This window comes from Malus domestica, chromosome 12 (assembly GCF_042453785.1).
Source record: "Malus domestica chromosome 12, GDT2T_hap1".
Lineage (NCBI taxonomy): Eukaryota > Viridiplantae > Streptophyta > Magnoliopsida > Rosales > Rosaceae > Malus > Malus domestica.
The window spans coordinates 6,035,118-6,179,296 of NC_091672.1; the positions used below are offsets into that span (position 1 = coordinate 6,035,118).

Consider the following 144,179-nt stretch of genomic DNA (forward strand, 5'->3'; position numbering starts at 1 on the left):
GGTATGAATCTAAAATCAGGGAAGGAAACCTCTACCTAATAGTATCATGAGCTCTCCCTCCTATTGGCAATTGGTTTTTTGAATGGATTCTCACATTCTAATTTGCTATGGGAGTGCTAACTACATGATGATCGCAACAGTTGACGTGCCTCTACATCACCCAATATAAATTGTCCATGTGTTAGGCTTAAATGACCCCACAAGTGATGGCACATGTTGAAATTATAAATCCCACATAAAATAATAAACACCTTGCCTAACAATTTATATAATCAATGGTCTCTCATATTGCAAATTGATTTTAAGATAAATACTCACATTTTAATACTAGAGAAGCAAAAGTAAGAAGTACAAGCCAAACGATAAATTGATGACTAAATCTCTTTTTATTAAGGGAGCTATATCCCAAGATGTAATTACATGGAACACAGTACAGTTCCGTGGAGAAATTTGAATGATAAATTAACATAGAGTAATGTTATTCATACCATGTTTTTATACTACATTTTCGTACCATCTTAGGTGGCATCTGATGTGGATAGCCACATCATTTGAAATTTGCAAAACCCAAGGAAAGGAAGGAGAAAGACTCATCCGTATACCACAATCATCATTTAATTAACTAGTTTTTCTTAATTATTAGTTTATTAAATAATGAACTAAATTTAAAAATCTAATTAATTCAAATGACGTGGTTGTCCGCATTAATTATCATCTAAGGTGGAATGAAAATGTGATACAAAAACATATTATGATTTGAGATTTAGGTCCAGCTTTTCAGTCTTGGAAGTACTTTCTTCACCGATGCCTCCAGAACCATTTACAACATCAAAATAGGCATCTCCAACTTCAAATCATTTACAACATCAACATACATACCATTCTTCCTCTTGTGACGATCTGCCTCAGCATCATCATCATCATGAACACGATTCTTTTTAGACCCTACCCCAGTCAATTTCGGATTACAATCCCCCGCCATTCCCATGAAATGGAAGAACTCATATGCCATCACTATAGTCATGGTTTTGTCGGCGATGGTGATGAAATTGTCGTTGTGAGCTGTCGGTGCCCATCTCAAGGGTTCAGGTGACATAACCAAGGGTCTGGAGCTGTCGTTTTCTTCAGCAAAGCTAGAGCTATGAGCTGAGGATCTCGAATTGTTGAACATGGAAGTGGACTTAAACATGGAACTGCTAAACACCTTTTTCTGTGATGGAAAGAAACTGGCAAGGCGAGAAGAAGGAAGGAAGGGTTAGAGGAAAGAGAGGTGACAAGCAAATGAAGCTTGTTGTGACAGCACCAAGTTAAGGAGGAGGATGGTATATAGGGGAGGTTTACGGGGGTGGAGTATAGTGGGTTAAAACTTATAAGTGAGGAGTTTTTTATTTTGGTCAAGAAGTGAGGAGTTATTTAAGAGGAGGGTAATGTAAATTGGCAAAGGAATGTAATTGAAAGTTGAGGATTTGGTTTGTGCCTTTATTTATTGTAGTAGGGTAGGTTAAATCTTTACCCTAATAGGATTACAACTCTAATAGGATAATATCTAACCCTATGGAATATTCCAAAATATCCCTAGATACACTAGGATTTACACAATCACATTCCTAATCTAATAGGACTGCAACACTCCCCATTGAGTGTGTAAATACTCAAACAAAACTTCACATCAGGTCTTCAGCAGTTGAGGTAGAACAATTGATGAAGTCATCGGCACAATGGGCGAATGTGAGTCTCAAATTTAAAGAAAGTATGCATTGGTAGTAAAACTCACAAAACCTCACTATGGTAAAACCTAAGATAGGTAAAAACTCATAGACTAACGAGAAAAGTGAGAAGTATGCATAATGTCTAAAACAAATGTCAAACGGGACGAAAGTAGTGAACTCAAGGGAGTATGATCATCCCAGAATATTTTCCTCATCAAAACCTCATTAGGTAGCAAAAATCAAGTGGAAAAAAAGCTCCTAATCGTAGGAAAAAAGTACATTAAGATCAAGTGAGTACGCTTCTGGATACTCTCCCTGAGTTAGACATAACTTCTAAATAAGAGAACTACAAGCAATTGAACTTAGATAATTTACGCATAATGATTCCTTGGATGAGCTTCTGAAAAGTAGACTTGGCAATGACTTGGTGAATAGATCGGCCAGGTTGGCCTGGGAACAAATTTGCTTGACTTCAATGTTCTGATGTTGTTGTTGTCAGTAAGAGTAAAAGAACTTCGATGTAATGTGCTTGGTGTTGTCATCTTTGATGTATCCCTTCTTTAACTACTCGGTCCATCCTGCATTGTCTTTAAAGATCGCGTAGGAAGGTCAATGACGGAAGTAAGACCACTAATGATTTTAATGTGCTTCATAACTGCTCTCAACCAAAAGCACTCACGCGAGGCTTCATGCAAGGTGAGAATCTCAACATGGCTCTAAGAAGTCACAACTAATGTTTGCTTGGTAGGCCTCCAATATATTGTGGTGTCTCCAATGGTAAAGACATAACCCATTTGAGAACTTGCCCTATGTGGGTCAGATAGATAACCAGCATTTGCATAACCAATGAAGCAAGAATCAACCCAAGGACCGAGGGGGGGGTGGCTTCTCTCGAGGATTCATAGGTGTAGAACAAGCCCAAATCCGTTATACCTTTGAGGTAACGGAAAATGTCTTTAACACCATTTCAATGTCTGCGTGTAGGCACGTTGCTGTATCTAGCCAAAATATTAACAGTGAATGAGATGTCAGGTTTAGTGCATTGAGCCAAGTACAATAAAGCACCAATTGCACTTAGGTATGAAACTTCAGGCTCCAAAATCTCTTCTCATCCTTCTTAAGATGGAATGGATCTTGTTTAGCATTTAGATTCCGAACGACCATAGGAGTACTCAAAGGCTTTGCTTTATCCTCGTTAAAACGTCGCAACACCTTCTGGGTGTATTTAGATTGATGTCCTAGGATTTCATCCGAACAATGATCGATCTTCAGGCTGAGACAATATCGAGTTTTCCCAATATCCCGAATTCCGATTTCAAGTGAATGGTAATTTTCTCAAGCTCTGTAAGAGTTCCGATGAGGTTTATGTCGTTGACATAAATTGCAACAATCGTAAATCTGGAATGTGACTTTTTGATGAACACACATGGACATAGTTCATTATTCATATAACCCTGACTCGTCAAATATTCACTCAAACAGTTATACCACATCCGCCCAGATTGTTTCAATCCATAGAATGATATCTTAAATCTAATCGAGAGGGTGTTCCGTGGTCTAGAACTATTTGAACCAGTCAATGGAAGTCTTTATGGAACTTTCATGTAGATTTCCGTATCTAGATCCTTATAGTGATACACGGTTACCATGTCCATAAGCTGCATATTCAGTTTTTCGGAAACTACCAAACTGACAAGGTAACAGAACGTTATGATGTTCATTACATGGGAAATACGTATCATCGTAATCAATTCCAGGGCGTTAAGAGAAGTTTTGCGCTACGAGGTGTGCTTTGTATCACACTATTTCATTCTTTTCATTATGCTTCCTTACGAAAGTCCTCTTGTAGCCCACATGCTTCACATATGGTGCAGTAAGAGCTACGGGCCCAAACACTTTACATTTCGCAAGTGAATCAAGTTCGACCTGTATTGCTTGTTTCTAGTTTAACCAATTGGTTCTATGTTGATATTCATCAACGGAACGTGGTTCAATGTCATCACTAAGCATGATGTCAGTAACAACTGTATACGCCAATGCATCATCGACAATCATCTTATTCTGATTCCAAACCTCATCCAATACTGCGTAATGGACCGAAATCTCAAGATTCTCGGGAGGCCAGTTTGTCTCATCCAAGACATTACCGTAATCTAGAATAACCTCATGCATTGGAATATATAAGTAAGTGGTGGTTGGATTCAGACTAGGTTCAGTAGTTTGTGCCGTTTTCCACTTCCGAGGTTGTGAATATTTTGAATCAGGGGGTCTGCCATGCTTCAAGGTATGAGCAGATGATTGGCTAGTCATCAGTGTACTGAGCTGCGTAGAAGGTACGGCCACCCCACCTTCGGGGATGGTTCGGCCTTTCAAGGCGTAAGTTAAGTACGTCGATCCTTGTAGGTGTGTTTGCAGCGGGTATATATGATCTCGTCACCTTTGCTAGATCAATAAAAGCATCTGGCATGCTTTGAGCAATGCTCTGGAGATCTAGAATATGTCGCATTTCATTTTTAGACTGAAGAGTGCAGGGATCTAAATGAGACAAAGTGGGGATCTAATATTAGTGATCTTATCTCCTTCTAACAATGGGAAGACTATCTCATCAAAGTGACAATCCGTAAAACGTGCAGTAAAGAAATCTCCTATCAAGGGCTCTAAGTAACGAATAATTGATGGTGAATCCTAACTAACATAAATTCTCATTCTTCTCTGAGAACCCATTTTGGTACGTAGTGGCAGCGCTATAGGCACATAGATTGTGCACCCAAACACATGTAAATGTGAGATGTCAGGCTCGTATCCAGTAACCAACTGTAATGGTGAATGAGGTTGGGTAGCGGTGGGCCTCAAGCAGACCAACATAGTTGCATGCAACATTGCATGGCCTCAGGAAGATACCGGTAATTCGGTTCGCATAACTAAAGTCTGAACTATCGTTTGAAGGCATTTTATGAAAGCTTCTACCAGGCTGTTTTGGGTGTGAAAATGGGGTACAAGATGTTCAACTTCAATCTCAACTGACATGCAATAATCATCAAAAGTCTGTGACATAAACTCTCCATCATTATCCAGTCGAATTGACTTAATCGGATAATCAAGGTGGTGAGCCTTAAGCTTAATGATTTTAACTAAGAGTTTTGCAAATACAGTGTTACGTGTGGACATTAAGCAGACATGTGACCAACGCATCGATGCACCAACCAACACAATGAAGTATCTAAATGGTCTACATGTTGGTTGGATAGGTCCACAAATATCCCATTGAATAATCTGAAGAAACTGAGGGGGGTCGTGAATAATCTTTGTAGCTGAGGGTTGAATATTCAACTTCTCCAAGAAGCATGCGTTGCATGGTAAATGACCAGGATAAGATTTAGGTGATGCCCACGAGATACTTTGAGGATACGGCGCATCATATCTCGTTCAAGATGTCCCATTCTATCATGCCAAAGCAAGAGAATGCTTTGGAACCCAGGCATAGGGCCGACTGGTGGGTCTCCACGGATCGAATAGTTATGTACAACCCACTCGGGAGGCGTTCTAGCTTCTTGTGAATACGCTTCTGGCCATATTCGTAAGAAGTGATGCAAAGAAATTCAGAATCATTCTCTTCAGTGGTTTCAACATGATATTGATTATCTCGAATATCTCTAAAACTCAGCAATGTTCTTCTGAAATGAGGAGAATATAGTGCCTTTTAATGGTTAATTCAGTACCATTAGACAACATTATACGGGCATTTACGTATCCTTCTATAAGGTTGGATGGGCCTGAGAAGGTTGTCAAAGGTGCATATTTAGGTACGAAGTTAGTAAAATAATGTTGCTCACATAAGATGATGTGCATGGTAGCACTATCAGCCAAACAACTAACTTCCCCATTAGTCATACCTAGAAATAAATTAATTGAATTGGTTACATGCATAAATATAATTCCACTCTTTCAATTAATCAATCTAGAAATAATATTCATAAAAATAATTATCCATAAATCAAAACAAACCAAAACTAAACAAATAATTCCAAAGACTTAGAAAAAGTTTCCAAAAATTAAACCATAAACCTAGAAAAATAGAGGGGGTTCGGCCATTAGGGGTGTAAAACACCCTACCATGTCTTAGAAAAATAAAACTTTATTCTTCCATGGGAGCGGATGCCTCCTAAAAATATGAAACCTCCATAGTTGTAGTAACATCTTTGGGATGTTCCACATGCACAAAGTTACTCTCACGGCAAGAATGATACTTGGTAATAGTCTCAGGGGTAGCTCAGTATGCGCGTGACCAATGATCATTTGATCCACAGCGGTAACACATGTCCAGTTTGGTGGAAGCCGATTGAACAGTTGTTTTTTCCTTATTCTTGAAGTTTGGGGCTTTAGGGGCAAAAAGTTAGCGTTTCTGGTCAAATTTCCTCCCTTGGATGGGCCTCTTCTTTGTTGACATTGGGCCCATGGTAAGGCATGCCGCCCATTTCCACAGCCACGACGGGGTTTCCGTTGGTTGTGGCTACTAGAATTAGTCGCATGCACTTCAGGCGAAGCATTTAAGCCAGTAGATCGAGGTTGATGATTCTTCATCAAAAGCTGGTTCTGTTTTTCAGTGAGATGTAAAATAAAGATCAAATTCGTAAATTTGGTGAACTTCTGTGCCCTATATTGTTGTTGCTGGACAATATTGGTGGCATTGAAGGTCGAATAGGTATTCTCCAGGAAATCATCTTTGGTTAAGCCCTATTCACAGAACTTAAACAGTGATCAAATTCCACAAACTTCAGAGTTGTATTCATTCACGGACTTAAAGTCTTGGAAGCGTAAATGCTACCAATCGTGTCTTGCTTCATGCAAGTAAGTGTTTTTTTTGGTGATTGAAGCGATTGGCCAGAGCAACCTAGAAGGTGCATGGGTCATCCTTAGCGAGGTACTCGGTCTGCTGTGCATCATGGATGTGTCTTTAAATGAAGATCATAGTAGCAACTTTCTGAGCCTCGTCAACTAGGTCGTTGGTAGGTTTCTCAATGGTGGCTCAAAGACTCTTTGCAGTAAAATGGAGTTTCACGTCTTGAACCCATTTTAGGTAGTTTCTTCTAGATACTTCCAAAGCAGTGAAATCGAGCTTGTTCAAGTTCGACATGTCCCTAAAACAGAGGGTACAACAAAAACGTGGTTAGTCATATAGAAAGTCATATGCATACATTGTAGAACATTCGGGTTATATAGACATGTAATGATTTAATTTAAGCATGAAAGCTACAGGTTTCATGTGGTAAGTTTTGAATGAAAACTTCGGGTTTCAAAGGTGCTAAATTTGAAACTACAGGTTCGATTTAGTTATGAACATCTAGTTCATATATAGAGGTACCTGCAAGAACACAGAAATATACAACTAAGTGTAGTGAATTTGTGGATTGCTTTAGGAACCCAAGTGTGAATGCATCGGGACTATGAAAGATAGTCAACGGTTCAAAGAAAAGAAATAATTTATTGAATCTTTAATTGCTAAGAAGTGAGCTTCAGGCCAATAATTTTGGATTAATTGTTAGATTAATGGACTACTGATCACTTTAATTGATTCAAGAGATCGAAACCATTGATGTTTGATCGTATAAGCAAAATAATAACATTCGGGTTAATATTAGGTTCGAAAAAAAATCGCAGCCCAACATGGTAGGATGGCTGCCATGTGCGGGACAAGGCCTTAAAGGGCCTATTAGGCCACCGGTAAGCTGCAAAGCAGCCTAAGTCATGGTGCAGGCCATAGGCTGTGTGTTTGGGATAGGCCCAGCAGCAAATTCGTTGGTTTTTTTGCCACAAAAGGCGCAGGTACGTAGGTCCAGCATGGAGCTGACCTGGGATGAGTGCGCGTGAAGCCCAACAAGAGCTGGGTTCGTTGTGGGTCGGTTCTAGGAAAACCCAACCACATAGGCTGGCTTTGGTGATCGCGAGCAGAAACAGATGGCGAGCCTAGCAAGCAAAGCTTGTTGGTTTGATGGGCCGAGACAAGGACAAACCCCAGCAAAGGCTTGCTGGCCTGCTGGAATGGACTCAGGGCTTCGGGCCAGTGCATAAACCAACCCAGGTCGAAGCCTGGTTGCAATGTAGTGGCAGCAAGCCCAAAAGGCTGCTGAAAGAGGTCCATGGTGTCGAAACGACATCGTCCTAGCTGTGGCGTGGCTACAGGGCAGCCAGTGTGGCTCGGTGGTGTAGCGTGGAAAAGCAGCTCAACCGCGAAAAATCCCTGATTTTTATTTTCAAATTCTAGGGTTAAAAACCCTAATTGCCTCTAAATTAATTTTGATGCTTTGACTCACAAATTCCACATAGCATAATTGCGTATTGCATGAACAAATATATATTGACAAAATATATGAACACATATGCAATATATATAAATGAAAGCAAGATATAAATATAAGGGGTTCATGCATCATGGAGAATGCTTTCATGTTTCAAGTTCGTTTCAAATATCTTAATTTATTTTAAAAGAACTTGATTGGCAGAAAACAATTAAGTGTTTGATTGTGTAGAAGAGCCTCATCCACGATCATTCAGTTCCTTAGCTTCTGGCAATAGCTTGTTGATAACGTGTTGTAGGCCTAATTTACTGAACTGTATTTAGGACTAGAGAGGGAGAGGACCAGTGGCAAGAGAGAGAAAAGAGAAATATGTAATTCTGAGGTGTATGTTATATTACCCCATTGTGACTTTATTTATAGTAGTAGGGTAGGTTAAATCCTTACCCTAATAGGATTACAACTCTAATAGGATAATATCTAACCCTATAAAATATTTCAAGATATCCCTAAATATACTAAGATTTATACAATCACATTTTAGATACACTAAAATTTACACAATCACATTCCTTTAATAGGATTGCACCAACATAGTAAGGTTTTATTTGACCTAATAATTCGAAAATGAATATAACGACATGTTTGCCTGATTTGAAGCATTGTAGAAAATGAATCATGCATGACTTAACTTTTGAAGTACTAATTATTTTTTCAGTTGTCACATTGGATCCAACTTAGAGAACAACTATTTATCGGGGAGTTGTCACCTTTCACTTGATACTGTTTGCGCCTGAAACTCACAACTTGGAGAACAACTATTTAGCAAGTAAAGAATACAGACCCTAAAAATTGGGTAAAATCTTTCATTTGCCCAAAATTGGCTGCAAGTATACATACAATCCCTAGAATTTGGGGATTTTCATTGTTGAATTGAAGGATTATTATATACTTTTGCATTTATTCGATCGGGAGACGGGGTTGGTGAGGTGGGGTGTTGGGCAGAGGTAATGGGGTATCCGGGTGGGTGGGTTGAGGTGCTGCGTTGGGTTATTACTAGTGAAATGGGAATTGTTAGTCGGAATTGTTAGTCGTGCCGATATCGATGACAGAAGAGATGGATGGGAAGAGATGGGTGGTTGTCGAATCGGGAATATTTCGTATGGGGTGGAGTGATTAGAAGAATGAGGGGTAAAGTTGGAATTTTTTAGGATTTTTTTTAGTATGGGGTGATTTCATAAAGGATAATAATATGGAGTACAAATTTTTTAAATTAAATTTACAAACCAAATGATGTGGTTGTTGATGATTAGATTATTACTTAAGTACTAATTAATGTGCTTATTTTCTATTGGTGACACATCATTTAATTTACAAACTTAGTTTAAAATGTTAGTCTTCTAACATTATCCTTTCGTAAAATTTTAGAGTGTCTATAAAACAATCTATTAATATTTAGTAGCAAAAATGACCGGTTTTGTAGTTGCCTAAAGTAGTTACTAAGAGCTCGTTTTGATGTGCTTTTAAAATGATTGAAAGCGCTTTTAGAAAAAATATTTTTGGGTTTCAAAAGCACTTTAAGTGCGTTTCCAGAATTTACTTGCATCTTTACTAATGATTGGTTCTAAAAACATTTTCACCAGAAGCACTTTCAGTCATTTCAAAAGCATATCCAAACGAGCTCTAAGATACTTCTCTTTCGCCAAATGGGATTGCCGTTGCCTATATTGTCAATACAAATTGTAGTTTTTTGTGAGAAAACTGTTGGTCACGAACAACATAAACATATGAGTTACCATATATTCAAATACCAAAAGCTACAAGGCAAAGCTTTATTAATAGGTAGAAGAAAAGTGAAGGGGAGAAAATGGGATGTAAGAGTAGTTGAGAGTATGAAGCTCATATCAAAGTCGGGCCATTCTTCATTTGGTTTTATGATGGGATTTTAATTTTTTTTTATGGTATCAAAGAAGAGTTGTTTCATGTGGGAAGTCTAATGACCACACGTACTTTACATTACTCAATATGTATTGTTCATGTTTTAGACTTGAAAATTTGTCATATGTGATGGTGCATGTTAAGAGTATGAATCTCACATTGAACAAATAATTGACCTTACATGTGCTTCCAAGTAGTTGGATTACTCCTCATATTGTCAATAAGTTTTATGGTAGAACCTAAAAGTTCTTCGATATCATCTCTGATTATGCTCAATACTTTCAAGCCAAATATTAGAAAATTATTTTAGGAAGCTTTGTATAAAATTTATACTCCAACCATATATATAATCTCTATTTTACAATGATTATGAACCAATAGTATAGAGTTTTTATTTTAAATATTATTAAAATATTAGTAATCAGTGCTAGGAACTCATTTTTCCCTCTCCAAATTTACGAGGTCCTACTCCTAGTGGTTTTGCTATTTTAAGGGCAGGATATAGAGTGTGATTGGAGACAGATTTTTCTAACTTCTGGTTAAATTTTAATTAAGGCTCATTTAGAGATCCCTTTGAAGATTTTCTAAGAGAATATGCTTAAAGTTTAGGAAAGTAGAAATAAGCAACAAGGGCCACAACAATAATAATAACAAAGTCTTTTTCTCATTAAGTAAGGTCGGCTGTATGAATCCTAGAACGTCATAACACTTGGTTCTATGTCACGTCTTCCGTTAAGCCCAAGTACTCCAAGTTTTATTTAGAGTCTCTTCCAAAGTCTTCCCAGGTCTTCTGTTACCCCTTCGGCCCTGAACCTCTGTCTCGTAATCGCATCTTCTAACAGGAGCATTTGTAGGTCTTCGTTTCACATGCCCAAACCACCGTAAGTAATTTTCTCTCATCTTTCCTTCAATTTAGGCTACTCCTACTTTACTTCCGATATCCTTATTCCTAATTTTATAATTTCTTGTGTGCTCACGCATCCAACAAAACATTCTCATCTCTGCTACACTCATTTTATGTACGCGTTGATGCATCACTCCCCAATATTCCGTGCCATAAAACATTGTTGGCCTCATTGCCATCCTATAAAATTTTCCCTTGAGCTTTAGTAATATACGACGGTCGCACAACACACTCAATGCACTCTTCCATTTCATCCATCCAGCTTATATTCTATGGTTGAGGTCTTCATCCAACTCTCCGTTCTTTTGTAAGATAGATCCTAGGGCAGAGTTACCCTTCTTGAAAATGTGGCCAATTTAATCTTAAAAACCATTTTTCATGGCAAAGAGATAATTATCCACTTAGATCTAATAAACCAAAGGGCATCTCTTTTGCTCGGAGTAGTCAGCACCAAAAATGATAGTCGAAGCCTCCAGTAGCCGTTTCTAATTACCAGTAAGATTGCATCCAGCTTTGCAATCAACTTTCTAACTAGTTCTTTTTTAATTCCCAATATTTGAATTGAACTTATCTACTTCTCTGCAGCCAGATATGTAAAGAACCAGCACGCACATGCACACACATCAATAAGATGAAAGAGCAGTTACAAATTTTCAAATACAAACAAAGACTTAACATATATTCCATGATGTCTCACAATTACATGCATTTTGAATTCATGGAGGACATAGCCTCCTACAGTTCATCAGTAAGCATCACTGGCGACAACAGCAAGAAAAGCTGAAACGGTACAAAGACACTAGAAAAACAATAAGAAAAAGCAAGTACTCATCTCTCTCCCTCCCTATACCTAGCCATAACATACATATTTTATAGGGAATTATTATTTGCACTTCAAAAATATATATAGCTCCAAGTTTGAAGAAATTGTTTTCGGAGTGCAGATATCAAGCTCCCTAAAATTTATTATTACTTATAATTACCTCTAAATAATGCTAAGCATGCACACAAGGATCCATATTTTATTATGTGAGGAAAGAGAGAAGGAGAAGACTCTAATAAATTAACTTATTAGAGTTTCAGATTTAAGTCCAGTTCTTCAGTCTTGGAAGTACTTGCTTCACCGTCACCACCAACGTACATACACTCCCCGTCCTCCCAATCTAAACCAGAATCGGACTTGTCCACGTCACCACTTCCTGTTGCCAAGCTCAGAGTCACATTAGACATAGACACTTTCAAATCATCAATGACACCAACATACTTACCCTTCTTCTTGTCACGATCCGCCCCGGCATCGTCGTTGTCATCATAACCACGCTTCTTTCTTTTAGAACCTGATCCAAACCCTAACCCTGCACCCCATTTTGGATTACAATCCCCCGCCATTCCCAGGAAATGGTAGAAATCGTAGGAACGCATTCGAGGCTTCGTTTTGTTAATGAAATCGTTGTAGATAGATGGCGGTGCCCATCTCCAGGGGTCATGTTGGAAAACGTAGGGTCTGAACCTGCGATTTTCCTGAGCAGTGCGCGCAACCTCATTCACACGGAGATCGTTTCGCTCTTTCCGGTGAGCGTTCTGGTGGCCTCCTAAAGCCTGAGTTGTTGGGAAGGCCTTGTCGCAACTACTACATGCGTACTTCCAGGAACCACGATTTTGAAAATAGAGACATGAACCAAGGATTGGTGACATGGGGTACATCATTGGAATTGAGGTATCTGAGGTGATAGGGTTACATGGAGCAATGCTAGGGCTACGGTTACATGTAGCGATGTTAGAGCGGTGAGCTGAGGATTTGGAATTGTTGAACATGGAAGGGGACTTGAACATGAAATTCAACATCTTTTTTCTTGAGATGGAAAAGAAACTGGAGGCCAGAAGATGGAGGGGAATGAGGAAAGAGAGGTGATGAGCAATGGTTCTTGTGTGTACACAACTGGAGGAGGAGGGTATATATAGGAGAGATTTTTTAGTGTGACCGGTACACGGGGTGGTACACCACGTATCATTATACAAATAGTGAGATATGTGTGCTAAAAAGTTAATAACTTAAAAAATAAAATTTCTCACCACTCCTGTTAAAACACGTGGTGTACCACTTGTGTTCCCGTCACAATTAAAAATTTCTCCATATATAGGGAAACGGCGGGTTAATTTTGTGGTTGCATGGGTGGGGTCGAGTGGGTTAAAAGTGAAGGATTTTGGGTTTTACACCCACAAAACTGATCAATTTGCTAACATACTCTCTAATACAAGAGGACTTCAATGGTATAGCCCGCGTATGCATTAGGGAGTTTTACTTCGAGGGTAATGTAAATTGGAAAGGAATCTATCTGAAAGTTGAAGATGATGTTTGGGGCTAGGGTTTGAAGCAACGTGGGAAGAGGAATGAAGACTTGTACAAGCTTCATGCATTGGGTGAGTAGGAGTAATGACACTTGGACTAGATGGCCAAACTTATGACTCACTAACCTGAGTTCTCACCAGATAGAAAAGGAATAACTAGAGTTAAGTCAGTGTAGTCTCTGATCACTTTTGAAACTGCAGAGCAGTTACATGCACCTTCGGTTTCTCTTGGTCAGACTCAAAGCTCGCAAAGACAGGTTGTTTGGTACAGGAACTCTGCTAGCCAGCTAAGTAGACCACACCATGCCCTCATATATATGGACTGCCCTAATGTGGGTCTGAAAAGAATAGGTAAACTATTGATTTAGTCACTGAATTATAACTTTAGTAAAAATTAAGTTTTTGAATTATTTTTTTTATAAATAAATTTCTAAATTCATTAAAAACTGTTAGTTTCATCTCTAATATCATATTCAAACCTATTTATCTAATTTTTCGTCAACAAATCACAAGACACATTGATAGAAAAGATTTTAATATTCATAGTCAATTAATCATTTTTTTCTTGTTTTTTCTTTTTCTTCACGCAGTGCTATCTGAGTTTTAGATAATTACTAGAAACGGAGTAAAGTACTTTGTCTTACACAAATAAATAAGATTCTAAATCACCTCGGTTAATGTATACAGTTAAGAGTATATAACCAAACAATTCTGTCTTGTTCCTTTTGAGTCCAATAGATTTCATTAATATGAGCAATATAACGCCTGCGTCTTCAACGATCACTTTGGCTGAAGGGTAATGAAACCCCCGTGAACCATATGTGTGTGGATGATTATTAAATCTTGATTGACATATTAAACTTCTTGTGAAATTTACATGGATTAACATCTAGAGTGGGTGACATTTCACTTAATTTTGTATGGGTATTTGTAATATTAGTTAACCTTCTCACACTCCTTTCATGGACTTCCAAATAACGAGTGCAAAATATCAACTTTGGAGTGGAAATAAGATCCTTCTTATGAGGAAGTTAAGGTTGAGGTTGGGCTTCGCACTCAAGTTAATATGCTTTGATATCGAAAATTAAGGTTTCATCTTAAAACTAATGGATAGAAGAGTAATTCAACTTCTTATAAGTTCTTGAAATATTTCTTAACTTATTCTAATGCGGAATAACGCTATACATACTCACGTCTTATATATCGAGGTAATGAGTCCCTAATGTTTGAAGGGATAGTGACGCTTTTCAATCGTAACCAAAAATGTCCGGATCGATTGTTGGATTACAAGACCTGCAAAATCAGGGGCTCTGAAAAAGTTAGCTTCAAACTTAAGCCATGCAGATCTGTTTGGACTTTTTTTTTTTTTTTCCCACGTTCTCTTAATTGCAAAAATTACTCCCCAGAAAAAGACATAATAAATGCCATCTGATACTATCAACAACTGCCTTCCGTTGAGATTTTGTCTTCAATTAATTATGAGGCATGCAACACTTTTCATTTTTTTCATAACATATTTATACAATGTTTTTAATAGAGATATAGCCCAGCAACATTCTCCCCCTACCCCCTCTCACCTCTCTTTTTCATTTTTTAAGATCCTTTTTTCTTGTATTACGAGGAGTTAGGTTTATGTCCCTTTTGACTAAATGTACTTTTTTTTAAATATCATTAAAATTCTCCTCATACCGTTGAGGTTTTCTAAAGAAAAAAAAGGAAGAAGGTATGACCAACAACACATGTAGGTCTCATATCTATTAAAGAGGTGATACAAATATGGTATAAAAAATGTGATAAGAATAGCATTTTTGATCCGTTATACTTTCTACTATACAACTAGAAAAGTGATTTCCACTCATCGACTTTCTCCTTGTGCACTTCTCCTCTTGTTTTTGTCATGTTTCTTTGATTTTGTATTTATCACTTAATTCTCCCTTAATTTATTTAATCTAAAAACTAAAAAAAAGTGAGAACATCCTTTAATTTAGTACAGTGATTTTCATGTACTCCTTTTAGTCTCTCACACGCCTTGTTTAATTATGATCGTTGATTCTGTTTGATTTAGGGCTAGTTTGGTATTGTTGTGCTATTTAAAAAGATTTTTCTACTGTGTTGTGAGAATAAACAGCTGTAAAATAAAGTTATTGAGTGTTTGGTAAAAAAAATTTGTAAAAGTGCTTTTAACAAAAAAAAATAGTTTCTAGTGTTTGGTAAACTTTTATATAAATTAGTGTGACTATGTTAAATTAATGAAAATGATATGTTGTAACATCCCACATCGCCGAAGGGAGTGGATCCTGTAAACCTTATATGTATATTCTCATCTCTACCTAGCACGAGGCTTTTTGAGAGCTCACTGGCTTCGAGTTCTATAGGAACTCCGAAGTTAAGTGAGAAAGGGGCCAAAGCATTCCCAGGATGGGTGACCCATTGGGAAGTTCTGCTTGCGTGAGTTCCCAGAAACAAAACTGTAAGGGCGTGGTCGGGGCCCAAGGCAGACAATATCGTGCTACGGCTGAGTCGAGCCCGGGTCGGGATGTGACATATGTTATTTAATGTGATATAATAATTGTCAAAAAAATAATAATTTAGAGGCAATGATTGTAATTTTTTAAAATATGTAGAGGTATACCTGTGACAACCCGTCCCAAATTTTACATTTTTATTAATTTTAAAAGCGTGATTTTACAAAAAAAAAAATGCCCTTAGAAGTGGGGGTATTGACTTTCGTTGATCAGCGTATAATGAGGTGTATGAATTAATCCTTTAGCGTTTTCCTGAAGTACGCGACATTACGGAACTGTAAATTCGAGAAGTACTTTTGTTTCAGTCACTAATTATATTTTTATATATTTTATAATGTTGATATTATTTAGTAATTAATTCATACACTGGGTAGTTCTGCTTGCGTGAGTTCCCAGAAACAAAAATGTAAGGACGTGGTCAGGGCCCAAAACGGACAATATCGTGCTACGGCTGAGTCGAGCCCGGGTCGGGATGTGACATATGTTATTAAATGTGATATAATAATTGTCAAAAAAATAATAATTTAGAGGCAATGATTGTAATTTTTTAAAATATGTAGAGGTATACTTGTGACAACCCATCCCAAATTTTACATTTCTATTCATTTTAAAAGCGTGATTTTACAAAAAAATGCCCTTAGAAGCGGGGGTATTGACTTTCGTTGATCAGCGTATAGTAAGGTGTATGAATTAATCCTTTAGCGTTTTCCTGAAGTACGCGACATTACGGAACTGTAAATTCAAGAAGTATTTTTGTTTTAGTCACTAATTATATTTTTATATATTTTACAATGTTGATATTATTTAGTAATTAATTATTTAAAGAGGAAGAGGAAGAAGATGAAGGAAAAAACGAAAAAGAAAAAAAAAAAGGAAGGGCTACTGCCCAATCAGGAAGAAGAGGAACAGAGGGTGGACGAATCAGGAAAGGGGAGAGGGAGAAACTGCCCAATCAGAAGGGAAGGAAGGAGGGAAAGGAGGGAGGAGAAAAGGTGAGGGACGGGTCGGGTTTCTTTTGACCCGTTTACGACCCGCACCCTTGCTATCAATTTCGACGGGTTTTCCGTCCAATTTTTGGTGTTTTATGACCTCCCACCACGTGCAAACATCATCACACATTCCCTCCTTAGTTAATGACCCAAAAATTCGAAGTAAATGAAGTTATTTCACGAGTTATGGCGACAAGGGTGTCGTGGAGCTTTTGGTGACAATCCACTCAATTTCGAATGAAATAAATTCGATCTTCACAACCAACATACTCCTCTAGAACCCAGGAACAAAGCCCAGGCAATGGTCGAAGCGTCGGAGTTGCTATGGAGCCGAATTGAGGACACTTAAACTAGGGTTTCTGACGGGTTTTAGCAAAATTGGGACTCTTCCAAGCCAAATTGACCTTGGCCGTAGGTATAAAATTTGCTCTACTCTTTGAGATCTTCATTTCTGTAATTTTTTAGAATTTTTAGAAATAGTTGAATTTTCCGATGAACCAGGGCGGCCAACCGCCACCCGCGGTGGTGCATGCAGCAGAACGTGGCCAGTGGGCCGTAGATGCCATTTTTAGGCTAAACTTGATGCCTTAAATTCAGTTTTGATGTTTGTATGATACGGGTTGATCGTTGAACCTAAATTCCCTATGATATGTGAATAGGTCAAAATATGAATCGACGATCCGACCGTTGGATCGTCCCCAAACTTTAATATGTTATAGTATGTAATAGTTGAGGATCATAGAAACTAACGGATCGGGAATCCGACATACGGATCTTCTTGAATTGGAATTGTAAGTTCATAAAATAAAATGTTGACCGCCACTTGGTTTTGGTAATTGGCGGAGATCCGACCGTTGGATCGTAATAAAATCTTAGGATGTTATTATAGAAGCATAATGTGGATCTTTGGAATTAACGGATCGGAAATCCGTAATGCGGATGGATTGATAATTGGTCGTAGGCGATAATGATTCGTGATGTCTCGATATGCATGCTAGGGAGTCATAGCGCAGACCTCAGGTGAGTGGATCTTTCCTTGCTTATCATATTTTTTGTGATTGATAATTCTACAAATGCTTTTAAATAAAACTGAGAAATTTATGCCATGACGTATATATATATATATTATAAAATACTATGAGATGGTTGAGTTTAGATTTCATCATGATATATCCATATGCGTATTACTATAAATGATTATGGTGAACTACAAATGGCTTGATCCCTATTTAGAGTACGTAGACAGTCTAGCGAGACGTTAGATGCAGCCATATAAGAAATGAGATTAAATAATCGAGACAATAGCCTTGTTTAAGGAATTGAGCAATGTGAAGGATATTGGTGAAAAATGTGCATTTTAACTTTATGTTTTGGTGATTAGTAGTTAGTACACCGTATTATATAATTGGAAATATTATGAAATGTTTTAATTTTAGATTTTATCATGGCATATCCATACATATATTCCTTGCACATAATTATTGTGAACGCTTTGAAGTGCAAAGGTGAACACATGACACACAGGCAAGTTCAGGTAAGTTCAGGTAAGTTTAGGTAAGTTCAAGTAAGTATACGGTATTAGTTGAATTGATGGGGTTATGATATGATTACATTTACGTTTTTAGCAAGTTCGACATTGTCGTACAGGTTGCAATAGTAGGCAACTCCGGCATTGTCATACAGGTTGCCTATGAGTCGTACATGTTGTATTAGATGCATTTAAAGCTCATAAACCTGCACTCCAGGTGATTGTGATTTAGCCAGAGATATGGTACATGCCTGTTTATAATGTCACCTCCTGCACCCTATGCTCTCATTGGATCCAATTTAGGTGCACATTCTTATCGTACAGACCACCATAGGTGGTTCCGACTCGTAGGTGACTAGCGATTTATCGCATGGCTATCTTGAATGTGTAGCATTGAGCATAACTATATTACACCCAATCTAGTCATACAGGTCACTAGAGGTGACTCCGTCTTATGTGCTAGCAATGATTGATGAGCTATGATTTCAATCGTACAGGTCATAAGAAGTGACTCCGGCTTATGTGCTAGCAATGATTGATGAGCTATGATTGCAGTCGTACATGTCACTATAGGTGACTCCAACTTATATGCTAACCATTGATGAGATATGTAATGCGATAAGCTAGCATATGTGATGAATATGTGATGGGCTAGTATATACGAGGAGATATAGGTAAGTCATACGGGTCACCATAGGTGACTCCGACTTGCGTACTAGTATGAGTTATTAATCGCATGATTATTTGACATTATTGATGAGATGTTGTGTGTGGTATATTATGATTTTTATGGAAATTATATGGGTATTGTAGTGAGGGATTATAATGTTTTATATGTTTTCTATTAGTATTTTACTTACAGGGCCACTCACCCTTGTCTTGTCTTCACCCTCCAGGTTTTATTAGCTGAGTTTTCTTATCACCAAAGACTCGTGGCGATTCTTAGTATCAAGACTATTTCGAGGGTATGATTCTTAATTCACTTTTCTGTACTTGCTTATGCTCTAACGTCACGTGTGAAGTGGGTTCATTCCCGATCACCAGTGCACTCTGGTATTTAGGCACTCTTAGGTTTAATTTATTCACAATTTTCCACATCATCACACTTTATGGCTTCGTCACCTTCCAGGTGCCTGCTAGCACAGCTTGATTTGGAGTCCTAGTGGACATTCCGGGTTGGGGTGTGTCAGTTTGGTATCAGAGCATAAGTTGGGCAGTATTATGTTTATTACACGTGTGATGTGAGCATTCTTGGTTTTGTGTTTAATGTTCGAATCTTGCCACCTCGTCGAATACGGAAAAATATGTTAGTTATTCCTGAGTTTTGGGTAGTTTTGTGTTCTTGACGACATTTTAGAAAATCATTCTGAAAATGCCCTTAGAATTAAAATGAAAATTTTACTTGCGGAGGAAAGGTGTAGATTTGAGGCAAGTTGATGGTCTAAGTTAATGTATTGATAACCGTGTATCACCCGAGATATCACCAAATAATTCTATCATTATTCTTCCGCCGTTAGTAGTAATCCTTTTTAGATTGGAAATCTCAGCTAGTCTTGATTTCTTAGTACCAATTCAGGGAAAATTATCTGAGGGATAATTACTTTTGGTCCTTGTTAGCATTAATATCTTCAAGTGTACTTGTGTTCATGCTGAATCTTCAGGAGGAAGATCGACTCTCGATAAAGTCTTTTTGAAAGTAGATCTTTAGCAAGGCCTTTTTCCAGCCTTGGAATTTTTCAATCAACTCTATTTCCCAAATTTTGCTTTTGTTGTTATACTTATTAAATGGGTGGGAATAGGCTTGCGAATGTAAGTTATCGTATCCTGGGAGTTGTAGAAATCCGAAAGGCAGTCATCAAATCTTCCTAGGATCAATGAACTACTTCGCTTGAGCCGTATAATCTAGGATCGTGAAAGCTTAGGATCAAGCTTTGTATTATAATAGTTAACTCATAGTTGTTTTCACCTTATCACCTACCTAAGTAAACAAAACCTCTTCGACTAGCCACCTCTCGATCACTTCCATAGGTAGACAGTAGAATCGAGGTATGAGTTAATATCTCGCAGTTAGAATGATTTGAATTTCGAGAAACTGTGAAGACCTTTTGTTTGTGTCGTAAAGTTGGTTAGTAGTATTGTACGTTTCAAGGGCATGTACTTTTGGCATCATATCCTAACATCTTACCTGGGATATCACCAAATTGTAAACAAAGGTACATCATCGACCCACTTCTTAATGGCACACCAGTTTTCCTTGCTTCATATCAAACGTTTCTGATGTCATTGAGAAACTTAATTACAAGTTTACCCAACCTGGGACTAAACACTTTATGGTAGAAACCTCAAATCTTTTGTCTATAGAGTTTTCCTCACTTATCACCGAGGAAAGTTAAATTAGAGTGGGTGTTGGAAATGACTAAAGTTTCTAACAACTAAAGTGTTATCTCATCTTACTCTATTTTTACACCTCTACTGACCGAGAGTATAAAGTTGGTGATTGAGTATTTTTAAAGTTATCACCGTGGAAATGAGTAGTAAGGTTAGGGAAAAAGGGTAAGTTAAGTCCTAGGTACATCGGACCGTACCGGATCCCGAACGAATCAGTAAAGTTGCTTACAGGTTTGAGTTGCCTCCAGAGTTGTCTAAAGTGCACAATGTTCTTCATGTTTCTATGCTTCACCATTATGTTTCAGATCCATCACATGCGATCCCTCCTCAACCATTAAAGATTAATCTAGATTTGTCATATGGCGAGGAACCAGTGACGATTTTGGGTTGGAAGGATAAAGTTATGAGGAATAAGGCCGTGCGTTTAGTAAAAGTTTTGTGGAGGAATCACTTAGTGGAGGAAGCCACCTGGGAGACTGAGGATTGTATGAAAGACACTGGTGAGGACAACTAAGATAGAAGTGGGATGTTGTTAAATTATCTGCGAGACGTGATCTAAAAGGTCCTCGTTCGTGATATGATCAAATGAAAAATTAAAGTTTAGGCTCCACTTGAGGTGCTTGAAGAGAAATTTCAATCTAGGCATCTCGCCTTCGGTTGGAGTAGAAGAATGTTGAGGAAATAAGTCCAAACCAGCTCTTATTCAACCCAATTTTCAAAAATGAAAAGCAGTGTGTGGAGAAGCTATAAAAAAAGAGTGTAAAATTTCCTTAAAATATGTAGTCAACCTTATTAGAGAATTGGTAGCCAATTGGAATGGATTTGAGTTGTAGGAGGGCTCATGTTCTTCTAAAACTGGGTAAAGCTGGGATGATTTATGCACGAACCCAATTATTTTATAGGAAAACTAATGAAAATGACTTGAAAACTTTGAGTTTTAATGAGAAGGACAAAATAAAAGGTAAAAGTGAATAGTAGCAAGTTTGACTTTTTAGTGTAAAAATGTGGTTTTTCATTAAAGTGAACAGTATCGTGGGCTTTTCATTAAAACTCCCTTTTTTATTGGGCTTGGGCCTTGGACCTTATTATATTAATCCAATTGTGCAAAGATCTCATATTTTCCTACTACTATTATTAAAGATCCAATTGAGGATCATCATCATCACCACCACCATAGACCACACCACCTCGACCACTACTATGTTGCAAAGACAATCAGCATGATCCCATTTTGCCACGACCATCATCCTCGTACCACAACCTCTTATAATCACTTGTTTTGTGGCTATCGTCATTACCATCACTACGACTGCCACCTCTATTACCATCATCTTATATACCTTGTCCATCCTCACCACCATCGGCACGACCACAACCTCTTATGACAACCTACTCCCCCATCATAACCACCATTACCATAACTACCGCCTTTACCACCATCATCACCACCCCATCAAGACCAACCCCCCCCCGTTCCCACCCAAAAAACCCACATTCGTCCACCACCCCAACACTCACCACCTTTACTATTATCGCCACCACCAAAGGCACCACATTACTAGCATCTTGCCGACAATCACTACTTGGCATTTCCACCATTATCGTTGCTGCTGCTATCTCAAACAATCACTTTGCCATGGTCATAATCACCAGTAGTAAAAATTTGAAAACATCAATATTTTATTAATAAAATTGATCATAAAAAAAAGTCCATGAATCCATGTTAAAAATCTCAAAACTCCATTAAAATCTATATAAAATTCAATTAAAATCCACATGGATTTATGAAAACATCAACTAAACTCTTTAAAAATCCATATATTTATAGGTCTATGAAAATTTATCAAACTCTATATATTACACAACTCCCCTTAACCTTTTTCGTTCGACTAGGTTAATAACTTTTTGATGTTGACTTACAAGCAAAAACAATTGAAGGCCGCTGAGATTTTGTTGGGGACAGATCTTATAAAATTAAGGTCGCTTGGAAGTGTTTTTAAACAACTAAAATCACTTTTGATAAAACCCTTTTTTGAGTTCCAAAAATATTTGAACTATATTTTGAAAAAGCACCAGTTATGTGCTTTTTGAAATAAGCATTTTAAAAAAATTTCTCGGATTTACTTACATTTTTACTAAAAATTGATTTCAAAAGCATTTTCAACTGTTTTCAGTCATTTTAAATCCTTTTACATATATAAGCATCTACCGGTAGTCGTGGTAAATATGAATTTTTTAACAATTGGATTAATATTAAAAAGAAAAAAGAAAAAGCCCAAGTCGCAAGGCCCAAGACCAATATAGGCCTATCGAAAAACTACACCTACATCTCACAATCTGAAGACTGAAGTAAACACACCACCGAATCAGATCACACACTCCGACATTCCAATTTTCTCGCGTTTTCTCGGCGATTTTCCGATGGCCACCGCCTCCTTCCTCTCCGGCCTCAAGTACTCCGACAGCTTGACGGTGGTGGGCATATCCGTCTGCACCGCCATCATCTGCGAGGCGATCTCGTGGGTCCTCATCTACCGCACCAACTCCTACAAGTCCCTCCGCTCCTCCATCGACAAAGCCGCCAAGAAGCTCGAGACCATGAAGACCGACTCCTCCTCCGCCGCCAAAATTACCAAAAAATCCAAGACCAAGAAGATCGACCGCGTCGAGACCAGCCTCAAGGAATCCAGCCGGGATTTGTCGCTCTTCAAGTTCAAGTCCGGCGCTGTCGTCGCCCTCGTCCTCTTCGTCGTCTTCGGGCTGCTCAACTCGCTGTTTGAGGGTAAGCCGGTGGCGAAATTACCCTTCAAGCCCTTTGGGCTGGTGATGAAGATGAGCCACCGAGGGCTGCAAGGGGAGGATCCGACGGACTGTTCGATGGCGTTTTTGTACTTTCTGTGCTCGATCAGTATTCGGACCAATTTGCAGAAATTCTTGGGCTTTTCGCCACCGAGAGGTGCCAGTTCCGGGTTGTTCCCCATGCCCGACCCGAAAACCAATTGATGGTTTCACCACGCAGGACTCCACTCACTGCCTACTGGGTTTGTTCTAATTTTAGTATTTGTTTTAAGATATTAGATTGCGATTGGTTAGTGTTGTTGTTTAATTAGTGTTCTAGTTCTCTAATGACAATTAGTATTTGCTTTTGTTATTTTCTCATCATTGGATCTCTAAAAAGGGATGAATTTTACTCGTTTTTGTTATCAATTTAATGTTTATTTACCAAAATGTGAACTTTTTGTTAAGTAATTAAGCTGTGAACAATTTTATGCACTCAAAGATGCCTAAATTGCTGCTACGTTGAACTGAATTATGTTTTCTGAATTGTGCGGCAATGGTTATGAGTAATCGAACTAAGTAATGGCAAGGGTTCGATCATGTCAAAGTTGCGGTAATGCAATTTGATTGAGTCTCCGTTTATTTCTTTCTGCTGTTAATTTTCTCTTATGCTCAGCTTCTGTGAGTTCTGTTCTAGTCTGGGATTGGATCCTTTCTCTTGAGAGCTGCATTTAAGTTGTCGTTGTCGGCATTTTAGTATGCCTTGTATGCTAAATAAGTTGTTTTGTTGAACTTTATCAACAATTTGTATATGCTGACATCAAAATGTCTGCAGCATTGTAACCAGTGACCATTACAATAGTGTTGTTTTTCTGATCCTAGTTCTGTTTTCCTACTTTGGATCGTTTCACTTTTTGAATTGATTTTGAAGAACCAAGTAATTAAAAGAGACACACACACACACACACATATTCCTGTCTTTGTATCTGTTTGTGTACCCTAGTGCATAAAGTATGGGTTGTTTAACAGTTATGGTTTGGATTAAGGTCGTTTCTGATAGCACGCAGGCTTGATGTTTATCAAAGTGGAACGTTGGTGTGAGTTTGAATCTATGTATTGTCATATAAGCTCTTTTGTTTTACTTTGCATAAACTATGGTTTCGGTATATTAAGCGAAAAGTTGCGTTTGTCTTTAGAAGTATACTAGTTAAACCTTGATCTTATAAGGGAGTATATATATCATATCTTAGGGAGGCATATATAGATGGTATTAGCAGGATGAACTCTGCCTTGCACACAGAATTGTGAGAGTTTGGATGGGAAAGGGGATGGAAATTTGGAAATTGTAACTGTTGTAATTACAGATTAACGCGTTTCCATCCGTAACTGTTGTTATGCAAGAGTTGTTCTTTCCGTTAGTACTATGGTGGGGGTGGGAATATTAGGCTTGTTATGGAGCTGATGGGCTCTTGTGCTCGATTCTTACCAGTTTGATGGCCTAATGACGGTGTTAATGCTTTCACTGGCTATCTGTAGACTTGGATGTTGTTGTTTGGTTCTTGATTGTGGTTAGTGGTTACTCTCAACTCTTGTATAATGTTGCCGCCGTTTCGGCATATCTTGAGTTCAAATCTCGTGAACAAATGTTATTTATTCGTTCCAAAAACAGCGGCTATTCTGAATTTACGACGGACATGTCAATCCGTGGCATAAGGGTTGTCAAGATTGTATGATGCCCCGGCCATATACGAATTTGTTCTTTGGGTGGAAATTGGAACGTAAATCTCAAAGACATCATCATATGGAGGTGGGATAAATATTTTATATGATAAGAAGTTAAGAAGGCACGTCACTTAGAACTACGTTTCATCGATACACATTTCGCCTTCTTTAGATTTGACTCTTTATAATAAAATTTTGGTTGTTTTACCGCATTTTTCGGAGATGTTCTCATACCACTAGTTAGAAATTTACGTTAATAGACTTAATTCCAATAATAGACCCTAAATTTATCCACGAGTAATATTTTTACAGCCTTCACTTTGTTGGAGTATAAATGATTCAAATAGGTGAAATAAAAAGAAAAAATAAAGTTAATGCCCCCAGTTTTTATGTGGGGATGATTTGTTACATGAGTTTAGTACCAAAATTTTATTAAGGGAGGATATATTATATCAGGCTTGTAACTCAAATGATTAATCACATTACTTCTGCCCTTAAAGTTTTAAGTTTGATTCTTCCGTTTCATATGTCAGCACCAAAGTTGATCCCAAACATGGTCGCACCAACATTTAACTATTTCTCCAATTTGGTATCAACTTTGGTCGCACCAACTTTGGTTCGATTCTCCCGTCTCACATTATTTCTACAATTTACTCTTATAAAGAATATTAGGGTAAAGCTCATACTTGGTATCAACTTTGGTACAAATAGTAAAATATTATCAGTTTAAACTATTCTTACCGTAAAAATGACAAAAGGTTTAAATTGATAATATTTGAAAACTTAGCAGTGTAAAAATTGAAATATCGTGATTTATTCTAAGATAAACCCTAAATTTTGAGGTGTAAATATGATTTTAATGAAATAAGGTAGAGATTCAGACCAAGTATGAAGAGATGATTCAAGAAATATTAATTTTTGGGTCGTTAGTGGTCGGATGATAGTGGTGCCGCGACGGCTGCGCCTTGGCTATTGTTGCAACATGAAAGGGAGAGAGGGAGAGAACACGAGAATGAAGAAGATAATAGGGAGAGACGAATTTATTAATTTTTTGGGCATTCAAAATTATTTATTTATACTTTATTTTTTTTCTACATGGCACAATTGTCAATATTTGCCACGTCAGTAAAAGTATGGTCAATGTATTTGTTTGTCACGTAATCACTAACGGTCAAATTTGACGGATTAAATAATGAACGTATAACATTGCACGAATTTATAAGTTAATGTATGATATTAGAATGTTCAAAAGATAAGGTATGCATTTGCTAATTGCTACGAGATCTAATGTTAAAGGTGATAAAATTTAAAAGGGATCTTTTGATATGGGTTCAAAATAACAAAAAATTGAACCTATTTCAAAAATAAGAAATTACTGAAAATTAAACCTATTTCAAAAATAGACCTATAAAATTAGACCTATTTTAAATTTTCTCAATTTAAAATTTACACTTATTTTTTTGTTACTTTCGATTGAGCGACGTAGGATAGAAGTGTTTCTTTCATTTGTGCCAAAGGAAACATCTTAACTTTTACAGAGTCTACAGTACTCGGTTCTGGTGAGTTTTTTCTCAGGATAAAGTAGCGGCGGAAATGGAACCCCAAAAAGTTCAAATTAGGGTTTAAAGGGAGAGGAATCGAACTGTCAGGACTAGAGCTTTGCAGTGACTGCCATTGAGAGGAGGCTCTGAGCTCTGCATTCGCCATTGAAGTTCAAAGCAGGACTCTGGGTAAGTAAATATTGTTCTGACCGTCACCCAAAAGAAACCAATTTGAAATTTGAAATTCTGTAGAACCAAACAATGCCTTTAATTTTCTACTTTCGTTTTCCTTTCATGTTTTGAAATTTCCTGTTTTGTGTCGTCGTTTTTATGATTTGTGCATAGAAGAAATCAGTTATTTTCTGTTTGTTTGTTTGTTTGGTTGACTACTTTAGTTGGGTGTTTGGTTACTTGGAAACTGGAGGGAAAATATAAAGAAAGATGGTGACTTTGGAAAGTTTGGGTTTTATAATCTTGTTTTCTTCCAGGTTATGAAATGTGAAACAAATGAGCACTTGTTGTTGGGTATTTGTGTTCCAGGAAAGTTAATAATTGGTGCAATAGAATTCCGACTTGATAACATAATCTCCCTCCGGATAAGGATATAGGATTTAAGGCTGTGTGGAAGTTCATAAGAGTGATAATGCTACTATGGGATCACTGTTTTTCGAGTATGCGGTTTTCATGAGGTGTTACCTTTCTGTTTAATTCCTGAAACAGAATTGATGTTAGCCTTCAGAAGTTGAATAGTTAAGGATTGAGAATAATGTTTTTCTTTTTCTTTCCTGTTCATACATGCAGAGGTTCTGATCTTAAAGATAAGTGTAAGGGTGGTGATAACAAGTTGAACCGAGCTACTTTCGAAATATTAACAGAAACCCTTTTGGTTCATTTCTGTTAATCAATAATTAAGCTTCTTGAATTGTTCATTTTACACGAGAAACATCCTGAAAGGAAAATCAGTAGTTTTGTGCGATGAATTCTGTTTTCTCATCTCGGTGTCTTTTCGTTCCCTTGCCTAGCTGCCAGTTCCTACCTTGTTTTCAAACGCAACCTTGACATATGCTCATAACCATGTCTATCGCTGGAATCATTGTGTCCCTCTTCTTTCTCTTTCATTTCCTTGTATTTCACATCAGTCTTTGCATGCTTGCCGATCATCTTTTGGTGCTTCTGCTCCATCAAATGAAGGCGTAGTGTCTATAATCAACCTCGACGATTTTGCTGAGAAAGACTGGTCCTTTCTTGATTCAGGTGATTTCAGTTCTGACCAAGATTATAGCCTTAAGATTGATCGCCTTATATCCGCAGGAGAGATTGAAGAAACTTCTAGGGTTATGGTTTCAATTGGTTTTGAAGGATTTGTGGATCGGTTGGTTGAATCATCACCCTGCAGTGTCCTGCTCATTGTCCATGATTCACTTTTTGTTTTAGCTGGCGTTCAAGAAAAATATGACATGGTTAACTGTTGGCAAGGAGAATTGATATATGTACCTGATAAGTGGGCGCCTTTAGATGTGGTGTTCCTTTATTGCCTTCCAGCCGTGCCCTTGAAACTTGACGAAGTGTTTAAAACACTTGGAAGGTGTTTTACACCAGGTGATTTTCTTGCAGAGATTCATAATATCATCCATTTTTCTTTTCATTCATGCTTGATATACTAGTGCTTCTCTGCCTTGATGAAGTGTCATTAATTGCCATAGACTCCTTCTCACATTTCATTCAGGGCTCACCCAAAAGTATCATATTTGCCTGTATGAATCCATAAATTGAAAGTTTCGTGTTAAAATTAAAAAGGAGAAAATCTTTTGGAGAGTGATAAATCTAACATTAGCTGTTGCTTTCTTTCAAAATATCACTCTTGATTCTGAGTTGTGGCTGTTCCTTGTATAGGTGCGAAGTTTTGGAGCAGCAACGACGACAATATCCAGATGTTATAACTTCTGACTTGCCTGAAAAGAGTACTTTATTGGAAGCTGCAGCAGAACATTCTTTCGAACTAACTAAATTTGTCGATGAGCCTGGTTTTTATCTTGCTGTATTAAAGTTTGTTGGGGCCAGAAACTGATAGTTGAATTAAACTTTGACAATTTCGTGTGCAAGAAACAATGGATTCGACTGAAATTTATAGATTCACATTGTCTAATTTTTGAAGACTCAGTTTCTTTTGCCCTGCTCCCTGCGTTATGTTTCTTTTGGGCCATTTAAGCACTGTGCCGTGCTGAGCAAGTTAGGTAGCTTCTGCTTACCTCTGTTTGAAAATTGGACTCCCGTTTAAGGTCATTGAACTTGTTCACCAGGCATTCGAATGGGAAAAAGTTGTTTAGTCCGACATGTTTTTCTAACTTATGTGGCATATGAATTCCTAAACTTCGATCTTTGAACGTGCATGTAGAAATTAACTACTCTTTATCTTTCGAGTTTCGATTGAGTTCAGGTCCATGTGAGTTTAGTTAGGTTCATGTTTTAATTGAGTTTGGGCTTACTCGGGTTAGATTCGAGTTTGTCAAACTTTATCGAGTTCAATCTTATGACCCCTTATTTTGCATGATTTTTCAAATTTTAAACCAAACAACTTGGATACCATTTTCAATGTTTCAACCATGTGAAGTTGAAATAAAATTACAAGACATATAACAAAGTTTCAATCAAAAGAAATGTAAAAGTAACACTATCTTTCATTATTAATAAGGAAACTGCAAACAAACTTCAAGTATATGCATTCCAAAACTTCTACGTAAGTAATATAGTCTATATAAAGTGGATAGGTAATATGTACATGAGCAAATTCGGACTTAAAATCAGGTTGGGGTTGGGTTGGTATGGGTAGACAAGGCATCAACCCAACCCAATCCAATAAACGATCGAGTTGAGGTCGAATTGGGTTTGGGCAGATTTTTTCTTCATTCTAACCCGTCCGATTCAGTTTGAAATCGAGTTAGGCATGAATAAATTCAGGCTAACCCAACCCAAGTTGCACCCCTACTAAATCGTGTACCAAATTATGTGGCACATTCTACACCATATAAATGTTTAGGATAGTGTTATTTGCACTCAAAAAATGTAATTGTGCACTCTTCAGAAGAATAATTTTCTTTCAAAATATAGAAAGTTTGAAGTGTACAATTAATTTTGTTTGAGTGCCAAACACTATATCAATACATTATCCCCAACTCTCTCTCCTCCTATTACCATCTTCTTTCCTCCCACCTCTCACACTTTCCTTTTTGTATTTTTTTTCTATATAAAAAATTCAAAATAAGATGTTGACGTGACTTAATCGTTTTAAATAGGAGAGACGGGAAAGAGAGATATTAGGAGGGGAGAAAATCGTGATCACTAGATGGAGATCAATCTAATGGTAAACAAAATTTCAAGCCATCAAAATTTATGTAACACACAGAATTTCAGTGAGCATAATAAACTTGAAACTCAATGATTTGCACTGAAGCCAACACATAACTTCCTCATCATATAAGCTCCATTATTTTCATCATCCAAGAAAATTCTTTTAATAAGAATGTTTTAGGAGGTTCAAAATCCTAAAACAAGCTCTAAAATACAAGAGAACTTCCATACCAACAAATTTTTCATTAATTAAGAAAAGAAAAAAGAACACTCTTCAAACTTTGTAGCACTCTCCCAACCTTTTCTCTCTATTTAAGGGGAAAAAAAACAATGGGGCAAATCGAACAACTAAAACGAAAAACGCAAAACTATTGAGCTAAAAATTGGAATTTTTCAAAGGAAGATTATTGAGTACCACAAACCTTCGGTCGCCATGTAAGAAGATAGGGGACTGCATTCCTCAACAGCCACCTCACGCCTTCTTACCTCAGAAGAATTGAAACCTTATACCGTTACTTGCTGCAAACAGGTTGTATTCTTCAATGGTCGCCTCTTTCTTGTAACACGCCTGATCATTATCAACATGATCCGAACATTTTAAAGGAGAATCCACAACGGTCTGTTCTTCCGAAGGCATATATCCTGGTGGATTAGCAACAGGACCCCCATAATGGAACAAGGAAAAGCCATCATTAATCGTATGCAATTTTCCAGAATTATCATCTTGCGCTCTTTCTCCAGTTGGTGGTGCTTGCCTTGAATATGCTCCAGATGGATCCACACTCTCTGTATCAGCTTCATTGGGAGAGTCTTGCATACACGGGGTAGATATCTGATTCTGCTCCTCTCTGTTGATGACTGGCTGATAAATTGGAACGGGGCCAGGGGTAAACAATGGAGGTACGTGCTGCACAGGATACTGCATGCAGAAGCCTGAATTTCCATTTATACCATACCCAAGAGGACCAGCATATAAGTAGTGGTTTGGATATGTTAGCATTCCATTAGCTGGAGCAGCAGGCCATGAAACTGGACTTTGTTGATAGTAACCCATTGTTGAAGGACCTTGAAAAACGGGGAACTGTACATTTTGGTTATGCATCGAAGAAAGCATGCCATGATGCTGAGAACCCACATTAACAGCAGACAAACCACTATCAAAAATCTGAGCAATTTTTGTTGGACTCCCAAAAACGTTACTCCCTGCTCCACTCAGTGAAGGACCAATCGGTGTCCTGCTTTCCATAGACTCTCCTCTTTTTTCATTCTGATTATTCTCCATGCCAACATCATGGCACTCTCGGAAACCATTTTGAATGAATAGAGAAGTTTCCTTTCCTCCTGATTGCTGGCTGGCATCTTCTGAATCTGATGTAGACGAAGATTCCTGATGTCCATGATTTGACGACGTTGTATGGGTATCTCCCTCACTTGGGCATGATGAGCAGTTATCGGAATTAGAAGTGCAGCTGCTCACAGTGGGGTCAGAAGTTCCATTTGATGCAGAGTCAATGGAGCTAAGTACAGAACTGACAGGGCATAATCCAATCTCCTCATAAGTGGGTTTCGCTGGGTTGCAAGAATCCTGTGCTCCGGCATGAAATTCACTCTGACAGTTGACAGCCATTCCTGTGCTGGATTTTCTTGATTCCTTTAAGTTCTTATCCTCATAAATTTCACCTGTATCTGCCCCATCTTCACCTGTACATATGTCACCAGGTGACTTCATGATTTTATCTTCATCCTTGAAAGCAGATGACCGCAAGGTAACATCAGAGTCTGAGTTACTTCTAGTATACAAGGGGTCCCAAATTTTCTTGGGATGAACCAAATCTCTACCAGGATTGTCCCCAGAATTGATTTTGCTTTTGGGTCTTACACAACTAACTTGCACGTCTCCTACTTGGTTATACCTGTTACCATGATAGAATTGCTTGGACAAATCTAATGCAGATTCTGACAGACTTGCAGTTTTATCCTCCCATCCCACTCTGGCAGCAGAAACATGGGGCTCTACCTTTGCTCTATATTCAGTGTTTTTGTTACAGCTGCAAGAATTGAATTCGTATCTGTCACTCATCCTGTTACTTGGGGAAAGAAACTTCTCAGTAAACTTAGGACCACTATGTCGACCATTGGACTTCAGGGCATTCACTCTTGATTGCTTGTTTGATCCATTGATGCCCCTTGATGTAGTCTCAAAATTATCAGCATTACATCTCGACTCGGATCTACTAACCACAGAAGCACTATCTGAAACAGCAGCATATCTGCGCCAGTCAGACCACTTCAAAGATGCCTCTAGTTGAGCTTCTCTCCTAAATTTCAATCTCCGTCGTGAAAACTTTGATTGCTCAACTGTAAAAGAACCAGTATCGCCTCTTCCATTGGTAATTTCATCATCAAGACTATCATGACAATTGTTTTCACTTTTTGAAACAATAAAATCATTTTGGAACTGATCATCAGTAATCTCAGGAGATCCAGGCGTAGATAGAATCTGATCATCAGCTTCACTAACTGAATCCTTGCAGCTAATGGAACTATTAGGCTCCTCATAAGCATTTAGTGATGATTCTTCCTTTGAGACAACATCAAGAGCAGGAGTTTCATTTACTTCAGAACATTCCGTATCTTTATCTTTCTCTTTCCCTTTCAACCTCTCCTTCCTTCGCAATTTTTTCTCTTTTTCTTTTGTTCTTCTCCTCTCTTTGCGCTCTTCTTCTTCACGCTTTTCTTTTTCTTCCTCTTCTAGAAGCTTCATCTGTACGGAAAAGGTACAAAATCATCAGAAGTGTTCCTCCTAAATCGTAAAATGGCTGTTCTCATTTTTCTACCTAGTATGTTATCTTTTGAATATATGACAAGATTTTTTCGGTCGGAAATATAACAAGATTTAAGACCTGCTTTTCAAGCGTAATTATATCTTTGCAAGCAACGTGAACTCGTTCTTCCAGCAGCTTTAGTGCAAGACAAACAAAGATGCTATGTGCATTTTGACGAGCTGTTCCTTCTCTAAATGCTTTTTCCACCTAAAAGATGGGCATTCAGAATCAGACAGAGAATACATATATGACAGTCACACACAACGTTTGCATACTAACAAATCTGCCAGCATTCCACACACACACACACAGTGACTAGTTGTAAAGCATCATGCCAACATAAGTTTACTTTTGTCCGGAACACCAAAATTTAAGCACCTCTGCTATGAACACCCTTTCCCCACCATAGTTTCTCCAAGGAAAATGCAAGTTCTAAATACCATTTCCTCAATAGTTATATAAAAAGGTTTAAGTAGTAATAATAGTGAACTATTGTGATTGCATTCCCTAGACACCATTGACAACACCAGTATTGACATCATTCCTTCCATAGAAAATACAATTTATCTCTCTTACTTTCCACATTGCACCCTCTGTCTTACAGACTGAATTGTATAACAAGGTTTAAGAATACACTATGACAAATGAAGGATCTTAATTTATGTTAACACAGGTAAACAAACAAGGAGTTGAGTTTATAAAATGAACAATGACGAACTTAACACACAATAACATCAGCAGACTGAACATGCCTGTTCCTTGAAAATAACAGTTGCAGCATCTAGAAGAAATTCTCGAGCAAGTTCAGGACTCTTCGCATGTTTTTGCGGACGGGAGCATTCTCCATCCAGTTCATTTCCATCTTTGTCCATGGAATCATCATCCTGACAAAACACATTAAATAACAACACTGCATGAGGTCTAACCTCGTAAGATATAATATAGATCTCGACTGCCCCTGGAGAACATAGATACTAATAAGCCTTTAGGGATCTTAACTACCTCTTCTTCCTCTGCCTCTTCAGCATGTTCAAAAAATCTTCTAATACTTTCTCCTCTTGTGATTGTTACATAGCCGTCTCCGACTATAAGCCTACAGTGAACACATTCTTGACCCTTCAATGCATGAGCTTTTACAGAAAGCTCAGTGCAACGGCCATCTAGTTTCCAAGCCCTCAGGGTAATATAGCATGCACTTAAACCACCGAGCTCTAGATCATTAGCCTTCACACTTCCATTCATGCCAACATTTTCAAATTCCAGAATGTCAGATTTTCCCTCACCTGTTCCAACAGCCCACTCAAAATGATGGTATGTCCCAACAGTGTCGGCAAAAGTATGGCGCCAATCAGCTTGTACTGTGCCATCAGATACCTGAGATGATAGCAAAAAGGGGATCAAAATGCCATTCACATCATCTGTACTTATCACTAAAAAATAAACAAGGTCCAACCATCCAAATTTTTTATCTCGCCAGTGTGCTCTAAAAAGATTTAGAGAACACAAAAATCACAACAGAAATCAGAGACAATTCAAAAATTAAAAAACATATGATCCCAGACCTCATACTGAAATGCGGTATCTGCAACACAAAACCAATTAGTGCAGCGAGGTTCCCTCCGCAAGCGCTTCAGCTCCTTTAGCTCCTTGAACTCACGAATAACATTCCTTCTGCAATCTCTGCAAAATCTCTTGCTATCAAACCTGTGACAGGAACATCAAAATCTTAAGACAACCAGAATAAAAGTAACCGATGAGGACTGCTAAGATATCTAAACATAAGGAAGTAATTGCTGCAAAAATAAGTTACATAACTCTATTTTAAGCAGTTTTAGAGGACCAAACAACGTATAAATTCATGCTAGATACAAAACGGCCAGATGTTGCAAAATGAAAAGCCACTGGTAGATTAATCTTTCACGCTATTCCTTTTTGTTCACCTGCATAGTTTTTGGTGAGGATTTTTAAATACCATCAATATACTTACTATGTGCACGAACCCAAATTCAAATTAATTCAAAGAAAAAAGAGTGTTTCAGGTCTATGTAAAGCCTTCAAGGATGCATCAGCTAATAATGGACATATATTGTACCAAATGAAGTTAATTTTCTCTTCCCTATTAGCTTCACCAGGCTGAACATTCTCAATATCATTGCTACTAATGCAGTCCCAATAGTAATAACTGAAACTTCCTCCACAACCCAAAACTAAACATACAGCGCTCCTTCAACCAGAAAGAAAAAATACATCGCTTCCACTATTTTATATTGAATTTCATGAGAAAGGAATACATAAATGGCTAAACACCTGTACATGAGCCTCTCAATAAAATCCTCTTCCTTCATCCTAAGAAGAGACTGTCGAGTTTCCTCTCCAAGTGCTGACCAGAAATCTACCAATGTATCGCAAGAAAGCCTGGCAGTGTGCAATGCACATGTTTCTCTTGTTCCATGTCCTCTGCCATAACTTGCCATTCCTTGGCTAATCCAACCCCGACCTCCCCCACCGCATGCATCAGGATAAAGCAACTCACGTTCTCGTTCCCTTGCGCGTGCACTGTCAAACACCTGATTCAAGCAAAAAACTCAGCTACTAGAATAAAATTGGCTTGAACACAATCTCATGAAATAATAAAATCATCAGAACTTACATTTTGAAGTCCCTTGAGAGACTTACAATACAGATAGCAATCAATAAGTGTCAAAGACCCCTCACGCGTTATGGTTAGACCACCCCAAGGATGGACAGATGGATCTGGGATTTCATCATGGCACCCATTGGTAATACTTGATCCACCATCTTTTTGATTTTTTGAGGCCCTTGACCTGTTGCAGGATAGTTGCCCGCCTGTTCCCTCCTGCTTTAAAGACTTTCCATACACGACAATCTGCAAAAAACCTTCAAGCAGTAACCCATTGCATCTAGAGCAGTACATGTTCTTCCGAGCTTGCTCAAATAGTGTTTGCTTGTCAATCCTGAGAAGCTTCTGTCGAGCTTGTGGCGACAGATCACTCCAAAACTACGTCAAAAGTAGATAAACTTCGTAAGAGACTTGTCAATCATCAATGAGTAAAAAAAAAAATGCCCGCATAATTATAGGTTATCATACAATCCGTAAATTGCCAAATGTTATTGATACTACAAGGAACTTCTTATTCAATCCCATCCACAGACTATCAAACGAACCACAGACTGGGAAATGTCCATCAATTATCAAGAAGCAATGAACACAACTTTTCTACCCGTTGCATCCTTGTGACGATGAAAGAGTCTACATGTGTGCGTCTGTGTTTAGGTTTTATGTCCAAGCCTGTAAGTGTTACTAACTTACTATAACTAAGTAATAAAGATGCACTAGACTTGGTATAACCGGACAGCTTTATTTCAACTATCCTGCCGGGATAAAAAAAAATTTGAACTTTTCTTTCTTTTGCACATACTTTTCTTCCGTCGCCTCGCATATGACGAGCCCTTTGGAAACAAGAACTTAACGAGAAACGCTCTAACGGTACACATTACGCAATTATCAACTCAAATACATAATTACAAGATTATATTCTCACTAAGGACATATATATACACACACAAACAAGTAAAGAGGATCCGATTAACGAAACAACGATATTCCAACGAAAACTAGCCCTCCAAAGAACAATCACACATGTTCATCCTCATAACTTGTCAGTACAAGATCCAATTCAAACTCCAAACACCCATTAAATTCATTAATCAAACACAATACCAAAAAAGTGATCCAAATTAATCTCATTTATCAACCCAATGTCAAAGCAAAAAATGAAGTACCTTCTGGAGCTGATTGTAGCTAACATCGTCGCGATGCTTGGACCAAAATCCGTTGGACGAAGACAGTGAGTAAATGGGCGACGGACCATCACTGAATTGGTCATTTCTCTGAGCTAAACCGGGCATATTTGGTTCAAAATTCTCATTCACCGGCCCTTCCCATCCCCGGGCACGCGTTCGCGGTCCGATTCGGATTCAATCCGATCGAAAATCGAGCATTCCAATCAATCAAACCCAAAGGAGAATTAATCTGGGAATTATAGATCGAGGAATGGATGGTTCTCGGATAGAAATGAATTGCGTCGGAGGTGAATCCGATTGGGATAGTGGGTAGAATTGAAACGGATTGGATTGGATTGGATTAGATTGCAGGGTGAGAAACTGAGAAGGGAGGGGATGTAATGGGGGTTTAGGTTGAGGACGGTGAGATTTGGTGCTGCGTATATATTTGCAGAGAGAGAGAGAGAGAGAGAGAGAGAGGAGAGAGAGGGGAAGGATTTGGTGATGGTAGCTATATAAGGGAGGCACGGTTAAAAACGAAATGAGCGAGAGAAGGAGAGTACGGGAGAGAGAGAGAGAGAGAGAGAGAGAGAGAGAAATACTGTTCCGTTAATTTAACAGGATTAATTTAAAATCCCAAGCTAAAATAATCTCCAAGTTGTGCACTACTCACTATTCGTCCGTATCTGACTTATGGGGGCCCACTTCGTCGTTTGGGTAAGAAAAGCACATTCTGTCGCCACTATTTCCACATAAATTACCAAAATTGTTCTTTAGAAATGAAATTACCAAAGGACAAGGATTGTCTGCCCTCCTATTTTTGGTGCGTTTCCATGCCCTCCTGTTTGTGTGGTCACGGTTAAACCACGTCAACATTTTATATTACTATTCATTTTTGTCTTATTATCTCTATAAAAAAACAATATAAAACGTTAACGTGGCTTAACCGTGACCACACAAAACAGGAGGGCATGGAAGGGCACCAAAAATAAGAGGGTAGACAATCCTTGTCCATTACGAAAATTGTTCTTTCAAATTCAAAGTGGGATTTTATATGAACTTTCAGTCACCTCACAATTTAACGTTAACTTTTGTGTTAATATTATAATATATTGTGCTAAAAATATAAAGTGACAAAAAGTCTCATTCTTGAGAGTTTCCTTAGCATTTCTCAAAAAAAAAAAAAAACCAAAATTTTCTCTTCTCATATTCAGTATTTTTGGGTCAGATATTGTTCATCCTTGTATGCTTATTTTCGCAATGAGGTTTTTGACATAACAATTTATGTCAAAAATGCTACTTTTTTAGTAAATAGCAACTACCTTTTGAAGTGGTACTGGATGTGTTGTACTTACGAGTTACATGAATGTTATTATGATATCATGTAAGTCGTTTTTTTTTTATCTCTATGTTGCTTATATGACATATGGTAATTCACGTTGCATCGATTTCGGCGTACATGCAAGTTAAAAATTGATCAACCGAGTATTACGTCATATAACAAACAGTTGAGATTGATGTAGGAGTCTATTGTGTAATGATTTGTAAATTTATGATTGTTTTTATCAATCTAAAAAAATATCGTCCAAATTGTCACATAGTTCAAATTACATTTATCCGAAGTGTAATTGATTGAAAAAAAAATTAAAACCTATTCAACCATTAATTAATCTATATCTAATTTTAAGACCATAAGTAGCATTTGGCTTGCGTTGCACAAAAGGTATATTAAGCCCGATGGAGCGACGATGAAATTGGAAAACCCGACGAAGGTCGTATAAGTAAGCCTCGCATACCAAGCCTATCAAGAGTCAAATTCAAACGACAAATACAGTAAGTGCTTTTACACTTTTATCGAATGTTTATTTGCTTCTACACAATAAGCTAACAATAATTTGATCAAATTTGTTTTGACGATAATCGAATTTAAAACTCCTCATTTTTTTATATTAGAGAAAACACAAGAAGTATAAATAGGCCCTTTACCGCACCTCTAGCCGCACCTCCCTCCAGGGTTTGACACCTAGGCCTTCTACCTTGCGTCAAGCCCATTCGCTTGCCTACTTTGGGCTTGTGACTTTTACATTTTAGTTAAATAAAGTCAAACCTAAACCAAAACGTTTTTCTACACTAAAATTCGGTTTCAAACGAAAATCGTAAAAATCGAACCATTCGGTACAGTTTAATTTAGTTCGTGTTTCGATTTTGATTTTCAATTTCATATGCCCACACCTATAATATTCTGTCCAATAATCTAACGCGTGTTATTATAAAAAAATTAAATTAAAAATTGATTAGTGAGCAGCGCTGTTGTCCCTTGCAGTATATGTTGACATTTTGCTCCTTTGTAGGATGGGATGACATAGTGTAGTCACACTGTCGACATATGGCGTTACATAACATCATAATTATTTAGGGTTCATTTTAATTTGTTTTTTATGGCTGAAAGTATATTTTTTTGAATCAATCTTGGTAGTGAACCTTTTCACTTCCTAAAATATGGCACATGCTACCTTATATTTAGGCCAACGCTGTTATGGCTCAACTGCCATAACCTTCATTTTCTCCTTTATTTCAAATTATCAGAGAGACGGGTCAAAGGTTCATTTCCAACAACACAAATATTGTCCCAAACTAGTTAATTATCATCTACACAATTCAACATGTATGGGGTTTTATCACAAAAGGTTTCAGTATTAGTTGAAGTGGTAGGAAATTTTATACCATAAGCAATAATATCTCCAATTATAACCCCATCTGAAATGTAAAATATATATTTTCTTACCATCCCCAGGGGTTAGGATTTAAACTCTTTTTTTCAATAAAAAAAAAGAAAAGATACATGTGAGATATTTCAACACCTGCCAAGTGCCATTTGCAAGTCCCTTGCAGATCAGGTCGTTTTCTAAAATAGCCAATTATTCGCACTCAAGTGTTGATTTCATACAACAAACACAACTTACCGCGGCCGAGGCTCCCATTAACTCCGCATTTTGGTTGCAAATTTTCTCGAGTATATATCACAAATCTCATTCAAGCAGATCGTCCTATGGCAGATATTTGCATCCACAGTTTGTATATGTGTTGATGGTATATTTGTTTGATCTGAATTATAGTTTCTAAACCTTTTCATTTCAAGTGATATGAGATTTAGAAATGAAAAAGCAAATACAAGAAAGTTGATTGAACTAGAGAATAACTAGGACTGCTTTCTTGATTAAACTAGATAAATGACAAATTCAGAACGAATCCTTGTAATCGACGGTGTATCGATTCAGTGCAGCATAACGTGGGAATAGGATTACAAAAGCAGAAAGATAGGTTACAAAGCACACGTACACAAGACAAGTTGCTGATTCTGCATGCATGCACGTGGTAGAGTATACATGCTTAGGCATTTGACTCTGGGCCTGCAGGTTTTGCGTTTAGCAGTGGCTGTAAAGCCTTCACAACGATGGTCATGTTTGGCCTGAAGTCAGCTTCGTACTGTACACAAAGTGCTGCCACTGCTGCCAACTGAGACATTGCGCATGAAAACCAAAGTTTTAGAAAGTAACATATCAATTAGTTGAATAGCCTAAGGTATGCCTGCCTTATTGAAACAACAAAGCACGGGTTTCCAATCAAATCATTTAACTATAGTGTGGTATAATATACCCACGCTCATCGATCGATGGCTAATGTCACCCACGCAGGTGTGAGCTACCACTAATATTCACACTCTTAGTATGTCGTCCTGTGCTCCGAAATTAATATATAGTAACATTAAAACACTCAGAGAAGGAGTAGCGCATAATGAGAAACTAGGAGTGTGAATAGCTTTACCTCATTTGGTGTTTAGGTGCAATATATTCAAGTTACGTTGAAGGAAGAAGTGAAAACTTGTTTCCGACTTGAATGTAGAAGATTAATCACTCGTTAAGTAAACTTTATTCCCTTCCAATCCTCCCCAAAAAAATGGAAAACCGGAAGAGATGAAACTGTCTAATCCCTTATGATCCCCTCAAAATCATTCACCTCTACCTTCAATATATCTTGAATTTTATGAGTTACCCAATTCATTCCAATTCTAGGCACCAAACGAGTCTTATAACTATTATGAGAATGTGAATTTGGTCATTTTTTTTTCATGGGATTCCTAGATTGTTCATAGTAAGTTTGTTAAGAGAAAGGATTTTAAAGCAAACCTTAGCAATTGCCTTTGGTGGGCAGTCATTGTTTAGCTTGGGATCAACACACTGCTTCACTTTGTCCTCGCTCAATCTTGGAGTTGCCTGTAATGTTTAATTTGTATGTGGATTCAGATTAGAGGGCTTTAGAAAGCACTGCTAAAAGCAAGTTAGAGAGTCTTGAGAAATTTATGTGTACCCAAGTAACAAGACTTTGTTGCCCCTTCGGCATTGTATGATCTACAGGCTTTCTCCCTGTCAAAAGCTCTAGTAAAACAACCCCAAAACTGTAAACATCACTCTTCTGAGTAATTTGTCCTGTCATCGCATACCTGAATAAAAAATAAAATTAAAAGCAATGATTTTATAATTAAGGGAGGAAATTAAAAGCAAACGTAAGGAGAAAATATCATGCATGATGGCAAAATGCTAGAGTTAGTGCAGATTATATAACGGGTTCTATGCAAGATATGTATCTACTCAACCGTGTTTTGGAGATCATAAAGGTAAGATGCTTAATGTTTTCTTGCCAGTTGTCTGACAACGTAAGATGCTTAATTATGTTTACATAGACTATATGTTTCTAGACCATTAATAGGTTGATTTTTGTTTGAATGTGATCTAAATCCACAATATGAACATAAGTCTAAAAAGAGAATATTACCCTATATATACAAAACTTAGTATGTACCGTATCCATCACTATATAACCATTATAGGGGACAGAAATACACCAAGATCAAGCTACATACAACTTCTAAGCTAATAATGTTCCTTCTATTAGATTAGTAGAATCAAATCAAACATTCAGAAAACAATAACCGAGGCTTACTCAGGAGCATGATAGCCAAATGTTCCCAAGACTCTAGTCGAGTGCAGTCGCGCTGCTGTGTCTGATGACTGATTTGTCAAGTTGAAGTCCGCAATTTTGGCAACATGGTCATCAAAGAGCAGGACGTTGCTAGATCTGATGTCGCGGTGAACAATTGAAGGTTGAACCTTTTCGTGGAGATACTCAAGGCCTTTGGCTGCACCAAAGGCAATTTTAATTCTCTGATTCCAACTAAGAACTGGACCCGGTTCAGCCCCTTGTACTCCTTTCCTTCCTGCAGCAGAAATAGTGGATAAAATGAATCGATTTTCAACGAATTGTAGAAACAAATACAAAAGTAAATTATGTAACTGAGTATACCATGTAATATGTCATGTAAAGATCCCATGGCTGCAAACTCATATATCAAAATTCGGTTATTTGTCTCCAAGCAATACCCCATCAACTCCACAAAATGCTCATGCTTAAGTCTTGACACTGTTGATAACTGCACAAGATTGATCCAGCATTTTAAGTAAAATATGCAACATTGTCTTTGTCGAGAAAACATAAGGTCCAAAATCTTACTTGTGCTGAAAAATCAGAGTCCTCTTGTGATGAACCTGTATCCAATTTCTTTATTGCAGCAGCCTTACCATTACTCAATTTTGCATGGAAAACCCGGCCATAAGAACCTTCTCCTATCAAAGCCTTCTGACCAAAGTTACCCGTTAACCTATTTAGTTCATCCAAAGACATAGATGGTATTTCGATCGGTAAGACCTTCTGTGGAGCTCCGCTTTTGACCCTATTAGAACCCCTTGGCTCTCCCCTGTCATTGCCTGCAACACAATGGATGGTTTGTAATGCTTGACAAGTTGCATGCTAGTTTGTGACACAAGTATGCATATGCATGAAGGTTGAAAATATGTTTGACATACGGACAGATAGAATTTGTTAGTTTGTTGTCCACCGATTATCTAATTAACAACTTAATCTTTGACAAGGTCATGTGATCATTGTCTGACATGGTAACAGAGCTCTCGTTTCTATAGGCTCTCAACATCAAACCTCCAACCTCATTCCACACCATATTTATTCCAGTTATATTAGATTTTGCCCGCCCTCAGTCACCACTTGGGCTAACCCCAAAACCACTTATTTAATAATCCGTGAGATGAAATTTTCCTACAGGTGTGCAGTCATCTGAATGGTTATCCATTCCTATCCAATCCTAAAGGCCTCATGAGGCCTGTTAGTTTATAGATTTGATGCTGTTTTGGGAGCTTTCTTGTATAAAAGAAAACAAGGAGTTGCAGAGAGTATTCACAAAGATGAGTGAACAAGAAGTTTCATTTCTCTTCTTTCTGGCAATGGAATGAACATTTTCCAAAGCACACACACTACAGAGCATTAACTCATTTCTCTCTCATATTCAGAAAAGATACATCACAACCATTCATTTCATCTATCCTATGAGATAGCTACAGTTGTCACTCTATATCATTAACTCTCACTTAATCTAGAGCATCCATTTGGAATGTAATCCAAAGGCCCTAATTAAAACAAGTAAAACTGAAATGTTTTATTTCAGCTAAAAAACACTTAAACACTAACACTCCCTTCTAAGTGTTTAGCTGAAATCACTCCTAAAGCCTTCCTCAAATACTCAAATCTATCTCTTGCCAATGCTTTTGTAAAGATATCTGCAACTTGTTCTTCAGTTTTGCAGTAAATCAGATCAATTTCACCATTCTGCAGTGCATCTCGGATGAAATGGAATCTTCTGTTTATGTGTCTTGTCTTATGATGAGCCACTGGATTCTTAGAGATTGCAATAGCTGAAGTGTTATCGCATAGAATTTGAGTAGGTTCCACTTGTTCCTCTCCAAAATCTGATAAGACAAACCTTAACCAGATGGCTTGTGCAGTTGCCTCTGCAGCACTAACATACTCTGCCTCTGCAGTGGACAAAGCTACACTGCTTTGTTTGATTGAGGCCCAAGAAAATGCTCCAAAACCAAAACTAAAAGCATATCCGGAGGTGCTCTTCATGTCATCTTCACTTCCTGCCCAATCACTATCACAATATCCAATAAGCACAGCATCCTTGCCTTTTTCATATGCAATTCCATAGTCCAGTGTGCCTTGAATATATCTTAGCACTCTCTTTGCAGTTCCCATATGTTTCCTGGTTGGATTATGCATGAACCGAGCAAGTAGACTTGCAGCAAACATGATATCAGGTCTTGTAGCTGTTAAATATAACAAACTACCAACTATCTGCCTGTAAAGACTTTCATCAGCTATTTCACTTCCATCTTCTTTGCTTAATCTTTCATTTGTTGCAAGTGGAGTTGCAACAGGTTTGCATTCTTTCAATCCGAATTTCTCCAACAGAGTCCTTGCATATTTCTTTTAATGCAGAAAAATACAACTCTCAGTTTGAATGACTCCAAGCCCCAAGAAATGATGCAATAGTCCCAAATCAGACATTTCATACTTTTCCATCATTTCTGTTTTAAACTCATTCATCAATGCAGCTGAACTTCCTGTGTATATGATGTCATCTACATACAGAGAAACAATAAGTATTCCTGCCTCAGTTGCTTTGATGTAGAGAGTTGCTTCACTTGGACTTCTGTGAAAACCAGAGTTGCAGAAATGAGAATCAATTTCTTTGTACCAGGCCCTTGGTGCCTGTTTCAACCCATACAAAGCTTTCTTGAGCTTGTAAACCTTGTCTTCCTTGCCTCTAATCACAAAGCCAAGTGGTTGGTCTACATATACTTCCTCATTTAGAACTCCATTCAGAAATGCAGACTTCACATCAAGTTGGAAAAGCTTCCATCCTTTATGTGCAGCAAGCCCAATTAAAGTTCTAATAGTGTCAAGCCTTGCCACAGGAGCAAATGTCTCATTGAAATCGATTCCAGGCTTTTGAGAGTATCCCTTAGCCACTAACCTTGCCTTATTCTTCTGTATAGACCCATCTAGGTTCAATTTTGTTTTATAGATCCACTTGACACCCACAACCGGCTTATCAAATGGTCTATCAACAAGTTCCCAGGTGCAATTCTTCTCTATCATGCCTATTTCTGCTTCCATTGCCTTCTGCCATGATTCATCTTTTACTGCTTCCTCAAAGTTCTCAGGCTCAATAATGCACAGATTGCATTTTGCATATATTTCTGTCAAACTTTTGAACTTCAAAGGAGTATGATCATAGTCTTGAGGACCTGTGTTACTCTGCATTTGCACCAGTCTTGAATCATTTTCAATTGACTCATTTGCTTCAGATGAAGATGCTAAGAATTCATCATTTTCATCACTCTTATCACTTGAATTTCCTTCCACATTTTGTTCACACAATTTCTTTCCAGGTATGGATACACTGATGATTTTCTCAGATTGTGACTCCCAATCCCAGCAAGCATTTTCATTGATTATTACATCTCTTGACACAATTATTTTCTTTGAGATAGGATCATAGAGTCTATACCCTTTCTCACATGTGCCATATCCCAAAAATATGCATTTAGTACTTGTTTCATCCAATTTCTGTCTAACCTGTCTTGGAATGTATGCATAACACACAGAACCAAAAATCTTTAAGTGTTTGATCCCTGGTTTTCTTCCACTATATGCCTCGAAAGGAGTCTTCTTATCAAGAGACTTGGTAGGACATCTGTTCAAAATATACACTGATGTATTAACAGCTTCTGCCCAGAATTCAAATGGGACACCCTTTTCAATCATCATACACTTTGACATCTCAACTATGGTTCTATTCTTCCTCTCAGCTACTCCATTCTGCTGAGGTGTGTATCCCACTGTAAACTGTCTTTCCATGCCCATTTCTTCACAAAATTCCCTGAATTCAACAGATACATATTCTCCTCCTCTGTCACTTCTCAACTTCTTCAATTTATATCCACTTTGCAATTCAACTGTGAGCTTGAATTTCTTGAATACACTAAACACCTCTGACTTGTTCCTTAAGAAGTAAACCCAACACATCCGAGTGCAGTCATCTATGAAGGTGAGAAAATACTTATTTCCAGCCTTTGTAGAAATCTGCATGGGTCCACAAATGTCAGAGTGAATGAGTTCAAGAGGTTGTGTGGCCCTCCATGATGCTTCCTTTGGAAATGCATCTCTGCAATGCTTCCCAAGAGCACACCATTCACATATCTCATTTGTCATTTCAAGATCCGGCAAACCCAACACCATATCATGCTCTTTGAGTTGTTTCAAACTGCTCAAATTCAAATGTCCTAACCTCCTATGCCAGATTTTAGAAGACTGAAACACACTAGTCTTTAGAGCAACCTGCATCTCAGGTATAAGTCTCAAAGGAAAAATTCTATTTCCCTTCATTGGTATTCTAGCTATCAGATTAGACATTGAACTATCATCATATATCTCTGCAGTTGTACCTCCAAACACAAGAAAGTAACCGTGTTCCATCATTTGCCCTACACTGAGCAAATTTTCTTTTAACCCTGGAATTAACATCACTTCTTTGATATATCTCCTTCCCATTTTGGTATCAACTACTAAACTTCCTTTCCCTGTGACTTCAATGAGCTGTCCTGTACCCATCTCTACCTTAGCAGTCATATTTCTATCAATGTCAATCAGTAACTCCTCCCTTCCAGTCATATGGTTACTACAACCACTGTCTACATACCATATATCTTCATTTTTCTTCACATTAACATTATTGCAGACATAGAACATGGTAGGAGTATCATTGACTTGATTAACAAAATTCACATGTTGATTAGTCTTCTCCTTCTTGACTCGGCAATCTCTTGCAATATGCCCCAACTTATGACAACTATGACACCTTGGTTTATCTTTGAACCAACATTCACCAAAATGCAATTTATCACAATGAATACAGGGATTCTTAGCTCCTTCAGAAGTACCTGCAACTTTTCCAGTTTGATTTGCAGGTCTATGATCTCCTTTCTTCCATTTAGACTTCCAATTCTTCTGTGGTTTGAACCCTTGATTCCCATTGTACTTATTCTGTTTTGGAGCAATACTGAGACTAACAAATGCTTTCTCAGTATGAGATTCATCATGCCGATCAATTCTTTGCTCATAACCTTTGAGAATAGCTACCACATCTTGAACATCAACAATATCTAGATCCTTAGTATTTTCAATCACAGAAGCAATACTATCATAGGACCTAGGTAAACTTATTAGCAACTTTTGAACGATTCTCTGATTACTTATCTCCTGACCATAGCTTCTCATTTGACTAATCAAATCAAATAACCTAACTAGATATGCAGAGAAAGCTTCATTTTCACCCATTCTAGTATATTCAAAATCCCGGCGTAAGCCTTGGAGTTTCACAGCCCGTACCTGTTTATCTCCCACAAATTCTTGTTTCAGCACATTCCAAGCAGCATTTGCAGTCTCTTGGATTGCGATTCTCGGAAAGATCTGATCCGAAACCGCGCCTTGAATGATTCCAAGTGCCTTCGCATCTCTGACTATATTCTCCTTCAATAACTTGCTTTCAGCTACAGTAAGTTCTTCATCCTTCTTCGTCGAAGTTTCGACACCATTTTCGACGATATCCCATAGCTCGTGCGATCGGAATATTGTCTTCATCCGGATCTGCCAGAAATCAAAGTTTTCACCATTGAAAACCGGTGCACGAAGATCAGCTCCACTCGATCCAGCCATGTGAGACGAGATCTAAGATCACTACACTTTCTTCTCCGCGTTTTCTTCAGTGAGAACTCAACGGTCAGTTCGAGCTCTTCACTGTGAGCTTCACAGATTCACGCCCAGTTGCAGAGGATGCAACCTGGCTCTGAGGCCATGTTAGTTTATAGATTTGATGCTGTTTTGGGAGCTTTCTTGTATAAAAGAAAACAAGGAGTTGCAGAGAGTATTCACAAAGATTAGTGAACAAGAAGTTTCATTTCTCTTCTTTCTGGCAATGGAATGAACATTTTCCAAAGCACACACACTACAGAGCATTAACTCATTTCTCTCTCATATTCAGAAAAAATACATCACAACCATTCATTTCATCTATCCTATGAGATAGCTACAGTTGTCACTCTATATCATTAACTCTCACTTAATCTAGAGCATCCATTTGGAATGTAATCCAAAGGCCCTAATTAAAACAAGTAAAACTGAAATGTTTTATTTCAGCTAAAAAACACTTAAACACTAACAAGGCCTTAGTTTTACGGGTCGAGCAATTGTCTAATAGACTTAAGCTAAGAAGTTGGACAACCAAACTACTAAAATACAGCCGCCCATACTGAAATTCCTCAATATTTAGCGGTAAGGAGCTGCATTTTTGCTTAAGAAATGGATTTTGACTTGACCTAGCAAACAAGTTAATAGAAAATTGCATGGTTAATTAGAACTTGTCATTTGAATGAAATTGTAATTGTCCTCTAATAATTACCACCAACACAATGGTCCTCATAAATTACAATATGGCAAATGATTTGAAATTAAGAAAGATAAAAAAAATACCTCCTCCTCCTCCTCCTCCATATGTATTCCCACCTCTGGGTGGGGCGGTGTATTGATTAGCAGGCGGGCCGAAGTTTTCCTCCTCCGCACCCCCGCAACACATCATTTTTCAAGTTGTGGTGACACAGCAAGATTAACGACCCATGTATCACCACCAATTGCTAATATTCTACACAATTAATTTTATTCAGCACCAACAAAAATATTTCTGAATAAAATTATTCCTGCAATTCCAAAAAATCCCACATCAACTTATCTACAATAAACAAAAAGGAAAGATTAGCCTTTAAACTGCATCCTATATGTTTCCTTTTTGTCCAAAATTTATGAATAAATATAAATACGAATCAAACAGAAGACCAAGAATTTAAGATCTATTTGGTTTCTGGGTAACCAAAATAGAAAATGAAAACCAACCATAAGGATGATTACATCTTGTTCAAAATACATAATAAATATATAAATCAATCACTTAGAACAAATCTCAAAAGCAATGTGGACAGTTTTTACGGAAGAGGATCAACGGAAATATGATACAAGTTGAAGAAATGCAGGTTGAATAAAATGATGAAGTGAAAACTGACCTGGGAATTTAAAGAATGGTGAGGAACCAGAGGAGGGACATAGAAGAAAAGGAGGAAGAAAACAGCAACGTTTTGATAAATATTTGCGTACATTTGTCTGTGATGGACGGGCTCTCTGTTTCGCGGGAAACTCGGGCATAAAACAAACCCTACTTCGTCTACGTTTACATGTCACCACGTTGCACGTCGTCCCCCTTTCTATTTGCTATTTCTCATCATGCATGCATGACGTTTATGGTAATACAACCACCAAAACTTCACCTTGTCTTTTCTGTTATTTTTATATTTATTTTTGAAATATACATAAACGATTGCCAAATATTTTTTAGACCAAAAAAAAAAAAAAAAGATTACCAATTTTTTTGTAGGGACTACGAGGGTTTAGGAAATGAGAGAATAATTGAATTAGAGTAATAGGGAAAGCAAGTAAAGGAATTAGAACACCTGTTTCTTTAATGGTATCACAAATTGTTCAAATCCTCCGAATCCTGTTCTTGAATTTTATTATATGAATCATGTTCTTTGCATTTTGTTGTCTGAACTTTGTTCTTTGAATTTGATTACCTGAATCGTGCCCTAATATTTGATGTGGCCGGTGCCTTTGTATGGCTGGCTGGTGTGATTTGGGAGTGTTTTAAGTTAATGGAAGACAGAGCACATGCAATAGGTGTGGGGGAGCAAAGTCAAGTGGGATTAGGAATAAAATGTATTTTTGACAGAAAGCTACTAACACACCTTGACAAATTAAATAATCACAATAAAATGGCAATTAATTAAAAGATAGCCTTGCAGCAAGCAACATTTGATTACAAACAAAACTCAAAGGAACTGCGGTTTGATGCATACTTGATTTATTTGGGGGGTGTGCTATCCACACACCCCTTTTTACTTCTCTCACACCCCTTGTTAATTTCTGTCCTTTGATCTTCTTTAATTCATCTGATCCGACGGCCGAAAATTAAAAATGTGTGAGAGAAGTAAAAAGGGGTGTGTGAATATCACACCCCTTTATTTGGCCTTATTCATGGATTTTTTTTCCTACATTCTTCTTAGAGCTGTTGGATTGATCTTATTAGAAATACCATAGTTTAGTACATTCTATTATTCTTCATTTAAAAATTATTTCTAACACTCTAAATGGAAGTTTCAACACCTACAACAAAAAAGTCTTGGTTAATTATCGCAACACACTACGCGCGAGTTAATTAATTGTTCTTTTAATTGAAATAACATACATAACAGTTAATCGCATGTGAACAATGTAAAAGAATGCATTAAAAACAGATAGTTGATTGACTAATAAATATTAAATTGTAATTATTATTTTATGTTTTCATTTTGTGTGATTTTGTTTCCTCTACTGCAATTACAATTGTGTTTGCAGAAAAACAGAAACAAAAAGAAAAAAAAGGGACGAAAGTAGGTGCAATAAGATATGCTAAATTAATTTCAGAGTTGTATTTGTATATCTTGGATTAGCATGTGTGGAATCTTTCTGCAACATAATTTCTATTCGTTATTTTTTTCAGACAGTTTATCTATCTCTTGAAAATATGAAAATTAATTTTATTATTGTCTAATATAGAAAATTATGGACATATAAAATCGATGCATGAGGAACACGTGCAAATTGTTTTTGTAGTAAAGATGTCTTTATATATGGGTTGAGCAAAAATTGTACACAATATGTAAACCAATAATTCACTCGACACAATTTCACCCTCATTCATTTTTCGAAGAGGGTTTTATTAAATTGAGTTCGACCCATCCTAGGCTACGCTCTATTAATTACAACCCTTCTTTTGGGAAAGGAATACCCTTTGATTCTAATTTGAATAAATCGTAATTTGGGGAGTTGGGTGCTTATTTGATTTTGCGACTGCACCTAGGTCAAGCCCTAGATTGCCTACGTACCCTCGTTGAGGGATCAAGTCACTCGTAGTTCATGATATTTGGTATTTGTTTGGACTTGATGCCTTGTGCAGTTTTAGTCATGAGGGCAATGAGCATTTGATGCCTTGTGCAGTTTTAGCTCGTGCGGGCGAAGACTTTGAGCCATTGGAGCAATATGCAGCTTCATGCCATTTAAGTCTTGTTACGGCTTTGTGCCATTTGAGATTTTGTCGTGGCTTCGTGCCATTTGAAATTTGATGCAGCTTCATGCCATTAATTTTTGATATGGCTTCATGCCTTGTGAATCTTGACGTGGCTTCGTACCGTTATATAAAATTTGATGGACATTTTTTTTTTTGATAAATAATCAATCAAACTTGAAAAAGTGAGTTTGGATCAATGTATTGAGCCTCTCTTTTTGTAGAGCCGTTTTCCATACTTTTTGTCTACACCTTCCTTCCTCTGGTACGCTTGTAATTGGGTACAAGTGAGTGATCATGCCTGTTGATTTAGTGATGGGCATTTTAAAGAGTTTTTCATGTGGTGAGACTCATCCCACCCGATTTGGGAAAGGTTAATCAACATAACTTCTTTTGATGCGTTTTCTTTAAGGGTCCAACGCAAGTGACATTCCCAATTAATTTGAGAACTTTATTTACAGCAAACTTCTTATTTCTTCCATTTTTTTATATTTTTCTTTTGAACTTTCAACCCCATTTAAACATGGGACTTTGAACCCATTTGACCCAAGTTTTCTGTCAGCAAGCTTTACTCTTTTTTTTTTTATGTGACTTTAAGGCTTCTAAGTTCAACAACCCCTCTTCTTCTCCACGTGAGCAAACTCTATGTGAGGTGCATATTTTATTCACCCCTCCTCCCCTTGCGAGATGGCTTCAAAAATCCTCTTTTTTTTTGTTCTAATACACGATGTTCTTCCACCAGAAGCAAAAGGCAGTTCCGCAATTTTTGGGCTCCCGTTGATTTCGCTATGTTTTTGAAATTCCTTTTGGGTTTTGTTTTTAGCCGTTGAATTCCAAATGAAGATGAGTAAGATTGGTGGAGTTCAAACTCTTTTGAATTGTTCCAATTTATCTTCTTTTCCCCTTAAACCGTAGAGGTTTTTTTTTATATGCAGGTCACGAGCTTTCTTTTCTTTATGCTACACCACCTTGCTTGTGCTCCTTCTGTGGACCAAAAATTTGAAGTGAAAAGGAGGAGAAAATAACCAATAGGTCACCCCATTTTCATTTTCTATGTTCTGGGTTTGATTCGGAGTGGGTTGAAACTCTAAACTGCAACTAATTGGTTTAATTATTTCGTGCAGGTGTCACTGGTAACAATATCTCTTCGATTTGGTTGTTGATGTGTCCTTTAGGTAATGAGCATGATTGGGTTGTAAAAACCCTTCTTTTTGTGTAATGGTAGATGATAAGCCTAATTTGATGTTGGTAGCTTCCGTAGTCTAAATTCATTTAGCTTTTCGTTTATCACGAGTAGCTTTTCGATATTAGTTTGACTTGGTTTTTGACATGGTTGCTGGACAAAATATTTTGCAGCATTGGGTTCATTGAAAACAAGTGTTGATTCATGGCTCCAAATGTGAGAATTGCACTTTGAAATTTGTAGTAAGGCACTCATAGTATCTGCCATATCTTGAATGGCTTTTGATGTCTTGGTGTGTAATTATCACTCTCTGGCATTTCTATTTCCACATAGAGAATTATTTGGCTGGTCTTGACAGTGGGCATTTGGACACCCTTTTGTGTTCCCATTCATGTTTTGTCTTCGATGCTTGCCATCCTTTCTCATTAACACTTGTACAAAGTGATACTTTTCCCAAAATCTTTTGTAGTTTTGATTTGTCTTCTAGTTCTTTGGGTGTTAATACAAAGGTTGCCATGTGAATGAGTTTCCCAAATAATTTGGGAAGTTTGGCAGCAAGCTTTTCCCTCTCTGTGAACTTGAGACAACTTGAACTTTTTCAAGTCCAACTTCACGTGGCAGAGAAGCAATACCTTTTAGCTACTTATTTAGAGATTGGCAAATTTTCTTTCTTTCCTTTTGTCTTGTAGCATCTGTCAATTTCATTTTAGTGCTTTTGGTCAATATATTGATCCAATTTTGACCAAAATGATAACTACATTTAAGTCCTTCGAAAGACGTCTTCCTCTCTTTTTATTTGTCTTTATCAAAAGTTGAATTGGGATTTTCTTTTTGTGGAATTGGACTAAGCATGAGTCGGTCCCTTCTTTTCCCTTGCTCATTTGTCTACACATGCACCTATTCTCTTATTGGACCGCAAAGAATGACTTTACATATAAGACTTGGCTTCCTGTGTCTGCTACCTTAGCTTTACTTTTTGACAGATGTGAATCAGAATAATCCTTTGTCTCTTAACTTTATCCAACATGATAACCATGTGAATGCAGGCCCAGCTCGGCCCAGTGCTGGCAGGGCGACCGTCCGGGGCCCAAAATAATTGGGGACACCAAAATTATTGGGGCGGTATATTTATATATGTTTTCATAAGAGTATAAATTTATAAAATTTGGTTCAATGACAAAGAAATTTAACTAGAATTGGTGGTTTTGTTGTTTGAAATTAAAGAGAAGGTCTTGGGTTCAAAACACCATGTGTGCTTATTTACCTTTCAATTTTTACAATAAATTTCTTTTCATAAGAGTATAAATATATAAAATTTGGCAAAATAATTAAGAAGTTTAATTAGAATCAATGGTTTTTGTTGTTTAAAATTAATGAGAGGTCCTAAGTTCGAAAAGCTTAGTGCATGTTTATTCTTTTCAATTTTTACGAATTTTTGTTTGGTTGTTAATTTATTTTTAATTAGTAGCTAGTAGCTATGTGGATTGTTATTTTTAAACATTTGTTCCAATTCAATTCTAATCTTCAACGAAGAGTAATGTATTGACCAAATTTTTAAACTAAATTTGCAAATCATATGACGTGTCATCAAAAAGTTTAATTTAATACCCATTTATTACTTATACATATCAATTAAAGACTCAAAAACATCATTATTTTTTCTAATCCCATGTTGACAAGGTTAGTAAATAAGAAAAAACACCTCACGATTTATACAAAAACACTTTAAAAGTTCAGATGGAAAACAAAACTCATATCTATCTACTTGTAAACCTTGAGTTTTTTTGTTTCCTTCTCATGATATAAAATAAATTAGTTTTTCTGTGTTTCTAAATTATTAAGTTTGAAGTGATTTTCTAAGTATAATTTTATCAATGTCTTATGTGTGAAAACAAATAATTTTCTTATATAAAGTGAGGGCACATTTTTTGGTGTCGCCCCGGGCCTCAAAAATCTCTAGACCGGCCCTACGTGAATGACATTCATGTTATCTAGAAAACCTTTCCTCCTTCTCCTTCATTGGAGTAATCTTTAAAGTCTAGGACATCAGTAATGTACCACCTTCTTCGAGCATATTGTTTTACTTTTGCCAACAAGCTTCTGCACCGTTGGTGATTGAATGAAGAACAAGTTGCTGTCAATATTTGGGGTTGAACGAAACTTGCTCTTTCTTTATCCAAATCCATTGCTTTCCGTGACACTAATTGCTCCTTTCTTTCTTGGCATGGATGTTGAACATGGATCTCTTTAGATTTGATCGGAACTTCACAGGGTGGTTTAGAACACCCCGAAGAAATTCATGGGATTTTGGAGATTATTTCCGCTACTGTCAGTGGGGAGTCTAGATCCTCTTCTTCATTTTTCTTTCAAACGTTGCAATTTTCTTGTATAAATTGAAGGTTACAGACTCTAGGTAGTTGATTACTCCCTTTTTTTATTTTTTATTTTTTTCATTTTTGTCTGCAACGCAACATCAAAAGAGAAATAAATAATTTCATAGAACTTGTTTCATACCTGGTATGAATGTTTTTCTTTGGATCTTGATTCGAAAGCACAAATGGTTGAACTCCTTGTTCACTTTTCCAACAGTATTCTGTTGCTTTTGGTATTTTCTCTCAAAGTTTCTCTATTTTTCTGCAAAGTATCCCATCTCTTTTTCTGTCTTCCCATCTTGCTGCAGCTGATGCATATTTATAGGCATCATAGGAAGGCTCTAGAGTTTGTTACGTAGGGGGAGATGGAGGCCATGACCTCCTGCCACTTTCTCTTAACCTCTCCCACCAACTGTGCAATTTTTCCACGCCTTGCAGAAAAATAGGAGATCTTATTGCATGTTACTTCCCCTTTTTGTAGGAAGAAGTACATATTTTCTTTTCTTTTTCTTTTTATTTTATTTATGGATGTTAATCTATATATATTAAAGGAGAAGGCTGTTAACTAAATTGCAAAAGATAAAAATTGGTACAGAGGAAGAGAAAGAATTGGTAGAGAGAAACAAAACAAATTGTATTGATTGATTAGAAAAAATGTATACAAATGAACTTAAGGAAATGATAGCTATACAATCCCTTATATAGCCATATAACCTAATTACAATAATACCCTTCTAACTATATTTCTGTTATATCAGTTATTACTCCCCCCTCAAACTAAACTTTGAGTATCCAAGTGAAGTTTGAACTAGCAAGGTATTTGAGACTGATTTACAATGATTGGCCTTCAACTGTCTGGCCCAATTCCGTGCCTGCTCCCAGTGCCTGTTATTCTCCAGTCCCATTGCAAGGGAAACATCATCTAAAGTCACACTCCCAAGATGTAAAATGTCATCCTTACGTAATAATGGCTCTGCTAAATTAATTTTCCAATAAGGACGTCAGTAGTATGTTGTTGCGGACCCTCCATCACCAAAATCAGTTGAAGCAAGTAGTTGCAGTAAACATCATTTCTCGTAAGGAGATGGACATGTCAAAAGCATTGCATCTGTAGCTTGAATGAATGTGGAGCTGATCCATGATGTACCAATCTGCGTTTCTCATCCAACATTTACTTGTAGGCATGTTGATTCTTCTTTAATTCAAGCAGAAAATGAACCCAAATGCGCTGAGGCTTCAGATAGGTGCATTTGTGAAAATGCCTGGAGAGCACTTATGAAAGGTAAAAGAGAACATGACGGAATGAGCATTTCAAATGCCCTTAACAAAGGCAGGAACAAGCGTTGTTCACAAAGCACTGCAACCATCTTGGACAACAAAGCAGTGAACTTGCTTAGTATAGTCCAAATTAGCACTAAAGCCATTAGAATTGTCTTTTCTGTAAGCGGAACCCAATACAAGCTCCCCAAAAGGTAGATCAATGAGCTTAGCAATACAATCAAATCTGGTCTTGGTTTGAACGTAACCAACAAGTTTTCGACTTTGAACTGAGAAGCCATAGTAACACACTCACTGTATATGCAAATTATCCCTCCTAAATCTTTACAGAGACTAGCACCAAATCAACTAAGGAGAATGACACTCCAAGAAACTAAATCAACCAAGGAGAATGACACTCCAAGAAACCAAATCAACCAAGGAGAATGACACTCCTGATAGCTTCCTAAATCTTCCCAGATACTAATACCAAAATTAACCAAGGAGAATGACACTCCTGAGATCTTCCTAAATCTTCCCATAGACTAACACCAAAATTAACCAAGGAGAATGACACTCCAAGAAATCAAATCAACCAAGGAGAATGACACTCCTAATCATCAGAATACAATCAATCATGTATAAAATCAAGAAACTATCAAAAAAATTATATCAATGAGGAATTTGAGGGAAACTAGATAACAGACTATCAACAGCAACTCCAGACAATCAAGAAACGCAGATCACCAGACACTAGTTTTACAATTGAACCTTGTCCGCCAGATTACCAGATCATCAGAATTGCAGAAACTCCTTCAAAAAATTATCTTGGCAAACAATCAAGAAACTATATTTCATCATTCTTCAACTAATGGCAATGACCTTCACAAGTAATCATGTATAAAATCTCACACTTTATCTTTTGCGGCAATTCCACAAACACCATGTATGCATAAAGAAGATGACAGATACAAGAAACAACCTGACAGAATCCAAGATCCCACTTTCCAATCAGCAACGCAGAAGAGAAATTCCCAGACGAACAGCAGAAAGAATCACCACCAAATCGAGATTTGCACAACAAAAAGAAGATGGATCTCGGTACCGTAATCTTTTGACTAAGTGAGCTGTACAGATTGACATCCAGGACACCGCCAATTAAACCCCTGATTATTCCTCGCAGACATGTCGATAGAAGTGGGAGCTCAAGCCCATTTCTTGATGCAAGTCAAATGGAAAATTGAGTAGCAACTTGAGCAGGACCAAATATGTGCAAACCTCCTTACCATATCATAACAAATCATACACTCGACAGTGCCCTTCGTCAGCTTATCTTCAATTTACTGCACAAGCTAGAGCAAATTTATCTGCATCGCCAAGACCTAGTGGCTAAACCTGCGCATAGGGCTTTGGAATTGGGCGAGAGAAATCCCTCAGCAGAGAGCTTTAGTTATTGGAGGTAGTGAAGGCGTCGGTGGAGAAATCTCCAAATCAGAATAATCAACAAACAATCACAGAAAAATCAACCCAAGCTCGCGGAAGCACCGAAAATTTAATGGAAATTTGAAGAGAAACTAAACTAGGAAAAAAAATTTGCAAACTACTACGAAGAGGAACCACCATAATCCATGGCGTGAGCCTGGTGGCTCTAATACCATGTTAACTATATTGCAAAAGATGAAGATTGGTACAGAGGAAGAGAAAGAATTGGTAGAGATAAACAAAAGATATTGTATTGATTGATTAGAGAAAATGTATACAAATGAATTTAAGGAAATGATAGCTATACAATCCCTTATATAGTCATATAACCTAATTACAATAATATCATTCTAACTATATTTCTGTTATATCAGTTATTAAAGGCCAGTTTGGTGAAGCATTCGGAAATGCCAGGAAAGCCTTTTTGTTTTCTTCACAATTGAAATCCAAAAAAAAGAAAAAATGAGGACAAATTGGTTATAAAAAAAATAAAAATAAAAACTGTATTTCAAGAAAAAAAATCAAAATAAAAAGTAAATACGTGATGAAAATGATATACGAAGAACCAGTTGACAGTTTTCTTTTCTCTACAGATCCCCACGATCTGGACTGAGTTTAGTGGGAGGTTCAACTGTAACTACCCACACCCCACTAATATTTAGAGATGAATAATCGGAAGGAAATCAATTTTTGTTTTCAGCAGATTAGTGTGTGGTTTCCATTCGTTCCAAACAGAAAAGGATTGAAAAAAAACAGTCACATATCTCTTCCTTTGTTTTTGCCGTTCTGGGTTTTGTGCTCTGCATGCAAGGGGATTTTCAAAATCAGGTACACCACTTTTTGAATTATGTATTAATTTCAATATTTTCCAATTACTTGAAGACTCTTTAAATGTAGGTCAAAACAATGCAGGTATATATATCGTTTAAGTCATCATTATTTAGGAATATAACTTTGTTCAAAGTGTGTACAATATATATAGCTAGTAATTGAAAATAAAAAATTATCAGGTAGCATCGGGTGTAGAATTATTTTACCATCATCGTTTGTCGGGAGCCCACGTGACATGTACCAACGATATCAAGACGCAATGACTCTAGTTCAAAGATTCGGAAAGCCAGATCTTTTTATTACCATGACATGTAACCCAAGTTGGGAAGAAATCAAAAGCGAATTACTCGCTGGATAAACACCACAAGATCGTCCTGACTTACTCACTAGAGTATTTCGTGCAAAAACTTGAGCAACTAAAAGAAGACATCATTGAAAATGGGGTACTAGGCAGTGTTGTTGCTTACGCATATGTTATTGAGTTTCAGAAACGTGGTTTTCCACATGTGCATATGTTGACCGTGTTAGATGAAAATGACAAGATCAATAACCCAGATGAATATGACCGAATTGTTAGAGTTGAAATATCAAACGAAGGCGTAGAGCCGCAACTTTACAATGTGGTATTAAAGCATATGATTCATGATCTGTGTGGGAATCATAATCCTCAATCTCAATGTATGAAAAATGGGTGTTATAAGAGAAAGTATCCTAAACCATTTGCACCAGTCACTGTTCAAGGGAATGATTCATATCCAATTTATCAAAGGCGAGGAAATCAATTGTCAGTCTCACTTGATCGACAAGGAAATATAATGGTTGATAATAGTAAGGTCATTCCATATAATCCATGGTTGTTGTTAAGGTATGATTGTCACATAAATGTTGAAATTTGTGCAAGCATAAAAAGTGTCAAGTACTTATATAAGTATGTTTATAAAGGCCCAAATAGAGTCACAGTCGAACTGCAAACATACCTTGAATACAATGAAATAAGGCAATTTTAGGATGCAAGATAGGTTTGCGCACCAGAGGCATTATGGAAGATATTCAAGTTCATTATTAATTGAATTTACCCATCTGTTGAGAGATTGCAAATACATCTTCCTAATATGCACCAAGTTCAGTTTCGTGTCGACGAGAGTATAACAAATATTATACATGATGAGAATACAAGAAAGACAATGTTGACTAAATTTTTCACACTTAATCATGTGGATGCAAAAGCGTAACGGTACTTATACATGGAGATCCCATCACATTACAGATGGATTCAAGCTCAAAGAAAGTGGTTTAAAATAATGAATTGTAACAAGGTTATTGGGCGAATATATGCAGTTTCACTTGCTGAAAGAAAAATTTTACCTTCGAGTTCTTCTTAATCATGTTAGAGGACCAACATCCTTCACAAACTTGAGAGAACAGTTAATAGGGTTTTGCATCCAACATATAAGCAGGCAGCAAAACAACGAGGTTTATTAGAAAGAGATGACAGTATTCGACAATGTTTGCTAGAGGCCTCCACAATTCAGATGTCGTCAGCTTTAAGAAGATTATTTGCCACCATATTGGTATATTGTGCACCAATTGGTGTTCGAGGGTTATGGGATGAGTTCTATCCATTCATGATAGAAGATTATGTTTCCACGACTAACATAACTTCCACACTTGCTACCAACAGACACTTGCGTGAGTTGAACACACTTTTGGTTCAATTTAATAAAAGTATAAACGAGTTTGATTTGCCACAAATGACAAGAGGAATTTAATCAAGTTCAAGAATGACAAGATGTATTGAAGATGAAATATCCATAGGTATTCCACAACAAGATCTTGATGCAATCAAACGCTTAAATGATGACCAAAGAAGTGCGTTTCACACAATAATGGGTGCAATTCAACGATCAAAGAATGTAACATTTTTTGTGGATGGTCCTAGTGGAACTGGAAAAACTTACCTATATCGCGCATTGTTAGTAGGCTTGAGAAGGTTGGGGTACATAGTATTAGCAACAACATCATCTGGAATAGCAACTACAATATTACCTGGTGGGAAGACAGCAAGTTCTAAATTCAAGATACCACTTAGTCTCGATGCATCATCGATGTGTTCGATTAGTAAGCAATCTGATTTCGCAAAGCTAATACAAAAGACAAAGGTAATTATCTAGGATGAAGCAACAATGACGCATCGTCATGCATTTAAATCACTTGATTGAACGTTCAGAGACTTGACAGATATTGACTTACCATTTGGGGGGAAGATAATGATATTTGGGGGGAGACTTTCAACAAGTTCTTCCTATTATCCGGAAAGGAACCAAGTCCAAACTAATCCAAGCCAGTGTCGTTAAAGCATCATTTTGGTCATAGGTAAAGATTTTAAAACTCAGACAAAACATGAGATCTATAAATGATCGTGAATTTTCAGAATTTTTACTTCGTGTTAGTGATGGGAATGAAGATGTTATTATGGATGATATGGTAAAACTGCCTGAATGCATAGTGATATCATGGGAGAGTGAGCATTCCATTAATCAATTAATTTCCAAAATCTTCCCTGACTTAGAGGATCATATAAATGATGCAACATACATGGTGGAAAGGGCAGTGGTAACTCCTACAAATGAAGACGTTGATATGTTGAATGAAAAGATAATCAATATGTTTCCAGGTTTAGAAGAGACAATGTATTCATTTGATTCAGTTGAGGATAACACAAGGAATTTGTATCAGCTAGAGTTCTTGAATTCAATCTCACTTGGTGGTTTGTCTCCACACAAATTAACTCTGAAAAGAGGTGCTCCAATCATAGTTTTAAGAAATATTGATCCGAAATTGGGATTGTGTAATGGTACAAGATTATTGTGTCATGGTTCTTACCGAAATCTTATTGATGCTGAAATTCTAACTGGACAATTTGTTGGATCCAGAGTTTTCTTACCAAGAATTTCTCTTAAAAGTACTGATACTGCTGGACTTCCATTTGAACTTACAAGAAAGCAGTTTCCAATGAAACTAAGTTTCTCTATCACTATAAACAAATCCCAAGGTCAAACAATACCGCATGTAGGCATTTACCTTCCAGATCACGTCTTCAGTCATGGACAATTGTATATGGCTTTATCGAGGGGGAGTCTCAAAATTAAGCACAACTGTGTTAGTAAAAAATGGCTCTATAGTAGGCCAAGAAGGTGCATTTTACACGGAATGTAGTATACAAAGAAGTCTTGCTTCATTCCAGCTAATTATGGCGATTTCCAGTAGGTAACAACATTATTAACGATAACCTTTTAGTATGCATTTCTCACTTATCAATTAACTCTTTTTATTTGATTTTTAATTTTCTCACTATCTTTTGTAGATAGGCAATGAAAATTTGGAGCCTCAATCATGAATAAAGGGGTGGAAATTGCAGCATTGATGTCAATATGTAAACTTTCTTTTCAAAAGAAACAGTGACATATAGACTTCATGGGCATTGTGAATAATGTACATGTTGTGATGTAGGTTTTGTATTTTGGACATTTAAGTTGTTTTGTATTTTGCTACGAGTACGTAAGGTTTTCAACTACTTTTTACCATGCAAGTCCTAAAAAGTTGTTATGTTTGACAATTGCATGAATAACATTTAAATCATTATGTTATGCAAAGTGAAAATGAAAAATATGACAACTTTTTAGGACTTGCATGGTAAAGAAAAAGTTCATCTTTGCACAATACATTTAAAATATATCTTGACAATTACAATGGAAAAAAATTAACGCAATACAGCTTCAGGGGCGCATAGCGCCCATGTTGCAAAAATACCTCTCGCACGCACATTAGTGCGTGCTGAGAGGCTAGTCTGTATGTAAAGCCCATCCTCATTTTTTTGGGGCTGGATTACATCTTTTGTTTTGTCTTGTAGTTTGACCCAATTTGTATGGACTCTATTTTTTTTATATGTTATACATTTTTGTTGTTCAACAGTATGCTGAAAGGTGGAAGGGAAAAATAACTCTGTTTGCCTCGTGTAGCTAGTGTCGTTATGTGAAAACAGACCTTTTGCAAGGAATTATTTTAATGGGTTTGTGTTTGTTCTTGGATTAATGCAGAAGAAGAACGGTGGCGGCAACAAAATGGAGGCGCGAACACCCTCATCACTGTCATCCTTAAGGTGGTCAAATGTGTCAAAACTTTTGGAGGTACAATAATATATCCTTCAAAACCCTTTGCTTAATTATTGCATAATAAATTCTCAAGGTTGAGCTGCAACTAGTGACTTAGAGAGAAAAGTGGTACTGAGAAAGAGCGATCTGAGTGGTGGAGGAATTGAGTTAGTATAATAGAAGAAGAAGCAAAGAAAAAATGGGGACGCTTTAGATGTGGAGGAAAGCCTACGACGCTCTCAAAGACTCCACCAAAGTCGGCCTTGCGCACATCAACAGTGATTACAATGTACAATTTCCTTTCCCTTTTGTTTACTTTAACGAAAATCTCCTTATACTGTTCACTTTAACGAAAAACCACATTTTTATACTAAAAAGTCAATCATAGTACTATTCACTTTACCCTTTAGTTTGTCATTATCGTTAAAACTCAAAGTTTTCAAGTCATTTTCATTAGTTTTCCTTTTATTTAATCAATTAGAAGCGAAACAAAAATTGAATGTGGGATTCAAACCTCTACATCTCTGCTTTTGCAAACGGAGCAGAACGTTTATACAGAGGAAGTAAACCGTCAATCAAAACTTCAAAGTCTTGGCAAGGTCATATGAAGAAACACAATAGAATTTGTTAAGTGTTAACAAATTCTATTATCTAAACTACATATTAATAGAACTCACTTTGTCAACAAAAAACCAATGAAATTACAATTACAATTTTTAATACATAACTGGAAAAAAATGTGAGAAAAGAAAAAAATGAGGCATTAAAGTAATTTCAAACCAATAACTTTTTGCTGTTTTTTTTTCTATACCTCACAGCCATGTCATCTAATCACTACCCTCTAAACTCACTCTATTTCTCTTTCTCTTTCTCTTTCCTTAATTGCCGACACTTTCTTTCTTTTTGATACCTGTATAACTCCTACCAAAAAATAAATAAATAAATAAAAATAAAAAACAATATTTGAAAAAAATGAAAAATAAAAATTATATTTTTCATGGAGGATGTGACCTTTGCTAGTGTTGCTTAATTGTACTGTTAACAAGATGATTCGATTTATATTCACGTGATGGGAATAATTTTCTGAGTTCTATGACTTACTGCAAGGCTATCTTCTATTGGTGCATTTCCGTTTATTTAATTCTAGTTTAGTACAAAGTTTTTGGCTTATTTTGGTATATATGTAGTATTTAATTAATTGATTTCATGCATGGTTTGCCCTATTTTGGTCCATGTTATTGCAGTCTTAATTAGGTTAAAAATGCAATTGTGTAAATTCTATTGAAATTCTATAATATCAATTAGCTAGTGTTCTAATTCCGTTTATTTAACCAAGCAAGAAAATAGAAACCGACAACAAACTATGGTTTAGATATAATCCATATATAATGAAGATTATATTATCTTCCTTACTACGACTTAATCTATATATAGGATGACACAATCAAGCAAAAAAAAACAAACTGACGATAAAGTTTGAAGTATTTAGATCTTAATTTATTTTCATTAATTAATCATCTTACTAATTGACAATTCCAACTTTTGCAATGAGGATAAGCGTGTTGGAAATTTTGAGTAGAAATTTCATTGTTCTACATTGGTCATTACCAAATGGTTCTTTCATTTTATAAGGCTTTGTCCCTTAGACCATCTCCAACCGTTGGGCTAAAAGCCAAATTTTTTAGCCCAGAAACAATTTTTCTGCTTCAACCCTTCTGACCTAAAATTTTAGTCCAGGATTATTAAAGAATGAATGTAGGCTATTTTTTTTATTAAATTAATTTTTTTAAACAAATATATAGACTATCGTAAATTAATTTTATGAATATTTTAATCTAAAAATATTTAAATTCTGATAAATATTGAAAAATCACTAAATTTTCCACAAATCAAGCCTTCAACTTTCACCAATCTTTCAACACTGGGCTAACTTTCAATTCACCAACCGTTCAACTTTCATCAATCATCCTCTATATAAACATATGTCCAATATTAGTTGATCACACAAAGCAACATCTTCATCACAGGTCCAATATTAATTGATCACACAAAGCAACATCTTCGCTAACAGAAACTCATGCCAAGCATAAAGCAACATCTTCCGCACAAGTCCAATTATGACCTCTAATATGCTCTCTTGCCATGTTGAACAATTTGGAAATGGAAAGAAATGGTAGAAAGATAAAGTGGAAGAATTGTAGGAGAAATTTGAGTTTTGTGTGGATGTTTGAACAAATACATAGGTATTTATAGAGTTTTTGGGTGAATTTTGAGTTAAATAACTTTTTTTTAATTATTTTAACCGTTGGATTTAAATTTGGGCCGTTGGATCTTTCTTTTTTATCGTTAGATTTGATTATATTCGATCTCAGCCGTTGAATTCAATGTATTTTAAAATAACATATTCTAAAAAAATGAAATTTGAATTAGGATCGTTGGATCAACCAACGGTCCTTAAAGCCCAGCCCTTGGATGTGAATTATAGCCGTTGGGAACAATTGGGCGGCCGACACATGGCCTGACAGCGGGGCCCACCCTGTCGGGAAACCCTTACAAGCCCACCGTGTGGGGAGCGTTGGCTTGTGGGCAGGCCGAGACTGGTCCAAGTGCCAGCGAGTCCACTCGCATTGGAGGGGTATTTGGCCCAGCTTTAGCATTTGGCTTTTAGCCTAATGTTTTAGCTTGGGTTAGGTGGTGTTTGAGGGGGGGGGGAATAAATGGGGAAATTTGGCTTTTAGCCCATTGTTGGAGATGCTCTTATAGAAAGTGATTGGAGTGATGGACTATAGAGAATAAAATTGGGTTCAACCTTGGGGTAGTCAAGAAGGACTCGACATAGTCGTGAAGGGCGGCCAAGGCGCGCAGGTCGGCTAGGCAAGGGATGCCGAATACGTAGTATGCCATACGCTGGGCACCAGTTAGGCCGATGCCAAGAGCGTCCTTGGCGAGCTGATCCGTTTCATAGGATGGCGATCCGAATGTTGGTATTAGGTGGGAGAGGAATGCAAAGAGGAAGATAAGAGAGAGGAGAAATTGTTGATGTGTAACCCTTGAGCTGATATCTTGAAGCTAAAGTTACAAATTTTGAATTCCTTTTATGTGATTTAATTTTTTAATGTAATCTGAGCCATTGGATCATAGTCCAAGTGGTCTCTTCTCTAGCATAGGATCTAAGTGATAGAATAAGACAAGTGGCATCATCTCATAGGATGATAGCAATGAATGGTTAAGATTGTATTGTGTATTGGTGAGTGAAGGATCTCCCTTCCTCTACATACATAACGGTTACAAAATGTATTTTTTGTTACAGAGTGAAAATCCAAAAGACATTTTCCATCACCTTCTCTCTAAACACCATTGTTGTCTTATTCTTCAAACTCTAACATAGAGAACTCCATTGAAATACATATCAAAAACACAAACTCTAATATGGCCTCAGAGCCAGGTTCTGTTATCTAAACTGGGCGTAAATCTGTGAAAAGAAAACTGGAATCGATTCGAGCTGTAATCGAGCTCATTCGACGATCGAGGTGGTGTGATTTCTTAAATCCGATGTCTAACATGGCAGGATCGGGCATCGCTGAGCTTCGCATGCCAGTTTTCAATAGAGAAAATTATGAGTTCTGGAGTATTCGAATGAAAACCATTCTGAAATCTCATGGGTTGTGGGATCTCGTTGAAAATGGGTTCGATGCTTTAGATCCAAAGAAGGAGAAGAAAAAGATAGAATAGATCGAGGTCACTGAAGTGGAGAAGCCAACGCTAGCTGAAATCCTAATGAAGGATGCTCGCGCACTTGGGTTGATCCAAGGTGTTGTCTCAGATCAAATTTTCCCCAGAATTGTGAACGAATAGACTTCAAAGGGTGTTTGGGACATTCTGAAGCAAGAGTTCAGAGGAGATAAACAAGTAAGGAGCGTAAAATTGCAAGGTTTGCGTCGAGAATTTGAATACACTCGTATGAAAGATAGTGAATCCTTATCTGTATATCTTACTAGATTGTTTGATATAATGAATCAAATGAAGAGTTATGGTGAGGATCTGTCTAAAGAGAGAGAGTTGTGCAAAAATTGTTGATTAGTTTGCCTAGATCATATGACTCTATTTGCTCCGTAATTGAACACTCTAAGGACCTTGAAACTCTTGAGGTTCAAGAGGAAGTTGCTTCTCTAAAAAGCTTTGAACTCAGATTGAATAGACATGCTGAAAACTGTACAGAACGAGTTTTTGCTAATCTAAATGTTGGAGGTAAAAACCCTAAGAGAGTAGGTTATTCTGGAAATCAAAAATTTCAGAAAAACTAGAAATCCAAAGGAAAGAAAAGGGATAATAAGCCCAATTTTATTCACAAACCAAATGTATCTAATGATGGAAACAAAACAGCTTGTAGACACTGTGATAAATTGCATTATGGCAAATGTTGGTTTGAAGGGAAGCCTAGATGCACAGGTTGTGGGAAACTTGGGCATGTGTTCAGAGACTGCCATGGAAATAAAAATATACATAAGGTGACAAATGTGAAGGTGAATCACTCATGGTACATTGATAATGGTTGTAGTAATCACATGACAGGTGATGAAAGGTTACTAATCAACATTTAAAGGAATCTGACTTCCAGGGTGAAGATGGGAACTAGAGAAATTGTTCAGGTTGCAAGAAGGGGAACTCTTGTGATAAAGACCAAATTGGGAAGAAAGCACATTCAAGAAGTGATGCTTGTTCCTAAACTTGAAGAGAATCTGCTAAGTGTTGGACAGATGATGGAGCACGGGTACTATCTAGTGTTTGGAGGAAATGTGGTGAATATCTTCGATGGTTGGTCACTGGACAATCTTGTTGTTAGAGTGCAGATGACAAACAACAGGTGTTTTCCTCTTACAATGATGCCTACAAATCAGTTGGCCTTGAAAGCAAATGTGATACACTGTATGCAGATATGGCACAAACGTTTGGCGCATCTAAATAACAGAAGCATCAAAATGCTTGAAGATCAAGAAATGGTTCATGGATTGCCTCATTTGGAGAAAACCTATATTGTGTGTGAAGATTGCATGCTAGGAAAGCAACACAGAGAGTCTTTTCCATCAAAATCAACTTGGAGAGCTAAACTTCCATTGGAATTGGTTCACACAGATATCTGTGGACCAATGCAAACTGAATCTATCTCTGGAAATAAGTACTTTTTGTTGTTCACTGATGATTGTACCAGGATGTCATGGGTATATTTTCTCAGGAACAAGTCAAGTGCATTTGATTGTTTCAAGAAGTTTAAAGCAATGACAGAGTTGCAGTGTGGATATAAGGTGAAATGTCTAAGGGGTGATCGGGGTGGAGAGTTCTTATCAACCGAATTTGACAAGTACTGCAATGAACTTGGAATTCAGAGGCAATTAACCATGGCATATTCTCCTCAACATAATGGAGTAGCTGAGAGAAAGAATATGACTGTGGTGGAAACGGCAAAGTCTATGATGCATGAAAAGGGTCTTTCTTATGCATTTGGGGCAGAGGCTGTGAACACTGCAGTCTACATACTTAATATATGTCCCTCAAAGTCTCTCAAGAATATAACTCCATTTGAAGCATACACTGGTAGAAAACCAGGTATTGCACATTTGAAGATTTTTGGGTCACTATACTATGTGTACATCCCCTCAACACTAAGGCATAAGCTTGAAGAAAATAGTCGCAAATGTATTTTTGTAGGCTATGGAGTCTGTGAAAAAGGGTACAGGGTGTTTGATCCGAGCTCCAGTAAGATCATCTTGTCTAGAGATGTACTCTTTGATGAGAATGCTTCATGGGAGTGGGAGAACACTGATAAGAGTGAAATACAAGTCCCCATGATTGCTGAGAATCAAATGGCAGATTGTAGTGAAAAACAGAAACAAGTTGAAGTATGTGAACCAAGTCAACTATTGGATACATCAACTCAAGTGGAGGATGTTATTATACCACTAAGTAAGAATGCTTTTGAAAGCTCTCAAGCAACTGACCACACACCACATAAATGGAAAAGTATCGATGAGATCATGGCTCAGTGTAACATGTGTATTGTAGAACCTGAAAACTATGAAGAAGCTACTCTAGATGAGTCATGGAAAAATGCAATGAAATCTGAGCTTGAAATGATTGAGAAGAACAACACATGAGAGCTAGTTGATAGACCATTTGACAAGCCAATCATTGGTGTTAAGTTGGTTTATAAAACCAAGCTGAACCTTGATGGATCAGTGCAGAAGAACAAGGCCAGACTGGTGGCAAAAGGTTATTCCCAAAAGCCTGGGATAGACTACAATGAAACATTCGCTCCAGTTGCAAGATTGGATACTATTAGGACCTTGTTAGCATTTGTTGCATAGAAGGAATGGAATCTATATCAGTTGGATGTAAAGTCTGCTTTTCTGAATGGAGTTTTGAAGGATGAGGTTTATGTTGAGCAGCCACAAGGTTTCGTGAAAGAGAGTGAAGAAACCAAGGTGTATAAGTTGAACAAGGCTCTGTATGGGTTGAAGTAAGCTCCAAGAGCCTGGTATGATGAGATAGATTCCTATTTTAGCAAGGCAGGTTTCAAAAAGAGCTCTAGTGAAGCAACACTTTATGTCAAAACTAGTGAAGCTTCAGGTATCATTATTGTTTCACTCTGTGTGGATGATATTGTATATACTGGAAGCTGTCCAGAACTACTTGAAGAGTTCAAGAATGACATGATGCAGCATTATGAGATGACTAATCTGGGGTTACTTCATCATTTTCTTGGCATGGGAGTAGTACAAACAGATAAAAACATTTTTATCCACCAGAGGAAATATGCAATGAAGCTTATTGAGAAATTTGGGATGAAAGATTGCAAATTAGTGGCAACACCACTAGCTGTGAATGAGAAGTTATGCAAGATAGATGGTAGTGAAGCAACAAATGAAAGTGAAATAGACAGGTTGTAGGTTGCTTGTTATACTTGACTGTTACAAGGCCGGATATAATGTTTGCTTCTAGTTTACTTGCTAGATTCATGCATAACCCCACAAAGAAACACATGGGAACATCCAAAAGGGTGTTGAGATATATTCAGGGCACTCTTGATTTTGGAATTGAATTTGTGAAAAGGAAGACAACTACTCTAATAGGGTATTGTGACAATGACTGGGCAGGAAGTGAGGATGACATGAGAAGCACTTCAGGATATGCATTTACACTAGGATCCGGTATGTTTTCATGGGCATCAATCAAACAAAACACAGTGGCATTGTCCACTGCAGAAGCAGAATATGTCAATGCTGCAGAAGCAACATCACAGGCTAAATGGCTAAGGTTTGTACTTGAAGATTTTGGAGATGAGCAAGTAGAAGGCACACCAATCTTGTGTGATAACACTTCTGCCATAGCAATGGCAAAGAATCCAGTTCTTCACCAGAGAACTAGGCACATCAGTCGGAAATTTCATTTCATCAGGGAAGCTATCCAAGCAAAGGAGATTGAACTTGTTTACTGCAAAACAGAAGACCAGATTGCAAATATACTAACCAAGGCTTTGTCAAAGGATCGATTTGTTTATCTAAGAGAACTACTTGGTGTGAAATCAGCTAAAGGGTTAGAAGGGAGTGTTGATGTGTAACCCTTGAGCTGATATCTTGAATCTAAAGTTACAAATTTTGAATTTCCTTTTATGTGATTTAATTTTCTGATGTAATCTGAACCATTGGATCATAGTCCAAGTGGTCTCTTCTCTAGCATAGGATCTAAGTGATAGAATAAGACAAGTGGCATCATCTCATAGGATGATAGCAATGAATGGTTAAGATTGTATTGTGTATTGGTGAGTGAAGGATCTCCCTTCCTCTACATATATAACGGTTACAAAATGTATTTTTTGTTGCAGAGTGAAAATCCAAGAGACATTTTCCATCACCTTCTCTCTATACACCATTGTTGTCTTGTTCTTCAAACTCTAACACAGAGAACTCCATTGAAATACATATCAAAAACACAAACTCTAATAGAAACTGGGTTGTCTCGTGCGTTCGGTATTGTTCATGATTGCATGCATGTGCGGTTGTACATGTGCTGCGGTGGGGTTGGGAGGGTTTATGTAGTAGGGGAAAGAAACCTCATTTTAGGGGAAAAAAACAATTTTAATGGAGCCTGAAATCAAATCAAATCAAATCTTGTTAATAAAAATTAAAAAAAAATAATTGATTTTCTCCAATAATTTTTTGAATAGTATTAATTTATAAATTAACCCTAAAAAATGTTCTTCCCCGATTAATTTCTTCTTCTTTTTTGTTGATGGACCCTAATAAACTACGACCAGAGCAACTGGAAACCAAATAACCAATTAGACCAATATATATTGCAGCAACATTAACATGCAATGAAACCCAAGAGAAGAAGAAAACGGAGTCCAACCGTACAAAAAGCAACACAAACTAACTATTTATGTTGCTCCCACTGACGGTAAAGTGGGACTTAAATCACTACTAATCTTCATTAATTAACTCACTAAATCAACAACTCCAACGGTCAAAAACTACTAAAACCAGAGATGGAGGCTCGACTTTGATCAGAATGCGCCCTTCTCAGCAACGCTGTTAACGAGCGTGAGGGCATTGCTGGTCACCTTCTTCACATTCTCCACCCGGTTCGACACGTCGGTCTTGGGGGGCCCATCCTCCACGTCATCAAACACGTCCGTACAGGTCTCCTCATCGGTAAGCATGGCGCTTATCCACGTCTGGACGTTGCTCATCTGGTGCCTAAGAAAGTAGAAGAAAATCCAAGAAAGAACGAGAAAATACGACAATATGCCAAAGAATTTTCAAAACCTTATATAGCTAAAGAAATGTTGTAGATAGAGTCTCAGCAAGAGAATCATACAGCAGATAAAATGTTTCCTGTAAACTTGAGACTTCCATCAAGTGAGTCAAATCATTACAGTCTTGCGTATTTTATTATAGTGGTGTCTCATGCCAATAATACAAAATTATGTGTAAGTTTTTCTCTACATAGTATTACCAATGACACAAAATGCTAAAATGAAGGTGTACTCATGCCATGGAAGCTTGATTTGCTTTGCTAATACAATTGATACAGTATATATGCTGCCAAGCTCACTTGCTCAGTGACTTTGATTTGCTAAAAAGTATAAGAACACACTTATTTTCATCACTTTTGAGTTGGTCTTTTGAGTTATAAACCCTTATTGAAATTCTCCTGTGAAAGCAGCAATTATTCCTGGTTTCAGAATCCCAAATACAATCTGTACTTTCACAATACTTGAGATGCTGATTTTACAATACTAACTGACTTGACAGTGTGTTTTTTTGTTTTTTTCTTATCTGAACTCACTCAAGACTTGATCTATGCACAAAAACAAAAAATTGTCACATCAGTCAATAATAAAACATTGGCATGAACAAATTGGTGACTCAAATTATTGCTTCACAAATGTGTCGCTTGGACATTCCTCATTTAAAGCACATGGTCGTCATGTATCATGTCATGTTCCTGCCACATTTTTTTGTTATGAATTGACCGAATTTGGCTGTACTCCAACCTAAAAGAGCAGCTGCTGCTCTATTTTGAAGGAATATCATACTCAATTAATGAGTTTCATTCTCTCCCTTCACTTTAGTGTTGATAATATCATTTGTTAAAAAAAAAAAAAATCCGATTCTCTTGCTCACCAAGTGACCAAAGATTCATTGTACCTTTGAATTTAATATCAAAGGTTGAGATGAACACACGATTACACAAATAGCACATCTAATTATTCTCCACCTATGATATCAAATGAAAGGGTAAATAACCACGCATCACTTGGTCATCCGGTGACCATGAGAACGTTTATGCCCAATTAATTTGCCAACAATGCTAGTTTTGCAGAAGCTTGATTCAACCTGGCCGAGAAAAAGAAGAAATCTCTTGAATGGATTCATAAATTCAGGCCATATGGTGTTAATGGCCACATTACATCAGAAACACAATAGGTACAAAATACATGGCAATAGGTGTATTTAGATACATATGAAGCCAAGGACTTTGTGTCACTTTTGAAAGCAAAGCATGCACAAACAATCAAACCCATCAAATAACTCAAATATCCGTTTTCTGACGCTAAGCTGCAGCTCTGATCTTACCGAGGCAGCGGTCAGCAGATAAGTAAGTTTTCAAAATACCCTGTTGCTCAGTCACTTCAACTTCAAGTTCAAACGAAGAAAACGAAGCGAAACACATTGACGCTTCAACGTGGAGCTACCCTAGACAGTCTCAGTTTTTAACTGTACACCTAAACACCAATCATCTATCCAGATCTCATTCTTCTTTCCATATACGGCCAGTAATCCTCAACTTTAGTTCTTGCCTATCCCCACCTGAGAAATAGAGAGCCAGATTCCTCTGAATAATGAGTCCATCCTGGCTGTCACGGACTTTTCTATGACTGTCGCGGATACTCCTAGGGATCCCTTGCCATATTAGCTTACGGCCATTTGCACCAACTTCCAAACTATAGCTGAATTTCTTAGCCTCAATATCATCACCCATGAATCGTAAAAAGGCCATGTAGACTGGAGCCATTCCTAACTGGAAAGCCTCAAAGTGCAAACAGAATTGTCTTCCGAAACAATTGAAGACCTGCGGGAGAAAACATAATTCAATATGCCGGTCAGTAGTACACATTAAAAAATTAAATTTTCCAAGCTGAATCAATATGAATATTGCTACTAAACATTGTACACGCACCAAAAATGAAAAATTAAAAATGGTACAGGGTTTAACTACACAAATTTATAGTTTTTGTAACACTTTAGAATATTAAAATTAAAAAAACTTACAGTAAGCATCCAAGTTGCGTTTTCAACTTCATTTGGGTTCGCTTTAACATATCTATGGTTGAAGGTGCACCCATCATGCATGTCAACCTTGTGATCCTCTTTAAGATGTGCAACGAGAGTGGGGATGTCACCTGTAATAGAGCACTCAGATCCAGCATAAGGGCAATTATATAGACGAAATCGACAGTGTTGTTCATGTTTGAGTTTGCTGTAGTAAGGAAAAATATCATGACATCCTAAACTCTGGTATCTGCATGGAAGTTCCAATGATTCAGCAACTTTCTCCAAAGCCAAACACCTTATATCACCAAGCTCATAGCGGCAAGTGGGGCAACAATTGTGCACCCTTATCTTGCAGTCCGAACATACTGTGTGGCCATTAGGACACTGCAAAACAAGAATTTTAAAACAAAAGAACTGATTCATAAAGAACATGTGATTCCAGATTGACAGGACAATACCCCGTGATCAATTACAAGAAGAGGGTAAAATTAGAGTCAAGAAAGTGAGGGATTGATCACTTCAAGGGCTTCAAGGAAATCTGAACCCCCAAAAGTCAATAAGCGAATAATTTTATCTTGAATAAAAGGAACATAGCCATTGCAATTTAGTCTTCAGCAAACCCGAAAATTAAGAGTAATAAAACTAAATGGTCGACTGTAGTGCGGTAGCCTGTGGATAGCATGAACAATAATACATATAATTAACTAAATCATGTTGGCAATAACAACTAAAACAAAGGGGTCACAAGACTCACAACATAATACATATACAGAGGCATAACAATCTTATTTTTCTCATTTAAACCGAGAAAGGGGGAGGGCATGAGAGTTTCATACATTTATATTCAGAATAAATTAAAGCAGAACAACACAGAACTATTATGAGAACTATACTAAGATAACATATGAAGATCATGAGTCCAGGCATGGTCCCAATTGTCAATTCCAGAAATTCAAAAGGAGAAAAGGAAGAGACTAATAAACTTTCAAGTACGATTGCAAGCATTAAATGTTCTGCTATAGCTAGTACAAAGGCAAGGCTAATAAATTTTCAAAGACTATAGCCTGCAAGATTTTGTGATATATTGTAGGATCAATTTAGAAACAGAAGATTCAGGTGAAACATATGTCCTAACTGCAAATGTACCTGATGAATAGGAGGGTACATCAAATTCGTGCAGACAGGGCACTCAAGCAACTCATGCACACCATTGGTTGAATAAAGACCATGCTTTCCACCCAAACCAGGGGTAGTCTTACTAAGCATACTATTACTACCTGTCTCTGACTTTGTGATTGCCATGTCATAATCTGCAAACTCAAGAATACCCTCGCAAAGTGTCCCCAGGAGCAGGACTGTTTCAAATCTTTAAAAACCCCCTTATAAAATTCCCCCAGGAGCCACAAGTGATTCAAATAGAACAAAATTCTGGCTCATAAGACAGGAGTATTCTACTTGCCCTCTATTCCGCTCTCAATTCTCCATAGACATGCTTACCTCTGTCAAAACAAGATGAACAAAGAGTTATATATAACTATATCACATGCTATGGATGAAATACTTTCTAAAGAGTGTACTATTCAACTGGAGTCCAAAGTCCAGACAAAAGACAAATAACAAGAAGGTTATCAAGAAAGGTTTCATTAAATGTAAACAGTTGTTCAGCTCAATGCACTTAGAAAGCTTATGAGGTATAGGCAGGTCAGATTAGACTTCAGTTGCTTTGTGATATCAAAAGTTCTCAATCTCCTATAGTCGACCTTACAAGGCTACACCTATAAATATCTCCACTTTTCCATAGTAGCTTCAAAAATGCTCTTGAAGCTCTTATAATCCCACCAAATCGCTTATTGGGATAAAATTTGGAATTTGTTTTACCGGTGAGTATTCCAAGATTGGTGGACATCCATACCACCGAGGCACAGTAAAGACCCTCTTGAAACGATTGGCAAATCATGAATTCCCACAACTACAACATCACTATGCTTTTTTCAAACCTTAGTTTACAAATCAATATGCAAAATTTATTACTGCACAAATATTATGGTAGCAATAACAGAGTTCATAAGAATACGAAGCAAGGAAATTATGGAGATTGAGGAAGAAAAAATGCATCATGAAAACAATTTCAACTAAAATACGTAAAGAATTTCAACTTCAAAAGAGATGAAACAAGGAACATAGGGATTTTCCTTTTCCAACTTTTCGATCATCACATAGGCAATTTCAGATTTATAAGATATCCAGCAAGATAGGAACAATCCCAGATCAATTCAGAACTATGCTTTGACTAAAACCTACATTCCTCATTTGCACTAAAAACAATAAGCTCAAAAATTTACACAGAAGATATTAAAAAGCAACCAGCTTTCTCAATCAATCAGAAAAAAAAAATAGACACCATAACAGTAGCACAAAAAGCATACCCCGATTCACAATTGCAACCAAAAACCCAACCAAAGTTCAAATTAGCTTCCCAATATCTACCTTAGAGAGAGAGCAGACAAATTCAAACAAAAATCTCAACCCGGATACCCAAATTTCAAACCAAAAACTGGGTTGTTTCCAAAAGCTAACTTTCCCTTCATCTAAAATAGCAGTGCAAATAAATCCAGGCACGATAAAAAAAGTGAAAAAAAAATCCCCATTCCCCTCCAAAAACCCAATCAATGATCAAAAGAAAAAAACAACAGCAAAAACAAAAAGAGAACCGAAAAGCGAGCCCAGAAGCAACACACACGCGGATTACCCGGATAGGAAAAATTGAAGAAAATGGGAGTGCCTTGCTCGTATCGGTGCTGGGCATCGATGGCCTCCGTTGTCTCTATGCTTCAGAATCACTCAAGAAATGTGCTTTTGTTTTTCTTGTTTTTATTTTATCTTCTTTTTGTTTCTTGTGTTTTGTTTTCTAAGTAAAATATTTGATCCCTGTTTGTCTGATTTTACTGACTCGTTTAGAAGGTGTATTAAAATAATGAAAAGTGTTTTCAGTAATATAATTTTAAAAGTCACCTATTAATACCAATTGATGGTGAACTTTACTAATAAATTAAGACTTTTCAATTCAACTCATATTAAACTTATTATTATAAGTATTGCAGTCAATTTTTTTTATTATACTGAGTTCAAACTTAATCATGATTTCTTAAATTATCATTTTTGAAAAAATAAATAAAAAAAAGTGAGTGGCTTTCTTTTAGATTATTAATTCAATAATTTTTTTTTAATATATGATATTATCTGCACTAATAAAGTGATAGTAGACTAATCATTACAATGGGTTTGCTGGTTTAAATTCGTCTTTAATGAAAATCGAAGACTTTTCACTTACAAAAGAGTAGAAATATCACTAAACTATAGTAATAAGTGGCTGTTTAAATTTAGTTTTACTCCAAAGAGAAATTATCATTTAAAAAAAGGAACTTTAACGAAAAATCACGTTTCTACACTAAAAAGTCAATCCTGGTACTATTTACTTTACCCTTTATTTTGTCCTTATAATTAAAATTCAAAAATTTTAAACAATTTTCATTAGTTTTCATTAAAAATATATATATATATTTGTGAGAAAAAAATGAATGGTTTTCTTTGCTTAAATTTAATTTTACCACAACGAGTGGACCAATTGTGCCTCTACCCGCACGCGACGTTTGTATATATTCCAGTCCTTTTTGTATGTTTTTTTCCAAGCACGTTGACGCCTTTAAATTTTCTAGATGGACACCTGCAGTTTATTTATTTGTATTTTTCTCTAAGGATGAAAATTTGAATTTCTCAGTTCACACAGCTCACAAGTCACAACTCCTCGTTTGCTAGCCACTTTCGTTTTTAGTTTTTGTCCTTATTTTTTTATTATTTTTGTTCAGTTTTTTATTTATAATTTTCATTTTCAAAAAATGAAGGTACCAAACGAGTTTGTAGTAAATTAGTGGTTGTATGTGTAATTTTGTAGATTTGTAATACCACGTCAACACGTTGTGATACTGCAATATCGATGTAAATATTTGAAATTACTTTGACTATTTCCAAGAACTTTGGCAATTTGTATCTTGTAATTAAATAATTTACTCTTTTAATTTTGGTTAGGGTTACGAAAGGAAGTCAAAACTCAAACAAGAGCATTAGCTCATAGTTCCTATCAAGTCTTTGATGAAACAAAAACAAAATATGCCTCTTTGGAGGTGTTTTTGTTGAGATTAAAAACAATGTTTGCAGAATGTTTAGAAGCACTTTTAGAAAATAAAAAATGTTTATTATAAGGGTGTATTTTTTCTAGAGAAGTGATTTATGCACATTGTTTTTTTTTCCCTTATATTTAACATTGAGTAAATAAATCAAAGAAGAATTAAGAGACGTAATTAAACGGATTGCGCAAAGTCATTTCTTTCTTGCTGATCACATAGTCAACATTTCATCCTATTAATTACCGTTAGATGTCTTTTAATTCAAGATTTCTTCACATAAAAATTGAATCATAACCATTCAACAAGAATTAGTGTAATGGTAATGCTCATCCCCTCTCAAATTAATGAGCAAATTGCACCCTTCACACTTTATTTTGCTTATGTGCACTTATGATCTTTCTAGAAGTGTATTTGGTATTGTTTGTTTTGTTTTTATAATTTTTCTAATTGATCCAAAGTCTCAACAATAAGATAATCACACTAACTTCATTTAAATTATGGGAAGATAAATTCAAATTTGAGTGGAAAGGATGGTGAACACTAGACAAACCCTTTTTTTTTTTCCAAAATTAGGGATCATTCGAAGCCAAAAAGCGGAAGCAGCAAATAGCAACTTTGAAAAATCTACTTTTTTTTTTTTTTTAAACACGAGTGAATAGTGCTACTTTGATCCCCTCATCCACTGGTGCGCACTGTTTCTCCGACACTAGTGCTACTTTGATTACGACGGCTGCTAATCCTCTCGATCCCTAGAGCTCCTCCAATTGCGACTGTTACCGATCTCACCATCCACTGGTTCTCCGTCGCTGTTGCAGGTCCTCTCGATCTCGGAGCTCCTTCAACTAGGACCGATTCTCCGCCGCCGCCCCCGATTCTGACCATGACGTCAACTGCTTCATCGCTAATCTCTTCGATCGCAACAGTTCGAAGTAGGAGCCGAAGACCAACTGTGAGTTCGAGACAAGGAGAGAGAGGGACCGAATATGGGGAGAGATGAGATGAGAATTGGATGGAGAAAATGAGAGACGAGAGAAACTGTGTCAGCTTCTAGAAAGAGAGAGAGTTTGTAGAAAATAATAGGAAAATATTTTTAAAAAAGGATGAATAGTTTTCCTTTTGGTCACTGTACATATTCACAACGCTTTTATATAAAAGTTTACAAAACACTTAGATGCCGTTTTTTGAACTCAAAGAACTTTTACAAATCTACCAAACACCTAACTGCTTATTTCTACAATATATCAAATGCATTTTTTTTAAATCACGTCAATACCAAACCAGCCTAATATTATACACATAGTAAAAAACATTTCATACTTAAACATGATTAACTTGATATAATATTTTTGCTCCAACCTCTTAAGCAAGAGAAAGATAATCCAAAATGTAGTTTGACTGGTTTTAGGAACTTTGGAAGTTTTGTATATGTTTTCAATTTTCACAATTTGGGTAAAGCTAGGAAGGTAGGTAAGATAACCTCTTCCTATAGGCTGCCTCAAAATAGTAATTCGATTGGGAGCTGTGTTGTTGTCTTGTGAGACCAAAGTTGTTGGGGTGCAATCATCCAAACAATTTTTTTGGAGTTTTGGAGGGTGGTCCTGTCAAAAACACATGAAACCATCCCATATGCCTACAATATTTAGTAACCAAACAAGTTTAATTGGTGCTTTATAATGTATTCAGAATTCACCAGAAACATGGACCACACCACCTCGGCACGTCCTTGGTTGAGTATTGGACCCATCAAATATTTTTAAGAAAAAGGAATGAAAATAGTTTGAAAATTTTGAGTTTTAACGATAAGGACAAAATAAAGGGTAAAGTGAATAGTAACAAGTTTGTCTTTTTAGTGTAAAAATGTGATTTTTCATTAAAGTGAACAGTACAACGGACTTTTCGTTAAAACTCCCATATTTTTATTATTTATTTAACAATATCTCATGGATGGCGAATTCGATACCAAATTAAGTTGCTCATTGTGTGGTTTAGCCGAACTCCCCCTACCCTTAGTGTAAAATATATTGTTGTACTAAAAAAAACAATATCTTACTTTATTTATTATGTACAAGAAGTATTACAATAACGATGTTCTAAATATAAAAAAAAATAAGCCGTTTAGTACTACAGTCTAGTGGTATTTCTTTTCACTTGTAAGTGAGAGGTCTTAGGTTCGATTCTCTCCTAAAGCGAATTTGAATCACATTATTGCTAGCCCATTGTGAGACTAAGCCCACTCCATCCCCTTAGTGTAGATAATATCATTTGTTAATAAAAAAAGTATCAAAAACACAAGAATAATAAGGAGATGAGACATGATTAAGGACAATGGTAGATTCATGATTTGAACCTTGGGAGTTTCAGTGTTAAAAGGTTCAAGGTTTTTAGCTAGAAGTATGTAAAAAAAAAATCAATTTATTCACCGAGGCATTTCTTTAAACACTTGGTAGTCTTTGTCGTCAACCAAACCATGTTGTACATATGTCAACAAATATCAACATATGTCGAAGCAATATGAAGAGTGATATTGAAAGTATATGTCAAGTGTTATCGACACAACCAGTCGAAATATGCCTAGTAAGCATTACATCAAACACTTGGTGAGCACAAAAATGACTTGTACCAAACATTCAGATGATCCTCAAAAGATCTTCACATGTATATTTCTCGAACTTCAAATTAAGGAGAGGAGACTTGCACTAAGCAAAACAGTGAAACAATCAAAACTATATGTTGAATTTTGTATAAACATTATTGTACTAAGTAACACAATGAGTCAGTTACAATAAGGTATAGAACTCAATACAAAGATTATACGTCCGTCATCTACACAAGTCGAACTTGAAACATCTGACTTATACTTAAGGAAGAATACCGTCAAATTATAGTATTTGTTAATAAGACCAAAATATTGGATGTTAAAGCAAGGTTAATTACACGATAGTTATTTAATTATTCGATTCGAGCAAGTTCCAAACATTAATCTTAATGTTGGGCATTAATATTAACAAAAATTTGGCATATCTTTTGTTCCTACTGGAGTATCTGCATCAGGCATATAACAATGAGAATATTAGGTAACCTTTTTGATATAAAAAGGAAAAAATTAATGGGTTAATGGGTAGGTAAACCATGCATTATGTATGGCAATGGTTTCAAACTTGTTCCATTTGGTAGCATATGGTTATCATAATTTGAATCAAAGACTTGATTTTAATTTAATTAAGGCACTTAATCATAATCTTAACTATAATCTGCATGCAAGACAAATTTGTTTACACTATTATTTTTAAACATTGGGGGCAACTACACCTACTCAATGCGTATTTCAAGAGAAAACTTACAATTTTCATTTTTTTTTCGTGTAAGTAAACACATGAGAAAGTTAAATGAATGAAATGATTTTTTTACTCATATTTTAGTAAACGCATGAAGCACAAAAACTAAAATGATTCCAATTTTTTTTTATAAAAAATGATTATAATTCTTGTTCTTTGTCAGCAAACATGGAGGAATCAATACCATTGATACTGTGATTTCAAAAAATTCTAATAAATAACTTCAATATGAATCTCGAAATGTGAAGCTTTCGAAATTTGCATATTTACACATACATACGTTCCCCACATTTCTGACAAAACAAAGATGATAAATACGGCAATGATGGCGATTCTGATGTGCCAAACGTTGTCTCGTTTGCATCGTATGTAAACAATGAAAAGAACACAGATCTAGTGGGTTAAAAACTCAAAAGCTTTACCTGCATATGCAGTTCAATTTCACAGAATTATATGACTGTTTTCGATAAATGCCTGCAGTGGAAAGTCAGTTTCATACGTACACCCTTGCTTAAAACCAAAATAGTCATTTCATAGCGTACAGCCCACAGGAATTAATATCAGAAAAGTTGGTTGAATTTTTTTCTAAATTTTTTTTTTAGGGAAATGGGATAAAATGATTGTATCAAATTTTAATTGGTGAACTGAGAAAAATTAAATATCAATCACATAGTGGTAAATGTCTAAAATATCGATATTATCCTGATATTTCTATCGAAATTTTCTTTTTTTTGGACTATCAATATTTCCGATATCATCGATATTTTAGACCTTGATAGGAACTTCATGTGGTACTAAGTCACTCATGTATCTTACCATGCAATATATAAAGTGTAAATATTGTACTAATTCTTTATATATAAATGATTATGGTGTGTTTAAACTTCTTTCATTAATTACTACATATTTTCTACCCTCACAATGTTTGTTAGCTCGCTATATAATCAACTTAATTCAGTTAAATCCATCATGCAATGCATTTCATTCCAATTTTTGTGATAAACTAATAGATAATTGACTAACTAAACATCTTGCAAAGTTTTAATAAAAATTTCCAAGTTTTTCTTACAATTTCCGTGGTTTTTATTCAATTTTTTATCGATATCGATAATATCCCGATATTTCCATCGAAATTTCCGTGTTTTTGGACTACCGGTATTTCCGATATCATCGATATTTTAGACTTGGTAAGAGATTGATGACGTGCGTAGTGATCAAATATCCCAAACATGTTGAAAAACGGACGACTTCAACAATAGGGGTTTGAAATGATCACTTTGACTAATTTCTCTAAATATTTATTGGGGAGTTGGATTTAAATTGTGTTTAGAGAGGGAATCACACTGTTTGATCTAACTAACTTGGCTACGCCAGGCCTTGCAAAAGAATAAATATAAGGTAAATTGCCCTTGTGGTTTAATTTAAGTAACAATTTTTTCGGAAGAAGGACAAGCCACAACTTAAGGTACTTGAAAAGTGTCAATTTTTCATAGACTTGGTCTTGGACCAAAATTGTTACTGAACCTAAAGTAGAAGGGTGAAAAGTGTAATTAGCATTTTTTTAATAGAAGCGATATTCTAACATAAAGAGGAATCTTATAGATATAATATATTGAAAAATTACTAACAAATAGCGTAAACTTGGCTAAAGGATGAGCAAATCCATTAAAAGACGAGGACGTAGTTAGTACTTAGTACTCACTTCTTGGAACTAATTTGCCAACACCTGATCATCATCATTGTTATTTCAAATCCACCATTCTCCATCATTAGATGTAATCATATAAATTAAGTTCCTTATTAAGTGTTATGCCCAACTCCACTAATCTCTCAATTATCCAACAGTGTGGATTGTTCTTAACAAGGCTCCTTTATTTCTCCTCTTTATTTGGGCCTCATCGTCTTTCTTATGGTGGGCTTTGTTGGATACATTTTTGTTAGGCTTAAATGGGCAATTAACCCACAAGGAAGCAAAATGTGATCATTCAAACATGCATGGACATTTTACTACGTGTAATGTTATGGAGACTATTTTTGTAAATTAAATGACATGAAAATTGATAATTGGATTATCTTAAACGTTAATTAACGTGCTTATTTCTTATTGGCTACACGTTATTTAGTTTGCAAATTTAGTCTTTCTAGCTTACATTTTTACTAATTTTAGAAAATTATTTCAAATCAGCTCAAGAGAAAAAAAAAATTTTAGTCAATAATTTAAGAAAAATTATTTTTAGTTGGAAAATTTTTGAAAATGTGAGAGAATTATTAGTTTTGCGTTCATCTTCATGATAATAATGCGGTTTTCTTTTTCTAAAACGAAAAAGAAAAACCCCATTTCCGCGCCCAACAAAAAAAATCAAAAACCGTGCAGTCACACTCAACACTCTGGCGGTCTCACCCTCACCAAATCACTCCCACACTCCCGCAAGATCCCCACTCTCCCTTCCTACTTCGACCTTCATCTCTCACTAATGGAGGAAGAAGACCAGCAAAAAGCTGCAGATCTGATCAAGGAGCTCGTCATCCGCCTCCGCTCCCAAAGTCCCAATTCCGAATCTCACCTGCTGACTCCAAACTCCCCGGAATTCCAGAGCTCGCTCCGCTACGCTTTCCGCTTGATCTCCAGCCGATTAACTCCGTCCGTGGCTCCCGACGCCGCCGCCATAGCCCAGTCCATCAAGCGCCGCCTCGCCACCCAAGGTAGGTCCTCGCAGGCCCTCACTTTCGCCGACCTTTATACCAAATTCGCGTCGAAAACCGGCCCGGGGAGTGTAAATAACAAATGGGCAGTCGTTTATTTGCTCAAAATTGTGTCGGAGGATCGGAAAAATGGGAAAACCCAGTTGGATTCTTCGGTTTTGTTGCCCAATTTGGGGTTAAATGATGCCGAATCGGGGAAGGAGTCAAGGGTTTTGGTGGGTAGGGAGAATAAGGAAAAGGGTTGGAACAATGGGGTATTGTTGGTTTCTAAAGACCCGGAAAATCTCCGCGAAATTGCTTTTAGGGAGTTTGTGAATTTGATTAAAGAAGAGAATGAGGTTTCTGAAGAGGTTTTGGTGAGAGATGTGTTGTATGCCTGTCAAGGAATTGATGGCAAGTACGTGAAATTTGATAGTAGTGCTGATGGTTATGCTTTATCGGATTTGATTAAGGTGCCTAGAGCAACCCGCATTATGGTTCGGAAGCTTTGTGAATTGGGGTGGTTGTTTAGGAAGGTTAAAGGGTATATTTCAGAGAGTATGGATGGGTTTCCATCTGACAATGTTGGAACCGTTGGGCAGGCCTTTTGTGCTGCGTTACAAGATGAGCTCTCCGATTACTATAAGTTGTTGGCTGTTCTTGAAGCGCAGTCAATGAATCCAATTCCTTTGGTTTCAGAGACTGCGAGCTCAGAGAATTATCTTTCTCTGAGGAGATTGTCTGTTTGGTTTGCGGAGCCAATGGTGAAAATGAGGTTAATGGCTGTTTTGGTTGATAAATGTAGGGTTTTAAGGGGTGGGGCAATGGCTGGGGCTATTCATTTACATGCCCAGCATGGTGACCCATTGGTGCACGAGTTCATGGGACGCTTACTTCGGAGGGTATGCTCTCCACTATTTGAGATGGTTAGGAGTTGGGTTTTGGAAGGGGAGTTAGAAGATGTTTTTGCAGAATTCTTTGTAGTGGGTCAGCCAGTGAAAGCTGAGTCTCTTTGGAGGGAAGGTTACATGCTCCATGCCGGAATGCTTCCTTCTTTTATTTCTCAATCGCTTGCTCAACGCATTCTGAGGACAGGCAAGTCAATCAATTTCCTTCGTGTCTGTTGTGAGGATCGTGGTTGGGCTGATGCTGCAACAGAAGCTGCAGCTGCTGCTGGTACCACGACAAGAAGATGGGGTCTTGGATATGGTGAAACTGATGCTCTTGAGTCTTTGGTTGATGGAGCAGCAAAGAGAGTTGATAAGCATTTGTTGGATGTTATTTACAACCAGTACAAGTTCAAGGAGCACTGTCTTGCTATAAAGCGGTATTTACTCCTCGGACAGGGTGACTTTGTTCAGTATCTAATGGATATAGTTGGGCCAGAGCTTTCTGAACCTGCTAACACAATAAGCTCTTTTCAGCTAGCTGGGTTGCTGGAAACTGCAATTCGAGCATCTAATGCTCAGTATGATGATCGTGACATATTGGATAGGTTGAAGGTAAAGATGATGCCACATGGAACCGGAGATAGGGGCTGGGATGTGTTCTCATTGGAATATGATGCAAGGGTTCCTTTAGTTACTGTTTTTACAGAATCTGTGATGACAAAGTATTTAAGAATTTTTAATTTCTTATGGAAGCTTCGGCGAGTAGAGCATGCCCTTATTGGTATTTGGAAGACAATGAAGCCAAATTGTATCACTTCACGTTCATTTATGAAGCTCCCGAATGCAGTTAAGTTGCAGTTGCTTTCAACTTTGAGACGATACCAGGTTCTTTGGGATGAGATGAATCATTTTGTCTCAAACTTGCAATACTATATTATGTTTGAAGTCTTGGAGGTGTCTTGGTCCAATTTTTTGAATGAAATGGATGTGGCTAAGGACCTCGATGATCTACTTGCCGCTCATGAAAAGTACCTCCATTCGATTTTGGAGAAATCCCTCCTTGGAGAACGTTCCCAAACCCTTTATGATTCACTCTTTGCCTTGTTTGATCTTATATTGAAATTCCGAAGTCATGCAGATCGATTGTCTGAAGGGATTAATGAGTTGCAAGCCAGGTATTCTTCATTCTGTATGATCACAGTTATTTGTGAACCAAAATACTGCTACCTCATTCCTTTTCTTTTTCTTCGTAAACTAATGTCTTGGATGGTTTGTTGCAGAACCATGGAATCCTCTTTACCCTCTCGAGACAAGAGTAAAGCAAAAAAGCGATCAAATGATAGGTCGTCAGAGCCTGGATCCTGGATTAGTGAAGGCAGGAAAGCCCTCACGCAACGTGCTGGTGAATTTCTTCGGAATATGGGACAAGATTTAGATGCACTATCAAAAGAATATTCATCATTGCTTGAGGATTTTATTTCTAAGTTGCCCATGCAGCAACATGTTGATTTAAAGTTCCTCCTGTTTCGGCTGGACTTCACTGAGTTTTATAGCCAGTTGCATCCTAGTACGTAGAAATAAAGCTAGTACATACGAGTTAAAGCAAATGCAACCGGAATTCATGACATGATCAAACTAATTTTTTGTTCATCAATCGTCTCTGCTCATCTGGTTGAACAATCATGCTGCATCTGGCTGACGGGACCAACAAGCTAGTACATGCGACTTTATATTGCTTGACTGTTAGGTAAGTGGAAAACCTTAGCTCCTTCATGACTGTTGTATTTGCATTTGACATTTCTCGGAGGACTAACATATGATATCCTTATCTTGATATTTTCAGACGGTGTTTGCTTCTTTCTGATGGCCTGTGTGGAAGATATACTGTTGACTTAAAGATACATCGCATCACTAGATCAGGGTGTGGAATTTGACTGTGTACTCGTATCGCAGCTGATATTTTTCAAGTTTTGTTTTTCGGGTGAGTTGTTTTTTTCATAGCTTTGGGAGCAGACCCATTAGAGCTTTGTATATACGTATAGTAGTACTGGATTAGATTGAATGATAGACAACGAGTGCTAACTTTTTGCATCTCCATTTCACTTGTTTCGTCCACTATTTGATCTTTTGTGTTAGCCATATGTATAAATTGATGTCTTTCTTGTTAGAAACTTTTGTTGTCTTTGACATCGTTAATTGTTTATGGACAATCGAACTCAATGCAAGTATTGTATTTGGATACTATCAGATGATGATTTGTAGAGGAACCAGAGTGTCCGCGATATCAGGTGATAATTTGTTTAGCAATCTTGTGAAAACCTTCACTGTATATGCAATTCGTTGAAACGAATTCGAAAATTTTGAATTCTTGTGCATAAATAATTATGCTATAGTTGTCCACGTGAGTAAGCAGCTCCCAAGCACTGTTCGCAGTTACTAAAAATGTTGGACAAAGTTAGTCGAAACTTTCTTATTAGGTTTTGTAATCGGCCTACTTTGAATGCTCTTTGAATGCCTGTTATGGTAGTAGGTCTTTTGGCATAAAAAAGGGGCATTGTTTGGCTCTCTGCATTGATTAGTTTTTTTCTTCCTATAACGACCTGACATCATTTTTTCGTACAAACGTCATAATTAGGATTGTTTATTCCCTTCGACATTATCTAAAGACGATTTTTAGAAAAATTCATTTGATGGAGATTGTTTTGTTGTACATGTAAATCAAATCATTTGACGGTTCATTGCAATAATGTTGCTTGTTAGATGACCTGTGGATTACAGTAAATGGTCTTCGAACTGGATAAATTTTTTGGTAAATAACCTTTAAATGTTGATAAAAAGATAATGAACCGTTTTAATTTTAAATTCATACGGTCAGATGACCGAGTCAATGCTGATTGATGTTGCTACGGCCTCCATACAATGTGAATGTCGAGAAACGAAATCGAAATCGAAATCGAAATAGCTGGGTGGCAAAGCGGGTGATTATTAATACAATCGACTATCACTAAATATGTCATGTGTTGAGTAATACTACAATCGGCTGAACTGTACTGTCACTCAATATGTCATGTCGTGTGACTGGAACAACTTTCGAGAGAGACACTAAAGATCTTCTACATTGGTATGCAATATTTAAACTTTCAATATAATTTGAAAGACCTAAATATAGGATTTACGCTATTTAGTACTACGATACGTTGATATTCATCTTCATTTGTAAGTAAGAGGTTTTATGGTCGATTATCGTCAAAAACGATTTTGAACCATATTATTGCTAGTTTATTATGAGGTTTAGCCTACCCCGGCTCTTCCCCTTAACCTCTTAGTGTAGATAATTTCGTTTGTTAAAAAAAAAAAAATACATGATTTGTGAGTGACTATTTTTTCTTTCCCTTTTTTGATTCAAAAACCAGTTCAGGTATGAACTGACAGTTCAATCACTTCAACAACACAGAAATTGCAAAAAAAAAGGATTGGATCCTCGCCAGATCACCTTGCTAAGGATCAACGCATGTGAACCGTTGATAAAAAATCGTGCGGTTACAATTTTTTCCTTTTTAATATTTTTCAGGTAAAACGAGGCTGCTTTACTTTTAAAAATATAAAAAGAATTTAATTAAGACCACATGATTTTTTATCAACGGTCCACATACGTTGATCTCTAGGATCCCCAACCCGGGGATCCGGCGAGGATCCAAATTAAAAAAAAAAAGGCCCAAATAGGATTTCTTCCAGATCCTTCTAATCCTTCCATTCCCCTATTTTATTGGGCCGCCCCTCAAAATTCTGGACCCTTCCACACTCCTCAGTCCTCCCAAAGAACCCTCCAGACTCCTTCCCCCACCCTATTTTTCTCTCCCCTCCGCATCCCAAACCCTCACTCTCTCTCTCTAGAACTTTGAGTGTGATTCCTGATTCGAATCAATGGCGAAGTACGGCGAGGGCGACAAGCGGTGGATCGTGGAGGACAGGCCCGACGGAGCCAACGTCCACAACTGGCACTGGGCGGAGACCGACTGCCTTGGCTGGTCACGTGACCTCCTTGCTAAGCTCCTCAACAACCTCACCATCCTCGATGGCGAAGGCAACCTCCACCTCAGGACCAAGACCGTCGACAAGGTCGACGGCGAGGCCTACGTCAACGTCCGGAAGGGGAAGATCATCCCGGGATACGAAATCAGCCTCAATCTGTCGTGGGAGGGGGAGGCGAAGGACGGCGACGGGAAATCGCTGCTGAAGGTCGACGGAGTTGTGGAGATTCCTTATATTTCGGACGAGAACGCCGACGAGGACCCGGAGGTTAAGATTTCGGTGAAGGATGAGGGGCCGGTTGGGAGGAGGATTAAGGAGGCGATGGTGGCGAAGGGGAAGCCTTTGATTTTGGAAAAGGTTCGGGTCTATGTGGAGAGTATGGCTAAGGGCGGGCCTGCGAAGGAGGAAATTGAGGTTAAGAAGATTGCGCCGAAGAGTAATTCGACGGCGGCGGCGGCTGCGGCGGCAGCGAAGAAGGAGGTGGCTGTGGAGAAAGAGGAGGCGAAGAAGAAGGAGAGCAAGAAAGGGTTTAAGACTATTAGTTTGACAGAGAAGTTCAGTTGCAGGGCGAAAGATATGTTTGAGATTTTGATGGATGAGAATAGGTGGAAGGGTTTTACGCAGAGCAATGCGAAGATAAGCAAGGAGGTTGGAGGGCCGATCAGTATTTTTGATGGGTCGGTGACCGGTTCGAATTTGGAGTTGCAGAATGGGAGTTTGATTATGCAGAAGTGGAGATTTGGGAGCTGGCCTGATGGGATTGATTCGACGGTATGTGGAATTTGAAATTCGGGTTTTTCGTGTTTGAATGTGTTCTTTTGGGTAGTTTTAATTGGTTTTGTGATTTGTGGATTGAGTGTTATGTTTGAATTTTGCAGGTGAGGCTTACACTGGAAGAACCTGAACCTGGTCTCACTGTTGTTAAGCTAACACATACGAATATTCCTGAGGAAGACAGGTTGGTTTTGTTTAAGCTTTTGGTTAATGGGTTGTTCTCGAAAACAAATTGAGTTTGATTGAATTGGAGCTTAAACAGGACTGGAGTTTGTGAGTTGAATTGTTTTCTTGGATGGAAAGTTGATTGCCTGGTTTTTATGTGTTTGGTAATGCAGATATGGGAATGCGACTGTGGTGGAGAATACGGAGAGAGGATGGCGGGATCTAATCTTCCAGCGGATAAGGGCAGTTTTTGGTTTTGGCATTTAAGATATTCAAGTAGGTTTTCTCTTGGAATTGCAGAATTTGATGGTTTTGGAAGCCTGAATTCAATGTTTGGAATTAACTTACCGGGTCTAAATGCTTCGAATCTAAGACATTGAGTCCAATGTTATAATGTTGTGCACTGTCATTGATAAGCAGATTTTCTTCGTAATGAATTGTCAGTTCTCTCAAGACTTTTATAACTAAACTTCTTGTGTTAGTATGAATGAGGAAGAGTTAGATTTGTCTCATTGGTTTCTTTTCTTGTTTCCATTTCTGCTTTTTATTCCGAACCGTTTTTGCTTTTCATCACTGCAAGGGAAATAGGTTTGTCTCTTGATGCCTTGCTGAAGACTCGTGCTTTTGACACATATGGCAAATAAACGTCATTTACGAGTATGTTTGTTACCTGTTTCATTGTTAGCAAATGAACATAAATTTAATTTGTTAACTTCTTGTAACTTGTTAACTGGTTATTAGAGGGGCTTATCACGTTATGCTGATCCTTTATGTGAATGCGAAAGCGCGAAGATTGCATTTGATAAGGGTATGTTTTCTAATCATGTGTTATTGTATGGGTGTATGTATCTTACAGTGTGATTTTTTTTTGTTAGAAATGAACCTATGCTATTGTTATGTTGTAGCTTGTTAACGGTTTATTCACAACTAATAGCGGCGAAGCTTTTTTAGAGGGATGGGTACGTTACATTACTAGACCCCTACAACCACAGATTGAATGCAGGTCTCGACTGTAGGTAATATCTACAGACATGCCTGTATCAGTTAGTTTTAGTATGCTGTTCACCGCACCATAAGTTTGTACAACTGACTGCTTGAGACGAGCAGTGTTGCAAGCTTTTAGCTGTAGTTAAGTGTTAGGTTGCTCCGCAGGAGAGACTGGTTATGCATGATAAAGTGTAGTGAAATGCGAGTGAAGATTAGGGGATGTATAAATAGTTGCAGAGGTCGCAGTTAGGTGAAGTCTTTTGACATTGATTCGTTTCGCTAAAACAATCGAGTGTACTTCCTTGTAGAGGTGGAGAGTGAGGAACCCTGCAGTCTGAAGAAACTAAACAGCTCCTTGAATCTTCTCCATCTGTATTTGATACGATGTTTGCCTCCAGCAAGCTGTGCTCCGTTCCCCGCCGGATGAGCGAAACTTAGCCTTTCTGTTGCTGTTATGCTTTACCCGTTCTGGATCTGTCCGCAAATTATCTTTGGGGTTTCAGTCATCCTGTGATTTTAATGTCGTAAAGAGGAATCGTGTTATATCCTAGCTGAAGCGATGAAGAATTATTTAGTTGTTACAGTTAATTGACTAAACGATTTTAATTATAATCGAGTGAAATATAATACAAACGGTTTTGATTATAAGTAGAAAGTTTGGTGAAATCCGCCAAAACCTATTCTATTTTCTCATGCTAATTGCATAGATTTTTGCAAAGTTATTTTACCAAGGAGGCCATTCTTTGGAAACGACCTCATTGTATGAAACAACCTTGCACAATCCAGCAAGATCTGGAGCTGAGGCCGAGTTCCGGCATATTTCATCTCGAACGCAGGATTTTCCGTCCGGTGAGGCCTCGGAAGAACGGAAAATCGAGCTCGAAAACGGAGTTCATCATTACAAACATCTTAAGAAACAACACTGAGAAGAGAAATAAATTTGACTGTACAGATTGCTCTTTCATTATATATCGTGATGAATACATACATGCAAGTATTGTGGCCTACCGGAAAAGAAAAATTGAGAGGAAACTGAGCGATCAGAAAATCGAATTATCACACAAAGTTTTGGAGCATTTCTCTCACTTCTTCAAGCACAAGCCATGCTTTATGTCCCCCAATCACTTCGGCTTTAAACTCTCCATCTTTCCATACCTGCAAATACATTTATCAAATGCATTTAGAACAGTTTAGCAATGTTGTTTATCACAACCAGAAATTGTTAACTGCAAAAGGGAAACTCTCACCTGAATTGTTGGCATTTTCTGAAAAAACGAAACGAGAAAAAAAAATTAATGTTACGGTAAATAATGAGGGTAAAAGTTTATGGAAAGGATGGGTTTACACCTCCCCGATACGTGACAGTGGTATCTCTATGAATAACGTAATAGTCATTTGTGTTAATGTTCTCATATGACATTGCATTATTGGTTTGAGAGATCACAGTGGCGTATCAGGAGTGTAATAAGAAAGTCTCTTTCAAAATGCAGATAGACATACAGAGATGTTTCCCCGCTTCACTAGAGCTTGAGGTACTTTGTTGACATCAACATAGTAGAATTTGATCCTGTTGTGTTTATGTACATAAAAAGGTTTCACAGTTAGTTGATAACATGGCAAGTCTTATTTTTGTTGAGAGAGAGAGAGAGAGAGAGAGAGAGAGAGAGAGAGAGAGAGTTACTTGGTGTCATATTCAGCAGCCAACTTCTCCAATTTAGGCTTCAAATATATGCATTTGCGGCACCAAGATGCCATCCTGTCAATTGGTAGAGGGAAAACTATGTTCAAGTCACCAAATTTAGTGGTAAGAGATAATTTACTTTAAATTTCGGTTTACTTAACTTACTAACTCTTAATCTAATCGTATTCCTCTTCCTATTGCAAGAAACCTTATATTTGAATTTCCATTTCTGTGGATGACAAAATGAGGAATGCTATTTAGACTTCCTCAAAACAAGTCAAAGTGAAACTGGTATATGAACCTTTGCCTCAACAGTTAATTTTGTAGTTTGCTTATCATATGCAAGCTAGCCTTGTTCAAGAGAGCAATTTACATGTAACGGTACTATTTTTATTAGTTTTGTGCCTACGATACAACATTATGTGAACAAAAATTTATATATCTTTGTATGATTGTATCAACAACAATAGCATGAAATGCGATGACAATATACTCGTGTCATCCTGTCGTATAAGCTCTTCTGCCATTTAGATGCGCTCAGCGAGTCTAAAACAGGCTTCCACTAGAAAATAAACCGTATTTATTTCTAAGAGATAAGATAAATAATGTGAACACATTTAAGTGGCCTAGCATGCATCAATTCATAGAGAGAGAGAGAGAGAGAGAGAGAGAGAGAGAGACCAATCAATGACAACGGGCTGGGATCTCTCCTGTGCCTGGCTGAGAATCTGGTCAAGCTGATCACAGTCGTTGATTGCTTCCATCTCCACAACAGTGGGTCTCGAGGTATCCGTGCCCCAAAAGGCCTCAACTTTCAAGTCCATCTTCAACGTCCTGTTCCCATCTCTGTTTCTGTTCAAAAACCCTAATCCAGAAGCTTTTGGCAACAGCAAGAAACCGCCGCCGTTGCTCCAGAACTGTGGCCGTTGCTCTCTGTGATGGACTTCTCTGCTACACAGAACGTGAGAATTGGCTGCCAAAACAGACATCTTACTCCTATTTTCTCTGTTACAGTATCAACTATTACAAAGAAGAAGAAGAAAACATACGACTTTTGATTCGGAGGAAGTGAGAGTTTTTGGATGATGGGTCAGAAAATGGTGGTTTTCTTATGTTGGATATTTTGACACTCGAGCAGTATGGTTTTTTTTATTTTTTTAGGGTCTTTGTCTTGATTCGAAAAGTGGGAGGAAATGGTTAACGTTTGTGGAAAGCTTATCCGCAAGTGAAACACAAAAGGATAACTCTAGGTACATTAAATTCGTAGAGAATATTTTTGCTCACCATTATAATTATGATTTTTTAATTTAATTCTAGTTAATTTTTACATGAAATTACTTTTACATTTTCAATTTTGAAAATAATTAACCAAGGTGTTCAAAGAAAAAAAAAACCTAAGTTAATTGAAAGTACACGTGGTATATTATTAAATGCATGGTAAACATACATTATAGTTTATGGAGGTGAGCAAAATTGCTCCAAATTTGTAGACTAGATTTACAAAATAAATTATATGTCACAAATATGAATAAGCACGCTAATCACACTTAAGTAATAGTTCAATCATCAGTTTCTATGTTATTTAATTTACAAAATTTAGTCTATGCATTTAGTCTCTTTAGCATTACCCGACTCGTCCACCCGAAATGGTTTGCTGCCAACAAGATCCTCTCCGGATCCTCTTTGTGATAATCCAGGAGATTCATGAATCGTGTCCGTTCATCGTACATCATGTGGTTAGTTTTTATCAGGTACTATTTGTGTTTAATTTTAAATTAAAATAATTTATGATCGTCCGATGTACGATGAATGAACGTGATTCACAGATCTCCGAAATCCTTATAAAGAGGATCCGGATTCGGTTTGCTGAATGCTACCCAAAACAATGCAGGCCTATTTGATTCTTTATTTGGGTTGGACTCATCACAATCATACAATACCAACAATCATGTTGGACTTGTACATTTTCTGTTTGGTCACTGAAATATTTGTACCAATATAGGTATAAGAAGATTTATCTCTGATAAAAATAAAAAATAGAGATTTACCCGGTTTTGGTTTTCATTTATTGCTTACACACTTTGTGTGTATGAACACATTTTTTTAGAAAATGAGAAGGACAGAGGGAGAGAGAGAGAACGCAGGGGAGGGGGAGTGGGAGGTTGTTGTTCTAGGTTTTTTTTTTTTAATATTGGAGGTATTTTAACATCGTCGGTAGGTGAGGCTTCAATAAAAAACCGTAGTATTTGGACCTGTAAAATTACATTATTGCCCATTATTTTTTTTGTATGATAGAAGACTAAGTAATCTTTTCACCCTCTTTTTATTGACAAAGAGGGTTTTATTAATTAATATATATATATGAAAATAATAAATTTTAAAATATGAAACAATTTGTTTGCCAGGTCCCATGAAAATGTCTAATTTTGCAATATTCACATACACAAATTATGAAACAAATCATTCTTGTCACATCCCGCCCCAGGCCCCCACCACATTTCGGGCTCGACTCCACCGTAGCACGATATTGTCTGCTTTGGGCCCCGATCACGCTCTCACGATTTTGTTTCTGAAAACTCACATGAGAACTTCCCAGTGAATCACCCATCATGGGATTGCTCTCGCGTGAACTCACTTAACTTCGGAGTTCCTATGGAACTCGAAGCCAGCGAACTCTCAAAATGCCTCGTGCTAGGTAGAGATGAGAATATACATATAGGGCTTAGAGGATCCACTTCCTTGGGCGATGTGAGATGTTACAATCCACCCTTCATTAGGGGCCCGACGTCTTTGTTGGCACACTTCCGGCCAGGGATTGACTCTGATACCAAATTGTCACATCCCGGCCCGGACCCCCATCACATCCCGGGCTCGACTCCACCGTAGCACGATATTGTCTGCTTTGGGCCCCGACCATGCCCTCACGGTTTTGTTTCTAGGAACTCACACGAGAACTTCTCAGTGGGTCACCCATCATGAGATTGCTCTCGTGCAAACTCGCTTAACTTCGGAGTTCCGATGGAACTCGAAGCCAGTGAGCTCTCAAAATGCCTCGTTCTAGGTAGAGATGAGAATATACATATAAGGCTTAGAGGATCCACTCTCCTAGACGATGTGGGATGTTACAATTCTCGTGTGTGAAGTTGTTCACTTTTTCAAATTTTACTTTGAGCCTCCGATATCTCAAAACCGACACTGCTAATAGACGTGATATTCACTTCTATATTAGATCCTACGTCTAAATTAGAGATGCAGTACCCAAGTCATTATTTGAAAGTTCACCATACCATAAAGCTTCAACAACAAATAAACGGGTACGTGCCCCATGCCCAATGAACATGTGGATGATCCATCGTTTCTACAACTATATAAGTAGAAATAATGCATGCAACCTAAAAAAGCTTGCTTACTATATATGCTATGCGGTGTTCAACTTTTGTGCTCAGATATTCACATGGGCTGGCTGAAATCATGACCTTTCCGGGTAAGTAATTCAAATTCCTTCTTCTGTACGTTTGTTATTTAAATTATTGCATGTCATTTCCCAGCTAGATAGCAGCAGAGAGACCCATGCATTCCTGCATGCTTGTTTCGATTGCATCTCACGGCTAAAGTTGCTTCATATATCGTAACAGTGTGATGTTTATATAGAACCCTAATTACATCTCATATGTCCAATAAAATTGTTTTTCTTCTATTTGTGACATCGGTTGGGATCTTCAATTTGTGGACAGCCAATTTCTTTTCTTATAAACTTTAAAATTCACTTCAAATTTTTGTTTTCCTCGTAATTACTTATGAGAATTAGTTTTGAGTTGTTCATGAAATCTATAGATTGTCTTTTGGGGTTGGGACCTTCTTTTTCAACTCATTACGTTCTAGGTTCAAACTCTTCTCTCTCATTTTAAAATAGAGCAGTTCCGACTCTAATAAAAAAAAAATTACATATATAGAATGCCTTTTTTTTTTCTAACTTTTTGTAAAATTTTATTTTACAAACTATTGATTATTAATCTCAATTATCAAAATTATGAATTCTCCATAAAAGCCTAGTGATGTTGCTTGTCCATAAATTTTACAATTACTTCTCTTTCTTAATAATTTTCCTCACTTTTTTAAACTGCAATAACTTGGTACTAGATGCATAGACGTTGCTAGTCGCTGTGGTTGAACAAATATTCATATCTTTACACCAATATGTCGACATAATTACTTGACAATGCCGCAATGTCGAGGATATCATTAGTTAGTTTTTTTAGTTGTAATTATGTTAAGATCTAATGATCTCATCAACACTAAAATGATTGCAAACTCTTCTCTTTGTGTTTTCTTGTTTTTTCTCTTCTGTTTTTACAATCGGGGTGTATATATATATTACAATGCTAAAACAGAATGTGTTGAGGTAATTAATAGTTTGAATGACATTGAACTTGAACTCTAACACTTACTCCATTTAAAATTTAATTACGAAGTGAACAAGATAAAAGAAACTAAATAAAATATTATCATCACTATTGGAAGTATTCTTCTCTAGCTAGTTATCGTCACGTTTGGGAGAAAAATGTATAAGAGATCATCATGTTTCGACCAAAATTAAAAAAAAAGAAGATCATCATGTCTCTCTAAATTTGAGCAAAATCAAATGGCACAGCTTGTCTTTTTCTTTGATCATTAAAGTTTGATTGGTTCGGGAGGTCAGTCGGTGAAGATGAAGTTGTTGAGTGATTTGGACTTGGACAAAAGTCAAACTGTCTAAATTGTTCGGTTTTGGTTTTGAGCTTTAAGTTGTGGTCAACAATAAATCGAATTGGGCGGTTGGACAAGAAAATAATATCGAATTGGACCGACGGGGGTTGTATTTATTTTGTATTATTTTTATTTTACACGTGTAAATAATTAAATGAGGATGAAAATTTGAAGTTTGGTGGAAGTATGAAGTTACTGATATTCAGGTTGCAACTATATTAATTAGTTCAATGAATTTTGAAATTTGCCGATATGTTTGATTTTGAGATGGTTTAATGTGTTAGAAAATGAAAAATATGCAACAAGTTATGATTGCATTTTCTTGTTAATTGGATAAACAAATTTTAGAAGAAATTTGGAACTGGTTTCCTCATTGATTTTTGTTGAAACTGAGTCGAACCAAATTGATCGGTTGTAAATTGATTTCGTGGTAGTTTGTTGTAAAACTGATCCAGTCTAAATGTGCCCGTTCCTGTTTTCTTAGAGCTACAAAAGTGGTCATTATTTTTTTTACATCAAGGTACCTTGAGATTTCTCTCTCTCTCTCTCTTCTCAACAGTGTAGTTCATGAACTAATTATATAATGTGTCGGTGTTCTTATATTTATATATATATATATATATATGTGTGTGTCTCTCTCTCTCTCTCTCAGTACTGAAGTAGAAAGCGAAATTCTGATTCTCGACATTAGAGCTACAAAAGTGGTCATTATTTTTTTTACATCAAGGTACCTTGAGATTTCTCTCTCTCTCTCTTCTCAACAGTGTAGTTCATGAACTAATTATATAATGTGTCGGTGTTCTTATATTTATATATATATATATGTGTGTGTGTCTCTCTCTCTCTCTCTCTCTCAGTACTGAAGTAGAAAGCGAAATTCTGATTCTCGACACCCACATATATTCCTGATGTTCGTAGTGGAACTCTTTTTTCAGTTCCATCCTGGACACCACATATATTGTCTTCAACCAGCTGGAGATCTCACTTGGCACTGCAGATAGTCAATTGTGAATATATATGTCCCCAATTCCCAACTTTATCTTGTTTTACTTGCCTTTTTTTATTGTAAAATTGTCAAGGCATTAGATTTCTTTTAAACGTATTAAAATATATAAACATAACATAAAAACCCATTTACACAGATTGTGTAAACCTTTTTTATCCCCCAAACAACGATTTTGTAGATTTATAAATAACTTATCAAAATGTTTAGGATTTGTCAATATCGTGTTACAGTCGTGTGATCCAAATAAAAATGTGAATTAAGATTGAAGTTGTGATGTCTGAACTCTATTGTTATTAAATTCGCGTATTATACATGTACCTACGTATTTAAAAAAAAAACATTTTTGTACATGTCTTAATGATTCGTTAAATTGCATGGTTTTTAAAGCTCCAATGTTTGATACATGTATAATCACAATTTTCATGTTTAATAACGTTATTAAGACATATTTTTCAATAATACACATAAAGTTCATGACACACCCCGACCTGAATCAAAGCATGCTGGCCGTCACGTGAGGGTGACGTAACCATGTGTTGGAAGCAATAATAATAATAGAGAATACGAATAATTAAAAACCAATTCATAAGAGTATTAGCTAAAATGAGTGCTAGGGAATGTGTGAATACACAATCAGAGCATGAGTGGCCTGATTTCAGTTCAGAAAACAAGTACTAATTAAACGACACCCAAAGATACCCTACAATTGTGATAGTTTGTCAGAACCTCCAGTCAATCCTCGTGAGCCACCAATGAACAAGCTTACCTAAAACCTGGAGGGGCGCAAAACAGAAAGTGTGAGTGGGCAAAAACAAAGCTTTTCAAAACCATTTTGTTTAACAAATGCTCTAACCTCTCGCCGTAAAACATGAATAATTTTCCTAGAAATGGAATATATATATATATATATATATATATATATATATATATATATATATATATATATCAATTCATGCTTCACATATCCATATTCATAAGTATGACATGCCAAAATATAAAACAGAATAAATAACTCATGTGATAATAAATTCATGGAAAAATAACATATTAGTCGGAACCCCTGCAGAGGTTTATATGGCTGAATTCATAGCTCATTAGTCAATCTAGCCGGAGTCACTGCAAGTGACCTATACGGCCCTACACTGCACATGAGTCGAAACCACTGTAATGGTCTGTATGACAGGACTGGGTGTAATATAGTTATGCTGAATGCTACTCTCTCATGATAGCTGTGCGATAATTCGCTAGTCACCTACGAGTCGAAACCACCTATGATAGTCTGTACGACAAGACTGTGCACCTAAATTGGATCAAACGTGAGCATAGGGTGCGGGCTGTGACATCATAAACAAGCCTGTACCATATTTCTAGCTAAATCACAATCACCCAGGGTGCAGATTTGTGAGCTCTCAATCATGTCTCACACTATCAATATCTCATATAACAAAACAGAACTCACCTGGTACTTACCTGAGAGTCCATAGCACCAATTCATATTATGCATCATATACTAATTCATATGCTGAATATAAATTCATATGCATGGCATTTCAAAGCATACTTTCATTTAAACACATTTTCTGGGAAATTATCAAGTATATAAATATATACTGAAAACCAAAAGCCCACTCATTGGTATGTCGAAGGGTCGTAGCCCCCGAGTCGCCCTTGACTGCGTTCGTCCTCGGGATAGGTTTCACCTATATGTGAAATAACTGAATAAACGTTATTTAAAGCACATAACCAATACTAGGTAATAACTTCTCATACATTGCTCAATTGGGATGTTTGAATATACCAACGTGATCTACACAACCTCACGAACATCCCCATATTTTTAGAAAATTTTTCCGACCACCCACGCGCCGACCAAGGCACGGCCAGACGTGCCGCCCACGTGCGAGCACGTGCCAGGCACACTGACGGTAATCCTAACGGCGTTAGGGAATATTATGTTAATTAATAGCATAAACCGTTAAAACTAACTTGACGCCATTAGAATATTCCGTCAACTTTGACGAAATATATGCTCGTCTTTTTCCTTCGACTCCGGTGATCGTCGCTGTCGTCGAAAAACTGGGAATTTGAAAAAAAACTTGATATCTCAGTCATTACTCAACCAAATTACCTCAAATTTGTCCTAAAATGAAGCTTGTAATTAGACGAACAAAATCTTACCAATTACAAGGCTTGAAATCCACAAAATCTGGATGGAGAAGACTCGATAATCCGGCAAAAACTTACAACTCATCAAACTCGACTTTCCGACGTCCAAATTACTTGGTTTTTCTTCTCCGAGCTTCGTAAGGACGTTCTAAAGCTTCCTACAAGCTTGAAATCCTTTAAAAATCATGCATTTACGACTGCATGAACAATGCTCAAATCGAAGGGTGATGGTTTCTTGGGTTTTACAAGCTTTCAAATCCTAAAATTGGTACGAATGGACTCAGGAGCTTGTAAGGAACAAGAACATTACCTTTTTAATGTCAATTCGCGACTGGTTGAAGGGTTTTGAGGTTGACCATATGGTTTGTACAGAAATAGAAGGACATCCGAGAGGGAAGAGATAGAGAGAGAAAAAAAAGTATGGGTGTTTGTGTGTGTGGTCCTAGTTGGTCATAACCAACAAAACTAAGTCCTAAGCAGTGTTCTAAAAAACGGTTGAGGCGGCGCCTGGGCGCTAGGCGGCGGTGTTCCGCCGCGATTAACTCAAAATCGTTTCATAAATTGGCAAGGTCTGTCCGGTTTGTGCAGGTGGATGAGAAACATGGGACGGGGGAGTAGGAGGTGGACTGGGTTGGATCGAATGTGTTGTTATAGTCCCGGGTTTTGTTGCAGTGAAGCCAGGAAAGCTCGCTTCTGGTCTTGATGACCATCAAAACGTTCTGTGGTGGAGTTCCGACTGCGACGATGACTGTGAGGGTGACCTTGTGGTGGAAATGAAGCTTGTTTGGCGACTTTGGGAAGGACCCAGATGGAATTTGTTGGGTTTTGAGGGGTATAATGAGTGGTGAAGTTTGGAGTTTGGATTCGGTGAAGTAAATGGGGAGAGTGGCTGAGAAGATTAAGAGAAAAGATTGGAACTTTAGAGATGGGTTTTGGATGGAGTTGCAGAATGTGCAGAGTTTCATGGTGGAATTAATAGAGTTAATGGGGCAGAACTGGAAGTTGTTAGGCGGCTAGAAGAGAGAGAGACAGAGCGAGCGCCTTGGAAGCAGAAAGAAGCTTGGAGGAGAAGTGAGAGAGGCTGCTGTGGAAATTTACAGAGCAACAGAAGAAGAGGAAATGGAAAAACAGAGTAATCGGAGAAGGAGAAGAAGAGAAAAAGTAAAAAAATTTAAAACATTAATGGGGCTTTCCTCTTTCCAAGGCAGAAGAGGAAAAGAAAACCCAAAAATAAAAATGTGTGTCCGACCTTCCTCTTTCCAAGGCAGAAGAGGAAAAGAAAACCCAAAAAAAATATTGTGAGACCGCTTTCCAAGGCGTAACTAGCTCCACCTTTTGGAATCCTACCTGATGTGAGAAAGTAGGGGTGGAGGGGAGGTGTCAAACCTCTCACACGTGGATTTTATGAACAACCATTTGATTTTTAAATGTTTATGAACTACCTAACCCACTAGGTGGGGTTTTTAATATTTATTATTTAAAAATTAAATACTAATTATTTAAAAACTAAATATTCTTTTTATATTTTATCATTATTTTATTATCTTATCTATGAATTTCATACAAATATAATTTTTTTATGTATCAATATGCACTTATTTACAAGATATACAAGAAATTTACCTAAATCCGCCTAGGCCGCCTAGGCGCCCACCTAGATCCCGTCTAGCCGCCTAGGCGCTAGGCGCTGGCTCGCTGCCCGACTAGCGCCTAGCGTTTTTTAGAACCTTGGTCTTAAGTATTCAAAAACTTAGGAAAATTTTAGAATAAACCTCAACCAACATATCACACACCATAGGTTCAACGGTATAATTGTAATTTCATGCCGTTGAAAAATAATATTCCGGGAAGGGTTGTGACAATTCACATATTGTATACATATTTTTTTTGGAGAAATTGGGTTTTCATCATTCCTTTTGCTATTCCATTGATTAAAATCTTATTCATTTTCAATTTTTTATCAGAGTCATTGGGTATTAATAACATCATTAATTATTTCAATAATAAAATATTTTTTTATTTCTAAATATATTCATTTAATGTTAAAAATGTTACAATTAGTATATTTATATTTATGACTAAATTTATTATCATATATTTTTAGTTTTAGTTTGTACCCATTTTTAATTTGTAATTCTTTTTTAATTTGTACCAATTTTCTTTTCAGTTTTAATTTGTACCATATATTAATTTCTTTTTGTGCTCATATTTTTTAAAGTTTATTTGTATTTGTACCCATATATATTTTTATTTGTACTTTTTAGTTTGCACCCACTTTTAATTTGCAACATTTTTTTTTTAAATCTGTAGTATTTTCTTTTTAGTTTTATTTTGTACCCATGTATTAATTTCTTTTAGCGCCTATATTTTTAAAAAATTCATTTGTATTCATAATTTTTTAATCTTTTATATGTACCCTAATTTATTTACTATGTACCCATTCTTCTTTATTAATGTACCACTTTGTTATATGTGAAATGTACCAATTTTTTTGTAAATTATACAAATAATTTTAACACTATGGATACATTCTTTTGCCATTTATTATTTCTTATTTTTACATAGTTTTATCCATTTATTCAATCAAAATGTTTGAATTTTTTTATTGTAACCGTTTCTAATAGTATTATAATGAGGAATTTTAAATTTATAGGATTATAAATCTCATAAAATATCAAACAATTAATGTCAAAAATATAAAAATATTAATATTAATTGTAATATAATGAGGTGTACAAAGTCAAGGGACTTTGATCAAACTTTGAATACCATTAAGGTTTTAGTCAAAGAATGTTAAGGATTAGGGATCACATCCAAAGTATCCCTATTTTTTTAAACATATTTGGAAAAACAAAAATTAATAACTATTTAAATAAACAAATATTAATGTTAAAAAAGGGTCAAGTTTTTCAAAGTATCATCTAAACTACATATTATTAAAACTCTATTTGTTAACCAAAACTCTATCAAATTACTATTCTAACCCTCTCGCAAGAATTGAACAAAAATAAAAAAACATGGACAATTTAATAATTATGCCTAACACAAATTTTACTGTTTTTATACTAACATCACATCCATGCAAATATAACATATACTATTTAAAAATAAAAAAAATAAATAAATAAACCACACTTTTCTCCTCCTCTTCCTCTCTCTACATTCCTCACATTCTCCTACCTTTTTCTCTTCCCTTTTTATTATTTGTCCCTTTTTTTTTGAGTTGTCATCTGTGCTCATTAATAATAAGTTGTAGTAAAATAAAAACTGACACACCCCGCCCCGAAGGAGGGTGTGCTGGTTACGTCACGTGCAGATTCACCTTCGGGTGTTGTAATTTAGTAATGGTCCTACTTGACTGCACCTAGTACTTATGTTCTGATTATGTGTGTTTCACACTTAAACTCACTCTAGCATGTTAGTTGGATATTATTGCTAGTAGTTGGTTTTTATTCCTTCGTATTTCTTTTACCTTTTTGCTTCCGCGTCGCACTTTTGGTTACGTCATGCCCACGTGACGGCCAGCACGCCTTGATTCTAGGATCGGGGTGTGTCAGTTTGGTATCATGGAATTCCAGTGAATATTATTTCTGATCAAGATCCAAGATTTACTTCTAAGTTTTGGATAGCTTTTCAGGAAGCACCCTGACCGGAGTCGAGACATGTTGGTCCTCACGACTCCGGTCGGGGTGTGTCAAAAAGCAAATTTAATTGCACACTTGGAGCGTATGTGCCGATTGCTAGTCTTAAATAAGTTAATGAACAATATTTTTTCATGTACAATTCCTTTCATACTTTACTAACTATGCTTAACTCACGTTTCAACTCATTAATTAATAGGAAAACTAATGAAAATTGTTTGAAAATTTTGAGTTTTAATGATAAGGACAAAATAAAGGGTAAAGTGAATAGTACCAGGATTGACTTTTTAGTGTAAAAATGTGGTTTTTCGTTAAAGTGAACAGTACCGAGTGCTTTTCGTTAAAGTTCCCTTAATTAATATCTCGACGACATATCCTAAAAAATATTTTATTTTTCTAAATTGTGCACTCAAATGCTTATTTATAATTCCCAACTTGGTTCATGGCTCTTTTTATGAGCAAACCAAATTGAACTTATATTTTGATATTAGATACTAGCATCCAAGGCTCAACAATATTCTGCATGTCCACAGGGTCCCATGGCATCTATATCTGTAGAAGACCAAAAGTATTCCATTAGACTGTGTACCCGAATATGTTGAACCTTGAACGTCCCTCTTTTCAAACCAAATGGAGAAAATAAGGCTTCGCAAGACTGAATTCAAAGCGCGATATATAGTTTGTCTGAAAGGCAGTACTTAATTATATATTGCACGGCGAGTCCTACAAAATAAATAAAAATATAGACCCATATATGGCTACTAAATTTATTTAGTATTACTAATGCACATGTAGCAATATAAGTAAATACGAGTTTATACGTACTTTAGGACTTGCTACATACTTATAAGTATGCATGTCATTGCATTAATATCATGTTTTCTTTTCACCATGTTTAATTTTATATTTTAGGACGTGCTACATGCGTATAAGCAGCTTGTATTAAAAATTTGATTTACCTAACATCACTCTTATACTTTTGCTCTTTCTCTATTTCTCCAAGTTTTTTAATAGCTATTTTAGACGTAAATGGGCAATGAAAATTATCTCTCAATTTGGAGGATATTTTTTTCTAATAAAGTAAATGCTAAAAAGAGTTTTTTTATTATTTTTTGTTATGAAAAGATGGTATTGTGGAACAAATAGTGGTTGTCCATAGTGGCATCTTCTATTATATTTAAGAATCCTCAAGCTAAAAAGACTTCAGAATAAAAAATAACGGCAATTTGGTCAATATAATAGTCGGACTGTGATTTTTTCCTTTCCTCTTTCCATCTCCTTCCATAATTTTATTTCACATTCTTTATTTTGTTTTTCTCTTTCTATGAAAAATTAATATAAGATGTTAACGTGTGTTAATCGTGACCATTCAAATAGGAGGATAAAAAAGAAGAGGGAAAAAAAGATGGGAGGGAATCCTATTCCATAATAGTCACCTCATTGGATTTGCAGCTGGGTCAAGTACGACAAGAGGAGAACTTCAATCATGGCAAGTTGGAATTCCAAAAGAACTTCAATCATGGCAACGTGAATTCAATTATTTCATAATCCGCTGTGTTTTAAGTTGTTTTTGGTAGTGTGGGGTTGGCAAGCAATGATGCTTAGTTTTTTGTGATGTGGATTTTCTAGTTGTTACTCCAGCTTTTACAAGTGTCATATGAATTGTATTGTTCAATTGTTATCGTCACTGTTAATCAACACATCAATTGTCAACTAGCATGCTCATATATAACCTCATTAGAGATGTTGTCAATAAGTCAATTGCAATCACATGTTGTCACATCCCGACTCGGAGCGGATCACTTTCCGGGCCCACTCCACTACCGTAGCACGATATTGTCCGTTTTAGGCCCTGACCACGCCCTCACGGTTTTGTTTCTGGAAACTCACGAGCAACTTCCCAGTAGGTCACCCATCCTGGGAGTGCTCAAGCCTTCTTCTCGCTTAACTTCAGAGTTCCTATGGAACCCGAAACCAGTGAGCTCCCAAAAGGCCTCGTGCTAAGTAAGGATGAGAATATACATTTAAGGATCACTCCCCTGGGCAATGTGGGATGCCACAATCCACCCCCCTTAGGGGCCCGACGTCCTCGTCGGCACACCACGGCCAGGGTTAGGCTCTGATACCAAATTGTCACATTCCGATCCGGGGCGGATCACTTCCCGGACCCGCTCCACTACCGTAGCACGATATTGTCCGCTTTGGGCCCAGACCACGCCCTCACGGTTTTGTTTATGGGAACTCACGAGCAACTTCCCAGTGGGTCACCCATCTTGGGAGTGCTCAAGCCTCATTCTCGCTTAACTTCGGAGTTCCTATGGAACCCGAAGCCAGTGAGCTCCCAAAAGACCTTGTGCTAGGTAAAGATTGGAATATACATTTAAGGATTACTCCCCTGGACAATGTGGGATGCCACACATGTGATCTAATTAAAATGTGAGTTAATTCTTTATTTATGCACATAAAACTACATGCAAACAAACTAATTTACAAGTCAGTTATATTGTTCCTCTCAAAATCATATTTCGGAAGAAATTCCAAATCTGAAGCATCACTCTCATCAAAGATTAAAGAACAAAAAGAAAATCTGTACACATCCCTGCTCTTATTCGCGCGTGTGTGTAGGAGTAGTTCTTCTGTGGTCCAAATAATTCCATTGTTTTTATAAACATTGTGAATAACCGCTTTGGGAAAAGGCAGGAAAAAGCAAAGTGTTCATGCAAATTATTTTGCGTCGCATGCCGATCCAGCATAGCCTGCAACAAGATTATGTATAATATATGATTCTTCATAGTAATATTATGGCATATAATATAGGAAAATATATAAGAAAAACCAGCACCGACGTAACGGACACAAATCTTTGGGGCCGGAGTTGACGGGTCTTGTTGATAAGGGAGATGGATTGTCTGCCTCTCCTTTCCATACATTTCTTATACCTTCCTGTTTTGTACGGTCAAGGTTAAGTCACGTCAACATTTTATATTAATTTTTTATAAAAATAATAAGACAAAAAGCAAATGTTAACGTGACTTAACCATGACCGTACAAAACAAGAGGGTATGAGGAGGGTAGAGGATGCAGGAAAATGAATGGTTTTGATCGTTGATATTATATTAAGAGTTTTACGGTTAGTGAAAATATTGCTTGATGTTTATAAAGTTTCTACAAACTATATGACATCAACTCATATTTCAGTTAACCGTAAATATCGAAGCGTGATATCAAAGATGTGAGCCATTCATCTTCTTACATCCGCCATATGATCATGTTTTCAAAAAGGAAATTTAAAAAATGAAATTGAGTAAGAAGAATAAAGCGTAAATGGCAATCGACGGTTAAATATAAATTTAAGGTTTATGAATTATAGTGTTGGATTTTGAAGTTAACCCCTTCATGAAAGTTGTAAAGTTTGTCACTATGAGTGATTGTATATATATTTTTTTTACATTTTTTACACTTTTACAATAATTATTATTAATTTTTCCCTCAAATAAAAAACATTATTCATGAAGATTTGGAGTATTTTAAAAATCTAAACGATAATGTAAGTGTAAATCACGAGTGTTTATATATTCTTTCACATTTTTCATACTTGTATGTATGTCTTCTTAGTTCTTGCCTATACAAATACTATATTAGTTTATTTTAATTTTGGACAACAACATGTTAAGTAAAATTTAGCCTAGTAATGATAATAAGGAACTCTCATAATAAAAATAAATATGACTAAAGCATTTTCTTTTTTTCTTAACTTATATAGAATAATAATACAAAATTATATATTTAATATAGAATATATTGTATATATTAATATGGCTATTGTATTTTATAAGAAATCTTTTAGTAATTAAACTTTAAAATTATCAAAATAATTTTTTTCTTAACGGGTCGAAACAGGTTACCCACGTGTTACCCGCGTGTATACCTGTTAAGAACCCATTATTAACGGGTCACCCGATAATGACCCGATAAGTTATCGTGTTGACCTGAAACCTGTTATTTTCGTGTCGTTTTCGTGTCAGAAACTGCCGGGTAGTACCATGGCTTCATCATCTCATGTATGTGGAAGCATTGGGATGTGGACTTTTTACGAATATTAGGTTAAGGTTGACAAATTAGAGTTTAAATTTTCTGCATTTATTTTGTATGTGATTTCTTTGTGGTCTTTATAATTAATTAATATGTGTTAATAAATTTAACTCTCTTCAACTTTTTTTTTTTTTACAAGAAACGATATAATGGTATTTCATTGATGTTCACAAACAAGTACAGAGGTTGCCAATAATATACATTAACTTAAGTGACCAAGAAATTGATATGGAGTAAATTTGCGCAATGAATCAATCTACTGTAAACCCCTATACCTCTACCACAAGCACTGGCCTACCTTACACAATGATGCAACAAACTTATAACGACAACCACATAGGTTATCGCAAAAGTGTGAAGCCACATAACGTCATCGCAATGGAGCAAGACCACAAAAAAATTATACAATAAACTCATCGCTTAAAGCTAAGACAATATCCAACCACTGTGAACACGCTACCACAACATTCATAGGGCAAGACAATAAAATCAAACACTAATCTAAGAAAGGTACCACTGGTCAGCTTATCTCAGCCAGCAGGACACGAACCAAGACCACACCTTCACCGCACTAGTGAGCTCTGCTGAATCCATGAGTATATCATGTTGCACAAAGGCGAAGTCAACTGATCCGGATGCACAAGACAATGACGTCGACAAATTTGAATGCGACAGGTTTGCCAGATCTGAGTGTGAAGGAATGTGCATCCACCAAATTGGTTGAGGAGAACGTTACCCCATGGAAACAAGTTGATCAAAGTGGAACCAACTACTAGGAGCCATGAAACCAATCATAACCACAAATTGAGCCTCAAATTAAAAAAGGACCTCGAAACAGGTAAGGCTCGAATTTGGGTAGAGGCACAAAACCATGGGTGAGCTACTCACAAAATGGTGGGAAAGAACTATCGAGGGATGAGATGAGGCACTATAGAAGCTAAGAAAGGGTAAGGGGAGACGTAGGGGAATGAACGGGGCGGCGAAGGGGGAGGGAGTGAAGGGAATAACAGAGGTGGAGGGGTTGGCAGAGGGTTAGGAGAGGGGAGAGAGGCTAGGAAGACAAAAATGGGGTGAAATGTCCAATCGAATATATGAATTTAAAATGTTGGAATTTGACTTCTTCAAACGCGTAGGGAATTTCGAAACTTTCATATGTTTTGAGAAGAGAAGTATATAGAGAGAGCACTTTGTACCTTGTGATGGTTTGAGACCTCTGCATCTCAGTCCCTCGCCCATATCCTTAAATAATTGATGATAGAACACGATGAATCATTAAGCTCATCTTTCATGGAGAAGTATTTGTATTAGACTTATGGTACACCAGTTGATACACAAGTTTCCCATCACAAGGAAATCTAAATATCTTGGCTTAGGAGACAAATTTACGCATAATATAAGATATTTACTCTTGAATTGTAAGACACTTTTAACCGACATTATTTACTAAATTTACTGATAATGTATCCATTGAGACTGATGAGGATGTGACAACCCATCCCTAATTTCACTATTTTGTTAATTTTTAAAAGAGTGAATTGACGAAAATGCCTTTAGAGGCAAGATCGTTGACTTTCGTTGACCGTCATTTCGTGAAGCGTATGGGATATTATTTTATTGTATTCCTGAAGTACTTGACGATACGGACACATAGGCGCAAGCGGAAGCGAATTTGGAGTTATGGTTAAAATTTTACGGAACTACAAATTTGAAAAGTACTTTTGTAAAGATTACTATTTATTTATTTTATATATATTTCTTATAATTATTATATTATTATTTTAGCATTATTTTGCTATTATATTATTATTATTATTTTACTTGAGGGAAGAAAAGGAAAAAAAAAAAAAGGAAAAGGGAGTTGCGGGAGAGAGCAACCAGAAAAAGATGGAGAGACTAACCAGAAGAAAGGGGAAGGTTGTGGCGAATCAGGAGGGGAGAGAGGAAGAGAGGCTGACCAATGGGGGAAGAGGGCAAGGAGGAAAAAGGAAAGAGTAGTGGAGCATGGGATCAGATCCCCTTTGCCACCCTCGACCCAATCCGACTCCTCCATGTTTTTCGACACCTTTTCAGGCGAATTGCAGCCACCCACTATTTGGAACCAACTGAGCATAATTTCCTCTTCCATATTCACCCAAAAATCAACACGAATTGACCTTGTTGTTGTTGTGAGATAACACTGGCGGGTTTCATGGGTGTACGGTGGCGGAATCCGTCATTTTTGAAATGATTTCCATTGATCACCATTACCAAAATACTCCCTTTGAGCCCAAGAACAAACCCCAAACAAGTTTGGGGACGGCGAAGCACCAAAGAAGTCGATTCGAAGCCACCAATTTCTAGGGTTTTCAGCGGGTTTGTGGCAATTTAAGGCTTTTCCAGACCAAATTGGCCCTAGTCACAGGTATAAAACTTACTCTACTCATTGAGATCTTCATTTATGTGAAATTTGGTAATTTTTGGAAATAGTTGATTTTTCCGGCAGGTCGAGGCAGTTGACCGCCGTGTGGGTAAAGACACCACTTGACCTCCCTAGACTAAAATGGGTGCCCCAATTCCATATTAGACATCGAATTGATGAAATTCCATTGTTTGGTTATATTTCCGTTAAGGGCCGCCCACTTGGTTATTATATGATTCAACGATCCGAACATTAGATCGTCACCAAACTTTAATACGTAATAGTACATAATATTTAAGGATATTAAGAACTGACAGATCCGAAATCTAATGTACGGATCTTTCCGGATGAGTTTTCTAAGTTTGTAAACCTAAACGTCAGCCGCCACTTAATTTTAGCGATTGGTGGAGATTCGACAGTTGGATTGTTCCGAAACTTTAGGATGTTGTTCTATAAGTTTATTGAAACTCTTGGGAAGTTACGGATCGGAAATCCGAGGTGCGGATCTTCTGGATCGAGTTACGTAGGGTTGTGGACCCTACCTTCGACCTTTAACCAACAATTGACTTTTGGTCAATGGGTTACAAATCATTCTAGAGCGTACTTGGGGATGTGTTTTATGTAAGTTACATATTTTATTGATAAGAATTTTGAGACATGATTTGATATTTAGTCTAGGCGACGATCGTTTGTGATGCCTCGATATTCATGTTAGGGAGTTGTAATGTGAACTTCAGGTGAGTGGGCCTTTTCTTTTATATAGTAAATACATATTTTTTAGTTTCCATTTATACATTGAAAGATAATTTACTACGTATGCCTAGCCTAGACTAATGCTTATAAAAATTAGCGAAATAACGGAAAATTACGAAGTGATCATAAATCCTACGGGATGCATATGTATGCATATGTTTATTGATGCCATGATTATACCTACTGCTATGAATGATATTATGTTGACTAGAATTATTGAATTGTTATGGCATGCTTATATTTGTGTAGTTTGTTCATCATTGCTGCACCCCGGTGTTAGTGTTCGCCCAGGGCCAGGGCCAGGGCCAGTCATTCACGTGTATGTTCACCTCCGTACCGCACGCTTGCCTTGGATCTAAGTAGGTGCCAGTCCTGTCATACAAGTTGCATTAGACAACTCCAACTTGTAGGTGATTGCGAATAACGCCAGTCTTCACATGATTATAGCACTAAAGCTTATATTATGATTACACCCAATCTTGTCGTATAGGTTGCATTAGGCAACTTCAACTCGTGTGCTAGCATAGATTGATGAGCATCAGTTCAATCCTACAGGTTGCATTATGCGACTTTGACTTGTGTGCTAGCATAGATCGATGAGCATCTGGTTTTATTATGCTACTGTTGAGATTTTGTGATTAAGGATGTCATGCTTTTATTTACGAGATACTGTGCCGTAATGAATTCTTGAGATTTTGTAGGCTACAGTAAGTATTTTTATACTATATGTAGTAAATATATTTTGGAAACTATACTTGCTTTACAATGAGGGGTTACGATGTTTTTAGAAAGTTTTTTATAAAACTTTATTTTCAGACCCACTCATCCTTGTTTTTCGCCCCTCCAAGTTTTAGTAGCTTAGCTTTCTTATCGTCGAGGATTTTTAGCAAATCGTGGTGTAGACGATTACCTTCGAGGGTACAATTCTCACCTTATCTTATTGTATTGTACTGTACTATACTTATGCTCTAACATCACTTGTGAAATGGGTTCACTCCCGCTCACAGCGCACTCTTATATGTAGGCACTTTTAGGTTTTAATTTATTCACATTTTCCACTACACTACACATTATGGCTTCGTCACCTTCTAGGTGTCGGCCAGCACATCTCGATTCGAAGTCCAAGTGGGCATTCTGGGTTAGGGTGTGTTAAGGAGCCATAAGTTAATGTTTCTTGATTTTAACAATGTTTTTATGCAATTTTAAAAGGCATGGACTGTCACTTAATACTACGGTCTAGTAGTATCATTCTTCACTTGTAAGTGAGAGGTCTTATGCTCGATTATTTCCAAAGGCGAATTTGAACCACATTATTATGGCTAGTCTAGTGTGAGGCTTAGTCCACTCCCCCACAAGGAAAACAATTATAATAGACAAAAAAAAAAAGGAGGAAATTGAAGTGGCTCTTAGACAAAGATGTATCTGGAAATATTTTTAAAGTGCTTTTAATGAAATCATTTTTTATCCAATTTTTTGTAAAAATACAAGTGAATATTGAAAAACAATCGAAATGTCTTTGAAACCAAAAAAAACTTTCACAAAAAACGCATTTAGTTATTTTAAAAACATTTCAAACATGTCCAAACCTTATATACTTACCACATTGTTCAGAAGGTATCATGTTGAGTAATGTGTTCAGCTATCATCACCACTTGAGCTAACTTCAAAGACAATTATTCTTCTATTTATGTTACATTATCTGTTAAAACAGAAAAATTACCTGAGGTTGGGTTCGACTATTTTGTAATGCAAGGTATATGTAGTATTGTTTCTTTATAAAGGTATTTGTCAATTTTCTCCCTAAACTTGTATAGAGATGTCAATTTCTCCCTAAGCTTTAATTTTAGCCGATTACCCACCTGAACTTTTAAAATTAGCCAATTTCTCCCATGAACTTTAACTTTAGCATATTACCCCCTTAAAATATTATAAATAGCCAATTTACCCCATAGCGTTAGATTTTAAATTTTTCATCCATCCAGTTTTTTTTTTTTTTGCCCCAATACATTGTCATGTGTTGTCCGCATGATCAAAATGAATAAAAAATTGGATGCATGAATTTCTTTAAAATCTAGGGTCAGGGGGTTAAGTTGGTTATTTATAAAAGGTCAGGGGATAATCAGCTAAAATTAAAGTTCAAGGGGGAAATTGGCTAAGTATAAAAGTTCAGAGGGGTAATCGACTAAAATTAACGTTTAGGTGGGAAATTGGCACCTTTATACAAGTTCATGGGAAAATCGATAAATATGCCTTCTTTATATACCATTGTTATGACTTATATTGTTCGTACTTATAACCCAAGGGGAGACATCGAAGAGTCGGCTCTCTATAGGCCCGAAGTACCTATGATATGATAGCATCCCAAAGGCCTTTTTCCCATAGGCTATACAAATCTCACATTCCCTAAGGTAGTTTGTGATTTACTCACGACGTCAAGGGTAAAAACATCATAATAAGCGTATAGTCTATGTGTCTATTCTTCTATTAGATGAGCTTATAAATATTATTTGGAAGAAGGTAATCCAACACATGACCTATGAATAAAAATCTTGTTAACCACATCAAAGGCAAGTCTCGGATGCATCGAAGCATCTTACATAGTTTCTAACTTTTTGTACGCTATTTTTGTATTATTAGCACCGAACACAGAGGTGATAATACATGCATGTTGTTGAAAAGAAAATAGAGATTGAAAGATAAAATAAGAGAGAAACGAAAGTGAACAGCCAAAATTCAGGTGGGTGAACATCCGATCATAGTATCGATTCAAAAATGAATAGGCACATAGTAAATAATATTCCATAAAAATGTCTTAACTAAGTACTTATTAGATATTGATCTAAAAGTGAATAACCGCCTCATAAATTAACATATGTCATTTACTTCTTTCTACTTGTCCGTATATTAGATACTCTTGTTTGTTTTGGATTGAAGTAACAAAAGAAAAAGAGAAATGTTATGGAGCTCTCTTAAAAATGTGATATTTTATAAATTTTTTATGACCTCACAGTTAAAAGTCAATTTTTATAACAACAAATAAAATATTATGAAAAAATACGAAACGGTAGAGAATTCGTACAAAATTTTAAGAAAGTTTTCTTAGCAGTTTTCAAAGTACAAACACACAACATCGTTTAAGAACATTTTAGTTCCAAACAAATGCACAAATCCGTTTACAAGATCCCAAAGTTTTTAGAACTAATCAAACAGCCAACATTGGCCTTGGGAACCCCAAATTTTCAAAACCCTAACATACAACGGTGATTCCAATCCAAAATCCGAGCCCTGGGCCCTCGGCCGTATGTACTATCTACTATTTTGTGTTTTGTCCGCTCTGTCACCGTCGCTCATGGACCGTCCAATCCAAACGCGTCGCATTAAACCTTCTGGCTTCCCCACAAGAATGAATTGACCTTTCACTCACCGCAGGTCAGGGTAGGGAAAATTTGAGGGTCCCATGCGGGAAGTGATTAACGTTTAAATTGGGAGGGGGAGGCAAGCGGACCTTTAGATAAAAGTGTTGCCCTTGCCGTGCTTTCAAATATTGTTAGCTTTCTAATGTAACATTTAACCGAACAAATCTATGGTTTGATAAAAAATAAAAAAAATTAGGAGGTGGTAATAGGTGAGCAATAATATGGTTCAAATTCACTTTTAATGAGAATCGAATTTAAGATTTTCACTTACAAGCAAAGATGAATACTACTATAATGTAATGTTTATTATTACTTAAGTGTTGATTAGCAACTCAGTACTACGGTCTGGTGGTATTCTTCTTCTTTTGGAAGTGAGAGATCTTAAGTTTGAATCTCGTTGATGGCGAGTTTGACACCAAATTAGGCTGTCCATTGTGTGGCTTAACCGAACTGCCATTCCCTTTAGTGTAAAAATATCGATGTACTAAAAAAAAAATTTATTAACGTGTTTATTTCTTATTAGTTGATTTGTAAATTTAATTTAAAAATTTGATGTCTCTAGCATTATCTTTTAGAGGAAACTCTGCTTTCAAACTGAAGGGATCAAATTTTGTAATCTTTTTCAATAATGATACAGTTTCTGCCACTGCCCTGGATTTTTATTTAATTATTGTTAATCAGTTTATGTGTTTTATTTCTCCCCCAATTGGTCAAGGTCTTTATGAATTATGGGTGTATTGACAATGTGGGCACCCCCCTGTTGAATGGTCCTGTCCCAGTGTTCCTACAAAATAATGGAGTAAAAGCATGAGTCACCTAAAAAGAAATATTCAAAAATTAGGTACTCTTTTATATCTTATGCTTGTTCAAAGCATAGATTCCTTTCATGGCAAATGAGAAAATATGTTTACGTCCAAGAAAAAATTGAATTTTTTTCATTGAAAAAGTATATGATACTCTGAAAAAACAAGAGCCTAATATTGTACAATGTTTAGCGTTGAGACCTCTTCAGTATTGGGATTTATTGGGAGTCGTGAGGTAGGATGATTAGCAGATAAGTTTATGAAGGAGCTCGACAAGCGTAAATTTAACCGTAATCAGTTTTGAGGAATAAAAAGTTATGTATTAGTTTTGCTTGAGCCGTGTTTTTAGTAAGTTGTGAGCTTCGTTATTGTAATATTTGAGTTGTGCGATTTCGCCATAAATTTTGACTATAGATTTTAATATTTTGGATAATTTTTAGTATTTGATTATTCTCTTATTTTTCTTTCGGGGTAAAATTTGTAGGAGTATTTTAAACAACTTTTGGAGTTGTATTTAGACCGTCTTATTCTTATCTTCAAATATACTATGATATTTCCTCACATTCTTGTTCCTATAATTTTGTTTTCTCCACGTTAAGTTGACAGGATTATAATGAAAACTTTAAGTTTTAGTCAATTAAATTTCTTTTACAATTTTTAACACATACATTGATCGACAATCTTCAACGTTCATCATTCTAAACCTTACTTATTCGTAACTTATATAAGATAATGACATTGAAACATACACGTTACTTGATGAGTGAATTGAGTAGACAAATCTACCACTAACATGAATGGTAAACAAGTTTATTTTTTTTAATTTTACTATTATTACGGAAAGAGAGGGAGAGTTTGAAACTTTTATATTAATTTTGATGGTGGAAATTTTTTGAAAAAAAAAAGGTATAACTCAAAGAGTTAGGCCTGATTAGGAACAAAATATATACTTTTTTGCAGTGCAAAGGGCAACCCCATAACAATGAGGCCACAAAACATTGTAGAGACTGTTCAAAAAAAAAAAAAAAAAAAAAAAAACATTGTAGAGAAGGCCGGTGTATAAATTCAGTTAATTAACTTTTTTCCTCTTTATTTTATCCTTGCTCTTTACATATGTCGCATCCTCATTGGTCCACAGCAGCAGTAGATCCCTCCTGTTTACTCAATTAATTCTCTCCAAACCTCCACGCGTCAAAAGCAGCCGCAAGTTAAGTTAATCGAACCGTACGATTTTTTGGTCGAATAATCGAACCGTACGATGTGTGGCAGTTTGAAGAGAAGATTTGGCACTCGTGTAATTACTCCCAAATGCCAGGGTCAAAGTGGTTAAATAATCCCCAGAGCTCGCATTGCATGCCTTTTTGCCAAACATAGTAAAACTCACCTCCACTGTCTCTCTCTCTCTCTCTCTCTCTAAAACTCCACCTCCTCGGTTTCTCTCTCTAATTAGTGTGTCATTCACTTAGACGCTTCTCGCACAACGCACACACTCTCTCTCCTCCCTCTCCTCTCTCTTTCTCTCTCTATAAGCGGCACCATTTCTGTCCACTCTCTCTCTGTCTCTCTCTAAACTCCCAACTCTCCCACTTTCCCACATCTGCCTCCGCATTCCACAAAAACCAAACACAACGACCGCATTCATGGCAGAGGTCACAAAGCAGCAGCACCTCCCCATCAACGGCGGAACTCTGATCTCTGACCTCAAGAGCCTCTTCTCTCTCTTCAAAACCAGAAGAACTGCGGCTTTTGCATATGGCTTCATGGTTGCTTTCGTCGCCTTTACTGTTTTCTTGGCCTTCAGTCCCTCACCGAACTACACTTCTCCATGGTTCGCTAACATTTTCAGTACTTCCACTTCTACTACTTCCACTACCGGTTCCAGTTCTTCGTTTTCCTCCGTCTTCTTCCCCAATGGTACTTCTTCATCTCCGCCCCAGCAAAATCAATCCTTTTTTTCTCCTCCGTCGCAAACAGAGCCGTCTAGATCTGCTAACACCACCGCCGCCGCTCCCGCTGCCGCACAATCTGCCACTGTGAATAAACAACCGCCTGTTTTGACAAACCAAACGCAACCCACCATTTTGAACCCGAATCAGACCTCAATCGTCCAGCCAAAACCTCTAGTGACACCCAAGAATAGTACTACTTCACCCGAACCGACAACCCTTCTGAAAAACCAGACCGACAGTTCCCACAATTCTGATAAGGCCACAGTTTTTGCGGCCAATCAGACGGGAATCACGGCCCCCAAAACCCCGGTGGCGGGGGTGAATGGAAGCTCCGATTTGGTACCGAAATCGGGTTTGGAGGACAAGAGCGTTGCAGAGAAGGGTGTGGAGAAGAATTCAACTGCTTCCCTGTTGAATAAACAGAGCAATGAAACGAAGTCCGGCGTGTCGATGGAGCAGAGGAAGCCGGGGAGTGATGATTTGGTGAAGTCCTTGATGAATTGTGAGATGTTACATGGAGAGTGGGTGAGGGACGATTCATACCCGCTATACAAACCGGGGTCTTGTCCTCTGATTGATGAACAATTCAACTGTATTCTCAATGGTAGGCCTGATAAGGATTATCAGAAATACAAATGGAAGCCTAAGGATTGCACTTTACCAAGGTATGTGATCAATTTGTAGCTTTACATGTTGGAAGTTTGATTTTTTGACCATTTTTTGAGTTTGAATAATATGGTATTTGAATTGCGTTTTGACCTACTTGAGATGCTTGTTGGGTAACTAGGTTTTGATTAATCGAAATTCATGTTGATCTGTTGTCGATTTTCGGCTTTAGGTATTGGAAATTTGGTTCTGGTTTTAGCATTGAAAATGATCCGTGGCTCAGTCAAAGGGTTTTGCTTGACGAAGACTTATTAATATGAAAAGGTTTTTATGACCAGGTTGGACGGAAGTCATATGTTGGAGTTGTTGAGAGGAAAGCGCCTGGTATTTGTTGGTGATTCTCTGAACAGAAATATGTGGGAATCTCTGGTTTGCATCCTCAGAAACTCGGCGAAAGATAAGAGAAAGGTTTTCGAAGCAAATGGGAGAACCCATTTTCGTGGGGAAGCTTCTTACTCCTTCATATTCAAGGTAGGTTAATTCAATTAAGCATTTGTTCAACTTATTCTTATATTAGATGGAAGCAACATTTCCTCAAGTTAAGTGAAACTTATGTGCTCTATTTCCGGTTTGGAACGAATGGATTGGCAGGATTATAACTGCACAGTGGAGTTTTTTGTGTCTCCTTTCTTAGTTCGAGAATGGGAAATGCCGGAAAAAGATGGATCAAAGAGAGAAACACTTCGTCTTGATTTGGTAGGCAGATCTTCTGAACTATATAAAGATGCTGATGTCGTTATCTTCAACACCGGACACTGGTGGACTCATGAGAAAACCTCCAAAGGGTGAGTTTATTATTACTATTTTGATTCAAATATTTTTTAGCATCTAAATTTGTTGTTTAAACTCTGGCCATTGGAACTAAAATAACATAAAATTTGCAGGAAAGACTATTACCAAGAAGGTAGCCATGTTTATGGTGAACTGAATGTTCTTGAGGCATTTCGGAAAGCATTAACCACATGGGCTAGATGGGTTGATGCCAAAGTTGATCCGAAGAAAAGTATCATCTTCTTTCGGGGCTATTCTGCTTCCCATTTCAGGTAAACTTGACGCAATCATAGTTTAACCTAGAGAGTGTAGTGATAATGCGTTGCAGTATATCTTGCCTTCTGTGATTAGGTTCAACTTCAAACTAAAGAGATTAGGCATTCTTATTTTTGTGCCGATGCTTAATTGCTTATGATATTTCATCAACATTACCAATTGAGAAGTAAAGAAATGTGCATGAATATGTTCATTGCTGTCTCCTTCGAGATTTGTAAAATTAAGCAACTCTTCAAGCTTTACATACATGAAAATAATGGAGATTCGTATTTATTTTTCATCCTACAGTGGTGGGCAGTGGAATTCTGGTGGCCAATGTGACAGTGAGACAGTTCCCATCTTCAATGAGTCTTATCTGAGGCCGTACCTGCCCAAAATGGTGGTACTGGAGAAGGTGTTGAAAAACATGAAAACCCATGTCACATATCTCAATATCACAAGAATGACAGATTTTCGGAAGGATGGCCACCCATCAATCTACCGGAAGCAAAAACTGTCCGAGGAAGAAAGGAGATCACCTACAAGCTTCCAGGACTGCAGCCATTGGTGCCTTCCTGGTGTTCCAGACGCTTGGAATGAGGTTCTCTATGCCGAGCTCCTAGTAAAGCTGTACCAAAATAAGCAGCAGCTACTGCAACAGCAGAAGAAGAGAGCATAGGTAAAAAGTTACAAAACTTAAAAAAACCACATTCATACATACTCAAACTTTTGAGTGATCTAAATCACACTTAGCAGTATACTCTCTCTTTTTTCCTGCCCTTTTTCGACATTATCGATATAAAAGCATCAAAGCATCCGAGGAAGAGTAATTTATTCCACAAACTATGTGATCAAAATGCATAAACTTGTTTATTTATATGAATGAAGAGAGCAAAGGGAAGAGTGAAGAGGGTAGGGAGTTATTGTAGCCAGTGATGCAATTTTCACTTGTAAATTTCTTTCATTTAGCCTTAAAAATTCACAGGCTTGGAGAATTGTACATGTCTATACCCTATTAATTATTTAATTATTTAATTATTTAGTTTATTTTATTTTAATAATCTTGCTTATTCTTCATGTCATCCCTTATAACTTGTGAAATGAAATCTCCCCACTCTTTTTCTCGTTCTACACCTCTTGTTTAATTTTGTTCGTTGTTATCTTGTTTTTATATATTTTCCCTTTTTTTTATTTTTTATTTTTTATTTTTATTTTTTTATAGATTTAGCGTATCCGTGATGGATGTGATTGTTTGTAGCTTAAAGTTGCAGGGTGTTTACTGCTTTTGAAGAGGACATATGATATATAATTAATCTGTTAATACGTAGCTAAATAGTTGATTAGGTTTATGCTCAGGAACTTTTCCTAACATGTCACATGGGATGTTTGACCATAGATCAACATTGTCGTCGGGCAATTTAGGTTTCATGTTTGAAATCTAATTTCTTAGCGGTTGACACGTCTAATTATATTATAGCTACCATTGACCACCAGTGTATGCGACCAATCATTTGGCTTCAACAAATATCAAGAATAATTTTCAACCTAATTAATGGTATTAATTTTATATTAACAGAACGGCCATGGTGGCTTTGTATATCTTCCCTCCCTGTTTAATGCATATGGAGGAGAGATTTTTCAATGTGATCATCATACGAGGTGGTACACTACGTGTTCTTATATAAATGGTGGATTATGTGTGTTAAAAGGTTAATAACTTGAAAATTAAAAATTTCCACCACTTACATAAAAACATGTGATGTACCATCCGTGTTCCTGTCACTTCTAAAAATATCTCTATTTGGAGGTTGAATTTTGCTGAACCCAAAAAAAATCTAGCATCCTTTGGCCCTTTTTTTTTTTTTTTTTTCGCCCTAGTAGTTATGCCCTCGGCCTTTTCTTCCGTCGCCCATGGCTGTCAGTTTGAGCGGTCAGGACTTGCTTTCCCATGTTCTTCGCCGTTTTGGCCTTTTCAATCCTAATCCTTGTCTTGCAATCCTCCTCTTTCAAACCCTATCACTCATCTTCTTCCATCTTCATTTACTCCTTTTCATATCCCCTTCACAACCTATGCTCAAAGCTAGGAGTAGCACACCTGTTTTAGTCGTCGAATCTAAACCTTACCTGCACGACTTCGCACCGAGCTGACATGCTGAAAAATTGGGGCCAACCCCAAAGCCAGGGTGTTTTAGATGCCCCCCTTAGCCCCATGTCCTTCCTCGTTGTTTTGGTTTTTGACTCTACTTGCTTGGGCATGTGTCAGTGGTTCATATTTGGTGACTCTTGTCCGATGTGACGGTTTTGGTGCTAAAATTTGGTTGGATAGATCACTTTGTTGCGGGTTATAAAATATTATGATGCAATACCTTTGTCGACTTCAAAGCGGAGTTAGTTTTTTACGGGCAACTACCCATGTGGCCGCTGGCGAGGTGGTATTGTTGGCGGCAATGGCTGCGTTTTGTCTGTACAGGATAAAATTTAGGATTTATTTTTATTTTTATTGTTTTACCTTTTTGTTGAATGGGGTTTGGCTATCTCCAATTTTATTGGGCTTATATGTTGTAACTGAAATTGAGTCTTTGTCTTTCAATGAAATCTATGTTTTTCCACCAATGAGGAAAGAGTTTTGCCATTTTGGTTTTGTCATGGCCGACTGTGGGGTTAATTGGCAGAACACCTCTTGGTCGTAATTTGTTTTATTCTTTTCACAACAATAACGCGGCGGCCGAAAGATTTTTGGCTAATTCACACACTGATATAGATAATCATAACCAGGTCATTCCTTAGTGTCTAACACTTCATCTGTGTGCTGCCACTTAGTACTACTATGGTCTAATAGTATTCTTCTTTACTAGTAAGTGAGAGGTAAGTTCGATTCTCGCCAAAGACGAATACCATATTATTGCTAACTCATTGTAAAGCTAAGCCCACCATTCCCTTTTTAGTATAAATAATATTGTTTGTTAAAAAAAGACACTTCATTTGTATGCTTGAAAATTATAAAATATTAAATTTTAGTACGAGTAAGATGGCAACAGTCACTCATGGCAACGGGCCTATGGACTAGAGCTTCATGGCACAGTGGGTCTTCTTAACAAAACCATAAGGCCATTACTTGAAATTCAAAAGTCCAATAAGAAACGTAAATAGGAAGACATGTTTGCATCTAGAGACAAGATTTGGTGTAGAATTAATCAATTGAGATCCACATGAGGTTTTCTTTTCTTAATTAATGACAAGCAAAGCAATGACACTAAAAAACGAGTACTCATGTGTAACCAAAAAGCGATGAGCAAATCCTTAAACATGTTATACTTGTCACAAGTTAAGAGTTCGTTTGATAATTGTTTCGTTTTCAGTTTTTAATTTTGTTTACACTATTAAAAAATTAAAAACTTGTTTAATAACTATTATCAATGCAAGCCACTTTTTGTTGAATTTTATAAAAAAGTCTTGATTTTAATGTTCTGTTAATTAAAACTGAAAAGTGAAATAGTTATTTAAAAAAAAAAAACCCTTAATGATCCAACATGCCCAAGACCTACTCATTGACGGAGCTACTATAAACTCAATAGGGGTAGATGCCCCCACTCTTTTTTTTTTGGCAAAAAAAAAAAAAAAATCAGTACTACCTGTCTGAGTAATACACTCCACTAAAAACCACTTACATGAATAACATAATCTTGTTAATATTGACACCACCTCACCCAGGATTAATGACTACCCACTGCCCACATACAAAGACTCGAAAGAAATTGTAGATTGATTGAGAAACTAGATCAGAGATCAATATGAATGTTCACATGGTTACATACAAAGGTAGCTGTATTTGATGATATTGATAGATTGTTTTCGGTAGCCTAGACTACTGAGTAGTCCGACTTTTATCCATATTCATTAGATCTTTTTTATCACTGTGCTATTTGAACATGCCCCCATCCAACAAAATATCTGGCTTGTCCCTGGACCTACCCAAAAGTCCTCATACTACCGGTCTTCATGAATCAGTAGTCATGCTTTGCTCGTCTTGTAATTTATCCTCATAGCTAAGGTCTTTGACTTGTAATTTAACCTCATAGATAAGGTCTTCATGAATCGTTAATGTCCATGCCGACTATCATATCGTCCTTGCTAGCGTTCTGTATGGGCTTTTGCTGAGCACATCATTTACAGCTACCTATGATTTTCCTTCATTCACATATCAATTTAGTCACCCATCCAACAGTTGCTGAACCAAATTTCAGAGAAAATATGTTTTCCATGTTTAACTTGCTTTTCAAGCATTATTATATACGGTATTACATGGTTCAATTTCGATTGATTTCTCCAAGTTCGTATGCCTAACTTTCCTCGTTTAATTCTTCAATCGTTTTTGGGTTTCATGCATATTTACAAGACTTGTATGTTTTATTCACACTATATTTTCAACCTCTCCGTCAATCTTTCCTCTTACAGGTTTTACCCGTTTGTCCTAGACGCCACCAAACTCGGGAAGAAAGTTTCAGTGCAGGTAAATGTCACATCACCAAGTGACGGAGTCATAAACCCATCGCACGAGAGGCTATTATTTCAAATGAAATAAATGAGAAAAAATAGTTACAAGTATCATTAGTTGGAGAACAATCAAAGGTTTTATTTTTTACTTTGTATTGTCAGAAAATTTCAATCAAGCAAGCTGATGAAGCTGTAAAATTTGTTTGAAAGTTTAGTATTGAGATGATTATATCAAAAGAAACGAGCTTGTTTCGAGCTGTAATAAAAAATGGTTAATTAGATTCGAACAAAATTTAAGATCATGACGAGCTTAAAACTATTACCATGAGATTTTTCTTTCAACATAATTTGATTTTTCTCTAGATATTATAGATCTTGTTTTATATGAATTGACTAGAAAAAGTTGGTTAAAAAAAAAAAATCAAAAGCTTGTTGGTATCAGAAGGCTTATATGGTAAAATAAAAGGCTAGTTATAGAATGATTTTAAGTCTCAAACCACTTGATGTAAACTTTAAACTTTTACTCCACAAATGAGCGCACATACTCTTTATTATTTAAGCTAGCAGACATCATATATAAATGGATGAAATTTCAGAATGACCTCCATGTGGCTCTCGCCACTGCACATCACTATATAGTGTTATTAAAATATTTGTTAATTATAACACATGTATTGATTCTTTAATACTATATATTCTCATGTCCATTAAATATTAGTTTTGTAGCTCACTTATATTATTAAACATGTATGTATTAGTAACACTAACACTACGTAGTAGTGTGATGGATATCGTCAACCAAACTACAAATTCCATATAGTTTTCTTCAATCAGGGGGCTCAATGTGCTGAGGAGGGTGTTTTTTTTTTCATCAACTCACAACAAAATTATGATACTCATGTAGTTGTTTCATCCCTATCTCCCATATATTGACCGAGAAAGAAATCTTTATCCTCCAATAAACCATCAATGACAAAAAGGTGTTTTTTTTTTTTTAATGGAAGACGATATCAATGACAAAAATGTGTTGATTGATATAAATATAAAAATGGAATGAGAAAAAACAAGAGAGCATGAATCTTCTAAAAAACGAAAATAAATAACGCTTAATTGTAGTAATGCTGGTCTTTGAACTTTACCTTTAATTTAGTCTTTAAATTCTCATATTAATTTTTATAGTCCTTAAAATTAACAATGTGCTGCACCATTGATACTTTTCACTAACGCCGTCATTTTTTCGTTAAATCTAGGGATGTCTTAGAAATTTCAATTTAAAACTTCAAAAAAAAAAAATAGAAGAAGCTAAAAGAAATGAAAATTAATAAATTAATATCTAAAACTTAAAAGAAAATGAATGAACTAAAAATACAAAATGAAAATGTTTGTACTTTAGCACCTTGTAAATATTAGGCAATGAGATTTCAAAGTTGATAGGAAATCAAATATGATTTTTTTAGGTTTTTTCTTTCTCATTTTCCAATTCATTTTTAAATTTATTTTTAGTGATGTTCAATGAAATTTGTAATATATCCCAAAATTTAAAGGAAAACTAATGAAAGGGGCTTGAAAACATTGAGTTTTAATGAAAATGACAAAATAAAGGTTAAAGTGAATACTACCAGGATTGTCTTTTTAGTGTAAAAATGTGATTTTTCGTTAAAGTAACATTACCGGGAGCTTTTCGTTAAAGTTTCCTAAATTTAATTGGGAAATAGATGGCGGTTAGTGAAAAAAAATCAATGGTATAACACTTTGTTAAGTTCAAGATTAAAAAAAAACTAATATGAGAGTTTAAAAACTAAAATTAAACTAGGAGTAAAATTCAAATACCATGGCTACAATTAAGCCAATCAATAGAGAGAGAGAGAGAGAGAGAGAGAGAGAGAGAGAGAGAGAGAGAGAGAGAGAGAGAGCATCTAGTGGCTTTGTTTGTGGCAAGGGAAGGGGGCTTTCCTAGTTGGAATGGTCTTGAGCCCTAATGATTGTTTAATACGTTGGTTTCTGATGTAACCATCTCTATTCGAATTTAATAAAATTCTTACCTTTGGAAAAAAAAAATGAATACGTAACCAATAAGAATGATAAAATGATAAATAAAAGGATGCAACAAAAAACTTAATCGTGAAGAAAAACGAAGTTCCTTTGAACATGTTGAAAGTATGGGTGTGGTGTCTGGAATAATGGTTTTGCCAACGTTGTTCATATTAGAATAAGTTCCTTCATCTCAATGGCATCTAATCGACAAATAATGACGAGACAAAGCACAAGGAGAGATAGGATGACATTAAATTGACTAGTTGTAGATGAACGATTGTTATGGTTGACAAAGAATCCCATTTAGATAAAAATAAAAATAATAAAGCTAACATAAAAATATTGACTGTACTGATGACTTAGCAATCAACTAAAGACATGGCAAATTTACAGTTGAGGGTTGATGACTTGGCATTTAGTCTATTGGTACTGTTGTAACTAATCCAGGTTGTTAGAATTGGTTGTTAAAGTTAGTTAGCACATATAGGCTATATAAGCTCATATGCTAGTGTAAGATTCATTCATTCAAGTGTATCATTTTCTTCAGAAATACAAACTCTCTCTCTCAATTCATTGCTTTCATTCTTCTTCGATTCTCTAGTTGTTGTACATTTCATGTTTTCTTAGTTTTGTTATGATGGCATCATCGCCGAGGTGCGATCCATGGTGTATCTTTCGCTGTGTTTTCTGAAGTGATCGGTGTTCTTCGAATCTAGGCGATTGGTGATTGGTTTTTTGCGTTCTTCAATGGTGCAAATTTCCAAGCGATCTCAGGTTTACAGTTTCTAATTCTGCAATCTTGTAGATGAACTATTTGATAAATTTCTCAGTAAGAAAATTTTAGTCAAAATTGATAAAATTCAAGGCCGATGCCATATATGTTGAATGAAGATGGAAAGTGTTAGAGGTCTAAAGATTACAAGGGCCGAAGCCAATCTTTCTTGCATACAAATTTTGAGTTGATCTTTACAAAATATTTTGGGTTTTTCTGCATTTCATAAGGCCGAAGTCGGAGTGCAGTGTTGATACAAATTGTTGAGTTCTTGATTTCTGTTGCAGTGTTGGGGTGTGATATTTTGATAAATCTTGAATCTTTGAAGTGTTTCTTGATAGTAAATCATGTCTGATTCAGTGAAAATTGAAGGGTTGTTAGGGATGTTAACTGTGAAACTTCAAGATGACAACTTTGTCAAATGGAGCTATCAGTTTCAATCGGTACTAAGGGGTTATGATTTGTTTAACTATTTTACTGGTGAATCACCATGCTCACCTAGATTTGTTATCGATACAGAGACATGTGTGACAAAAGAAGTTATAGTAGCTTACAAGAATTGGGTGAAGAAAGATTTGGCATTGCACAGTTTGTTGATTGTTACTCTGTCTGATGATGTGATGGAGTATGTCATTGGTTGCAAAACCTCACAAGAAGCTTGGACCTGTTTGCAAGAAAGATTTGCATCCATATTTGTGGTGAGGATTAATCAATTGAAGACTGAGTTTTATACTTCACATAAAGGTGGGGAGTCTGTTGAGAAGTTTATGCTGAAACTGAAGGGTATAAAAGATCAATTGATCTTAGCTGGAGAGAAAGTTACAGAGAATGATTACATGATTGTTGTACTGTCTGGATTGCCTGTGGATTTTGAAATGATCAAGATTGTGATTCTTACTAGGGAAATAGCTATGTCTTTGAAAGATTTCAAGGCTCAATTAGTTAGAGCTGAAGCAAGTATTGAAACAAGAATGCACTCATTAAGTTCTTATATGGCAGCAATGATGGTACAAGGTGAAGGGTCTAATTCTCAGAGATTCCAGGGAGGTTATGAACATGGGGAAAATTCTAATTCTAATGGGGATCAATATCATGGGAATCAATCTAATTTCCAAGAAGAATTTGGCTACGTTGGCACTGGAAATAGATCTTTTCAGCAAAGGAATGATGGGCACAACAACTATTTTGGGAACAACAATTATTCAGGTAACAATAGAAGGTTCAATAATGGGAATAATAACTCAAAGCTTTACTCTAGCAACTATGGGAATAGAAGTGAGAATTCAAGTGATGGAAATGGAAGTAGCAATTACTTTAGAAATGGGAAGCAATCTCAGAATGACAACTCTTACTCTGGGAACACAAGAAGTAACTATTGAAATAAAAATACAAATTACAAGGCTTCAATTTCCTCAGAATGTCAAATTTTTTCAAGAAGAGGGCACACTGCTCTAAATTGCTATTACATAGCTGATAACAATAATGCACAATCTTTTGGTGGGTTTATAGTTTGTCAAATCTGTGGAAAAAAGGGTCACATTGCATTGAAATGCTATCACAGAAATAATTTATCGAATCAAGGTACTCCACCATCATCCACATTAACTACAATGACTGCATAAGGAAATATTAGCCAGCAAGATGTATCTGCATCATCACATGACTGCTAATGTGAATGCTTTAAATCAAGCAACATCTTACACTAGAAATGAAAAGATTGTTATGGGAAATGGTGAAAGTTTGGTTGTACAACATATTGGGTCTTCTATTATTCCTAACTCATCAAGTTATTCTTTAAAATTACATAATGTGTTGCATGTACCAATGATTACTGTAAACTTGTTGTCAATTAAGAAATTATGCAGAGACAATGTTTGTTGGTTTATATGTGATGATCTTACTTTTTTTTATACAGGACAAGGCCATAATGGTGATACTATACCAAGGAAGGAGTGATGGTGGGGAGTTATTCAAGATTCTAGTGACTACATTTTCAAGATCCTTTGCTATGAAGTTGAGTAATTGTGCTGCTTTTCTGGGAAAGAGAGTTCAAGAATCAGTTTGGCACCAGAGACTTGGGTATCGTTTTAAGGAGATATTGACTGTAATGTTGAAAGCTTCTAATATACCAGTTAGTACATATTCTAATACTTGTATTTCCATGTGTTCTTCATGTATTAAGGGCAAGATGAGTAAGCAACCAATTCCAATAAGACAAACTAGAGCTAGTAGTCTATTTGATAAAGTCCACATTGATGTATGGGGTCCATCTCCAACAAAGTCTAGGTATAGGTACTATATGAATTTAGAAAATGAATATTCAAGATTCATGTGGATTTTTCCCATGGATAATAAATCAAAAGCTTTTCATATTTTTGTTAAATTTCATGCTTTTGTTTTGAATCAATTTGGTGTATCTATAAAGTGTTTACAATTTGATGAAGGTGGGGAATACAAGAGTAAAATGTTCAATGATTTATTGGGAAATAAAGGTATTAAACATATGGTTTCATACCCCCTCCTACTCCTCAACAGAATGGTCTTGCTGAGAGAAAGCATAAACAGGTGGTGAAAACTGCAAAACATTAATGGCTGAAGCAAATTTAGAACCTAAGTTTTGGTATCATGCTTGTGCACAAGCAACTCTATTGATCAATAGGATGCCATGTAAGGTTCTTGAAATGAAATATTCATATCAGTGTGTGTTTGGAACAATACCAGAAAGTATTTGGAACTGCTATATATCCCTACCTTAGGCCATTAATACCAATAAGTTGCAGCCTAGATTAACACAGTGTCTTTTTCTAGGATATTTAGTTGGTTATAAGGGAGTAGTCTGTTGCAATTTACAAACTGGAAGATTGATTTTATCAAGACATGTTATACATGATAAGTCAGTTTTTCCATGTCAAAAGTTAACTGCACCACTTAAAGAAGGGGTTTCAGATCCATAGAAATCTAGATATGTTCCAATATTGGTTCAACTGCCAATTTTGGAAGATAATGGTTTAGTATATACTTCAAATTCTAGCTCAACTTAAGACACTCAACATAGTTTGGTACACACAAATGCAGAACAGTATATATCTGAAATTGGGAATTCTAGTTCTTCAAGTTTGTCACACTCAACAACATTTGAAACTCCTGATCATTATCACTCTACTCCAACTTCTGTCTCATCACCCTTATTGCATGTCCATCATAGCTCCCAATTAGAGGTACTTCTTCCTATCTCATCTCAGGATACTATAAATCCTGGAATTTCTACATCTGTGATAAATTCAGTTTCTCAGCATCCTATGGTAATAAGGTTGAAGAGTGGAACAAATGAAAAGAGAAATTATGTAGCATAATTGGCCGCATTCCCTGAATTAAAAAAATTGTAATTAACAGAAGATGAACCATTCTCTAGAGGTTTCTCTTTTGTTACTCAAGTCACTGATATTGCAGAACCATCAAGTTTTAGAAAAACATCAAGCATACCACAATGGCAGCAAGCTATGCAAGAGGAATATGATTCTTTGAGAGTACAAGGAACTTGGCAATTGGTTCCTACACCTAATGAAAGATCAATAGTCGGAAGTGGGTTTACAAGGTGAAAAAGAATCCATATGGGAGTATATCAAGTATAAGGTTAGCCTGGTTGTACAAGGTTTTTCTCAGGAGCATGAAGTGGATTATTCTGAAACTTTTAGACCTGTTGTGAGACATACAATAGTGAGAATCATTTTATCACTTGCTGCAATGAATCACTAAGATTTAAAACAACTGGACATCAAAAATGCATTCCTCCATGGTGATTTACAAAAAAAAGGTCTATGTGAAACAGCCACAAGGCTTTGTTGATTCTTCACATCTCAATCATATATGCAAATTAATCAAGTCACTATATGGTCTAAAACAGGCACCAAGGGCCTGGAATTCGAAATTCACTACTTATCTGGTTGCAATGGGGTTCATAGCTTCACTGTCAGTACAAGTTTGTTCATGAAAAGGGAAGATGATGATATTGTGATCTTATTGCTCTATGTCGATGACATTATACTCATAGGTTCCAACACTTCAAAGATCAACAAAGCAGTGCAATAATTGTCCGAAGTATTCGATTTGAAAGATCTTGGGAAACTTCCATTCTTTCTAGGATTACAGGTTCATTATAGGGATAATGGATATATCTTTGTAAATCAAACAAAGTATATCAAGGATCTCATACACAAAACATGTTTAGAGTCTTGTAAACCTACAACAACTTCTTTCAAGCCTCACAATTCAATGCTTGTGACAGAAGGCATACCATTGTTTGATCCTAGTATCTATAGAAGTATTGTAGGGTCTCTTCAATATTTGACAGTCACAAGGCCAGATATAGCCTTTTTAGTGAATTATGTATGTCAATTCATGACTTCACCAACTGATGTACATCTAGCAGTAGTGAAATGAATTCTGAGATACTTGCAAGGTACAATTCAAGATGGTATTTATTATTCAGTAACTGTAGAAGTAAGTTTGAATACCTTTTCAGATGCAGATTGGGCTACAGACCTTAAACTAGGAGGTCAGTGATAGGTTATGTAGTATTTCTTGGAAGCAAGCCTATTTCTTGGTAGTCTAAGAAACAAAATTCAATTTCAAGAAGCTCCACAAAAGCTGAATATAAAGCATTAACTCATACAGCTGCAGATATTACTTAGGTGAGATATATTTTGAAAGATTTGAATGTATTTCTACCTCATCCACTTGTGATACATTGTGATAACATGTCTGCGATATCATTAAGTGCCAATCCTGTTTTTCATTCGAGAATCAAACATTTGGACACATATGATCAAGGTCAGATGAAGATCTACCTCATCCAAAACACACAAGTACCAAAATAAAAAAGAGGATTATGAAGAGTAAATCTTCATCGAATCTACCAGATTCGACTAGATATACTGGTACGAGGACCCTTGCAAACCTAGAAGGGACGACAAAGGATCACAACAAAAATACAAGTGGAAAGGCTTAAGTTTATTCTGTCAAGTGGAATTCACAGTGGAGAGAGGATCTGAGTTCTGAGTGTTGGATTTTTGGATTAGCGGGCCTGTTAGGGGGTCCCACTCTAATGGAAGCTTGGCAATAAGATTTAAGCAGAAAGACACAAGGATTCCCTACATACGGAACTTACAAAATGATCAAAATTGGGCACTACTATTTTTCTACATGCAAAAAAAAAAATTTGCAAAATAAAAATGCATTATGGCTGCTTTAAGACTAAGATATATTTGTGTTTAAAGAATGAAATTAAGAATGTAAATGAATTTTTTACGTCTCTTATAGTAATGTAGAAAGAATTAATGTTAGTTCTTAGGCCGAAAAAATAAAAATAAATAAATAAAACTTGCATGAAGGGTTGATATTTTTATTCTTAGCTTTTATCTCGTAATACTCTTTGTTTTTTTTCCTACTTACCATCGAATCGAAGTGTTAAAGTTTTAGACAAAAGCATAAATAGTATCCCTAATGTATATGCTATGCTCTTCATTTGAATTGTATTGTATCTTAATCTATTGTGTGATGACTATACCGTAAAGAATTAAGGAAGTTTATGTCTCTTGCTAAAAATGTGACACAAACATGCCTGATTAAAAGAACTTGATTTGTATTCATAGCTTATTCAGATGCAAGCTCAAGGAGTGTTGATTGTTGATGCACAAAATCAGTGAGACTTTGGAACAACGTAAAGTGTGAAGTTTGTGACATTCGTTCGGTTGCTTTGGTCACCTAGTGATGGTAATATGTAAAGAGATAGAAATAGGGAAGCAAACACAAGATGTATGACACACGCCAACCCGAAATGTCCACTAGGACTCCGAATCGAGCCGTGCTAGCCGACACCTAGAAGGTGACGAAGCCATAAAGTGTGATAATGTATAACTACGAACAAATTTTAAACCTTGTTTGTACAATACTTAGGGCCTCTGTATTTAGATCTCGTATAAATACTCGAGGGACTCAAATGTAATTATGTAATAAATGGAGGGGCAAATATGTAAAAAATGGAGGAGCCCTTATTCTATAAAAGGGCATCCTCACCCTCAAAATTATTCTGCACCCTGCCTCTATTATCACCAACCATGTGATCAAAAGTACGTCCAGTACTACAAACAATTATTCGGCAGTCTGCCGCTATTACCACCAACCAGGTGATCAAAAGTACGCCCAGTACTCCAAAATTATTCGGCACCCTACCACTATTATCACCAACCAGGTGATCAAAAGTACGCCCAGTACTCCAAAATTATTCGCAGCCTGCTGCTATTATCACCAACCAGGTGATCAAAAGTACGTCCAGTACTCCAAAATTATACATGAGCGTCACTTATGTCAATCATACATAAACATTCATGACCATCATTCATGTCAACATTCATAAGCATTACTTATGTCAACATTCATAAGCATCACTCATGTCAACATCCATGAGCATCACTCATGCCAATCAACACAAAACATTCATAAGCATCACTCATGTCAATCAGCTTCAAAAGCTTCATTTACAGAGCTTAAACTTCGAGAGCTCCATCTTCACAAAATTTCATTTACAAAGCTCCAGCTTCAAAAGCTTCACTTGCAAAGCTTCACCTACAAAGCTTCAGTGCAAGGTATACAAATACCACCTCCGAACAACCGCCACTTCGACCCATACATGGATTCAATTTGAAGTCTCCAGCCAACAGACTCTATTAACCAAAGACTTGGGGAACTACATTATGTACCATATATTGGGCCTCATGAAAAATACTTAGGGGACTTAGCCCATTATTTATGTACTGAGGAGTGAACCCTTATTCTATACTGGGCCTCACGTATTAAAAATTATAAAAACCATAATTTTTAGGGACGGGCTATCACAATCTACCCTCCTTAAAAAAATTTCGTCCCCGAAATTTAAAATCATTGCTATACAAAACTCGAAGATATGAGTATAAGACATATATACGTAAAGCAGAAATCAAGTTAGAACGTTTGTACAAAAGAAAAAATGACATCCCGACGCGGTCGGAATGTAATTATTTCTCCTTCATGCCTCCAAGTTCATACTTTCTTCCTTCCTCGATAATATAGTGGTATAATACCCATATAAATAAAATAATGTAGTAAGAAAATATTTACACGAAATAAATCAAAGCCCAAAATGAAATGGACCTCACTAAACATTTGTTGTGTAACGAACATCGAAAACGAGTCTGAACCATAGTTAACTAGTAAATGTCGCTATAGATGAGCGGTCTTGCCCACTGGCTTAGTGAATTTCATAATTAAACCATCAATATTTCAGTTTGCAGCTTGTAATGCCGTTAACTTATAGCCGTCTCAATATGTTAGTGAGAAGTTCCCGAGAATGACAGAATATCATTTTGCTCCTCATGTACGCATATACCTAGATCGTTCGATTTATGCCTCGACCGTGATCCCGAATCATCCTAGAGCAAGCTAAAACAATTGCTAAAAATGTTTCGACGTCCACGTTCCCACAACTTAAAGTTGTTTAGAATTCATTTTGGTAAGTCTAGAAAACTTGCAATAAGATTATATTTCAATGGTTCTTGCTAGCATTGATATGAAAGTGGTGCAAGCACCCGCCAAGTCTATCTATCATGAATTCCTCACACATTGAACGAGAAATCATGTCGAGAAGGTTAAAAGAACAATAAAGAATGTGAGAGTCAAAACAAGTTCATGAAATCTAGAGTACAAGATATCTGAATTGAATATGCAATTTCAATATCTAGGCGGCCCTCCCGAACCATCTGTCGATATCAACAATGATATTAGGAAAAAGTGACCCTAAATCAACCAATTTACCTTTAATACCAAAAGGTGAAACTGAGGGTATAAACATAACTGATGCAGACTATTATATCAAAAGGTCAAACAATTTTCCAAAAATGATGAATTATGCCGAAAGACTAAACATCTCCATTGTCATCTTAATACCAAAAATTTGAAAGGTCAAATTTAAGAATGGGCTGGCAAAGTTTCTTGATGATCGAAAGGTAACATCATAAAAGTATTAAAACTACCAAGAACCAACAATAATTTCCCAAAATGTTCTTCCGCAGAGTGCTACCACCTTAGCACCACATTACCACATGAGACATTTTTAGAGTTTTAACAAAAGTAGACTTCGCAAGAATTCTAATAGGTGATATTCTAACAGATACTACCAAGAAATCAAAACTAGTTGAGATTTCCGATCTCAAAAGGATCAATACTAACGGTGGAAGAATAGTAATATAATTATTTGGTAAAATCTCCGGTGATACACAATTGTCAATACGTTAACTTAGGCCATCAACTTGCCTCAAATCTTCCCTTTACCTCACAAGAAATGTCTTCACTTAATTATAAGGACATCGCCAAAATAATCTTTTAAAATGTCGTCAAGACAACAAAACTGTCCAAAACTTAAGAAAAGCTAGCATATTATTCCACATTTGACAAGGTGTTAAGATTCAAACATTAGATACAAGAACCAGGAATGCTCACATCACGCGTGTGATGAACACAATATTGCCCAACTTATGCTTTGATACCAAATTGACACACGCCGACCCGGAATGTCCACTAGGACTCCGAATCGAGCCATGATGGCCGACACCTGGAAGGTGACGAAGCCATAAAGTGTGATAATGTATAACTACGAATAAATTTTAAACCTAAAAGTGCCTAAACACACAAGTGCGAGGTGAGCGGGTATGGACCCATTCACACGTGATACAGAGCATAAGTAAAGTACAGAAAGGTAAGATAATGATTATACCATCATACGAAGTCACCTGCATAGGAAAGTGCTACGAATTCTCATTGATACAAAAACTTGCTACTGAAACCTGGAGGGATGCAAAAATAGAAAATGTGAGTGGGTGAAAGCAAAACTTTTCAAAAACCATTTCTCTTTCTAAAAGTAATAATCCCTCACCGTAAAGCCTGCATAATTTCTCAGAAAATATAATACATATCTGTATCAAAACTATAATCGAAATAGAATATCCAGATGTATGCCATGCCAAATATCTCAATATAATAAATCAAGTAAACCAGGTGAGATAAATCTCTGGAAGTAATATGTCAGCCGAATCCACCTATTGTGGACCTTTAGTGGTCTGTACGACAGGCTAGGTGTAAATAAATACACTCAAGTGCTACGGTCACATGAAGGATGTGCGAAGTATCGCAAGTCACCTACGAGTCGGAACCACCCAATGTTGTCTGTACGACAGGCTGGCACCTACATTGAATCCAAGGTGAATGTGTGGTGCGAGAGGTGAACGCTCACGTGAAGGCTAAGCCATATCCTCGGGCGAAAGCACTAACACCATGGTGCAGGTTTATGAGCTCTAACTACATCTAATATGACATATACAACTCATGGGCAACTTGTACGACAATGTCGGAGTTGCCTCTTATTGCAACCTGTATGACAGTGTCGGAGTTGCTTAAAACGTAAATATAGTCATGGTATAACTCAATCATTCCAAATAAAATATAATCATAACCATGCATCCCACATTTCTCAACATATACTCACCGGAACTTACATGTGCATCATGCATTCACCTTCATACTTCAAAGCATTCACAATAATTATGCATAGTAATATACTTATGGATATGCCCTGATATGATCCAAATCTTAACCATATCATAGTGCTTCCAAATACACACACACACACACACACACACACACACACACACATATAATGTGGCGTAAAAGGCACAATCTATAACGCCCTACTCCCGAACTATTTATTTTCAAGAATAATTATCGGTGACAAGCTCAACTAAACACTAGTTTAACTAACTATCAATACTATGATTCTTTACTTCAATTTCTTGATCCCTCACACAATGATTTATGACCAACATCCAATCACTAAATCGTAAGGTTAAATCTCATATTTTCACCAATTTCCTTCACATTGCTCAATTTCCCAAACAAGGTTTTTGTCTCAGATATTGTATGGTTGCATTTAACGTCTCGTTATACTACCTACGTACCCTAAACAGTGATCAAGCCATTTGTAGTTCACATTTCCAAAGTTCAAACCAAATCCGAATATATTTATTTAATCCAACATATACTACAATCGTACTAATATTCAAACCACACCAATTAGGTCTCAAAAGCATAATTAGAATAACGAATTTCATAAAATAAAACCATGTCGGCTCCATGGCCGTGCGCCACCGCACCAGCCACCGCAGGTGGTGGTCAGCCACCCTAGCTCGCCGAAAAACTCAACTATTTCTAAAAATTCTCAAAAATTACAAAAATGAAGATCTTAAAGAGTAGAATAAATTTTATACCTGCGATCAAGGCCAATTTGGTCGGAAAATACCTCAAAACTAGCCACGAACCGCCAGAAGACCCTAGAAAAGGGTGTGCTTCAATTCGACCTCCATACTCACTCTGAGGCCTCACCCATTGCTTGGGCTTTGTTCCTAAGGTTGAGGGGAGCCTATGGGTGGTGGTAATTGGTTGGGTTAGCTTCAATATTTACAGATTGTCGCCATACACCCACACGGACCACCGTCGGGTTTTTTCCTCCAAAATATCACCAAATTCTTCTAATTTTGGGATGGAAATGGAAAAGAGAGGGTTAGGGTGGTATTTCCAGGTAATGGTTAAACACAATTCATCGGAAATTGGCCGGAAAATGTACGGATTTGGCCTTGATACTCGGCCGGGTCTCACGGGTCAAGGAAGAGACCCGATTTCCCCTCATTTCCCTCCTTTTTCTTCTCTCTGGTTGGTCAGTCTCTTCTCTTCCTCTCCTCAGATTGGGCAGTAGCCCCCTCCTCTATTTTTTTTTTCTTTCCTTTTTTCCTTTCTTTTTCTGTTTTTCCTCTCCCCCCACCACACACACATCCACACCCACACACCCATGGCATATAAATCATTTAATAATAAAAAAAACATAGTGTAAAATAATTAAAATAGTATTTCATTCCAAATACCTTCGGGTTCGTAACTCAATAAAACTTTAACCGTAACTCCAAAATCACTTCTACCTGTGCCTACGCGTCCGTGAGATCGAGCTCTATACAAATATGTCAAGAAACATGACAAAATATACGAGAATCACATACGTCCTTGAAAATCACACTTTGCCCACAGGGCATTTCCGTAAATTCATGTATTAAAAACCATAATTTTTAGGGACGGGCTATCACAATGTATGTGGTTCACCCTAAGTCTGGCTACGTCCACGAAATAAAGTAGTTCTCATTAATGGTGAAGGGTTTTCACATATACATAGGTTTATGCATAATCATCATTAATGGGTTCTAATGACTAGTTTAAGTACAATGATGACATTAGGGCTTAATTGTTGGAGAATGGTCTTCTTTTATAGTTGAGGAGAGTCTTCATCTTTTGTCCATGATCGATGTGGGACTCTATGAGCTTTATTCTGATGTTGACATGTATCATGATGTGATTAGTCTTCTGGTTGGAGGAAAACTCTTGTGCTTCGACAGGGGTGCCTCAACATGAACCTCTTAGTAAGTCCTTGAAGGTATGAAATTGACCAGTGCTTGGTAGTTTCAGAATTGGTCAAGTATAGTACAAACATTGATAAAAATTAAAAAAAAAATTGTATCAAGATTATCAAAACTAAATTTTTATGCAGGATATCAACACTAATAATCTTTATACATGAACAAATGTTTGAATAAATCTTCACCAAAGTGGGAATTATTAGGAAATTTTGTTCAAGGGATTCTTAATTGAATTTTGTGAGTGACTGATTCAAAAGAGAGAAATAATGAATGGCTTGAACTATGATTCAATGTACAATATTTTATAAAAGTTTTAAGCAAACTTTGTTCCCTTGTCCAAAGACATGATTTGAGTTGTAACTTGAAATTTTTGTGAAATAGCTATGCAAATAAGGATGCATGATTAAGATTGCATATAACTGATGTTTTATGTGTCTTGCCCAAAGGTGTTACATAAAATTGCATGTCATGGTTATTCACTGAATAACTAGTTTATCTGCATAGGGCAGAATTGAGGCTTCGTTGGAAGCATTAGGCAAACTCATTGGAGTTTGATAAAGGATTGAATATGATTGTATCATATTTTGATATTGTTTCATGTGAGAGGAATGCATGAATGGTTTGAGATGTTTTCAGGGTATAACATTTTTAAGAGAATTAAGTTGACTGTTTTCTTGTCCAAAGACTTAAAATATTGGTTGTTTTCTTAATCTTTTACGTGGTTGTTATACAATAAGGTTACATAATCGATTATCAAATAGTGGTTGTTTATGTTTCTTGCCCAAAGGTGTAACATAAACATGCATGAATGATGGACATGAAAGATTTATATGTGAAGGAAGAAGTGAGAAAATGGTCGATAATGATTGAATACGTTGATAAAAAAAAGGGACACTTTGGATGTGGTCCCTAACTATCAATATTCTTTGATTGAAACCTTATTAGTTTTTAGTTTTTTATTGAGGTCCCTGACATTAATGTAATAATGTAAGTTACTATATTTTTTAAATTAAAAATTAAAAATTGAAATTTGTAATTGTTTATATTAATGAGATTTTAAATAAAACCCATAATTTATGGGATTAAAAATAATAAAATATAAATTATACTCTCTATTATATTGTGTGTGTGTGTGTATTTGTGTATATGTACATATATGTATGGGTACATTAACCAAAATTAACAAAAAAAGTTAATTGTACCAAAACATGGATACATTCTCAAAATCAACGAAAAAGAATGTACCCATATAAGTTTAAACATGGATTAAAAAATTTGAATGGATTTTATATTAAAAAAAAAGGTACATTTTACGTATAACAAATTGATATATTTGAGAATGGGTACATTTAAGATTAAAAAAATTGAAAAATTATATGAATGGGTACATTTAAGATTAAAAAATTGAGAATCTTTTTATATATATATATAAAAACTAATAGGTACAAACTTAATTTAATTTAATTTTTTATTATTTTGGAAATGTTTGAATTGAAAATTAATTAGAAGTTTAATAGAGGTGTGAGTATTAAACCCTAAATTAATTACTAATTTTTATATTAAAAAAATTATATAATAAACATGTAAATTCATTATCACATTAATGTTAGGGACTTAAATCAAAATTTAAGAACCAATAAGGTCTTAGTCAATGAACAGTAAGAATTAGGGACCGGATACTAATTTTTCCTAAAAAAAAAAAAATCAATGGTTGCTGATCCACTCATGAAACCATTGCCTCTAGAGTCAGAAATGTGCGTTTACATATATATGTTTGCATGCATGTCATTTCGATTAAGTTCTAGTTCCTATAATCTGTCAATTTAAATGGGACCTATTGGATTGTAAGCATCATTTAATCTTAGTGATTAATCATATTGCAAAACTTATGTCAGTAATGATGTGAGCAATTGATAGGTTGAAATCCAGTAATTGAGACGTGGTTGTCCAAAGACAATCAATAAGGACAACTGAATCTATATATAGGAATGAAAGGATGATAAATCAATTAAAGTTTAACATGACATCATACAGACTAGTTTTGAATGTTTGTAATTTCAGAGTGCATGTGCCAATCAGCTGCATATGATTTTTTGGAGTTCAATATTTGAACTAATCCTGGTAGATGTGAGGATGTTAGTAGCGTAAAGACTCAATGTGATCACTAAAGAATCAGTGTTGTAATCGGCATATTATTTCAATACAATGATTAGTTTACGTTCAAGTGGGAGAATGTAAGAAACCTAATTGGACTAAACTAAATTGTATATAAGGAAGAAATGCAGTTGCCAATTATACAAACTAGTGGGAGTTGTAAACGTGTAAAACTGCTTCCTATAATCAAGGAATATGTGGTGATTGTGATCAGGAAACAACTTGCAATTTGAAACTGCAAAGAACCAATACTCCACGACAGATGGAAGTTGGCAAAGGTTATACTCATAAAAGGACTCCCTCCTCACAAAGAAAAGGTTCTAAGTTAAGAGTTCTATCACCATCAGAACATTGAGTCTTGAGTGAGTAGAAGACTTCCTTTTGCTGAGATAATGACTGCTCCAAGTAAGTTTCTTTACTTCTGTATTGATAGTGATCTAGATAGCATGCTAACATTATTTGGGTTGAGTCTTACACTGAGAAGATGGAACGCGAGACTATTGCTCGGTGAAAATTTGGGAAGAGGTTATGAGCTCCAAAAAGATGATGAAAAGTTGCACGAGACTATTGCTCTTTAGTTTGAAAAACCTCCTGCTTTGTTTTACATGGGGACTGTAATCTAATTGGATCGTACTTTTGACATTCATCATTTTCTTCTACTCAGTGATCATTTGTGTTCCTTTATAGATTTTCTTTTGATTAATTCAATCTTAACATTTCACAAAAAATGCGTGAGAAGAAAATAGAAACGCCTAAACTACATCCGATTATTGACCCCAGTAAGATATCTTCTCGAAGGACGTGCCAAGCCAAAATCTTCCACAAACTTGAAAATATTTGTACGTGCAGTCATCATATCTCAAAGCAAGATCTTCCATATATTTGTTAACTATCTGGCAAAGGAAATCTTTGGGTATTTATTGATTTCATGCAAGCTATCAATGGGAAAACGTGGAGCCATAAATGTAACATAGAAATGAAAGAGAAATGTTCAATCTTCTCAAACGGGAACAAAAATGGTACATTATATGTTTTAATAGAAATTGTGAGAAATTTAATTTTTTAAGTTAATAGCTTTTTAGCACACATATCCTACTATTTGTATAGTGACACGTGGTATATCATCCCGTATACCGGTCACACTGAAAAATCTCTCCTCTCAAATAGCAATTCTCTATAAACTTTTTGTGACCTAACATAAATTCTCATACCAATATTATAAAACAGTCCATACAATCTCACTTATGTGTGAATCACCTTAGCATTTCTCGAATTTGAAAATGATCATAACAAATATATAGAATTCCCTGTCAAAACACATAAAATAACCCAATACCAACAAAAAGTGCTTTTCTAGCAAAATCGTTTCTAGTTTCCTCTTCAATAACCAAAATATACCATATCACCCTTTCAGTCTCTGGCTTCTAAAACTTACAAGAAAGAAACCACGGAGACAAATATTGGGAAAACCACAACTAAAATAATAAAGAGAACAAAAGAAAAAATAATTAAAACCCAACTCCAAGCCAAAAATATATACAAATGGAATGGAGAGTGCATGATATCAGATTCTATGTTGGCATGTCATGCAGCAGCACCTGCTGCTGTATGTGGACTTAAGCAGCAGCAAATGGATTTAACCTTGGCTTGTTGTTGTTCATAGCAGACTTTATGTGGTGGTGGTGGTTGTTGTTGGTGGTGGTGGTGGTGGTGGAGGTGTTGGCTGAGGCGGTGGTGACCACGCGTTCACATGAGGGGCACATGGTGAGTGTGGTGGCAGGCAGCTGCATGTAGAAAGGCTGAGAGGTCTTCAAAGCTCTTAAGTCTTGCAGTTCCTTCTGTAACCTCCTATTCTCTTCTGTCAGTGTTTCACAGCATCTCTTTAAGTACTCACAATCTACTTCTGTCTGCTTCAACTTTGTCCTGCAAAATTAATCACCATTTTTCCAAACAAAAGTCAGTAATTTGAAGAAGGCCAACTAATTTAAAACATAGGATCAAAATGTCAAGAGTTCGTCCAATTTTTTCAATGGAAAAACAAAAGAATAAACCAAAATATTTTTCACATGAATCACATTTGAATTTATGCCAAGCGAAATAATTTCAGCACATCTCCTCCTAAGTATATTTCAGTGTCTTTATTTTCATTTGTTTTTTTTTTTCATTCTGAAATAAAAAATAAAGAAGGATGTGCAGAACGGAAAGAGGGTGCGAAAATCGCTGTACTTCTGCGAAATTTGATTTATCAGCGGATACATAAATTTAGGTTTATTATAAAATTTCATGATTGATCACAAATGGTTACATGAAATGAAGTAATTACATAACAGAAAGAAAAGAAAATAAATAAATAAATAAAGCAAGCATACCTTGCTCTTCGATTCTGAAACCACACTTCCACTTGGCGTGGACGAAGATTCAACTGTTTAGCCAAAGCAAGTTTTTGCTTCTGCATACATCAAAAAATTGACCAACAAGCAATCAATAAAAATTAAAAATTTGGGATTTTATTTACTCTAAAAGTACTAACAAAAAAGAAACTTGTACTTCAATATTCCTTTTTTTTTGTTATGTTTGTTGACTCACAGGATTGAGAGTGCTATGCTCTTTGAAGCTCTCTTCAAGAAAAGCCGATTGATCTTTAGAGAGCCTGAGTTTCTTCCGAGTTGACCCGTTCTCCTCGTCATCACTCGCTCTTGAACTCGCTCTGTCGGCGTCAACATCCAAATCTCTCTTGCTCGATCTTCCTCCATTTCTCATTCCAAAATCCATCTGAAAAGATGAAACCGTGCTGTTCGGAGATGACAGAGGAGCCGCCGCATCTTCGGCCTCCTCAGCCGAGGCCAACACTCCCGGCATCCGGTTCACATCCAAACCTATTCCCGGTCCATCTGATGAACCGGCCGGTTCAGACACAGCCACTGTAACAAAATTAACCCAATATGAGAAAATGATCACATAATCCAACATGTTGTAAAAAGTTGGGTCGTGCTCGGATTCTAAGAAAATTAACCAGACGAAAACAAAATTTAAAATTTTGGCGAAGTGGGTTTTAATTGGAAAATACAGCTTAAAGCTTTTCTTTTCACCTTCTAATGAAGTTTGGGTGTTTAGGAAATCAACCCAATAAAAAAAATACGAAATTCTACCAAGTGGATTTTAATAGAAAGTACAAAATTTAGAATTTTCCTTTGAGTTTGTTGAGTTTCTCAGCAACCAAACACAAAACAACATAGGAAAATTATTTGAACATCCCATTTTCTTTCCATGCAAATTTATTTGTGGCCTTTAGATCGAGTAAATCAAACAAGAATCAAAAGACAAAAATAGACAGATGTGTATGGGAGATAAAAGAACGTTTTAGAAATCATTTTCCAAAAAACATATAACAAAATAATAAAATCTCATGGTGAAACGGATCTTACGATTATCAGTAAGCCATGGGAAGCGAAGCTGAGAAGAAACGTGGCTACGAGGAACTGGAGCAGAAGGCAAAAGATTAAGCTGAAGAGGTGGATCTGATGAAATCCTACTTCTTCTTCTCTCCTCCTGATCATAAACTTCATAGGTGCTCTTTCTGCTACTCTCATCCGATCTTGCAGCACCGAAAGCCGCAGTCCCCAAGCCCATGCAAAACCCTATATCCATGGTACCGCCCATCTTTTGAGTTTTGTCGAGAAAGAGAAACGGCTTTGAAGCATCCCCTAAGCTCAGAGCTAGCTCCATTTTTAGTTGTGGCTGAATAATATTTGGTGGAAAGGGAAGCGATGAGAGGGGGTATAAAAAGAAGCCGAAGGGTAAAACACTAGCGGTAGTCTTCCAATCTAAAATCTTCCGTTTTTATTGTGTAAACTGTAAACACAGGGGGAGAGAGAGAGAGAGAGAGAGAGAGGAGGGCGTGTTTCTCTCTCTAAAATACTCTTTTATTCTTTTTTATTTGTTTTCTGGTTTGAGAAAAAGAGTAGGATTGACCGACAAATCCAGGTTGACAAACGCACGTGAATCTATTAAATTATACAACGGTTCATACACGAGAGTAGAGAAATGAGAGGGGTCGGACGAAAACAAAGCACAAACACAATATATATTCGGTATGGTCAAAATATATTTGCGCATACATGTACTATTTGTATGAAATGTTCTTCCAATTCTAACTGCAATTTTCTTGTTAGTTTGCTTGAATCACACTAAAAAAATTGTTTAGATAATTGTCATCGTCAGTCTAAAATAATTCTCTAACGTTACTCTTAACAAAAAAGATATAAGAAAAATAAGTATATATATCATGATTGTTTCGTAAAACTAACAACATGTTTCATTCTTTGTTTTGAGATCTAGTGGCATTCTTTATTTTATATACACTGTGAAATAAGGAAATCAGGTAGTCGTGAAATTCTAATTTTGTAACTGGTATGAGATTCAATTCAAAAGATCAACATTTTATTAAAAAAGATCAATTGGACGTAATTCAGTATTAAAAGGAAGAATTCACCATTATAATTTTACAGAGTGTTGAACAAGTAAACATTTTCTAATTTGCTAGTGGTCTCCAACAAAACCAATTGTGATATAAATAACTATCAATTTAGTGTGGGAGAAAAATGTGTCAAGCAAGACTTAAAATTAGATCAGATAAGAAGTTTGACTTTACTGATGGAAATAATAGGAATACGATACAATACTTAACATTGATATACTTTTTTCTTTTGGTCAAGATATGTAACCTATATATGTGTGTCTGTGTGTGTGTGTGTATTATATTATATATATTTAGTAGAAGGCAACATATTGTTTTATCCATCAAAATAAATTATTGGCAGGATATATGTTGATTGCAAACAGATTTGTTTATTTAT

At 36.5% G+C, this 144,179-nt stretch overlaps 9 protein-coding genes and 3 long non-coding RNA genes across 18 annotated transcripts; 7 read left to right on the forward strand and 5 right to left on the reverse strand.

The window, feature by feature from the left end:
• Nucleotides 1-22,951: 22,951 nt before the first annotated feature.
• Nucleotides 22,952-23,896, forward strand: LOC103449666 (uncharacterized). Its single transcript, XM_008388992.4, has one exon. It carries the CDS (start codon nt 23,045-23,047, stop codon nt 23,624-23,626), a length of 582 nt encoding a protein of 193 aa, XP_008387214.1. The 5' UTR covers nt 22,952-23,044; the 3' UTR covers nt 23,627-23,896.
• A 2,663-nt stretch (nt 23,897-26,559) lies between these two features.
• On the forward strand, nt 26,560-28,810 carry LOC114820114 (uncharacterized). Of its 2 annotated transcripts, none has more exons than XR_003767515.2 (3): nt 26,560-26,853; nt 27,919-28,263; nt 28,558-28,810. It is a non-coding gene; the product is annotated as an uncharacterized lncRNA (long non-coding RNA). The 2 variants fall into 2 exon arrangements; XR_003767516.2 differs by having other exon boundaries at nt 26,608-26,853; nt 27,466-28,263.
• A 1,293-nt stretch (nt 28,811-30,103) lies between these two features.
• On the reverse strand, nt 30,104-37,257 carry LOC114820113 (uncharacterized). The gene is made up of 8 exons (XM_029090415.2): nt 36,642-37,257; nt 35,488-35,856; nt 35,145-35,404; nt 34,400-34,541; nt 33,840-34,211; nt 33,590-33,721; nt 32,916-33,044; nt 30,104-32,776 (listed from the first exon to the last, which is right to left on the reverse strand). Exons 1-8 carry the CDS (start codon nt 36,765-36,767, stop codon nt 30,500-30,502), a joined length of 3,807 nt encoding a protein of 1,268 aa, XP_028946248.1. The 5' UTR covers nt 36,768-37,257; the 3' UTR covers nt 30,104-30,499.
• Nucleotides 37,258-39,824: 2,567 nt separating this feature from the next.
• Nucleotides 39,825-48,879, reverse strand: LOC103449688 (probable protein kinase At2g41970). Of its 3 annotated transcripts, none has more exons than XM_029090547.2 (8): nt 48,728-48,879; nt 48,144-48,367; nt 42,210-42,463; nt 42,003-42,129; nt 41,643-41,916; nt 41,010-41,142; nt 40,829-40,915; nt 39,825-40,157 (listed from the first exon to the last, which is right to left on the reverse strand). In XM_029090547.2, the coding sequence occupies exons 2-8, from the start codon at nt 48,247-48,249 to the stop codon at nt 40,032-40,034; spliced, it is 1,107 nt and encodes a 368-aa protein (XP_028946380.1). In that variant the 5' UTR covers nt 48,250-48,367; nt 48,728-48,879; the 3' UTR covers nt 39,825-40,031. The 3 variants fall into 3 exon arrangements, with proteins under 3 accessions (XP_028946380.1, XP_028946382.1, XP_028946381.1); XM_029090549.2 differs by having other exon boundaries at nt 48,144-48,312; nt 48,728-48,871; XM_029090548.2 differs by having other exon boundaries at nt 48,144-48,399; nt 48,728-48,816.
• Nucleotides 48,880-71,993: 23,114 nt separating this feature from the next.
• Nucleotides 71,994-75,865, reverse strand: LOC103449667 (E3 ubiquitin-protein ligase SINAT2). 2 transcript variants are annotated; one of them, XM_008388993.4, is made up of 4 exons: nt 75,681-75,865; nt 74,078-74,430; nt 72,929-73,315; nt 71,994-72,728 (listed from the first exon to the last, which is right to left on the reverse strand). In XM_008388993.4, exons 2-4 carry the CDS (start codon nt 74,231-74,233, stop codon nt 72,408-72,410), a joined length of 864 nt encoding a protein of 287 aa, XP_008387215.2. In that variant the 5' UTR covers nt 74,234-74,430; nt 75,681-75,865; the 3' UTR covers nt 71,994-72,407. The 2 variants fall into 2 exon arrangements, with proteins under 2 accessions (XP_008387215.2, XP_008387216.2); XM_008388994.4 differs by lacking the exon at nt 75,681-75,865 and adding an exon at nt 75,358-75,673.
• Nucleotides 75,866-82,757: 6,892 nt separating this feature from the next.
• LOC103413569 (gamma-tubulin complex component 3-like) lies at nt 82,758-86,124 on the forward strand. The gene is made up of 3 exons (XM_029090416.2): nt 82,758-85,197; nt 85,303-85,769; nt 85,866-86,124. The coding sequence occupies exons 1-2, from the start codon at nt 82,925-82,927 to the stop codon at nt 85,595-85,597; spliced, it is 2,568 nt and encodes an 855-aa protein (XP_028946249.1). The 5' UTR covers nt 82,758-82,924; the 3' UTR covers nt 85,598-85,769; nt 85,866-86,124.
• Nucleotides 86,125-87,794: 1,670 nt separating this feature from the next.
• LOC103413570 (uncharacterized) lies at nt 87,795-89,505 on the forward strand. Its single transcript, XM_008352033.4, has 3 exons — nt 87,795-88,825; nt 88,933-89,012; nt 89,167-89,505. Exons 1-3 carry the CDS (start codon nt 87,947-87,949, stop codon nt 89,258-89,260), a joined length of 1,053 nt encoding a protein of 350 aa, XP_008350255.3. The 5' UTR covers nt 87,795-87,946; the 3' UTR covers nt 89,261-89,505.
• Nucleotides 89,506-89,508: 3 nt separating this feature from the next.
• On the forward strand, nt 89,509-90,635 carry LOC139190241 (uncharacterized). 2 transcript variants are annotated; one of them, XR_011574331.1, is made up of 4 exons: nt 89,509-89,650; nt 89,735-89,801; nt 89,899-90,009; nt 90,289-90,425. It is a non-coding gene; the product is annotated as an uncharacterized lncRNA (long non-coding RNA). The 2 variants fall into 2 exon arrangements; XR_011574330.1 differs by lacking the exons at nt 89,509-89,650; nt 89,899-90,009 and having other exon boundaries at nt 89,657-89,801; nt 90,289-90,635.
• A 275-nt stretch (nt 90,636-90,910) lies between these two features.
• On the reverse strand, nt 90,911-92,845 carry LOC103413571 (thioredoxin-like 3-1, chloroplastic). 2 transcript variants are annotated; one of them, XM_029090417.2, is made up of 6 exons: nt 92,711-92,845; nt 92,343-92,634; nt 91,662-91,736; nt 91,481-91,547; nt 91,228-91,245; nt 90,911-91,135 (listed from the first exon to the last, which is right to left on the reverse strand). In XM_029090417.2, the coding sequence occupies exons 2-6, from the start codon at nt 92,483-92,485 to the stop codon at nt 91,037-91,039; spliced, it is 402 nt and encodes a 133-aa protein (XP_028946250.1). In that variant the 5' UTR covers nt 92,486-92,634; nt 92,711-92,845; the 3' UTR covers nt 90,911-91,036. The 2 variants fall into 2 exon arrangements, with proteins under 2 accessions (XP_028946250.1, XP_008350256.2); XM_008352034.4 differs by having other exon boundaries at nt 92,343-92,795.
• A 16,616-nt stretch (nt 92,846-109,461) lies between these two features.
• On the forward strand, nt 109,462-111,125 carry LOC139190136 (uncharacterized). Its single transcript, XR_011574145.1, has 2 exons — nt 109,462-109,713; nt 110,713-111,125. It is a non-coding gene; the product is annotated as an uncharacterized lncRNA (long non-coding RNA).
• A 4,912-nt stretch (nt 111,126-116,037) lies between these two features.
• LOC103449670 (protein trichome birefringence-like) lies at nt 116,038-119,384 on the forward strand. The gene is made up of 5 exons (XM_008388996.4): nt 116,038-117,296; nt 117,576-117,768; nt 117,889-118,082; nt 118,182-118,340; nt 118,633-119,384. Exons 1-5 carry the CDS (start codon nt 116,323-116,325, stop codon nt 119,000-119,002), a joined length of 1,890 nt encoding a protein of 629 aa, XP_008387218.2. The 5' UTR covers nt 116,038-116,322; the 3' UTR covers nt 119,003-119,384.
• A 21,288-nt stretch (nt 119,385-140,672) lies between these two features.
• On the reverse strand, nt 140,673-143,239 carry LOC103449671 (homeobox-leucine zipper protein HOX11-like). Its single transcript, XM_008388997.4, has 4 exons — nt 142,749-143,239; nt 141,910-142,244; nt 141,693-141,772; nt 140,673-141,246 (listed from the first exon to the last, which is right to left on the reverse strand). The coding sequence occupies exons 1-4, from the start codon at nt 143,047-143,049 to the stop codon at nt 140,940-140,942; spliced, it is 1,023 nt and encodes a 340-aa protein (XP_008387219.1). The 5' UTR covers nt 143,050-143,239; the 3' UTR covers nt 140,673-140,939.
• Nucleotides 143,240-144,179: the final 940 nt, after the last annotated feature.

Coding starts and splice junctions, on each gene's coding strand:
- LOC103449666 (XM_008388992.4), top strand. CDS start 23,045: ATGGCCACCGCCTCCTTCCTCTCCGGCCTCAAGTACTCCGACAGCTTG.
- LOC114820113 (XM_029090415.2), bottom strand. CDS start 36,767: ATGCCCGGTTTAGCTCAGAGAAATGACCAATTCAGTGATGGTCCGTCG. Junction 35,405..35,487: donor CTCTCAAGGGACTTCAAAAT/GTAAGTTCTGAT, acceptor TGCTTGAATCAG/GTGTTTGACAGTGCACGCGC. Junction 33,045..33,589: donor CTGTTATTTTCAAGGAACAG/GCATGTTCAGTC, acceptor CCCATCTTTTAG/GTGGAAAAAGCATTTAGAGA.
- LOC103449688 (XM_029090547.2), bottom strand. CDS start 48,249: ATGATGTGTTGCGGGGGTGCGGAGGAGGAAAACTTCGGCCCGCCTGCT. Junction 42,130..42,209: donor ACTCTGATTTTTCAGCACAA/GTAAGATTTTGG, acceptor AATCTTGTGCAG/TTATCAACAGTGTCAAGACT. Junction 40,916..41,009: donor AACAAAGTCTTGTTACTTGG/GTACACATAAAT, acceptor TAAACATTACAG/GCAACTCCAAGATTGAGCGA.
- LOC103449667 (XM_008388993.4), bottom strand. CDS start 74,233: ATGGCAATCACAAAGTCAGAGACAGGTAGTAATAGTATGCTTAGTAAG. Junction 73,316..74,077: donor TGTACCCTCCTATTCATCAG/GTACATTTGCAG, acceptor CTTGTTTTGCAG/TGTCCTAATGGCCACACAGT. Junction 72,729..72,928: donor ACGCAACTTGGATGCTTACT/GTAAGTTTTTTT, acceptor TTTCTCCCGCAG/GTCTTCAATTGTTTCGGAAG.
- LOC103413569 (XM_029090416.2), top strand. CDS start 82,925: ATGGAGGAAGAAGACCAGCAAAAAGCTGCAGATCTGATCAAGGAGCTC. Junction 85,198..85,302: donor ATTAATGAGTTGCAAGCCAG/GTATTCTTCATT, acceptor GGTTTGTTGCAG/AACCATGGAATCCTCTTTAC.
- LOC103413570 (XM_008352033.4), top strand. CDS start 87,947: ATGGCGAAGTACGGCGAGGGCGACAAGCGGTGGATCGTGGAGGACAGG. Junction 88,826..88,932: donor CTGATGGGATTGATTCGACG/GTATGTGGAATT, acceptor TGAATTTTGCAG/GTGAGGCTTACACTGGAAGA. Junction 89,013..89,166: donor AATATTCCTGAGGAAGACAG/GTTGGTTTTGTT, acceptor TTGGTAATGCAG/ATATGGGAATGCGACTGTGG.
- LOC103413571 (XM_008352034.4), bottom strand. CDS start 92,650: ATGTCTGTTTTGGCAGCCAATTCTCACGTTCTGTGTAGCAGAGAAGTC. Junction 91,737..92,342: donor CAGCCCGTTGTCATTGATTG/GTCTCTCTCTCT, acceptor ACCAATTGACAG/GATGGCATCTTGGTGCCGCA. Junction 91,548..91,661: donor GCTGCTGAATATGACACCAA/GTAACTCTCTCT, acceptor TAAACACAACAG/GATCAAATTCTACTATGTTG.
- LOC103449670 (XM_008388996.4), top strand. CDS start 116,323: ATGGCAGAGGTCACAAAGCAGCAGCACCTCCCCATCAACGGCGGAACT. Junction 117,297..117,575: donor AAGGATTGCACTTTACCAAG/GTATGTGATCAA, acceptor TTTTATGACCAG/GTTGGACGGAAGTCATATGT. Junction 118,083..118,181: donor CATGAGAAAACCTCCAAAGG/GTGAGTTTATTA, acceptor TAAAATTTGCAG/GAAAGACTATTACCAAGAAG.
- LOC103449671 (XM_008388997.4), bottom strand. CDS start 143,049: ATGGAGCTAGCTCTGAGCTTAGGGGATGCTTCAAAGCCGTTTCTCTTT. Junction 142,245..142,748: donor CCCATGGCTTACTGATAATC/GTAAGATCCGTT, acceptor ATTTTGTTACAG/TGGCTGTGTCTGAACCGGCC. Junction 141,247..141,692: donor TTTCAGAATCGAAGAGCAAG/GTATGCTTGCTT, acceptor TTAATTTTGCAG/GACAAAGTTGAAGCAGACAG.